Source organism: Apodemus sylvaticus, chromosome 19 (genome assembly GCF_947179515.1).
Source record: "Apodemus sylvaticus chromosome 19, mApoSyl1.1, whole genome shotgun sequence".
NCBI classification, from domain to species: Eukaryota; Metazoa; Chordata; class Mammalia; order Rodentia; family Muridae; genus Apodemus; species Apodemus sylvaticus.
Genome location: NC_067490.1, coordinates 29,700,652 through 29,844,830, shown reverse-complemented (window position 1 = coordinate 29,844,830; position 144,179 = coordinate 29,700,652). Strand labels below are relative to the sequence as shown.

Here is a 144,179-nt window from a genome sequence, read left to right as displayed (position 1 = left end):
TCATCGCACAGACATAAAAATAACATCAAAAATAACAGGAAGCAACAATCACTGTTCCTTAATATCTCTTAACATCAATGGACTCAATTCTACAATAAAAAGACATAGAATAACAGAAATATTTTTTCATGTAAATCTTCAACTTTATCAGAAAATATTTGTAATTCCTCTTTCAATTAATTTAGTAATGCTTTTTATGTCTGCCATTTTATCTGTATTATTTTCCATGACAAACTTCAATTTTAACATGTTTTTCTATATATTTCTTCAATTTTATCAGAAATATTTTCCATGTAAATCTTCAATTTTATCAGAAAATGTTTATAATTCCACTTTCAATTAATTTAGGAATATTTTTATACCTACCTTTTTATCTGTATAATTTTTCCATGATAGTCTTTTTCTATATATTTCCTCAATTTTATCAGAGATATCTTCCATGCAAATCTTCAATTTTATCAGAAAATGTTTATAATTCAACTTTCAATCAACTTAGAAATATTTTTAGGCCTACCATTTTATCTGTATAATTTTCTATGATAATCTTCAATTTTAACATGTTTTTCTAAATATTTCTTCAATTTTATCAGAAATATTTTTCATGTAAATCTTCAATTTTATCAGAAAATATTTATAATTTCACTTTCAATCAACTTAGAAATATTTTTATGCCTACCATTTTATCTTTATAATTTTCCATGAAATAGTCAATTTTAACATGTTATTCTATATATTTCTTGAATTTTATCAGAAATATTTTCCTTATAGATCTTCAACTTTATCAGAAAATGTTTATAATTCCACTTTCAATCAACTTAGAAATATTTTGTGCCTACCATTTTATCTGTAATTTTCCATGATAATCTTCAATTTTAACATGTTATTCTATATTTTTCTATGATTTTATCAGAAATACTTTCCATGTAAATCTTCAATTCCATCATAAAATGTTTCCACTTTCTTTTTCAATTAAAAAATTAGTTTTATTATTTCTTAAATTTTAACAGAAATATTTTCCATGTAAAGTTCTAATTTTATCAGAAAAAAATTTATAATTCCTCTTCCAATAATTTTAGATATGTTTATTATATAAACCAATTTTACTATGTTATTTTAATTAAAATCTTAAATTTTAAAAAAATGTGAAAAGATTTAATTAAATCATGAACAAGCTAATCCAAAATATATATATTGAGGAGTTTTGAATGATTGTTGAATGATCAAGTGTGCACGAGATTTCAGGATATTTTCTCCATCTTATGTTTTCATATTTCCTAAAATAGTAAAATTCATTCTAATCTCATGACAATATTAAATGAGAAAATTAAATTAAAATTTATCTGTATAAGCAAAATATAAATACATTAGTGCCAAGGTGTTGAATTAGTTGCATGTTATAAGGAAAGATAGATTAACTCACATACCACAGAACTTCATCCAGTATTGTTTTTGCATAAATGAATTAACTAAGCTGTATAAGAGCACATTAGACGTCTGTGATTCAAACTGTATGATGTGAAAATTCTCTGGCTTCAGTGAGACTGGAAGCATATCATGAGCATGTTGTAGATAGAAGTTTGAGGTTTGGCAGGCAAAAGTCTGTGACAGGAAAAGAGCTTAGTCACCCATTAGTCAAAATGACAAAAATTGCTCATAATCCTTTTTTTTTCTATTGGAGGGATTATTTTTGCATTCCATGTTTACAAAAAGATGCAAAAATTAAGTTTAAAAAAATCAGTATTGTTCACTTTATATCAGAGACTTTCAGTGAATACATTTAGTAATGAATATAACCAAAGAAATATTAAATTGCACTATGTTATTGTAAACCAAGAGAGTGCCCTCAGTCTACGAAGAGAATATTTTAAAGTAGGCAGTTGCAACTAACCAAGTTATCTTGTTACTGCTATCCCTAAATATTAGCCATATTGGACATCCTAGTCAAGAGATATTCTGGTGGATGGAACCATGCCTGCCCAGTGTAGTAAGACAAGGTGCATAGAGCAGTAGCTGCCACTGAGCAATTTTCTCACCTCAGTCCACAGAACTGACTGACTGATTGGCTACTTGTACCCACTACTTTTCTAGCAGTTGATTCCATTGTTGAGCTCAAGAATGGGGCTGCAGATCATTTGTGTTCTGTCTTATTCACAGCCAGTGAAAATCATCTCTCCAGGGACTGCAAAGCAATCAAACAACTGAAACCCAGTTTCTTAACTTCTAGTTGAAATTAAAATTGTGAAATATGTTTTCTTGAATTATTTGAGTGGCCCATGTTTAATGGTATTTGGAGCCCTTAGGACTTCCCTAGTATATTAATCATGCTGTCTTTGTAAAATACGGAACTATGGCACATTCAAATACTGTTTTGATTTTGAGATTTGAGAGAGTAGATAAACTTGGGCAAGAAGGTCCTGTCTTTCTGATAGTGATCATGGTTATATCTCTAGCAGTTGATAGAATGCCTGCTGTATGACAAATCTTCTCTGGACCTGAATTAACAACCAAATTGATAAAGGGTTTATGAAATCACATTTACAATTATCTACTCAGCGGATGAGTCATTCTCTACTTTGCATGGGTAGTTCGTCTTCAAGTAAACAATGATCTATTGAGTCAAAAATGACAAAGACCAGAAGAGAAAGACAGCCCTGAAAAGATTCACACTCGAGGATGCTGAGATTCCGGGACCTTCCATTCCAGCTTCGCACTTTGACTCTACTTCAACTACATCAAAACTGATCTTTTAAAGACTTGCTTCCGGAACTTTACTTGCCTCTCCAGCCTTTCAGAATGTCATGGTCAAGATGTCATCTGACCTGGAGGCATGAACTTTCTCACCACATAGTGACTGGAAGGCAAATAATGCCAGCTAGTTCTCAAAATTTCATATTTCCCTTTGGGCCCCCAGATGGGAATTCTTCACCCCAATTCAGCAGACAGAAGACAATCATTGTCCCAGTTCCTCATGTGGGGTGGACTGTTCTGATTATTTTAGGAATTACAGATATGTTATCATTTTAGGATTACTTTAAAAATGTAGCTTTGGACAGGGAGGGAACTAAAGAACTTAAACTCGGGGATTTCTACCTTTCCTTTCCTCTTCTCTATCCTTCTTTCTTAGGTAAAGGAGAAGTGGGTGGAAAATAAAAAGGGGGATATAGTAATATCATAGAAATTATAGAAATAGACAAATAGGGATAGGTTAGCAAATGTACTTTTAAGCAAAACATTACATAGCCAGATCTTACATTGATAGAAGTCTTTATAATTGATACAAAGTTGAAGTTACAATCTCTTATATTGGCTCAGAATTTATTTGATGTAATTTAAGGTTTTTATTGGTATAAATTTATTATTGATATAAAACTGGGATTAATATTGTTACTCCCATGTAGGCACTGTGCCTATATAACACACTTAAGAATACAAGGCTTAGACCCAGTCCTCCTATAACTGCTAGTATAAACTGCTTTTAGATGATTAAGTAATACAAGTTAAGGGCCAGAAAGCAAACTCATGGTTGTGAGTTGGTTAAAAGGGTGTTCCCAAGCTATTTCAATTAGAAACGGCCAAGAATAGTCAAGACTTAACAGTTGAGAGATGTTTTAGGTAGACAGATGGTCTTCAAAGGTGTCAGATCCACAGAATATGATGTTTATTGACATTTCTTTATTAAAGATCATTTGACTGGAGAGCTGTTTGCCCCTGAAAGCACCCCTTTCTTGAATTCAAAGAAGAACTTGAGTATCAGTGGAGTTGCTTCAGTTGTGGCGAGACAGTCACCAGGCAAGAATTGCCTCATTTCATCTACAAATACTGTCCAAAAAAAGGACACACTATGCGGAATAGTCGACTGATAATCTCTGCCAAGACAGTAATCAGTCCTTCGAAATTCTGCATTACCAAGGTCTGTCAGAAGGCCAGAAGGCTGAAGACTGATGCTCCAACGTTTTGGTGTATAGGGCCTGTCCAGGTGATCAACGGTCTCTATAAATTGGCTAAGTTTTAGAAGCTATATTTTGTGCTTCTCATACTTTCAGGTAATATTCGTCATTCTTGGATTTCTGATGGGGTTGAAGACTAATAGTCTTATAGCCAGTCCAAGCTGTTTAGCATTTAGAAAGATGATACAGATTTGAGAGGATGGTTTTCAGATGGTTACAGTCTAAAGCCAGGACTTGAGTCAGGTGTAGAATTATAAGTCTTTTAAGTTTGAATAGATGACAGGGTTACTACTTAATGGATAAAAAAAGATTGGCTGGGTGTTAGGTCTATCCTGTATGTTATATACAAAATGGTAATAATTGCACTTAATTGATGTCTGAGATAAAAGAGTTTTTTAATTGGTCAAAAAGGGGTAAGTGTTATGGGTAGCCCTGGGCTTGTATTTTGATGCTAATTCCACTCCTCAGAGGGACTGCAGATGAGGAGTTGCCATGTGAACCTTCTCCCCACCTTAACTTTTCTTTTTTTTTTTTTAATTTATTTTATTTTTTTATTTACATTGCAAATGATTTCCCCTTTTCTGGGTCCCCACTCCCCGCAAGTCCCATAAGCCCTCTTCCGTCCCCCTATTCTTCCATCCACCCCTTCCCACTTCCCTGTTCTGGAATTCCCCTATACTCTTGCACTGAATCTTTCCAGAACCAGGGACCACTCCTCCATTCTTTTTGGACATCATTTAATTTGTGGATTATGTCCTGGATATTCAAAGTTTCTAGGCTAATATCCACTTATCAGTGAGTACATACCATGATTGATCTTTTGAGACTGGGTTACCTCACTTAGTATGATGTTCTCCAGCTCCATCCATTTGTCATGAATTCATTGTTTCTAATGGCTGAATAGTACTCCATTGTGTAGATATACCACATTTTTTGTATCCATTCCTCCGTTGAAGGACATCTAGGTTCTTTCCAGCTTCTGGCTATTACAAATAGGGCTGTTAAAGGCTTGAGCCAATGATTGGGCAGGAGGAAGTGGGAGGAGCTGAGAGTCTAGGGGAGGAGCGACAGGGCTAAAGAGGAGGGGGAGGAGCTACGAGAAAAAAAACCGAGAGGGGGGAGAAAGAAAGAGAGAGAAAGAAAGGGAAATAAAGTAGTGTAGTGGGAGGTCACCCAATCTAGGCTTTTAGCTTGTTTTGTTAACTGATTGAGTTGAGCTTTCTTTTATGGGGAATTGGGTTGGAAACAAAATAGCAACAAAGACCAATAAGACCAAGTGAATTAAAGTAATTTATAGATTTGAATTCTCAGCCAGATAAAAGATATCTGAACAAGATTACCCAGTCATAGACTCTAAGGATTAGACTCTGCCTTAGTCAGAGATGCCTCTGTTTGCAGTGGGTTAGGATAGCCTTTACTTGTGTTCTGTTAGATGTAGTTTTGGTACTGCAAAATGATCTCTCATTTAAGTCACTGTTACTTCAACTATATAGTTCTATCTGTACTTTAAAATGAGTTAGGTCATTTGATGATTTCACACACACACACTCACACACACACACACACACACAATTTTGGTTATGTTGACCACCTATGGCCCTCTCTCATCATCCTCTTTCCTGTCACACCAGACCTTTTCTTCAACAAGTCTCCCTCTTCATGTCTTTTGGTTGTGGTGGTGGTGTTTTTGTTTTTTGTTTTTTTGTTTTTTTTCTTATATTTTGGGGACTGTACTGGGTAGTTTTTATAAACTTAACAAAACTAAAGTCACTTTGCAGGGAAAAATTTCAGTTGAGACATTGACTCTATCAGATTGGTTAGTGGGACATTTTCTTAATGAATAAATAACGTAGGAGGGTCTAATGGTCAGTGCTACCTCTGTCCAAGTTGTCCTGGACAGTGTAAAAAACTCCATGGCAATGTGGGGCAACACAAATTGGTCTTGGTTCCTTCCTTTCCTCTCCTCTTCTTTCCTTCAGTTCCTTTCCTTTCCTTCTTTCCCTTGGTTTTCTTTCTTTCTTTCTTTCTTTTTTTTTTTTTTTTTTTTTTTGGAAGGGAGATCACAAGGGAGGTCTTTGGACCTTGAAAGACTGGGAAGTAAATGTGATCGAGTTGCATTATGTGAAATTCCCAAATAATCAATAAAACTATGTTAGAAAAGAAGAAATCAAACTGAGCAAATCAGGGAAAGCAAGCCTCTATGTAGAATTCCTCCATAGTCTCTGCTTCAGTTCCTGCTTTCTGCCTTGTTTTCTTCCAAGATGGATGGCACTCATAAGCCAAATAAAGCCTTTACTTCCTGTGTTGTTTTCAGTAGGTATTTTACCACAGCATCAGAAAGCACACTAGGACAATGGCCTACCGAAGTTATTTAGGGTTGTTTGCACGAATATGAGTAGAGAATTATTTTCTGGGACCCAGATAATAGTGGCTATAGTGTGGCTATATTAGTATGATCTATTTCTTCCAGCAGTCATTGACTACCTAGTTTTTAGTTAGTTCCTCAGCTAGGGGTGTGGCTTCATGAGTACCTTCCTCATTCATGAATGAACTTTGATGGCTCCTGCTTATGCAACCTTTATGCTGATAAACAAAGCTAGTGTGAGTTCCTGGTGAAACAACTCTGTCCTATCTAGAAGACAGTACTTCACAGTACTCTCTAGCCTCTGGCCATTACATTATTTATTCTCTCTCTTCCACAGTATTAGAGGAGGTGATACAGTTTAGGGCTGACTGTTCAACAATCACTTGCTCTCAGCACTTATGTGTCTCTGTATTAGCTATCACCCATTGCAAACAGAAACTTCTCTGATCAAGGCAGAGGGGAGCACCAGCCTACGAAGCTAGCTATCTTTTCAGCTAACTCATAATGCAATGCTACAGATTACTTTACCTCATTGGTATTTTGCATCCCCATTCTGTGTACTCAAATTCTTAGTACCTATGACACTATTAGATTTTCAAAGAATGTCTGAATAAATGGAAAGAAATAGAGGCTCAGTGCTAAAGGAGGAACCTTAGAAGTGGTGTTAAAAATATTTATTTTTTTATTTCCTCTTTAGTGAGGATTAAATTTAAGTCTTCTGGAGAAAATCCCTCCCCCAATACTAGGCAGTTTCCATCTTTTTTATAAAGCGGACACGTGTCTGACTTATGCATGGTAGAACAGAAGATGAGAAGACCTGTACTTGGAAGAACAACCAAGGAACTGGGATGTGAACTTGGAAATGGAGAATGCGGAATGAGCTCCACAGCTAAGGCGGGCTCTTGCCTGAGATTGCAGTCCTGTGATTCCGCATGAGTAAGAACATGCACTGTGTACCCTACTTCAGCTTCTTTACATTAATCCATTTATACATTGCTTTGCGTATTGTTTCTTTTGTTCTAACTTTGTAAGTCCTCTTTACCCCAGCACTGAAGACTGAACGTGGTATAAATGCTTGACCACTGACACACTTCTATCCCTACATAGTAGATTCCTATACTATATGCATATGCACTGAATGGATATCTGAATATTGGAATGTGCTATGTAGATCTGAGAAATTTCTAAAAACGTATGCCTATCTGATCCTAGTACTGTAGGTAAGGAAGGGGGTTCTTCAGAGATTGCATATCCACAAACTAGCATCAGTTTCTTTGAAATCTTATTATATGCATTGAAACTGTAACAGTACCAACAGAGAATAAATGTTGTCATGTTTCCAGCAAGGTCAATTTTGATTACACTAAAAATCCCAGAATATTTTCATTCTGAATTCTTACATATTTTGAAAAGTGCAAGAATTTCATTTTGGGCTATTATGAAATGTTTTCCCTTTTAGAACATATATATTTAACCAGAGAGTAAATTTCTCCATTACTTCAAATAATAACAAAAAAATTCAAGATCAGAAAAGGGAGACAGTGGGTGCATGGCCTGTCAAGAGAGAGTGCTCTCCTAGCAGTGCTTTCACTTCTGAGTGCTGAGGTCAGATCTCTACCTTCTCTCTGGAGGGGAAGAGCTCAGAGAACACAGAGCATATGATCAGTGAAGCAGTTGAGAAAGGAGTCTCCCAGCCGCCGTTTGCACCAGGGAGGCGGGAGACCCCACAGTCTTCTGTGCAGAGACCCTGCCACAAGAGATTTTGTCTCCCAGGAGTACTGACACAGGCTTACAGGCCCACACACAGGAGGGACAAACTTCAGCCAGAGACAACAAGACCACTATCACCAGAGATAACCAGATGGCAAAAGGCAAGCACAAGAACCCTACCAACAGACATCAAGGCTACTTAGCAATACGAGAAGGCAGTTCTCCCACCACAGCAAGTCCCGGATACCCCAACACACCAGAAAAGCAAGACTTGGATTTAAAATCACATCTCATGATGCTGATAGAGGACTTCAAGAAGGACATAAATAATTCCCTTAAAGAAATATAGGAGAACATGGGTCAACAAATAAAACCATCAAAGAGGAAACACAAAAACCCCTTAAAGAAATACAAGAGAACATGGATCAGCAAATAAAACTATTAAAGAGGAAACACAAAAATCCCTTAAAGAATTACAGGAAAACACAAACAAGTGAAGGAACTTAACAAAACCATCCAGGATCTAAAAATGGAAGAAATTAAACAGGGAGACAACTCTGGAGATAGAAAACCTTGGAAAGAATTCAGGAGTCATAGATACAAGCATCAACAACAGAATACAAGAGATAGAAGAAAGAATCTCAGGTGCTGAAGATACTACAGAAAACATTGACTCAACAGTCAAAGAATATCCAAAATGCAGAAATCTGTAATCCAAAACATCCAGGAAATCCAGTACACAATGAGAAGACCAAACCTAAGGATTATAGGTATAGAAGAGAGTGAAGATTTACAGCTTAAAGGGCCAGTAAATATCTTCAACAACATTGTAGAAGAAAACTTCCCTAAGCTAAAGAAAGAGATGCCCATGAACATACAAGAAGCCTACAGAACTCCAAACAGGCTGGACCAGAACAGAAAGTCCTCCTGGCACATAATAATCAAAACATCACATGCACTAAACAAAGGAAGAATATTAAAAGCAATAAGGGAAAAAGGTCAAGTAACTTATAAAGGCAGACCAGACTTACACCATCAGAATTACACCAGACTTCTCACCTGAGATGATGAAGCTATAAGATGCTGGATAGATCTCATACAGACCCTAAGAGAACAGAAATGCCAGCCCAGACTATTATACCCAGCAAAACTCTCAATCACCATAGATGGAGAAACCAAGAAACTCCATGATAAAACTAAATTTATACAATATGTTTCCACAATTCCATCCCTACAAAGGATAACAGATGGAAAAACACCAACACAAGGAAGAAATAAACTACACCCCAGGGGGGAAAAAAACAAGAAAGTAATCTTCCAACAAACCCAAAAGAAAGTAACCACACAAACATAAAAATAAAATAAAAATAACAGGAAGCAGCAATCACTCTTCCTTAATATCTCTTAATATCAATGAACTCAATTGTCCAATAAAAAGACATGGACTAACAGGGTGAGTGAATGTTTGTGCTTCAGTTCCCTCTTGGGTTGGAGACAATAGCATTTCACATTACACAGATTGCTTTGAAGATTCCTTAATGAGGTAGTGATGAACAGTGCTTGGTGCCTTGGGATTTCATGGAGCTGAAGAGTTATTTTTTGCCTCCAGAGGAATTATAAAATGTAGAGAGAATGTAATGTGATAACCCTATATTAGTAGATAATCTGATGACTGTAGAAATCAAAGGTATGAGGGTTTAATACCCAGAGCCAGTATTTCAAGTTTTAGACAGTATAACAATCAGAAATCTTTCCTGGTCTAGTCTGGCCGAGGAGTCAAAGAGAGTCAGAAGAGAGACTAGAGGCAAGGAATACACTGGCTTTGTAGCATATGTGTGGTGATGGAGGAGAAAATAGATATGAGACATGTGAGAGCATTAAATTATTCTACAGATCTGTTTCCTTTAGACTTGTATCTTCCTATCATGAGCATATTAGGCAAACTTTAAACAAACAAATGGCCCAAGGGAAGTGTTAATGATCTTCCTCAAAACAGACAGGAGCCTTTCTGATGCAACTCACAGCAGGGTCTTTATTCTATTCAAGCTAACTCAGTCCTCCAACCCCATACCCAGCACACCACCATCATGCAGGACAGTTTTCTTGGTAGGGGAGCTCCGAATATCTATCAGGGCAAGGCTTTCTGGTAAGCAGCAAGTGGGGGTGAGTGTGCAAGCATCTAATTGGAAAGCTACTGTGGCCTTTAACAATTGGCTGGTGCTGGGAATCATATCATAAACTTAATTTCTGCTCCCTGCATTGGTGGTCATTAGGCAGGGAGTGGGCTTGTAACCTGGGGCTGCAGGTTTGTTAGGGGAATCACCTGGAGATGCTGGTCTTGTTGAGGGTGTAACCTGGAGACACTGGTCTTGTTGGGGATTAGCCTACAGACTGGAGTTAGGCTCAGATTTTGTTGGGGAGCAACTTGGAAACTAATGCTAGGTACCTGCCTGTTTACCTGAGTTCAAACTTAGGTCAGGTTCTCTAGAATGGAGTCTGAAATTAAAAGATTTGGCTTCTCAATGGTTTACCTACCTTTTAAATTTGTCTCTCAGGAAGGAAATCCCAGAAGCCCCAGATTCGCTATGCTGAATAATTCTGTAGTTAGCAATATCTCTTTCATCTGAATTTATATTTCAGTACTCCCATCCTCATGCCTACATGCACACAAAGCACATAGATACACTGTACCAAGCCAGGAGAACTATATTTGAGCATGAGTTTGGATAAATGACTTCTAGATAGTATTGCTTTGGGGTACTAATTGCATGGACTATCTTCTAATTTTATTTTATAAGAGTAGAAAATGTTGAATCTAACTCCAGTATTTTTGGAAGAGAAGTACCTGTTCAGAACAGATGGGAGTCTCAAAGTTGTGACAGGAAAGAAAATTCTGAAGGTGTCTTAGTGGTCCAGAGGTATATAAAAAGAAAAAGAATGGAGGAAAGAAAATGGTTGCTTGCCGTCATTTGCAAATAACTCCTCATAGACTTAACTCAGTAAAGCTAGTTGTTAATACAGGAGTTAAAAATTCAAGGTTCTAGTAACCTGCTTTGCTTTGTTTAAAACATTTAAACCACAGACTTGCTACTAGCTTTTTCATTCATTTCAGTGCTCATTAGATATTTTTGTTGTGTGTTAGACTTTATTCAATGCCTTAGTCGCTTTTCTATTGCTGGGGTAAGATACTGTGACCACAGAACAATTCATTTTGGACTTACAGTTGTAGACAGAGCCATGAGTGTCATGATGGGAACATGACAGTAGGGCGATAGGCATGTGCTGGAACAGTAGTTGAGAGCTTGATTGCGTCTTGATCCACGAGCACAAGGCAGGGAGAGCTAATTGAAAATGATGTGGGGTTTTGAAACACAGCCCATACCCTCCAACAAAACTAAACTTCTGAAACCCACCAAAATGTTTCACCAGCTGGGGATCAAGCATTCAAATATAAGGGCCTAAGGGGGCCGTTCTCATTCAAACCTCCACATGTAAGAACTAGGAAGTTAGACTGAGTATAAAACAAATTTCCCCATCTTTCATTGGATAAATATTTAGCTCAAACCGATCACCTGTATATAAGATTTCAAAGGACAAATGAACTATTATTCTTAGTCCCCGGCTGGCATTCTAAAACTGTTCTACTAATGCTCGCTAGGTGTGCGGCTGGTTTTGTTTGCTACTTTATTCTCTGAACAATTTCCTTTTCTTCTACTTTAATGAAGAATCAAATTTGGGACTTTTCCAGAGCCAAAAGTTTTATAGTTATATATTTACTTCACTTCTCTTTTATATTACAAGCAATGAATTTAAATTAATGATCTTTTGAATAAATCTGATCTTCTTCAATAATGAGTATCTCTTGACAGTTAGCAGGATAGTGTTTGCACCAAGGATAGCTCTTGATTTCTACAACCTTTTTTTTTTCAGCTAATTTCCTTTTAATGACATGATTAAATAACTTTAAACTAAATGATTACATGAATAGATGAAATAAATTCCAGAATTCCTTTTTGACCCAAATAGCAATTATCATGACTTTAAAATTTTAAAAATGATGAATTTCTTAGTAATTTGATTGAAACCCCAATCCGAAGATTGAAAGTGGTCTTATTTTAAGCTATGGTCTCAGGTGAGTTCTGCAGAATTCTAATCATTTACAAAATCATGAAGGAGTTACATTTGCAATACTCTGAAGTCAAATACCATCACAATTCAGATTAAAACAAGTTGAGGCTCCTTTTTCCAGAGAGAAGGACTCTTAAATTTTTGAGTGTTTTTCTTCCATGTAATTTGTCTTACTCTCCAGAGAAATTGTTTATGAATTGCATTTGCAATGCCAGAAATTGGATTAGCTTAAATACTAGGATTACTATTAAGTGATGAAAGGAATTTTCTTTCTTAGAGTAAGGTAAGCATTGTTTATCCTCAGTGAAACCTCGGGAGGTTAACTACTGACTTTAGGATGTATATCCAACAGGACTTCTTAAATTTAAAATGACACAAATTGTTGGAGATCTCATTAAATGTCACCTGAAGTTTGTGAGATCTAGGATGGGTCTATAACTTTGTATTCTTAACAATTCAATTTTACTTGAGAGAGCTCATGGAATCACACTACATACCACTCTAATACTTAGGGCTGGATAGGGCTAATATTCTTGATTTGAAATCATGGGTCTTTTATTTGTTTGTTTTGTTTTTTTCAAGACAGGGTTTCTTGTTGTAGCCTTGGCTGCCCTAGAACTCATTTTGTAGACCAGGCTGACTTTGAACTCACAGAACTCTGCCTGCTTCTACCTTCAAGTGCTGGGACATGGCTCTCTAAGAATCTTTTACAGACTAAAACACTGATAGCAAAGCTAGTGTGTGTGCTAAGCTAATATGTATCTATGCAACTTACTCACCATGTGCTTTAGAATCTTTTCATTAGTTCTTTGAGAAATTTGTACATCTTAATTTTTACTTCAGTTCAGTACAATCTGTGTTTCCATGTGAGAAAACTACTTCATATTGGAAATTAGTCCCCTCAATAGTAACTTGGTCAGGGAAGCAAACTAAAAAAAAAGTACTTAGACTTTTTGAATTTATTGAAAATGAAGGCACAACATACCCAAACTTATGGGACACTATGAAAGCAGTGCTAAGAGGAAAACTCATAGCTCTGAGAACCTCAGAAAAGAAACTAGAGAGAGCATACACTAGCAGCTTAACAGCACACCTGAAAGCTCTAGAACAAAAAGAAACAAATATACCCAAGAGTAGTAAAGGGCAGGAAATAAACTCACGGCTGAAATCAGCCAAGTAGAAACAAAAATAAATATAACCAAGAATCAACAAAACCAAAAGCTGGTTCTTTGAAAAAAAAAATCAACAAGATAGATAAACCCTTATCCAGACTAAACAGAGGGCACAGAGACAGTACCTAAATTAACAAAATCAGAAATTAAAAGGGAAATATAACAACAGAAACTGAAGAAATTAAAAAAACATCAGCTCCTACTACAAAAGCTTATATTCAACAAAACTGGAAAATCTGGATGAAATAGACAACTTTCTAGACAGATACCAAATACCAAAGTTAAATCAGGATCAGATAACACATCTAAACAGTCCCACAACCTCTAAAGAAATAAAAGCAGTCATTAAAAGTCTCCAAGCCAAAAAAAAGCCCAGGACCAGATGGGTTTAGTACAGAATTCTATCAGACCTTCAAAGAAGACCTAATACTAATACTCTTCAAACTATTTCACAAAATAGAACAGAAGGAACACTACCCAATTCATTTTATGAAGGCACAGTTACACTGAGTATTCTCCTGTGGAGATGGAGCATTTTCTGTCTAATCAGGAATTTTTTACAATTTCCTTTCACAGAGGACTTCATAACAGATTTTCTTCTACTTCTATCATGGTTAATGTTCCAAATAAATTTTAAAAACTGGTTGAGTGCATATTACTTTTAGCTTCAGATGATATCATGTGTATTTAAGAGGCATTTAACTATTACAAATTAATTTAATGACTTAAAAATGTCAGTACTGAGTTTCATATTCTAAAATAAATTTAATTAGTTTTTATAAAAAGAAGAGATGGAAATATGTATAACACGAGTTCTTGAAGCTTGAGGTGAGTCTGAGGCCTGCCTGAACTACAGAGTGAACATACTCATCCTGTATCAGAAGAAGTAGGGTTGGAGGGAGGATGACGAGTAGGAAGAGGCTGAGAGAGAGAAAGTTATTATACCTTAGAAGGGGAGCAAAGTAAGCCTTAGATTAATAGGACTGTTTTTTAACCATATCTCACAGAACGCAATACAAAACTTCAAAACACTAAATCCTTGCCATACAATATGACCAAATATTAATGTTCAAGTATAGTAATACTTGAAAATAAAAATTCTCTTTACACAATGAGAAAAAAATTACAAAATCTGGCTTTTCATAAAAACTGCCAGGCTTTCAAGGAGGCTAGAAAATCTGATCAAGTTTGAGATGAAAAGGTAAGCAACAGAAGCCAACCTGGTTTGACCCAGACATCAGAGAAGGTGCTGCATCCTATATGCTAAGGAGAGTAGAGGGAAGAGAAAGGACATTAAACAGTCAGAATTGGGATACAGAAGAAGAAGAAGAAGAAGAAGAAGAAGAAGAAGAAGAAGAAGAAGAAGAAGAAGAAGAAGAAGAAGAAGAAGAAGAAGATACTTTTAAAGCTAAAAATGGCAGTATCTAAGATTAGAAATGCAATGTACAGAACTAGCGACGGGTTCAGCACTGCACAGTAAAAAACACCAGCAAACTTAAAAGCATGCCACTAGAAGTATGAAACATAAAACACACAGAGGAAGAAAAGACACAAAGCAAACAAATGTGGATTCTGTGATCTACTTCTGTTGTTTGTGTGTGGAGTCGCCAGCATGTCTTATTCTGGATTTACAAAGTTGGGATCATTCAAGAAGGGAAGGAAAAGTCTAAGAGCACACACCTGGGAACACACACCTGAAAAGGATCTTTCCAGTCCAAGAAGGTCAATGAGTATTATAGTTTACAACTTGTATGTCTCTAAAGCTGTGAGTACTAAAGGCTTGCTCACTAGCCTACAGAGGTATTTGGAAAGGCCAAAACCTTGAGTCGGTGAAAACTAGATCATTGGGGCCTTTAACCTGATTATTGAGAGAGAGAGAGAGAGAGAGAGAGAGAGACTCTTTGTATTTCCTGTTATTTCCAAGTTGTCACGGGGTAATCAGACCACCATACTCTCCTGCCACAAGGTACTATGTGACACTGTGAGTCCAAAGCATAGAGCCAAGAAAATATTTACTAAGACTTGTGAAATCATTTCCTCCTTTCAAATGTTTTATCTTAAGTATTTGTCACAGTTGTAGGAAGCTGACTCATACAATGATCCTCAAATACACAGAAAATTAAAATACCTGGACTAAAGTCATCATAGCAAATGACTAGAAAGAAGAAAATCTTAAAATTAGTTTAAAAAATAAAAGCACATTTTGAGGTGGAATAAATACAGAAACTTCTTTTTTTTAATTTATTGATATATTTATTTACATTTCAAATGATTTCCCCTTTTCTGGACCCCCACTCCCCGAAAGTCCCATCAGTCCCCTTCCCTCCCCCTGTCTTCCCACCCAACCCTTCCCACTTCCCTGTTCTGATTTTGCTCTATACTGCTTCACTGAGTCTTTCCAGAACAAGGGGCCACTCCTCCGTTCTTCTTGTACCTCATTTGATATGTGGATTATGTTTTGGGTATTCCATTTTCTAGGTTAATATCCACTTATTAGTGAGTGCATACCATGATTCATCTTTTGAATCTGGGTTACCTCACTTAGTATGATGTTCTCTAGCTCCATCCATTTGCCTAAGAATTTCATGAATTCATTGTTTCTAATGGCTGAATAGTACTCCATTGTGTATATATACCACATTTTTTGCATCCACTCTTCTGTTGAGGGATACCTGGGTTCTTTCCAACTTCTGGCAATTATAAATAGGGCTGCTATGAACATAGTAGAACATGTATCCTTATTACATGCTGGGGAATCCTCTGGGTATATGCCCAGGAGTGGTATAGCAGGATCTTCTGGAAGTAAGGTGCCCAGTTTTCGGAGGAACCGCCAGACTGATTTCCAGAGTGGTTGTACCAATTTGCAACCCCACCAGCAGTGGAGAAGTGTTCCTCTTTCTCCACATCCTCGCCAACACCTGCTGTCTCCTGAATTTTTAATCTTAGCCATTCTGACTGGTGTAAGATGAAATCTCAGGGTTGTTTTGATTTGCATTTCCCTAATGACTAATGAAGTTGAGCATTTTTTAAGATGTTTCTCTACCATCCGAAGTTCTTCAGGTGAGAATTCTTTGTTTAACTCTGTACCCCATTTTTTAATAGGGTTGTTTGGTTTTCTGGAGTCTAACTTCTTGAGTTCTTTATATATATTGGATATTAGCCCTCTATCTGATGTAGAATTGGTGAAGATCTTTTCCCAATTTGTTGGTTGCCGATTTGTCCTTTTGATGGTGTCCTTTGCTCACACACCTATGGCCACTTGATCCTTGACAAAGGGGCTGAAAACATCCAATGGAAAAAAGATAGCCTTTTCAACAAATGGTGCTGGTTCAACTGGAGGTCAGCATGCAGAAGAATGCGAATTGATCCATCCTTGTCTCCTTGTACTAAGTTCAAATCCAAATGGATCAAGGACCTCCACATAAAGCCAGATACTCTGAAGCTAATAGAAAAGAAACTGGGGAAGACCCTTGAGGACATCAGTACAGGGAGAAAGTCTCTGAACAGAACACCAATAGCATATGCTCTAAGATCAAGAATTGACAAATGGGACCTCATAAAATTACAAAGTTTCTGTATGGCACAGAAACTTCTTTGAAATATTGAGATGACTGGTTTTCTACAATTACTCTGACCACTTTTTTACAATCAAATTTTAAAAAGAAATAATTGTTCTCAAGTAGTTTTGGTGCAACCAGGAAAGCCTGGAGCTTCTGCTGTATCTTCAAGTGCATATTATAGTCACCTCCTTCCATTTCAAATGTTTCTTTCCTTTCTTTACCTCTAGATAACTGGAAGAAATGATTTATCTTATGCATATCTATTGATGGCAATTCAAAAGTCCAATTTATAGACAAAAAAAAGATGGCAAATCTGAGATATCAGAGCAGTGCTGAAATCCATCATTGGAAATAAAATTTCTTTCCAGACATTTTCATCTCCCTAAAGTTCTATTCTATAACATCAAATACTCTTTCACTTTCCTACAGGTGATCAAAGAATTTATGGGTGTAGAAAACTTCTTATGACCCACAGGAAGATATTTTGGATTCGAGATAGAAGACAACCAAGATTTAATAATAGAACCAGCTTTGACAAATTTAGAGTTACAGACAAGATATCCCCTGGACAAGTGAGCTGTTCAGTGGGTAAAGGGCTTGTTGCCAAGCTGGAGAAGCTGAGTTTGATCCCTAGACCCATATGGTGGAGGAAAGAACTAAGTTCCACAGGTTACCCTCTGACCCCCACATTTTTGTTGTTTGTCTGGCATTTATGGGACAATGTTAAAATTATGCTGTTAAAACTCCTGTATCATGTATGGAAATTTGGGAACAACAACAAAACTCAACCCAAGCAAACAATGAGTTACACATTATTGTTGAAACTTAGAGTAGATTGAGCCTTCTTTTTAGAAAGTCTCTAAATCAAGAAAGAATCAAGCCTTTTTGTGATATCTTACCATTCTTTATATATATCTACAGCAGTTGAGTAATGCAAGACCATAATCATCTACTAAACTCATGTTACAATTAGGAGACAATACATGTGAGTACATATGAGAAAGTTCACAGACGCTAACTTAGAATTGCTATGGTCCTTAAACCTGTGCAACTTGGTACATGGTTGACTGACTTGTGGAGAGATGAAAGAAATGTAATCAATCTCCCAGAAAGTAAACACTCTGTGGACAGAAGTTTGAAGAAGTTTGGTGGCTTTGGTGAAGAGTGGAATGTAGGAAAACCACCCTAGCCTTTGGCACTGCTTAGGAATACTGGAAAAGGAGTCACTGGAAGGATGAGTTGGTTTAACCTAGCTAGAAAACAGAATTTGTATCTGAATGTGGTAAGACTTGCGATGAGAAATGAGTAAGTTGGAAAAATGTCCTTCATCCTGGGTAGAATTTCAATTTAGTGTGGAAGCCAGTTCAGAGACATAGAAATTGATATTACAACAATCCTTCAATCATATTGTTATTAGACTTGTGGTCACAACCAGTGCCACAGTTCAGGTCTGGCCACACATCCTCAAGAAGACAATTAAAAAAGCCAAATGCTCTTCTAACCTGTTTTTAAAAACCTAAACAAACAAACAAGCAAACAAACAAACAAATAAAAACCTTCTTAAACTGCTTTGACATCTCTTACAATCATCATTAACCAAATGGCAATTTCTAGTTCTCTGCCTCTAATAAAGATGAAGAATCAGGGAGTTTTGCTTTATGGAGATAGTTCCATTAGTCCCTAGCAGCTACTTGAATGCTCTTTGATTGCCTGCCAGCCAGCAGAGAAAGGAGCATGACTAACACTATTTTAAATACTCCCTTCTCCCTCCTGAAGGATGCTTAAGACTGTCTCCCATATGGAAATAGCTTAGGGAACTATTACAGCTTTGGTGCCAATGTCAGAAAGGTGCAAAGGTACTAAATACTCCAGCCCTGTTCAGTTTTTTGCTTTCAGGGAGAGATGAAATGTGGCCCTCCCATAAACTATCTTTTGACACTAGGGAACAATGCCAGTACTCCAGAATGGAAAGGTGGTGAAGAAAATGACCGCAGAACCCCATTCTCTCGATTATCTGTACTTGGACTAGATCTTCCCATAGGAACATGGATCTGTGGGGAAGTGGACCATGCCACCAGACACAACAGGTAAGGTAGCAGCGAAGTTCAGAAACCCGATTAAAAAAACTCATAGTTCAGAATGGAAGGAGTTCAGACTAAATCCCAACCCCAGTCCTGTCCTGAAGCACATGACCATAACATCCCACTGAGAAGACCATGACAACTAGCCATGTAGTATAGAATTTAAGCATTCTCTATGCTAATGAGGCATCTAGATAGGCCCCAAGTGTTCAGCCAATGAGTTTCTCTTCCTGGGCATCCCTTCCTGCAAATGGTATTTAATCTCTGGTTCATCCTGAGAAAGGTGTATGCATCTTCATCTGCCATGAATAAAGCAGTTTGGACAAACAAAAATAGTCTCCTTCATCAAGAACCTGGGGTGGGGGGGCGCTGTTGTCATAGAGAGCCCTTTCTAAGACCCCTTTAGAAGCTCCTTTATACTCCTACAATCACTCACTTTGAACTAAGCCAGATCTCACCCCCATTCCCACCCCGGACCTAGGCCATCTAGACTAACTCCTCACAGTCCCTGATGGTGTCTGGGTACACAGGTAGAGGATGATGGTACCTGCCCCCTTCCCTCCTCATTTTCAACTCCTCGAGGTTCCCAGCAGAGTCTGAATGCCAAGAAGCTTGAGACCACAGCTGCGTTCCAGCCTCTACAGTTTCTCACCTGGATGAACATGGGCTGGGACCCCTGGGGACCCCTGTGCTAGACTGCATTTCCCCTTCACTGAACAATACATGTCCATGTTCTGACACCCCAGCAATGAGGTGGAAACGCTGAACCACGAGGATCTTTGTCTTCTGTTTCTAGTGACAAGCCACTACTCCAAAGATCTAACATCACTCTGGAAAATTTTTACCTTCAGAGTTTTATTTGTAGTACATTTAATGTTCCAAATTCTTCAAAAATGTTAATAAGCCTCTTATTGCTATGATAGCTCAGTTTTGCCAAATAGTCTTGAAAAATCTCTAACCTGGTAGTATCATGCAGCCTGCCCAATTCTATGGCCCTGTAGATTGGGGTATAGTAGACTAGTGGTTCTGTCTTAAAAACATGTGTTCAAATCCTAGTCCCTGATGCTTGTGAATGTGATTGCCTTTTAAAAGATCTTTAAAGATGATATTTCTCAACACTCTTTCACAGAGGTCACCTAAGACCACCAGAAAATCCAGATGTTTACATTGTGATTTGTAACAGTAGCAAAATTACAGTTATGAGGTAATAATTAAAATAATTTTTGGGGGGGTTGGGGTTCACCACAGCATGAGTTGCAGTATTAGGAAGGCTGAGAGCCTCTGTTTTGATATAGACTGTGTGTCCTGATGAAGTCATCTAAGCATAATTGGATGTGCCCTACAAGTGCCCTTACGTAGAGGGGAAATCTAGGAACGCATAATGAGAGGGTCAGGGAGAATATAACACGCAGCACAAGCCCATCTGCATCAAGGATGGCTTATGACTGAAAGCCAGAAGAGGTAACAGTGGCTTTCTCCCCCAGGGCCTTTAGAACTGGGGGGAGGAGGGAGGAAAGAAGAAAGGAAGTGGGACAGAGAGAGGGAAAAAGAAAAAAAAGAGAGACAGAGACAAAGATAGAGTGAGACAAACCGAGAGACAAACACGACAGAGACAAAGACAGACACATAGAGCCTATCCAGACCTTGACTTCAGACTTTGATCCCTGAATTATGAGAGATTACAAAAATGTTCGAATCACCCAGGTTGTAACAATTTGTTATGCAACCGCAGGAAGCTAAAATACTCTCAGAAAGAACTGCAGAGTAGGTTGTTGTAGTGAGCCTTTTTTATGGTGTGGGAACTGTGCCCTCCCCTAGCCTTGGGGCTAGCTACAATCCTGCCTTCGAAGGTCTGGCCCATTGTTCTCCAAGGATAGCAGCTTCCAGAGAGATACAGCCTCCTGCAGAACAAGCAGAACCAGTTTCCAGCCTTTGGGGGAGGTGTCTTGCCCTGCCTATATATATATTTGGAGACCTTCATTAAAGTTTGAGCCTTGAGCAAGAAATCATACCTTGACTCCATGAGTTTCTCTTGCCACCCTGTTTTCTATCCCATCTCTTCTTCCAGAGAACCCCAACCGTCCATATGCAGCCATGGGCAACTACAGGTTGTTAGTGACTGTCCCCAATTTCCTCTCGGATCTCAGCCAGCACTGCCCCAAGCAAACAGAACCCAGAACTCATTTGAGACCTAGCACAGCCCTTCTCCCTAAAAATCTTGGTGTCCCATTGAAGTGCAATCTCCTGCTTCAAGAGGCAGAGACTCTACTGCTTCTTGCTTCACACCCCGGGCCCACAGTTTTGATCACATACTCTTCATAGGCCAGTGGCAAGATGAAAGTGCTTCTTTTTGTTTCAAGTATGTCAAGGGTTTCAAGGCAGGTAGAGAAGGTAGGGTTTTCTTAGAGGCAAAGCTTTGTTCAAGGGTACAAGTTGTAGGGCCCTGAAGGGTTTCTCCATGGAACCGATTTAACCTTGGAGGATCTTTATTTAGTATTAAGGAACATTATTACCACCTGTATAAATCCTTGACAAGAACTTCCTCCTTGCTCTGGATTTCAGTTTCTTCTTTCAGCTTGGTGGGTTATTTGTCTTCTTGCACACTCCTAGAGGTCAGGGGAACAGCGTCATGACCTGCTGCTGTTGAACTGTTAGTCACCTCTCACCTTTCACCTTTAACCCACTTAGATTCTTCCTCTCTGGGTGTGCACATGTGCACTTCTGAACTCTTCCTTAAATTCCCGATCTTTCCACAACATTCGTGAGTATCTCCTGAGCCATGATCTAATCATATACTCACAGGCATCACTGTTGGTGGCTTTGGTGTCTATGTGGGTACTTTACTCCCCAGTTGTTTGGCCATTGCCCTGGCCAGCCTACAGTCTTACCTACAGCTTCTCCATAAAATTATGCCACCGTTATTCTGTGAAAATGTCTATAAATGGCAGCCTACCTTCGTACTCAACCTTTGTCTTCTTGTCTTTGTAATTTGATTGAGATGGAAAGGTTTTATTTTCTCCTCTCAGCTTTCATCTTTTTTTTTTATCTTGTCTTGAGTTTACTTCATCCCCCTCTCCTTCATCTACTCTGAGAGCTAACGTTTAAGCTTCCCTCTTTTCTTCCCACCATCTTGCTTTGATCATATCTCTTGCTAGAACGTTGAAGCTGACTTGAACTTTCTGTATTTAAAGTCACCATCTAACACAATTTAATGCAACTGTGGGAAGCTACTGTTGCCTTCAACTCTTGGACTTGAAATATTTTATTAGATATACAGTGAGTTCTGTCCAGTGGCAGTTGCTGCAGACCTTCTAGCTGACCACTTGGTGACACTTGGCTTTATTTAGACATGAGAAGACACAAAAAAAAAAAACTTCAGTCTTCTCTAAATAGCCAAGAACATTGCACAAATAGTTTTTCTTAAGTCACTATACATAAAAAGAAGCATAAGGAAATCAATTTGTTCACTTAAAACTACTCATTTGGTAAAGATATTTGCTACCATGAAACCTGACCAGCATAATAGAAGGAAAAAATCAAGTCTCCCTAAAATTGTCCTCTGACTGCTACACATATTTTTGTGGCACAGTGTTTCTTATGTAAATAAGTAAGTAAATAAATAAGTAAATAAATAGATAAAGCAGTACAGAATTAAAAAAAATCTCTCTAAGCATCTGTTTGAAGCATATGTTTGAAGACATACTATTGTGACACCTATTGGTTCAGATGATTTTTAATTTTTTTTAAAGATTTATCTTTTATTATATGTGTAAGTACACTGTAGCTGTCTTCAGACACCAAAAGAGGATGTCAGATACCATTAAAGATGGTTGTGAACTACCACGTGGTTGCTGGGATTTGAACTCATAACCTTCAGAAGAGCAGTCGGTGTTCTTAACCACTGAGTCATCTCTCCAGTCCCACAGATGATTTTTGAGTATGTAGTACTTTAAAGGCACATCACTGAGGGCTAGTTTTAAAAATAAAAATTGTCCCAAAATGCAGGCTTTTTTAAAAAACAAAACAAATTGTGAATAAGCAAAACTATAGTTGCACAATCATAAAACTTTGGTCATTGTTATATAATAGCTCAATGTCTGATATTTTATGCACACACCCCATCATAAATCCCTAACAGGAACTAGCTTTAGAATAAGTAGATAACACAATTATTACACCATAGACTAGCATTGGACTTGGAAATATGCCAAATAGGTTTTCAAGCTATGCTAAAGACAGAAGTAATGTTTGGTCTTTTTATGGATACATTGTGACTCCGTAAATGTTCTCAGGGGAAAAAATGCACATATCCCAGCATTTAGAGAATTCATCATATTACCAGGATGCAATTTAAATATGTCATTAGTTCTGAAGGCAGAAAGACTGTTAAGTTTTAAAATCAGCTTGGTTAAAAATGAGATTAACTTTTAGTTTGTGTTTATATGTGTTTTCCCTGCAAGTATATTTATTTATTACATGCAAGCAGCATCTATGGAGACGGAAGAGGGTGACAAAACCTTTAGAACCGGAGCTTCATCCACTTGCCATGTGTGACATGTGCACTGGGAACACAGTGCTGGTTCTCTGTGACAGCAGCAGGAGATCTTTACTGTGGAACTTTTCCTCAGCCCTCTCTTAAAATTTTAAATCAAATTTATACATGCGTACTGGTGAATGCACACATGTGCATGAGGCATGTGTGTAATTAGAGCACAGTTGATGGGAGCCAGGTCTCTCCTTCCATTCTCCAGGGACTAGAAATCAAACTCAAGTCATCACCTCTGGCAGGAAGCACCTTAACCCTCTGGGACATCTCACGGGCCAGGGTTTGGATTTTCCTGTTTCATCTTATGCAAATGACCTAATTTTGTTTAATTTTAGTCTATTATCTGCAAGTAGAGAGTTGTTACCACAGGGCAGAGTTACAGACTTTTGTTTTGTTTTGTTTTTTGTTTTTCGAGACAGGGTTTCTCTGTGTAGTCCTGGTTGTCCTGGAACTCACTCTGTAGACCAGGCTGGCCTCGAACTCAGAAATCCACCTGCCTCTGCCTCCCAAGTGCTCGGGTTACAGGTGTGCGCCACCACGCCCGGCCGTTACAGATATTCTAAGGAGTCTAACTATCATATACTTTGTAGGCACTTTAAATGAGAATTTTTACCTGATTTTATTTTAATATAATCTTTCTATTATATATATTTATATATTATATTTTAATATAATCTTTCTATTATATGTATTTATATATTATATTTTAGTATAATCTTTCTATAATCAGGCCAGTTGGGATTAGTCAATGGGGGAGTGTTATCCCAAACCTGGAATTCCTCGAATCCAGATGCAGGGTAATTGAGCAGCCCATAGTGAGAAAACTTGTAATTCTGGCGACTGTCAGGCCCTTGGGACTTCCGGCAGAAGTCACCTCCTCCAGAATCAGAAAGGATCTCTTTAGTTTTGTTAGCAGCAATATCTTCCATTTCCTACATCTTTTAAAGGACATAAGGACCTTTAATAGTAAGAACTTTGTCTTCTTTAGTGAGAGTCTAAAAGGGAAGCCTCATATACACTGATGTCTGCTCTTCATTGCAAAAAAAAAAAAAAAGTGTTCTTCACGGTGTGAGACTCCAATGTGCTAAAAGAATCCGTGAATAAACGGGAACACCCAGATTCCAGGTGCAACAGAGCTAGTTTCTCCAAACATCCCTTGTTAGATAAAGTGCAACCTTCTGATACCAGAAGCCTACGTCCTGTAAACGCACACTTACAGGAGGGAAGGGTAACAGCTTCCAGACAGATAGACAGCCGCGGGGGTGCGCACTCTCTGGGGAACTGACTCTGTCGTACGTGAACGTGCACAGAGAGATCTCAGGACACCTGGAGCAGGAACCACTGTTGCATTTGTCTCCTGGGCTAACTGGGCAGGTCCTGCGGAGCCTAGCTCAGCTCGCGGGGGCGGGACCGAGCGGCTCCCTCCGCCCCACACATTGCTGCTACAGGCTCAGCCCAGCCGCATCCCAGAGCAGAGGCGGCAGCGAGCTCCAGCCGCGTCGCAGCTCGGTGCCGCAGAGAAGGCAGACAGAGGCAGGCGCCACCGCGAGGGACCTGGCCCGGCGCCGCACGCATCTCTTGCGCACAGCTGGTAAGTACCGGGCGGACTGCGAGCAGGAGTCGCTAGAGAGGGAACGGAGGGAAAGGACTCCGGGAGTTGGGAAGACCGAGCGAGGGAAAAAAAAATGTAAGCTCAACTTTGCTATTTTATGCCTGGTCTGCACATGCCCAAGGGGAATTCAGAGCAGATCCCATCCTTCTCCCCGGAGCTGGGGGGCTGGATTGAAAACAGGTGCTCCTGGGAGGTCTGCTCATTGGTTTATGCCCGCTGACCCCAGAAAGTGGACTCAGGGGACCTCTGGTTATAAGTTGCTGAGCCTTTCTCTGCTCTCGCCATCAACGCCACATCATTTCCCTCCGGCCTCGTTTTTCCTATCTGTAGAGGTCTGAGTTCCAACCTGCTTCAAGCATCCGGAACTGTGACGTTAGCTAAGAGACCTCACCTTACCGGTTTTCCCCCATTCCTTGATAAAGTATGCTGGATGGGAAACCAGTGACCTCAGGGATGCCCCGCAGCTATATCAAACTCTGCTTGCTGCTAGGACCCTCGCTGATAAAGGGAGAGGGACTCAAGGACCAGGTGGTCCCAGAGACCGAGAGGCAGAAAGCACCCCAGTCCAGGTTGGTCTTGGCTACAGTTGCTGCAGCCTTTGTGGGTTCCTGAAGGTTTGGGGGTTTCGGTAAAGGGTGACCTAGTCTCATGGACCTCTCGGACCCTACAACTCAATTCCCTTCTTTAGTCAAGCTGAGATGATAGTGGCGTTCCATCTTCTCAAAGATGGAATCAGAATGAATTTCTGATTCAGGAAAGCCCTGAAGAGCAGATGCTGGGCCCAAGGGAAGCCATTAAAGCAAACAGTGGGGTTAGCAGCTGGACTCTGCCAGACCGGCAGGTGGATGCCGGATGCTGTGCCTACAGGCATGTCAGCTTGGAAAGACAAACCAGAACGAGGCACTCTTACCTGTGACTGGGTACCGGAAAAAGGAATGGGTTAGATGTACTCTTAATGGGTTGCTTTCTCTTTCTATACAGTAACCTCTAAACATCCAGCTATCCACTTCACAGGATGTCTTTTTTTCCCTTTATTGACACGTTAAAAAAAAACAAACTTCTTGAATTTAATATTCAGAGGCTCAGAGTTTGGCTTATTAAAATGAAAATTCAAATGTGAATTTTCCCGCAACTCTCTGATGCCAAAGATTGCACCTCCAAGATGCTGTATCCTGTGACTCCCAGACGCTGGTCAGAGCCAGTCAACTGACATGGTCTCTAGGGAGCTTATTTTCTTAAAAAAAAAAAAAAAGTGTATGGCGAGTTCAACTGTTTCAATTTTAAAATTTTTAAATAAAAGAAAGAAAGAGGAAAAGGAAGAAAAGGCCCAGAGAATAGTTTTAGTAATTTACTAATATTGTATCTATGACTTTCTTCAGCAAAATATTACAGGCAGGAGATTACACTGTAAAATTTATTTATTTATTTATTTATTTATTTATTTATTTATTTATTTATTTATTGTTATATCTAAGTACACTGTAGCTATCTTCAGACACACCAGAAGAGGGCATCGGATCTCATTACAGATGGTTGTGAGCCACCACGTGGTTGCTGGGAATTGAACTCAGGACCTCTGGAAGTGCTCTTAACCGCTGAGCCATCTCTTCAGCCCCCAATGTAGAATATTTTAAGAAGTGCCAAATTCCCCTCTTGTTAAAGAATTTTCTCCTCTCTTTAGTCAACTTAAGCATATATTTAAGTAAATGATGGATCAGTTTATTTTTTCCAACAGTCTTAGAATTATTTAAATGCATATCCAGTTTGCACTACAGATTTAAAAATAAATTTGTCGAGATATAGATTATAAATTTATACATCATAAAATTTATCTTCTTCAAAGGCAGATGATTTTCAGAAAGCCACCCTTCTATCAATGATTTTTTTTTTTTTTTTTTTTTTTTAGAACTTTCACCAGGGACTGGAGAGATGGCTCAGTGGTTAAGAGCATTGACTGCTCTTCCAGAGGTCCTGAATTCAATTCCCAGCAACCACATGGTGGCTCACAACCATCTGTAATAGGGTCAGATGCTCTCTTCTGGTGTGTCTGAAGACAGTGACAGTGTACTCACATACACTAAATAAATAAATAAATAAATAAATAAATAAATAAACTTAAAAAAACTTTCACCAGGATGTGTAATAATTATTATGATTCAGTTTTAATCTTCAGCAATTTGTAATATCAAGCACACCTATTTGTACTCTACTAGTCCCATCCAAACTCCAAGAAATTGTATCTGCTTTTCAGTTTCTATAGGCTTGCTTTTTCTAAACATTGCAGACAAATGGTATACTATATGTTATTCAGTTTCTGGATTCATTCACAGCATGCTTTTGTGGTACATCTGTATTATAGTATGCATCTGTATTTTGTTCCTTTATAACTGCTTGTCTTAGTTAGGGTTTCTATTCCTGCACAAACCTCATGACCACAAAGCAAGTTGTGGAGGAAAGGGTTTATTCAGCTTACACTTCCACACTGCTATTCATTATCAAAGGAGGTCAGGACTGGAACTCAAGCAGGTCAGGAAGCAGGAGCTGATGCAGAGGCCATGGAGGGATGTTTCTTACTAGCCTGCTCAGCCTGCTCTCTTATAGAACCCAATAATACCAGCGCAAAGGTGGTACCACCCACAAGGGGCCCTCCCCTCTTGATCACTAATTGAGAAAATGCCCCATAGCTGGATCTCATGGAGGCGCTTCCCCAACTGAAGCTCCTTTCTCTGTGATAACTCCAACCTGTGTCAAGTTGACACACAAAACCAGCCAGTACACTGCTGAATAATTTCTTTTTGTGTTGCGATATCATATCCTGTCGATTTTTCAGGTGATGTGCATTTAAACCCTTTGTTTTGAATTATATAGCCGTATATTATTTGAGAATTTTATAAATGCATATATTGTGGTTTGATTGAGTCCAGCTCCTCATTGTATCACCTCCAATTTCTTTTCTTCCACCCGCTATTACCTTCAAATTTCAAGCACTGCTTTTTCTAAACCCATTGAGTGGACTTAGTGCTGAGACCATGCACTGGAGCATGGGTAGCCTTTGGAGCTCATATCTCTTAAGAGAATGGACTCCCCTCTCCTGTCATCAGTTGTCAAGAGAGGCACAGATAGGAAGAAGACTTCATGAGTCCATCCTGTTTGTGCTGGGGTTTCGTCAGGTTTGATCATGTGTAAAGATCTTGTGCACACAGTCCCAGCCACTATGAGTTTATATGCAACTCTCCTGTTTTATCCAGAAAATACTGCTTCAATAGAGTCATCACTGCCTTTACCTCTTACATTCTTTCCAATCCTCTTAGTGATCATCTCTGAGCCTTGACAGGAGAAGGTATGGTACATACATCCCATTAAGTGCTATCCTCTGCCTGTGGATGACGTGTGGGGGTTAATCATCTGTACTGTGAAGAAGCTTCTCTGATGATGGAGGTTGAAGGATGCACTGATCTGTGGGTATAAGCTTTTAGGTGTTGGTTTAATACAGTTTCAGATTCTTGGCCCTATTTATAGCAGCAGGCATGTGTGTGTGTGTGTGTGTGTGTGTGTGGTGTATGTGTATGTGTCCAAGTGTGTGTGTTCAAGTGTGTGTGTTCAAGTGTGCCATAGCATGCAGACGAAGGGCAGAGAACAACTTGGGGGAGTAACTGGGGGAGTAAGATCATTTCTTCTACCATTTGGGTTCAAGGACCAAACTCCCACCTTCAGGCTTGGTGACAAACGCTTTTACCCACCAAGCCTTCTTCCTCACTCTCTATTGTTGTCAATATGTGCTATTGTGAGCTCCAAAGCTAAGGATATTCACATGTCTTTGTAAGCTCATATAGTAATTTCTTTTTTTGTAGATATTAAACCATGATATCTCTTGATTATATATTAAAATTATGTTTCCCTTTAAAAGAACATAATGGAATCAGTTTTATATGAAAACATGTAGAAAGTTCTAGAGGACTAAGTGTGTGTGTGTGTGTGTGTGTGAGTGTGTGTGAGTGAATGGGACAGACACACAGAGAGATGATAGAGATACACAGAGGAAGCTTTCTTTCAAAGTTAAACTTCAAGACCAGCAAAAGACTCTGAAAAACTGTGACAACATTATTTCACTGTTTCTTGCTTAATTGTTTTAGGCAAATGAAAGTCTTAATCAAGACTAAATTTTTATTTAAAATGAGAAAGAAATTCCTTTGAAATTAGTACTTTCAGATGTGGCTAACACTCAGTTTTGTGCAGCTTCACAGTAAATTTGATCATGTTCCTTTCCTTTAGTGCAAAAGTTTTGGCTAAGTTAAAAAAAAAAACCAAAAACAAACAAAAAACCAAAAACAAATGATTCCTTTCCGAATGTCAAAACAATTGACAGAGCCTATAATAAAGTAAACCCCCATAGTTAAAGTGCCATGCAGATGCTAATTAAACCCCTCTTGATGCACGTGAGGAGAGCCCAAGGCCCCTAGATTCAGTAATTACATTTACCAAAATCACATATTAGGAATAAGTTCAAGACATAAATTCAAGACGAAAGTCTTCCGTCTAGAAACTTTCCTATCGCTACACGCTTTTCTAAATCCTGTTGATTTCACACATTATCATATACTTTGTATATAGCTTTTCTGTGTCATTGTGAGATAATGATTTTTCACAAGAAAAGTTCTAGGTCACAGTCCTGTGCATACCTGCGGAAACAAAAATGGTTATTATTTTTCTTCTTACTAGAAGTAGAACTGATTTTGAGGAAATGAAACAGAGTTTCTACTTTTACTCAAATGAGAGAAGCATTTTTTTCTCCCCAGCTGACAATGGCAACTGGCAATTCTGTGCCTAGGTAGCACGCCTGCTGTAGACTTCATAGAAAATAAGGATTTGTGTCCCTCAGTCACTCAGAGTCTCAGTATGACACTATCCAGGAGCTGAGTTTGTGCGTTTGTTTGTTTTGTTGGTGGAGAAGGGGGTTCTGAGATGTTGAGATCATAATGAAGTGGTTTCAGATTTGTGTCTGCTCCTGAACATGAGGCCGCAACCGAAAGGAAGATCCTGGATGAATTAGAAACAAGATCTTTTTTAGGCAGGAAAGAGGGCCAAGGGAACGGAGATACTTCAGTGTGGAGTCAGGATGTAGTTGACACTTACATGTTGGACGGACAACTGCAGCCTTTGAGCACAGGACAAACAGGCATGAAGTCCTAGGTTCCTCCCTCCATGCAGCCCTTGTCTTTAGAAGTCCTAACATTGCTCTGCTGACAAGAGGAAGCATCCTCTGTGCCAGGTGTTCAGTATGTGCTACTCAAAGTGTTCATTTGGAGAATGAAATAAAAGAAGAAACTGAGGCCCAGTGTGACAGCCTCAAAAATAAAACCACAGAAAAGGAGCCCCTTGTTCTTCTGCATGCCTGCTTTCTAACCATCACAAAATTGCTTATTTCTAGATTAACTTTTATGCACTGAGGTGACATATCTCAAGGAGAAAAAAAAAATTGACTCTCTTAGTCTCTCTGCCTCTCCCTGTTTCCCTGCACACACGTGTGTAAACAGGAATGGCGTATGGTTCAAGCAATTATATTACATTATTATGTTGGTTTTTTTTTTTTTTAATGAAAATAGCCACTTTTATTGTGGAACCTCTGGGGCGAAGTGTGATACTAAACTTGAAATGATGAAATAAGACATCTTTGCCTGTCTTTCTCAAAGAGGTCTTTGGAATCTAAGAAAACAAGCCGTCGTACAGACATGATGAATTTTTGTGAACACGCTGAAGGTTTCTAAGGCATCTATCAAACCCAAAGAAGAAGTTAAAAATGGCAGCGCTTCCTCAGAAACCGCTCTGCCTCTCAGTTCCTCTGTACTTGACGAAGGACAACTGTTGCCGCTCTGTGTGGTGAGCGGCAGAAGCAGAAGTGCTCATGGGAGTGAAAAGTTAGGCAGAAAACAAAGACCGACTCCCTCACTCGACCTGTTCACACATTCTAGGAAGTAACAGATGCTTCCCACTCTTACAGTTCTTAGGTGAGTAGACCTGTGGGACAGTGCAGGCAAATATTTCTAACCATGAATTCAGCCATCCAAAGGAGGAAGACGAGGTAATATTCTGGTTCCAGAATTATTAGAGCCTTAAAGGACTGGACCTGCTGAGAGCTGAGTTGTGTAAGGACAGACTGCCAAATACATCTCAGGTGTGAGGTTGCAAGCTGGCACAATGTATGGACACAGCGATTTCAGAATGGGAGTGGACTTGATGGGTACTCTGAATTATATATCCTCCATTTTTTTTTGTCCTTCTCAGAACCTCGGAATCTGACCACATGTGAAAATAAAAGCCCTGCCTTATGTGTAAGACATACATCAGAGGTGCACTATTTAAGAGGCCACCGTATAGAAGCTCAAGAGATAACATTAGTGTTGGTATATAGGAGAGAGGTATATGGCGAGACCCCTTACGGTAAGAATGCAGAACAGAAGAGTACAGAGAGTGCCCCCAGAAAGCCCAAGAAGAAGTTGGAAAGAGACATGTTACAGCAATGAGTGCAGGGGGAATTTCTGAATGTGTATACAACCGCAGGTCAGGGTTGTAAGAGTGATGGCAGGAGGGTGGTTAATAGAGCTTTGATTTGACAAGATGAAAGGCAAGTTTTTGTGATAGCGAGGAGGAGCCAATGGGAGGTGAGGAGACGGGTCCCAGCATTCAATACTCATCCAAAGGTGACTGGAGAAACTTGGTGTCTTGGGATACTGAGTCAAATTGATTTCTATTCAATGATTAAAGAACTCAATGGTGGGACAGGCTGTGATTCTCAAAAAGCTAAGTCATGAGACTGTTTTCCAAAGGACAGGGGTTATATTAAAAGCAGAAGTGGGAATCACAAACATCTGTGTGCTCTTTGACCTGTAATGGAGTTTAAGGAAGAGCAGTTCTTGTATATTTTCTATGGAAATGGCCGTGTTAAGGAAAGGGAAGCGATCTGTTGCCAGGCCTCAGACTAGGTCTGATGTGCAGACAGAGAACTGAGGTGCTTGCCAGTGCCTGCCTTCATTGTTTTCCACTCTGGCTTTTGAGGAAGGTTCTCTTGCTGTCCTTGGAGATTGTCATTTTAGCTAGATTAGCTGACCAGGAGACTGCTGGGTTAGTCCTGCTTTGTCTAGTGCTGGGGTTCCAAACTAGCATAACTCCAAGATTTTATGTGAGCGCCGGGGATATAAACATAGGTTCCTGTGCTTGCTTGCTTGCTTGCTTGCTGGGCAAGAATTTTACCCTTTGAGGTTTGGACTGTTGCTATGCATTGTAATGATAAATTCTATACCCAAAGGTCTAGGCCTATGAGTGATTTCTCACTTTTACAAGCTTTTGTTGTGCAAACCTTGTTCCTTAATTTAAAACGGCTGGTTAAACCAGAATACTGCCAATACTTACTGGAAGTAGGTGGGGTCTGAGATACCTGGTTGGGGGTTGCAGACAGGTCATAACCAGGAAGACAGGAAAGAAGCTGCCTTGAGAGGAGATAGACATGAGTACATGGCCAGGAGAAACAGCAAGTATTTGGGGTACACCATTGGGCAGCAGTTAGAAAAGTAGATTAGGGGCTACCCCCAGTAATTGTCAAACCAAAATAACGCGACTGTCGTCGGAGTCTCATTTATTTGTTAACTAGACAGGGATAAGTTAAACTGGTTCTACTATACCCTAGCCCCTCTGTCCAGTCATTAAATAGAAAGTATCAGAGTTTATTTTGATGAGTACGTAAATCCAAATCCTTGGTCTACTGGAAATTGACCGGAATTGAAAAGGACAACTCATCTTTCATCCTGGACATTTTAAAGAGTCTAGGTGTGGTATACACCTAACTTTCATTCTTGGTGCCCGTAGTAAAGATAGCCACAAAAAGGCAGTGTGGTTAAGTGGGTAGTGTATCTACTGCAGCCTTTCCTTCAGCATTGCTGGAAGCCAATCATCCCAGAGTCCGTATGGAATCCACAGTAGAGAGATTAGATGTTTCCTTACTAGCTTGAGGATGAACCTTGGCTTTCATGCATTTGCCTTGGGAATAATGGGAAAAAGTTTTCGAGGAAGTGAGGAACAGTTCCCTCTCACAGTAGATCCCGGATAGTCTCTGAAATAGGGTGGATGTTAGTAGCTAAAGGTTGTTAAACTTCTAATAAATCCCAGAAGAATTTATTGATTCACCTGTATAAGACTATGTCTGGGGTTCTAGTTTGATTTAAAAACTCCTGCTTTTGAAAGTAGAAATCTATTTTTTACAACCACTTGTCTTCATTTTCCTTTTAAAGCTGTGCACTGATACTGTAAAGTATAAAACAATTCTGTTCATCTCTTAAACTTTTCCATCTGTCGTGCATGGAGATGCTTAAGTAATTAGCCATATTCTAAGGATTATTACAACTTCCCAGAATAGAAAATATATATCAAGTTAACACAAAGGGACAAGAGGTGTTTATGAGATTTATGAAACTTGGCTTTTAGTCACAGCTTGATGCAGAACTAAAATTATTTTGAGAGAAACCAGCTTCTTTCTCCCTCTTGATTTTACTTGACTATCATGCTTTACTCTGAAGAAAAAAAGGCTGCCAACAGTTCTATAGCTAATTTCTAAAGCATACATTCAAAGAGAACAGGTATCACTACCCATAAGCCCATGTGGGAAGCTGCAGCTGTGGCGGGGCAGTGGGGGTGGGGAGGGGGGGTAGGGAATGTAACAAGCTTTCTGGGCAGGTGTGAGTCATGCTGGGACCGAATAAACAGCTGTGATTAGGGGCTTGTGAACTTTGATCAATCTGGCCTTGGTCTCTGTGTCATTCTCGAGAACAAGTGAATCTGGCAGAGCTTGAAAAAAGAAGGAAGAGTCCTTAACAGAGATAAAGCGCAGGGAAAATATTTACTGGTGTCTTCTACCCTGAAGATGGTTGGATTAAAATGAAACCAGCAGTGTAATAAACCAGGCTAGAGATGTTCCAAAGGCCGTTTTACGTGTGAAAACCATAGATATTACTAGCATGTAGGTTGTTGGTGACATTTATTATCATTATTACTTTATATTTTCATCATCACATATATCATCATTATATATTTTAATATCTTGATGTTTTGCTACACTTGTATTTTTCGGTGAAGAGTAAGTAAGCTTTGTAGAAATAAATCTTGTTCAGTATAATCCTCTTTAATTATCATTAATGAACTTTATTATATATATTCTGTACCCAAATAATAGTTCAAAAAGAAGTAAGTGCGGAAGAAAATCTGTCTCCTGAATATAAGTATATATCTGTGGCTAACACTTGAGAAAATATGAACAAAGTTTGTAGACATGATAACTCAGAAATCATTAAGGCACAAATTAAAAAGCTTGTTATGAAGTCACCTCTACTTTTAATCAGCCATGTGCTAACAGACAAATACCCAATTTTTTTGAGATTTCATTTTTTTCTCAACATAATTATACACATATGACAAAATTGAGTTCAATTTTCATCATAAAATCAGCACATAAAACTACTTACGGTAAAAAAAGAGTCCATAATCCCATGTTTTAATGTTGCATTTTCATGCTCATGTTTGAGAGTGATCATAAACATTTATTTAGTGCTGGAAGGATGGCTGCATGATTCCAGAGGACCTGAGTTCGAATCCCAGTGTCCATATGGCAGCTTAGAACCATCTACAACCCCAGTTTCAGAGATTCTACTGTCAGCCTTCAGGCCTCCGCTGCGGGATCGGGAACAGCCTGGGCCAAGGCACCCCATCTCCAGGTGCAGGAGGCCAGCTGGGCACCCGGAGACCAGCTGCGAAGAGGAAGCTTGCACTGGTGAGTCCTGCATTGACACCAAGACCAACTAACACCAGTGAGAACTAGATGGCAAAAGGCAAATGTAGGAATGTTCCTAACAGAAATCAAGGCAATATGGCAGCATCTGAACCCAATTCTCCATTAGCAGCATGTCCTGGATACCCCAACACTCCAGAAAAACAAGATCTGGATTTAAAAATCACTGGTCATGATGCTGTTACAGGATCACATGAAGGACATAAATAAATCTCTTAAAGAAATTCAGGAGAAAATGGATCAAAATTAGAAGCCCTTACAAGGGAAACACAAAAATCATTGAAAGAAATTCAGGAGAATTCAGAAGCCAATAAGGAGGAAATGCAAAAATCACTTAAAGAATTACAGGAGAACTTTGGTCAACAGGCTGAGGTCATGAAAGAGGAAACAAAAATCTCTTAAAGAATTACAGGAAAACAGAGATTCTACTGTCGTCTTTGGGCTCCTGTGGTCACCAGTCAAGCAAATGGAACAAAAACATGTTGGTAAAACATCTAGACATATAAAATAAAAATACAGAACATTTAAAAATGCTTATTGAAAGTTTTAATAAACTTTGGAATTTAGTACATCTGCTTTTTTTTTTTTAGGAGAAATGCTAAACTAACCCAAAACAAACACCCATTTAATAGCATTCTCTTGGATGCAAATATTTCCATGTGTTTATTAGTGATTCCTGTCAGCAGGGATGAATGGTACTCATCTTCATTGTTGGGTACTTAGCATCCAAATGCTCATGACAGGTGATGGAGGACAATCAGCCTAACTGTCCATTGCTTAAAGAAATGAAGTGTTGAAGTACTTCAGAGAATTCAGAGAAAGATAAGCTTAGCTATTCAGAAGGACTGTCCAGAAGATGTAGAACCTGAGGGTGGTCCTTTAAGCAGTGAAGAAAATTCCATGAATGGAAAAAAAAAATCCTTAAAATAAAAAGTAGTGCAAACAAAAGCTCAAATGCAGAAAAGAATAAGACAGAGCTGTAAAGACTGTCCAGGACTCAGAGAAGGTAAGAGCAGAAGTAGAGATTGAGGCTGTTGTGAAGGGGTTTAAATACCAGACTGAATACTGTGTTTAAATTTGTGGCCAATGTTAATGACTACCGTATTTTGTGAACCCCGAATCCATTTTAACTGGTTGTTTATATGTGAACAAATCTTAGAGTGAAGTGTGTGTGTGTGTGTGTGTGTGTGTGTGTATTATTGCTAGTAAAATGCAGTATTTATTAACATTAGCCACAAATTTAAACACAAAGTCTTTTCTTCAGTTTGTTATATATCTAATACATATACATATACACATACATATACATATACATGTACATATATGTGTCTGTGTGTTATGTGGGTTCTAGTAGGGGCATATATACATACATACATACATATATATATACATATATGAATATATATTGAAATATCATGGAAGGGAAGTGGTCATTGATAGAATTGGAAAAATAGTAGAAGTTTTGGTTTATTATTGATCAGCTAGTGATTGGTAATATCAAGCTGCTGTCCAACAAAGGTAGTGAGTGTAAAAGAGTAAGATTTAGATAGATATGATTCAGGACTTAGCTCTACTACTTATCCTTTTATTTTCCAGAATTTTCTCACTTTTCCTCTTCCAGTGTATTCACATCACAGAGATGACAGCATTTGCTTGTTCCTCCCTTTCCTAGCATCTAGCACATCTCCACTGTTTGTGACTGGTATTTGAGGGTGAAGGCTGCACATAAGGGTTTAGCTTGGGTCGATGAGGTGCATGCACATTGAGGACTAACGGTGGAGAAAGAAAAAGTATTTATATACTAGCAAGGCATAACTGGTCAATTCGCTGGTCAAGTTAGGTGCTCACACTACTCTTAGTGTAAACATGTACCCCCAAAAACCGAGGGTGCCCCACCACCCCATGCCTTGGAAGGCGAAACCCAAATCACTCGAGAGAAATGGTCTCGATGCAATAGCATGAGGATTTCTTTTTTTTTTCTTTTTTTTTTTATTCGATATAATTTATTTACATTTCAAATGATTTCCCCTTTTCTAGCCCCCCACTCCCCGAAAGTCCCATAAGTCCCCTTCTCTTCCCCTGTCCTCCCATCCACCCCTTCCCACTTCCCCGTTCTGGTTTTGCCGAATACTGTTTCACTGAGTCTTTCCAGAACCAGGGGCCACTCCTCTTTTCTTCTTGTACCTCATTTGATGTGTGGATTATGTTTTGGGTATTCCAGTTTTCTAGGTTAATAACCACTTATTAGTGAGTGCATACCATGATTCACCTTTTGAGTCTGGGTTACCTCACTTAGTATGATGTTTTCTAGCTCCATCCATTTGCCTAAGAATTTCATGAATTCATTGTTTCTAATGGCTGAATAGTACTGCATTGTGTAGATATACCACATTTTTTGCATCCACTCTTCTGTTGAGGGATACCTGGGTTCTTTCCAGCATCTGGCAATTATAAATAGGGCTGCTATGAACATAGTAGAGCATGCATCCTTATTACATGGTGGGGAATCCTCTGGGTATATGCCCAGGAGTGGTATAGCAGGATCTTCTGGAAGTGAGGTACCCAGTTTTCGGAGGAACCGCCAGACTGATTTCCAGAGTGGTTGTACCAATTTGCAACCCCACCAGCAGTGGAGGAGTGTTCTGCATGAGGATTTCTTTATTCCAGAATTCTGGGTTCCACAGCCGTACACCACGCAGGGGTAGAGGACTGAGGACCCCTTGCAACTGAAGTCAGGGTTATTTAAAGGGGAAAAATCACAAGACTAGGGTTGGAGGACACAATTCGCAAGGCAAGGGGTGGAGGACAAAACATGCACTGAATGGGGAAGTACAGAATGAGGAAGTAAGGAAGGTTAGAGATTATCTGGAGCAAACGTTCTTGGGGCACTGTATAGTTAAACATTGGAACTAGAATAGGGTGGGCTATCTTTCTCAAGCTGAAAGCAGAAATACAAGTTACTCTGTGCTGGGCTAGTTGTTTAGAGGTCTAAAAACATTGAGTTGGGAGGTCTCTCAGCTCATGCACAGGTATGGACCTCAGACTCTTTAGTACCGAATAAACCTGTGAGAGTGGGGCGTATATGCATCTCTAGCTCCAGCGGGTGCTAGAGAAAAAGAATGAGTGTGTGATATCTCGATTGATTGCTGGATTCATAAACTTTTGTGTATTATTTTCCCATGGTCTATTTAAGTTTTCTTTACTTTTCTTTTTCCTTTCCTTTCCTTTCCTTTCCTTTCCTTTCCTTTCCTTTCCTTTCCTTTCCTTTCCTTTCCTTTCCTTTCCTTTCCTTTCCTTTCCTTTCCTTTCCTTTCCTTTCCTTTCCTTTCTTTCTTTCTTTCTTTCTTTCTTTCTTTCTTTCTATTTCTTTCCTCCTTTCTTTCTTTCTTCTTTTTTTTTTGGCTTTTTTTTTTTTTTGAGACAGGGTTTTTCTGTGTAGCCCTGGCTGTCCTGGAACTCACTCTGTAGATCAGGCTGGCCTTGAACTCAGAAATCCGCCTGCCTCTGCCTCCCAAGTGCTGGGATTAAAAGCATGCGCCACCACTGCCCAGCTAAGTTTTCAAGTAATACTTTGAAAGAGGCAGATATTGAATAAATGCTGACTTGGGACTATTTTCGAGGTTTTACAATTAAAATAACTTGGTTTCAATCCAGAGTATATCCACATAAGCCAGACATGGGGATGTAAGCCAGTAATCAGATATGTAAGGTCATGTTTTGGCCATATAACAAGTTAGAAGCCAGCCTGGGCTACATGAGAGCCTATTTCAAAAGAAAAGCAAGCAAGACCCAATTGCTGATTAGTATGGAAAATTATTTTTCTGACATGGGATCCAGATCAGTATCAGTGATTGGCTGCTGGGTGTATAGCTGTCTCCCTTGAGTGTTCCATTATCATGATTATAAGTAAGAGAGATGCAGACTGGGGATTCAGGAGACTCAGTGGCAGAATGCTTGTTTAATTTGCCAAAACTAAACCAAACCAAAACAACAAAAGTAACCTGGGTTAGTATTGCAAGGAAAAAAAAAAGAATACAAGTGACAGATTATAAGACCTATGCCACTCAAGGGTTATCTGATACATTAGTGTAGAAGCATTCATTATTGTTTAAGAGAAGTTAGGAAATGGAGTTTTTTGTTTTAGTTTTTGGCAAATGATATCACTTCCCATCCTTGATGTATGTTGGGAGATAGAAGAAAAGCAGAAGACAGCAAAACATGCCCAGTCTTTTTTTTTTTTCCTTAAAGCACTGTTCTCTAATCAACAATACACCATCCCATGGTTACCTCCTTGATCCTGAGGACTAGGGGAGGACTCTACAAGGTCAAGGTGGCTGTAGTCTCGGCTCTTAAAGAGCACCAGATTAAAGGGAGAGTAAACAACTTCAAAACAATGTGACTGAATTCACTGTAACGACTTTGATCAAGCGTGGACAGGACCTGCTGCCTTTATCAGTAATCTTGAAATCTGGGCCAGGGCCTGTTACTCCGTGAGGTTGACACAATTGCCAGATCTTAAAAGATAACCAGTCGTTTCTCCGATAAAGAGGAATTTGTTCGGGAAAACTCAGATAAGAAGTGCAAGGTGTGTTTGAGGAACTGTGATTCGTTCAACATAATGGAACTGCATGGGACAGCAGCAGATGGGGCTTGACGTGCAATGGGAAATAGATTTAGAAGTGTTTTGTGAGTCAGGCTATATATGCTTGGCCTTTATTGAAGGCTTTGAACTGGAAGAGTAATGGAATTCCATTCGTACTGCGGTCACATGACTAATGTCCGATGTCCCTCTGCATGAATTCTTTTTTTCCCCTGAAGAGTTTGGAGACATTGAGAGAATGAGGACAGAGCAGAGCTCATGACTGGTTGGGGAAAATTTTCAGATTTATTCACTACATGTTGCCTTCAAGGTGTGGGTCAGATATAGAGAATATGACTATTTTAGGTTTATTGAGCTGTTATAGCAATTTTGGGACAGCACATCTCAATGTGGGTTAAATTATACATAAAAAATGAAAGTTTTGCCTAGAAGTTGCTATGCCAAACTAGAGCTGTACACTCAAATATTTTGTAGTTATATTTTCTCTCCTCTTTCTTGCTCTCTTTCCTCTCCCTTTTGTCCTTCTTGAGTCTTACACTATAGCCATAGATGGTCTCATACAATATCTTCCTCAGCCTCCCAAGTCCTGGAATCCTAACCGTGGGTTAAGGATGCATCTCCAAATATGTCTAGCATAGTTTTCCAGGAGCCTTGTGATATAATTCTTGTGTTTCTCCACTTTTCTATGAACAGAAGGTAGGTAAATGGCTAAGTTCTTTGAAATGGTGAGAACTTTGGAAGTCATACTTTAAAATGTGACTAAATAAATATTGGCTCATTTATTATTTATTTCAGCACTTAGACTTTTCTAGATTTATGCTTCCGTTGCTTTAGTTTTTCTGACAGATCCTGTAACTCTCCAAGGATAGAGTTTAAATCAAGGATACCTTCAATGCACCCTTCATGCTGGAAAATAACTCTGACCAGGTTTTTTTATTTAGCATCAATAGTTTCCTGAGACGCATGTGTGTATATTATGTATCTAGTCTTAGAACCGGGTGCCCCTAGTATCCTGTGAACCTGGGCCTCTTTAGAGCCACTGAGCTGGGAGTGTTCGTGGGAACAGCTGGAGCAATGAAGCACTGTTGCCTGGCAGTCCCTCTGGGGCAGTCATAAGGGACTGTTGCTAAGCAACCAGGGGCCTCTTGGTGCCACATCATTCTCCATGGAGTATCAAAGTGGTAGTGGGTCCACTCCCCTTGGGAGGAGCAGTAGATCCTGGAAGGGTTCGAACTATCCTCAGAGGCGTGGTGTTACCAGTAAGTGTCTGACCGTATCAACATATATGGTAACTTTTATACTGTAGACATACATGCCTTTATGGAATTGTACATTGAATTAAATGTAAACCTGGGGAAAGACACACAGCAGTGGCAGTAAGAATTGTCACACAAATAACCTGATTGTGGATTTTCTGTCCTTCAGGCTTGCTTGTAAGGTAGGTCTCCTGGGCCGATGAGATGTCATTTTTCTTTGTGTACATGGACTATGTAATGTCCCTTGGTTAACATTATATAGTCAAACAAATATTTACTCTGACCTGAAAATTTTATTTGAAAAACTAGAAGCTAATTTTAATCTGGTCAAGAGAGCCTGTTGAGTCAAGTACTTGATTCCACGGCAACATAATTTGCTCCTACTATTTGAGATACCCCTTTGAGTTGTCCTTCCGTACGGAAAGGTCAGAAAATTGTCTTATTTGATTTCATTTTTAGTGTATATGATATTCTTCAAGAGTTGATAAGAAATGAGGAAGCCCATTAGATCTGAGGACAATTGACTTCTCACATTGGAAGTCAATGTTTATTTGGTGAGCAAATGCTTATGAAGATTTTGGCAAATTTCCCACAAACCAAGATTCAGCCCAGGATAGTGTGGGAAAATTCCAGCCTCTGTTGGAAGTGGAGTGTGAAGTCTCTGTTTGATCTGTTTTAATTTTTGTAAATACTAGAGCAAGCTGTCCCTGACCCTGTTACCTGCCTTTGGATCCTCTTCTCCTAGCTGGTCAGCCTTGTCTGGACTCAGTGGGAGAGGATACTCTTAGTCCTGCTGTGACTTGACCAGCAGGGTGGGTTAGTACCCCTGGGGGCTTCCCCTTCTCTGTGGAGAAGGGAGGGGATAAGAGAGGGAGGGATATGTGAGGGTGGGACTGGGAGGAGAGGAGGGAAGTGGGCTGTAATCAGGATGTAAAGTGAATGAACAAATTAGTGAAAACTTAAAAAGTCCTTGCTAAGTTTTGCTTGCAGCGATCTGTTTAACACACATTCTTTCACAGTGATGCATGGAAGATGATAGAGTTAGCACAACATTGAGGTTCTTTATATCAGTAGTCACAGGAAAGTGGACATCTCTGTAAGGTGCTTGATGCTGTCTCTATCCTATGAACATTTACAATTAGCAAGAACTGTCATTTATCTTACATGCATGTTGATAATCTGAAACATGGAATACATTTTTGTTAGACGTTGTTCTATGTGATTTAAAATAAGACAATTTAAACTTTAAGAGTAATTTGTTTATTTTTAAATTAAATTTTAAGATAGCATAGAAAGTAAAGACTTTATGTCATTTTCATATAAATATATGTGTGTGTTATGAATTTTATGAAGCATATATATATTTATGTAAATACTTTGTTCTAATTCATTCCCTTCTCACACTGCTTCCAACCTCCTACTCTGTCTTTTCAAACACCCCTCCTCTGCTTTCCTGACACATGAATTCCATTACCCTGTCTTTTATATCCTGCTACTTCCCTTAAGATATCTTTCTTCAATGAACAGTGGTGACACATAACTTTAATCCCAGCACTTGGGAAGCAGAGGCAGGTAGATCTCTGACTAATGCACACACACACACACACACACACACACACACACAAACACACACCTATTCAAACATATATGTATATATTTGTGTATGTATATGTATATATACATATATGTTGAATATCAGTAAACATGTTTGGATTTCTAAGTATAGCTTTTTTCTGATTCCATTTATTTTCTTGCAAATGTCAAGATTTCAGTTTTCTTTGTTGCTAAACAAAAATTCTATTGTGTATAAGCATTGCACTTTCTTTATACATTCACTTTTTGATAGACAACTAGGTGAATTCTAAAAAATTATATACAAAACACTTGATTCTTAAGGCTATTGTATACATGGTGGCTTAGGCCGGTCCAGAAAACTTGGTAACTTGGCCAAAGACAGTGTAGATAGGAGGTCAGAAGAATTTGTCTTCAAAAATCCTTGCTACTAATCATTATTTTCTGCCATAAACACTATATCATTTTATGAGGGCAGCCATGTCAGTATTTACAATGAATTTGTCTTTTAAACCATGCAAGAAACCAAAGTCCACATGATTACTTGAGTAATTAAGCTGCCTGGGCTATGATTTTGCTCTCTTCTCCTTAGTAAGAACCCCTTTTGATCAATTGTCTTTGTATCCATCAAAGGCTCCGAAGAGAATAAGTTCAGTAAGCATTAACAGCCTTGCTTCTATTGTTGTTTATCCTGTTTTGTTTTGTAAAATAAAGTGTATTTTCTTAGTGCAAGATGTGAATGAAAGATAAGTGATTAGAAAATAATTTGTAGAAATAAATAACATTTTTAAATAGGTTTGGTGTCAATCCACTAGAATTATTTTAGGGCTTTAAAAATTATAAAGATAAAAATCATTTATTCTCAAGAGGAAAATAATCTAGGAGAGAAGATATATAAAGGCAGAATCAAAAGTCCAAGAATATTAGAGGGTCTCATGGTGTCCAATCTTTGAGTTGGACAGAGCTTAGCTTAAATCCTGGTTCTGGGATTTATTAGCTGTGTGACCTTGGGGATGGATATATCATTAAGCTTTGAAAAGCTTTCATTCTGGTAGGTTGTGATGGTTAAATGGAATAAAGTGTAAAGTGTTCTGTAAGGTTCATGACACAAAAGCAATTCATGTTCACTAATGTATAGACAAGATATAGTATGTAGGTTGTGGATTTATCCAGCCTTTTAAAAGGAAGGAGATTTTGACATGTGATACCACATGGGAAAACCTGGAGAATGCTGTGCTGAAAAAAAAAAAAACCCTAGCCTATCACAAACTAACAGGTTTGTAAGAAATAAATATTCTAAAGCATAAAAGAAAATGGAGATTACTAGGGGTGCTGGGAGGGAGGGATGCGGATGATTGGGTAATGGGCATAGAGCTTTTTGTTTTGGAAGATAACATTTTAGAGATAAATTGCACAACTATATGAATAAACATAATAAGGTGATAGAGATGGTAATTTTATATGAATTATGCTGTAATAAAAAACAGAGTTAGTATTAAAGTAACAATTTTCACCCATTAGTCTGATAAACTTCAATTATGACATGGGTGTATTTACCTTTTCCCATCTGGTTTATGACTCCCAGCAACCTTGTTTGAGGACTAATTATATAAAGCAGTAGGGATGTCAATGCAAAAAGACACTTTATTAATTTCAACCAGCATTTATTTCATCTAGTGTCAGCTCGACTCTCATAAAAATTTTACCTGGACCCTGCAGGATGCTACATGGATCCTTGCAGCAGGTTCATGCAAGGTCATGTATTAGATGGCAGAGAAAAGTGGGTTAGTAGTGTTTTTTGAGAGCTTTTAGTCCAAACAAAAAATTTCTTTGAGCTGAGGCCATTATCCTGACAACCTAGAATCTGAGTTGAAATCTTTTATTCGTAAGCATAGCAAATGTCCTGCTGTGCATACATCTTTAGTTAACCTGGAATTCAATGATTGAGATAAAGAATATTTTTTCAAAAGAATACTTTTATTTTTAGTGTGTGTGTGTGTGTGTGTGTGTGTGCATACACACATGTGCAGGTGCCTGCAGAGTCCAGAAAAAGGCATAAGATCCCCAGGAGCTGAAGTTGCAGGTAGTTGTGATGAAGGTGCTAGGAACTGAGCTCTTTGTAAGAACAATACATTTTCTTAATGGCTGAGCAATCTTTCCAGTTATTTCTTTATTAAAAGTAATTTATTAATTTCTGTGTTATTATCGATGTATTAAAGAAAATGGTTGATAGTTGTATTCTAAATGATACTTTTAGTTTAATTAAATGCCAAGTTTGTGTACTCACGTAGTAATGCTTTTTTGAGTCCTATTTCTTCTTCTTTTACTTGTACTGTACATGCAAACGTGATGTTTCGTTATATGTAATGTTATGAACTCAGATAATTACCATAGCCATTTTCTTAAACACATCACTTTTCTATGATAAGAACATTAATAATCTTACCTTTCTGAAAATATTGGAAACAAACTGTTAACTATGGTCATTCTACTGTACCATAGAACATTAGGATCTGTCCTTTCTTTTTTATTTATTTATTTTTCTATTTTCTATATTCTTTGTTTACATTCCAAATGATTTCCCCTTTCCTAGTTTCCCCTCCCCATAAATCCCATAAGCCCTCTTCCCTCCACCCATTCCCCAATCAACCCCCTCTGTCCTTTTTATTTTTTGTTTTTTGTTTTGTTTTTTGTTTTGTTTTTGTTTTTGTTTTTGTATTTGTTTTTTTGAGACAGGGTTTCTCTGTGTAGCCCTAGCTGTCCTGGAACTCACTCTGTAGACCAGGCTGGCCTTGAACTCAGAAATCTGCCTGCCTCTGCCTCCCAAGTGCTGGTATTAAAGGCTTGTGCCACCACTGCCCAAAATATCATGGTTTTTTGTTTGTTTGTTTGTTTGTTTTGCCCTCTGTCCTTTTTAATGGTGACTTTGTACTGCATCATCTGCCATCACCACCACCTTTGCCCATCCCCCATTCCCTTCTCACCTATCCTCTTGTGACCCCTATTCTCTACCTCTTTGAGACCTATGTGCATTTTCAGTTTTCAGACATGAGTGAGAACTTGCAGTATTCGTTCTCTCTCTTTTAGTTTCAGGTTCTTTTTGGTATCCAAACACACAAGCATATACTCATCATCTTTGGAAGCAGAAACATGTTCTTTAGAACTCCCCATCCATAAAAGGAAACAGCAAGATGTAGGAGTGTGAACAGATTCCTTCCCAGGGGTCCAGGGACATTCTAATGCTAGAAGAAGCAGATATTTGCTTTTGCTATTTCTTGTTCTTCAGGGAGATTAACAGTCGCAAATTTGTTACTTCATTGTATGAGACCATCCTTGAACCCCAGGGTAATCTAGAGAGATAGCCAGGATTGTCAATGCTCCATCACTTAACCTAAGGCAAAAGAGGAGTCTCCAAGTCAGCACCTGATAAATGGATGATTTAGAGCTAGAACTTGGATCAGTCTTCATACCTCTGCAATGCCCTTGAGATGTTCTTAATGCCCACTTGAAAGCTCTAGAAAATGGGGAAGTGATGGAGAAAGAATCACCAAATTGCTTGAAAACCAATTTAAATAAGTGGCCAATGCAATGTTTATGTTGTGAGAAACAGATAGCTTGTCTGAGAACTACAGTAAAGTATTACCACTTGTAAATCACACATAACCCATTACAAGTTTGATTGCATCATTAACGTGAAGGGTCTGTGGAAGGCAGCTTAGAAAGGAAGTCTGAGAGCAGAGAGATTGGTAAGGGCTTCCATAGCCCTGCAGAGAATAAGGGTGGTAAAGAGGTGATGTGCGGGGGAGTGGTCAGACTGTGTGATGTGAAGAGAATGAACACAGTTGGAGGAGTGACCTGGAGATCATGACACTGGAACAGCTGGAACTCAATGCTTGATTAACAAGGCAGGGAAGAGAAGAGAGTAGATGCCCTAGTCTCTAAAGACACGACACAAACCTGGGCTCTCTCCTGCAATGACAACTCTACTAAAATTGTACAATACAGATGAACAGAAGAACATTGACAATACTAGTCCTAGGATTAGGAAAACAGTGATCAGATAATCTCTATAACATGTAAACAAAACAGGGCATTGGGTTTGTTTGTTCTTTTGTTTTATTTTGTTTTTTCCATCTTGAACAAGAAATATTTATCCTGTCTGTTCACATATGTAGATTGCTTAAGTTAAGAGGATTCTATTTACTCATAGGTTGGTTGTAGCCATGTCTATCACATATCTATGGATATGAAAATAACAAGTTTTTTGTGTATTATTAGCTTTAAAAGGGTGACATTTTATGTAGAAAACCTAAAAGAATACAAACAGAATATACAAACAGAATAACTGCAAGTAGGTCAGCTGCCTGTTCACAGGAAACCTTCAGGTTAACTTTAGACACTGAGACATTATGTGTAAGCTGGGTTTTATTGGATTTTTTCTTCAAGAATTCCAATATTGTAGGAAATGACTGAGGAATACAATGGTCTTGCTCCTTGGCATTAGGATTCAAAGACAGCTGCTGCAGGGATATGTTGCCTTTTCAGGCACAGGGTTGAAAGAGGTTGCCACTCACACAAAGAATCCATTTGAAGTGGAAATTTGAAAATGTGAAAAAAAAAACCCATGTGTTTTCATTTTAAGCACTTCTTATACAGTTTGACAGATAAACCAAGAAAGGTTGCTCAATTATCAGAAGATAATTGGGATATATAATACATTCATATTTCTTATTATTTGCATATATATGAAGGCAGGCAGCTGTTTGCTTAAGAAATATGTCCCCCTAATCTTAGAGAAACAGAAAAATTATGAGATTATTTTATCATTTTAAATGACATGGTTTTGCTCAAGAAAGCTCTTGTTCATTCGATGAAGAACAAAGAACTAGACACATTTATCTTTATAATTTTTCCTCCCGTCTGTTTCCTTCAGGGGTCATGATATACTGGAAACCATACAAGATTAGTCTGGGGAGGCAGAAACCATAAAGCTCCTGAGACCAGGTTCGGAGAGGAAAGGTGAAGGTAGGTAAAGTTCTGGTCTTGTCAATCCTTGCACTGGTGGTATCAATGAATATATCTTCATTACTATAAAGCCAGGGGACAGCAAAGAATGGCTAGGCATAGATAACCTCAGGTTAGAAAGGTACTCAATACTGTTGTGTCAACCATGTCTAGTGATAAACAGTAAACACTACACACATTTCCATCTAGTGTCTCCTCAGGACTTGGCGGAGGTAGAGAAAGATCGTATTTTGATATTTCAATTCTTCTTAGCTCTGTCTCTTTAAATTTCTCTCAGTGAAAGTCAACTGTTCGCTAAAATCTTTTAAAAGTCTACCCTTTAACACTGGATAGAAATCAATTACATTAATTACTACCCTCCCTGGAAATACTTTTCTGAGAGACCACAGTAAGCAATGCCTGTAAATGATGTTTTGTTTCCTTGAGACAGGCAGGGTCTTGCTATATAGCCTGAGCTGCTCATGTAGCCCAGGCCTCAGCCTCAGCCTTGCAAATATTAGGACTGCATAACTATTTTCAATGAAATACTCTTAATGGTTCTGACTGGTGGACATACAGCTCAAATTCATATATCTTGAGGACTGGGAAAATAATATAGAACATTTTCAAACCATTTTTGTATATGTATTTTGATATATAGCTGTATGTGCACACATTTGAGGCATGTACAATCTTAACAATGGTGGAATTTGCCTTGAGGCCACTCTGACCCTTAGTTCTCTATTCTGCTGTCTGGAGTGAGGAATTTGCGCCTCCATCATAGTTTGAATGATGGGTGAGAACACTGACTAGGCTTCGTTCTGGGTGAAGTGTTCCCTTACTCTTGGATCCCCAAGAGAACAGAACAGGGAGGCAGGCAGCAGAAACAAGTAGATACTGCCCAGGGCTTAGGCCCTTTGCCTGCTTTCTGGAGACTGGTGTGTATTTTCTTTTCAACAACTAAGATTTAGATCGTGGTAATGGGTTCTATGTCTTACTGAAACGTTTTAATTTTAATGTCAACTCTCAAACTCGTCAGTGAAGAATAGTATCTTCACTTGTCATTTGCTTTCTATACGCAAAGGATTTTAATAAAATAATGTTGTGAGAAACACATTTCTATAGGAGACATTCTAATCTCTATAATGGTGAAAATAATAAATAAATGTGTAAATTCTTCATACTTGGAAACAATTAAAACTGATATATAAAATAATTACTGTGGGTCACTGTGGTGGGATGGATGCTCCAGATTTATAAGCAGAAGCCATTAATTTCATTCTCACGACAGCTCTGGCAGGAGGTGAAGAGGGCTCTTCCCTTCTGTCATGAAGGCTGACTGGCTGGCTGGCCAACTGCGCATATTTAGTCAGTGGGTGGTGAAGTTGGATATGAGTCTAATTCTGTCTGCTGTCAAAATTATGTCCTTGACCAGTGTGGAGAACAGAAGCTAAAATACTGGTTTTAAAGAGCAAAGCACTTTCATCAGACAGTTATCCTCCATTGCTGCAATATACACTCTTAAGGAACACATTATTTCTCTATGCAGCGGGCTCTGTGAAGAAATAATACATTTTACACATTCATTTTATAGCAAAACACTAACCTCTACAATTCTCTCAAGAAGTGACAAAAGAAAACTTCAAAATATTAGCTAAAGAAATTGGAAGTCAACAAAAGAGAGAGAGAGAGAGAGAGAGAGAGAGAGAGAGAGAGAGAGAGAGAGGATGTGTAATTGGAATGTGATGATGGTCAAAGTTGGAAATTTTTTTGGGGGGTGTTTTTTTTTTTTTTTCCGAGACAGGGTTTCTCTGTATAGCCCTGGCTGTCCTGGAACTCACTCTGTAGACCAGGCTGGCCTCGAACTCAGAAACCCACCTGTCTCTGCCTCCCAGAGTGCTGGGATTACAGGCGCGCGCCACCACTGCCCGGCCCTGGAAATTTCAATTAAATCATTTTATAATTATAGACCAAAATAAAAATACCTATACTTTTGATTTTCTAACAGACTCCAAATGTTTATTTTTAAGAAAACACATGTGTCGACCACTTACTTGGTAAGTTAAGATAGCAAAAGCTAATTAAAATATAAGAAAATCTTCCCAAGAAATCAGAAAAAAACTTGAAAGGGTTAACTGTATAACAAGTGTGAGCACCTGAGCTTAACCTCACTTTATAACTTATAAAGGATATAATAGAAAGAGGATATACGAGAAATCATTGTCTGTGTTAAAAACTATTTTAAATTTCTTACAGTACACATTTTTCTTTTCAAATTTTAACTTCCAGGGGGTTCTAGTTGATATCATTTTTATTTTACAAACATGGAAACTGAGAAGCAAAGAAACTAAAACATGGCCAAGTTTGCAGACATTAAATAGCAAACGAGCATTAGTAGTCGGGTGGTTTAATCCATGCGTCTTTAGTCTTACATACTATACACTGCTGTCTTTTTAAAAGTTATGATTTTGAAAATTTACAATTATTAGGGAAAATGTGACAAAATAAAGAGTAGTAAAATAGAATTTACTTAGGCATAGAAAAGCCCGGAGAGGTGGCTCAGCAGTTAAGAGCACTGACTGCTCTTCCAGAGGTCCTGAGTTCAAGTCCCAGCAACCACATAGTGGCTGACAACCATCTAATGAGATCCGATGCCCTCTTCTATTGTGTCTGAAGACAGCTACAGTGTACTCACATTAAAACAAAAGGCAACTATATAAATCAGTTTATTTGTCTACAATAAATAGACAATATGATAAAGTAATCTCATTTATAACAGTCATGCATATCTATGGATAGGAAATATATAAGAATTAAATGAAGAGGGTAGCGAGAGAACGAGAAACACACAACAAAGTTAGCAGTGAGAAATGTCTCCATTGTGTTCCTGTATAAGAGTAAGTGTTGTATAAAAGTTACTCACCTCATATACACTTATGAATTTAATATAATTAAATATGCAACCTCAAAAAGAATTTTGGGAAAAGCTTGCCATTCAAATGGAAGAATGAATGGTCTGGGGGAAATCCTTTTTGAGAAAAAAATATGTAATTTAAGAACTTGCTATTTTTGAGTATTAAAACATCTTAAGACAGTGAGCTACTTCCACCTTAGCACCACTACACTACCACCAATAAGGAACTGTAGTGGTTTGAAGAGAAATGTCCCCCATAGGCTCCTGTGTCTTAACTCGTGGTCTCCAGATGGAGGCATTGTTTGGGGTGGTTATGGAATCTGTGTAGAGGTGCACCCTTGCTGGAGGAAGCATATCAGTGGGAGTGGGCATTGAGAATTTATAGCCGCAGCTCCATTTTGCTCTCTGCTTCTGTGTGTGGGTGAGATGTGACCAGTCAGCTTCCTGCTCCTGCTGCTATCCCTGCCTGTTCCATGCTCTTTCTGTCTGTGTGGACTCTATCCTTCTGGAATGGTCCGATGAATAAACATTTTCTCCTTCAGTTTCTTTGTTTATGGATTTGTATCACAGCAGCATAAAAGTAACAAATATAGGAGGAATTAAATTAATTTAAAAACCCCACAGAGTATAGCATGTAAAAGGAATATGTAATGCACACACTTTATGTTGATAAAAGTCTTGGCTATTCAATGACCATAGTAACAATAATTGGTCAAAGTTTGGAAAAATGTAAATACACAAATATTGAATGAGATTGATAAGAAGAGAAAAATGATAAGAAGTAACTGAAGGAACATAGATTAGTGAATGCCTTTGCAATCTTGTCTAACATTCCAAAACTATGACTATTTAAAGGCCTAGTGAAGCTGAGATCTATAGGTAAGTTGGTTTTCTACTCTCAGCAGCAAAGGTCTCTAAGGACACTATCGAAGGATAGATATATTAAGTCATAACATAGCCAATATCTCATTTTGTCTGTCTGCCTGCCTGTCTGTCTGCCTGCCTATCTATCTATCTATCTATCTATCTATCTATCTATCTATCTATCTATCTATCCATCCATCCATCCATCCATCCATCTATCTATCTATCTATCTATCTATCTATCTATCTATCTATCTATCTATCTATCTATCTATCTACCATCTATTGATCCATTTAGATATATAGATAAATCTATTGATGTATCAACATATCAATATACAGATATAACTACTTATATATGGAAAAATGATTTAGACATGGTTCATATGTATCTTGATGTCATAATGTTTATATAGCAGTTAAGTATAATAACAGCATTCCAAGCAACAACCTGGAAAAGTGGCAGTTTTCTATCAAAAAGTCCAACTAAATTTGAGCTACAGTATTCAAAAGCATGGGGGATTTTTAGCAGACATTTTTATAATTCTTTCTCATCAGTGCCTATTTTAGAAGCTATTTGTAACATCTTTGAAGAATTTAGATTTTGTACATGTGAAAATGTATCATTGGTAGTAAAAATTAAATAATTCCAGTTCTTCAAATGCAATAGATAATAGCAGTGAAGTGGTATGATGATATAATTTGAAGGAAAATGATCCTAGTAGTTTTGTTGTTGTCGTGTATGGTGTAAGGAAGATGCCTATTGCACCTCCATCTAGAGGCACTCTCATTTTAAAGGCTGAATTCCCAAAGCTAATGTGAAAGGGAAAGCTATCACCAGCACTGTGCACTGATGAATTGAACGTTGATGATTATAAAAGTTTTAGAGCTTAGTGGGCAAAAGCACTTGCCACACAAGCTTGCCAACGTGAGTGCAATCTCATGAAGCCACAGGGGAACGAGAAATGACCCCTTAACAAAGTCTTCTGACCTACATGTGCATATATCCAATAATACTTAAACAATCAAAAGGATAAGAGAATAAAGCTTTATGTTCTTAGTTTATGAGCAATTTCAATTTCTTTTTAGTTCCTCCTGTAGGTTTGGGATTATGCCAAGGGATCTAGATCTTCAACTCTGGTTTGTTGCAGCAAAAGAGATCCTGATTGGATTGAATATGTTACAATCCGTTCAAAAGCAGCTTGCTAGTGCATGTTTAGAGACTTTGGGTTTGCTAGAATTAGGATGCTGTGCTGCACTCAATTCCTGTTTACCCATCATGCTGTGGTTATCAATAATTGAACAAGTTATATTAGTCACTGAGAAGTCCAAAAAAGGACTCTGTGGTTGAGCTATTCCCAGATCATTCTAACAGAAGGCAAATAAAGCAGTTAGAAACTGCTGTTGCCATGTAAACTCAATGCGCTGTTTTCTGTGGAATATACTTACCAGTTACGGTAAATGAGCCATTCCTCACTTAACGCCTCCCTTTCCAGTTTGCCTTTGATGAGCTGGCCTTGCTTTTTGTGTGTAACCATCCATGCTGATTTCATGTAGCATGTGTCTAACTCAAGATGGTTTGATTCGCAACTTTTCTACTTTATGACATGAAAGTGATACCCGCTTATGAGCAGCAGTATTCTGAATTTTGAATGTTAGTGTTTTCTAGAATGGCACTACGTATTACAACACTCTGCATAAACAGCAACAGTAAGCTGGAGCTTCCGGTCAACCAGGCAACCATGAAAGAAACAATAGAGGCTCCACAGTGGCATTTCTAAGCCTTAGTGTTTCACAGGTTAAGTGTGCTGCACAAGTTTTGACCTACAGGATATTTGACTTAATTTTATTGGAACATTAGCCCACTGCCAGTCAAGAAACTTTTGTGCATTGTATCTTGTAACATTTAAGCAATAGAGAGAGTAAAGAATAAACTCAACTCCCACTTCTGAGAAGGGATACATTTCATTGTGATAGTCCAGAAACTTCCTTTGTAATATAGTTAGTTAACTGACACAGTTACTGACAGTTACAGTTACAGTTAGCTAACTGACAAAAGCATCTTGAGCAGTATGCATGGTTCTGATACTTTTTATATTTTTTTCACATAACGCATTTGTAATAATCTCAATATGTTGTTTTGACTGGCATATTTTAAATTTAAAAAAAAAGCATCCACTTCTTTTTACATTGTTTTTTAAGAACAGCGAGGTTCTGTCTTTGTAGCTCCGCTCACCTTTTGGAATTGTGTATCACTGAGAAATGCAAGTATTTGTTTGCTGTTCATGTTTACTCCCCGGCTTGCCTCTTAAAAGGATTCACAAGGACAGGATGTTATTTTTGGAAGAGTTAGAAGAAAGCATCCTTATTAGATGCTCTTTTGTGGTTATGAAAAAAGTACCTCCCAAGAAATAAGGAAGGGAAAGAAGACTTGTTTTGGCTCATAGTTTGGGAGTATACCAGCCATCAGAGTGGGGAAGGCGTGATAACAGAAACAGGAGGAGGCTCATCAGAGTCAGGAGACATCATAGAATGTTGAATGCAGAAGCTCAATTCACTTTTAGCCTTTTTGCTCAGTTCTGGAACTCTGGCCCATGCAGTGGGATTTTCCCGCATCAGTTAAATCTCCTTGGAAACTACTTCGTAGAAACCAAAAGGTGTGTTTCTACTGTGATTTTAAATCTACTCGACGGTGATGATTAGCCTCCACAGCAGACTACATTTATGGGTCTCTGTATGGCAAATACTGAAGCCATTTGAAGATGACAAAAGTTGAAGTGGATGGGAAGTCGGAAAATGTGAATAAATTATGGCCAGACCAGGCAAGTCAGTTGGAGAGTCAAACTGTCCATTAAGGAAGTGAGGCCACAACAGGTGAATAAATAGAGTTCTTGTGCCTAAGGTTTATCTGTACCCGTAACCTTTACACAGGCAAAATGAAACCAACAAGCTTGACGCGTCACTGATTACCTTTAAATCAAATGTCAACTGATCGCAGGCCTCCACCTAGTCAATTGATTTGTTACATGAGCGGAAACACTCCAGCAAACCATACCCAAGTGAATCACACTACTGTGGCCAGTCAACACACTTGTTTGCTTTCAGATTCAGGCTACAGGGGCAGAGTACTGTGTTTCTCTCCTAGTCACATGTATTACCCGACTCATCATTCAGGACAACTCTAGGTCTCTCTTGAGGGACTGTAAACATTTTCTGTTAAACACCAGCTAGTGAATGAAAAAGATTTTCAAGTCCATGACAATCCCCAAAATGATGCACTTAGAAATGGCTTTGATATTTAACCAACCAACCATGCCTGGAGCGATGTTTGATCTTAGAACAGAACTGGTTGTTTTAAAATTGTTTTTATTTGCAGTTTTCCTTTAGATTGGGTAGCTGGGTCAACGTTGGTCCTCTCACTCACAGCCCAAATCTCATAGTCAGTTGCATAGGATAAAATACAAAACAATTCTTGTCCATCTCGTTATTCATTATGTCTCTTAAGTGTGAAAGAATAGAGAGAGCAAAATGAATCCTTAGAGCTCCCTCATCAAAATGAACTGTCTGCTGTTCTGATTTCAGCATGGCTGGCTACAACATAGCTTCCATGTACCCCTTCTTCCCATTTCATTGCCTCCTCTGTATTATGAATCTAACCTAACTATTGATTCCCTCTGGGTGAAGCAGTCTGGCCCATTTGTTCCGCTAGAGAAGAGAAAATAGTTTGTCAAATTGTAATTCGCTGTTCACGAGAGTCCATAGCCTACTTAGGGACTTCTCAGCAATGTTCTGCACCATGGGGATAATTAACAGACATGACATGTCCATTTCTAGAAAGGTTTGGGGTATGTCAACACTCTTCTGGAGACAGAAGTATGTCAGCTTGAAAAACAAGAGTTTGTAGCTGCAACCAAGGCCTGCAGTTTCCTATAGTTGAGTTGAGGCAGCCTCAGCAGTTCTGGGCAGTAAGTAAACATTGAGTTTGTATCACTAATGGTGCATGGTACTATGGTAAAAAAGTTTTTATCACATTTTTTGTTTAAACTTTGACCCCAGTGTATCTCCTAAGATTAAAAGGAATGTAACTAATTTTTAAATTAAATTCATTTCAAATTTGTTCATATTTTTAAAGATGTTTACATATTTAAAGATGTTTCACATATTTATAAAATAAATAAAATCAGTGTTCTTGACCAGCATGTTGGCAACAGAATTTTGAAACACTGGTGTTTTCAGCATAAGTTATGTAGCACGTTAAAAATAATAACTGTCTCGTGTAATAACATGCCTCAGTAATAACTGCTGTGATGGATTAAGTATCATGTTCCATTTATATTCTCTTCAGATAAATTTGACAAAATTCTAACTTATAGATGCTCAAGAACACAAAATAACTCAATAAATTGTCAGACTGTGATCTTGCAAACGTAAGTGTTTGATAATTATTAAAAACTTCACTGGTAGAAAACTGTATACATAAATGTACAACCTTAGAAGGTCAAGGCAGTAACTTAAATGATGACATCACTATCCCAGAGTGACACCATTTTCCTAGAGCTGCCCATGAGGTGGTTTTTATTTGTCTCAGATGGGGTATTTTCTGACCTTTGGAAGGCATTGTAGATATTTTAGCTGCTAAATATTATCAAAAATTTCAATAAATAACAATTCTATATATGGCGATGGTTGCTGAAAGTGTGAAGGGCAATAGTTATAGTGTGTGAAGGTCACATTCACATTGCATTTATGTGAAGGATATCTCTTATTGAATTTGGTATGTGGTTCTTTAGTATTACTTTGTAATGGAGAACATGGTTTAACTCTGTGAGCTGATTCTAGAAGGGTCTCCAGCATGAACCTCTCTAGAAGTGTGTGGAGTCTCTTGTTAATCATTTAAACGCATATCCATAGCTTAAGTTTATCACATGAAGTTGTGATTACAGCAGCTATTTTTAATTTCTTTTTTGTATATCAATTAGTAGTTTGCTGCATGGAATTTTATATTTCTAATGCATGGTGGACATTTAAATCTCATGAAGATTTCTGGGAAAGAACCTGAAAATTGGAAATTAAATCTCTTTCCTATCATGCTTTGGCACTATCTGGCTACAGGAAGAGTCTATGAAATCACTCAGAAGTGAAGCACAGGGCAATAAAGCTAAGCCATGAATTATCAATCTTGAGTTTTCCTTGCTCCCTTTTTTAGCTACATTGACTCAGGCAAATAATTTAACCTTTATGGGTCTCAAGGCTATTATCTGTAAAATGGAACTGATATTAGTATTTCTCTCCTAAGGCTATGAAAATGAATCCACTGTTGTTTGTATAATATATAGAATATTTCCTTAAATGACTATTTAATTATTATTATTTAATGTTTATGAAGTTTTTTACAGTTTGAAGGTCATATCACTTTAAGGCTGATTGTTTTCAATGTGTCTTTAACTTATTAAACTTACGTTGATCAATACATAGCAATAGAGTCTAACACTGACTGATGATTGCACTTTTTATTTTGATTTTTGTAAACCAAAGACTATTTGCTGAACCAAAGAACTAAAGCATGATAAAATATTTACATATTTCATAACTTCATATATGTTGACAAAAACCTATTACTGCTTTGAAAATAGTTTCCTACTTGTGTGAACATTTTGTTTCCATGCTAAGGGGCTAATAGCGTGTTTTTACATATGTGCTTTGGATCGCAGGCTGTTTGGGATGCTAACTCGATGATTAATTTTTCACCTCTGTTTTTCTGTGAGAACTTTCCACAGATTTCTTTAGCACAGGCTGGCACATGTCTTATCACTTACTAGAAACTAGTAAACACCCATCCACTCCCATTATGCTTGTAGCCTGTTCAATTGGAGTGTTTTGATTCAGAAGCAGGGTGGAGAACAGTATAATATCACTGAAGAGCTTGGCGGTAGAGGGAGATGTACATTTGTTTAAAGACTCTCCATCAGCATCAGAGTGCAAGAAGTGCCGGGAATTGGAATTTACTTTAACTGGTGGGAGAGTCTCAAAGTAAGTCAGCGGGCTCCTTGGGAGGGAAGGAGATGAGGGCAGCAGAGGTGGATCTGACAGCCAAGAGGTTGGAGCCCAAGAGGACCAGGAAGGCTCAGCAGATGGTATCCCAGCATGTGGGTTGGCCATGGTGATACAGAGTCTGGAGGAAGGTGATATGTGGGCAGATAACCAGAGAAGTCTGGCCATAGGTGCTGAGGCCCCAGGGTTGAGCTTGGGTAGAAGGGATAGTGAGCCATGCAGGGTGCTAAAGCAGAGGCTACATTCTGTGACGTCGCTGTATCATAAAAGCTGTGCTATTTCTGCTTTGCCAGTTATGAAGATTGAGGGTGCAAGGATGCCAGCTGGTATTATAGATACCAACTTTGAAATTCTTCAATTAGAGACTCTTTTCCAAAAAGTGTAAGACACATGTGTGTTACTCAATGTGTCCTATATTACTAACGAGGGTACTTAAAAGGCAACTTGGGGCCAGCCTGGCCAGTTTCATTGTGGAAAGCTTTAGTAGCTTACAAAACAGTCAAAATCCCTGAGAGTTGTAACTGTTCACATGCAGCCAATGTTAAGTGACACATGAAACGTGGATGTGCTCTCTCTATGTTTTTTTGATTTTTCCCTGGGAGGAGGTCATCTGTCAGAGAAAGGAATGGTGGCAGGTGGTTGCTTACTGCTGAAGCCTGTTTGCAGAGGAAGAGAAACAGTGGAAGCTGCTGAGCTCATTTCCTTACAGAGACATGAATGTCATTGGCCTTTTTCCTGGCAGGGACTGCCACAACAAATCCTTTTACAGCCAAGGAGCAGAAGGACACTGGACACTGAATCACTCCAGTTTTTGTTTAGACATACTTCTCTTGTTGGGCTCAGAACTTAACATATACTGATGTATATATATTATGCATATACATCAAGCATGTTTGGTGCCTATGGAAGCATGAAAGGGGTAACAGATCGCCTAAAACTGAAGTTGTAAATGATCTTCTGTTTCCTGACACGGGTAGTTAACCAACCGCAGTGCCTCTACAAGAATAGCAAGTTCTTTAAGGACTGAGTCAGCACTCTGATGCTATATCTATATTAAAGAAAACGTTGTTTTCGTAGGTTGCTATGAAGTTTTGAAACTTAGGAAGTCCTTATCTTATTTTCAAAGCAGCATTGTTTATCATGGAATGTGGAATGGCAGTTCATTTAAGTGATTATTTGATTACTTGTATCTCATGGAATCTAACATTTTGAATTCTGACCTTCTGTACAGCTTTGGGGCAGATTATTTACCATATGGGTAAATATGAGGTTTCACTGTCTCAATTTCTCTGTTCTTTATATAATATTGTAATTTTGGTACTCCACAGGAAATCAAGATTACACGGCTTTAATGTTTTTATTGAAAAATCTCGTATTTTAAATCACTTTCATATGCTCTATTCTTACTTATCCCCACAATGTGAACATAATTGTATATGTCCAGGCACATCAAGGAATAAGATATAGAAGGTGAAAAATTATAAGGAATTTTGCAACTGGTCACAAAGTAAGTGACACTGCGAGTTGGCAGAAGGACTGGCCAGAAACTTGGGAGCAATGGTTGAAATGTCTCTCCACAATAGAATTTCATTTTAGTAAACCTGCATTCTGCTCTCAAGCCCTTCAAGTGATTGCTTCTGGCCCACCCTGACTATTAAAGGTAAACTTTTTAGAATTGGTTGACTGGAGATGCTATGTTGTCTACAACACACTTCACAGCAACACCCAAGTCAGCCTGTGATAACTGAAGACAATGACCTCAACAAACTAACTCATAGATTTGTCATCAAAGTCCAACCTTCATCACCTTAGCACCACTATGATTTTTTTTAACCACCTTTAATCTCAGGGGCAATGACAAAGTAAATCTACTGCAATATGATACAACCCTTTTGAATCATGTTTTATTACCGAAACTATACTAGCCATTGCTGGAAAGAGAAAATGTCATTAGTTGATATTTACCATTCTTTACGTCATGGTACTTTAACACTATGACACAGCTATAATAGCTGTGTGTAATAAGGGTTAGATGATACATGCTTAAAGAGAAGATGAAAGCAAAAGTACACACACATCATTAAATAAGCGCTCATAATTATAGGTCTTTTCTCTAGAACTGGTACACAGCCAGAGCTGATACTCTTTAATACAAACTTTCATGCCAACCATTCATTATTGGTTTTGCTCTCAAATAGCCACACCAATACATTTCTTTGTCTGGCAGAGTGACCCACACTATCCTCAGGGATGCATTAGAAAGCAGCTATATTACAATAGCTGTTCACCTGCCCATAGTATTTACATATAATACATAAATATTTATAAGGCAGACTAAAGCTTCTCTTCTTGTCAGTGGATTATAGCAAACTCTTGATGGAGCCGTATGTGTGAGCTAATAGGAAAGAAGATAGACAGTAGTATAGACTATAGACATGTGGCTGAGCTCCAGATGTAAATTATTTGTGTCATTGGGACTTGCTTGAGGTCAGTCTTATACAAATGGCTTCCATTTAGTATTGTTATTTTATACTAGTTGGTCTAACAATTAGTTCATAATGCTTATGGTAAGATGGTGGCTCATGGTAGACAGTACTAAGACTTAATAAAAAGCTAAACAAATGCTAGTTCTGCAAAAGGGAGGGTAGTTATCTATGGAAGAATGCTCAGGGTTCATTATGATTCACTCGTAGGGTCTGTTTTGACCTCCAACCAGCATCCTTGTCAGCTTTTGGGACGTAAAGCACCATCAGATCTGATGAATCATAAGTCCCAAGTGACAGAACCCTGCAGCCTGGCCTTTTTATGGTGTCTTCCCTGATTCACAGATATACTCTAAACCAGCAGCTTTTGTGATCAATCACAAAGTGGGCCAGAGCAGCACAGACAAGTAAACGATCTGTTGCTCATGAATCTATGGGCTCATTAGACATTGTGCTTCTGTGGAGAAGACTTAAGGGGCAAGTATGACTTCTATTTTACCTTCAAGGGAATTTGCTAAAGAGCTTTACTCAACTAGACCTCTGGAGATTCAGCATGTATAGAAAGGCCCACCTAATCATGGAGGTGAACTAACTGGAAAGATTGGTGGGAATTTTCCACTATATGTTTCAGTTCCTCCATGATGTCATAAATCTCTTCAGAGCATCAAGAAGTCTAGTTTGGTTTGTTTTTTCAAGTACCAACAGTGATAAGATTTTCCACTTGAGTAATTTTATCTCACCATACAGGTTCTCAGGCTAGGCAGAGTTACCTCGCCAGACAGCAGAGAAAGTCTTCTTCTAGTGGCAAAGAAACCCCACCAGCATTGAGGAGGTTGCCGTTCCAAGCTTCACTTGGCTATCTCATATATTCCCGCCCTATGTTTCTTGACCCTATTTCTTTCCACCAATGAACTACTTTCAGAGAAGGAATTCTGTAAGGCAGAGAATTATTTTGTTTTATGAATAAGCAATAGACAAGGATGAGAGTTTCTGTTTGAAAAACAGGTGCCGTGATTATGGGAGACAAGAACTTATTTGGAAAATACATAAATTTCAAGTCATTTATGCAGCGCTTGAGTTGGGAATCTCAAACACTAAGTTAATCTTTTCTTTCCCTGTTTCCAGAAGTTAGCTAAAATACTCTTTCATTTGATTAATGTATTATAATATATTAGTTAATCAAAAATATCCTGTAAAAATATATTTAATACATCTAATCTACCTAATATAAGACCTCAGCAATTCTGCAGTCTAGAGTACAGGTTGTGTCTCACCAATTGTGGCTGACTGGAAGCCACTCATGTTACTGCTCAGTTTCTCTAGATAGTGTCCTGTTATGTATCCGGAAAAGATCAAGATTTAAAATATAGTTTCAACCAAATGTGTACTGTTATCCTTTGGAGCAAAAATTTCAGTCAGTTTTAGGTTGGAAACTCCCAGTTTGTAATAGAAGATAGACATCATCAGACATACAAATATATGGTTTACTGATCATGGTGACTTTCATAGAAAAGGTACAGATTGCTACAGAAAGTAACCTTTAATGGCCTTCATATGTACCATGTTTATGACTATAATTTATTTAAAATTGAATAACACTTATAAAATATTTCATAGGTAGATGGTAATTTTAGGCTTTATACTTCTACCTATAAATTACTAACAAAATAAGCAGATTGTATTTAATGGATGTATTGAGCTGTGAAACTCAAAGACTTAAAAAATGTGTGGAATTAGCAGTTTTGAGTTCAAAGACAAAACCGTTAGCTTGGGGTTTTCTCCCACTTGACAGTAATCGTATATTTTGTAGTAGTGTAAATTTTGCTTATATTATATTGTATCTATTGCCTATATAAAATTTATATAGGAAATTTTCTTTATTATTAGTGTAAATTCAGATGTATTTTTTTTATTTGGTTATTGGGCTAATATATGCACATGTAGAATCTGGCCAACAAAACTTTTGCACCTGTAAAATAAGATCTGGTTAATCTGCAAAAGAATATCTTATTATATATGATTACTATTTAGATGGTTTGAGAAAAACAGTGCAGTTGCAGTGATATCACTTGATTAACACAACTGTACTAAGACTTTTAAGCACATTTTACCTCAGTTGAAAAGAAATCAAGTCATGAGTATTCAGTGAATTTGTTCATGCAGTCAATCAATTCACCGTTTTAATCCGAGGGAAGCTGGTGTGTGTCTACCCTCACTTGTCCACTCACGTAGCTGATTCTCACTGACCTCAGTGCTGAGGGCCAAGTATGGCTCTAGACATGTAGCCAGAGACTCGGCAGAGAGGACTAAGTGGGCAAGAGGACTGTGGGGGAATTGGAAGCCCTACTGAGAGGACCAGAAGAGCGACAACAGCATCCTTAACTTGTGGGTGTGGCACCAAATTAAAAACTGGTGTGCAATGCAGAGACACTGAGTCATTCTGCTGAAGGTCAGGTCACCAGTGGCTGTGTTTGCTCTGCACACACACTGTAGATTTACCAGGTCTCCCTACTTCACTTGCCTCTGTAGAGGCTCCCTGACCTCCCTATTTAATTAAAGTTCATCTTGACTCCTTGTGTTGAAACAGCATAACTTCCCTCTTCATGTCTCTTAGCAAAACACATAAAATTTGTTCTGTGTTCTCTTGTGCTTATTACAGGCTTATCCCAACTAGCTCCCAGTCAGATGATGGAATAGTTATCCAATCTTTCTATTGATTATTATAATAGTTATGTTTCTCCTCAGGATGACAAAATACTACCTAGAAGCACTTTAAGGGAGGGCAGGTTCATGGTTTCACATATTAGTCCACCATGGTGGGGAAGGCATATAGGAGGCCTTGGTATTGGAAGTCTATGGCTGTATTAGTTCTCCTTGGCACATGAAGAGACAGAGTGAGGCCTCTAGAGGCAGGTATACTCTTCAAAGTCCAGATCTTAGCAACTCACTTCAGCTATCCAGGCCCCACTTCCTAAAGGACTCACAGATTTTAAAATAGCATCACAGGCTGGGGGTGGGGGGGAGGGGGAAGCTGAGCCTGTGGGTGGTTGACATTTTAGATTCAAACCATAACTGTTATCCTCAGTGTCTGCCTTTACCCAATAAAACATGCATTTGAAATTGTTGCTCATGGCTATATGTTCATTTGGAACACTCATGACTGTCATCAAAATGTAATATGTTATTTTTAGCTGGGTAGCTTCAATATACATGAGGGAATGATTTAACTCTAAACTTTATTCATCCAGAAGTAGAATTGTAGTTTAGAATTGGTAGTGTCTTTATTTGCTATTAATTGATATGAATTACTGATGATAGGATAATATCTTAGAACTGACACGGCTCTGGTTTCCTGTAGCATTCTGTGAGGGTCTAGTGTGTGAACAAATGCAGATGTATTTAGATCTTCTCATTTTGAGATTGTCTGCAAGGCTGCTTCACGTGCCTCCATACTTTAGTAAGGATTTCTTGGAATTTTGTTTGCAGTGCCTCCCCCTCCCCTGCACAGCAAATTATATTTCTATTTATCTATTTTTTCAGTTGTGCATTTCTAATTTGTAAAGGACTAGAGAGTAAACTATAAACACTGACTTTCAGCCATACCTCGGTGTACTCATTATGCCAATAGATTTCCCTCCAATCAGTTTTGCAGGCACAGGAATCAAATGAATCATGCTGGAGTCATTGAAACACATAATTAAAGATATGGACTCTGACTAACTAATGGCGGATATGTTATGGTGCATGTGCTAACACTCAGAAATTCTACTTGTACTTTTATATTCAGTGCATCCTCCCAAACACAGCAGCGATATCTTCTATTACCCCAGGCAATGCCTGAAGCCATGGATATTACCAAATCCTGTATGTACTATTTTTTTTCCTAGACAGCATGAGTACCAATGGTTGATATATTTGTATTGGAGTCATGATCTGAATTCAAATCTTGGTACTGTCAATTCTGAGCCTGTGCATTTGGAAGGCTTTTCCCCCAAGACTGCCTTTCATTGGTAAATTGGGGATAATCATGCCTGTTCTGAAAATGTAATAATGCCTATCTGGTAGCATCTTTTAGTTGTTTAAAACAATAACATAAAAATCTACTTGTATTTTATGCTTTAGCTAGGCTCTACTCAAATTGAAACTTTAAATAATTTTTTGAGAAGGTGTTAAGTTTGCATCTCTTCATCTTCTCGCTTATAGGGTCAATGAGGAAAAATTCCTAAAAATTGATACAAAAGAGAGGGGGGAAGAATAATATACTTGTGTTCTTGTTACAGTTTAATTAAAAAATGTCCCCCTACAGGCTCATGTTTGAACATTTGGTCTTTCGGAAGCAGCAGTAATAAAAGGTTAGAGGGCGAGGCACAGCTGGAGAAAGTAGGTCAGTAGGACAAGTACTTCAGGGAGTCTTATTCTTGTCCCTTTCCTGAATTACTCTGTGCTTTCTGGCCACCATGAAGTAAGCAACTCTCCTCTGCCTACAACTCCTACTGCTGTGATGTTCTGCCCCTGCAGTGGTATCAAGAAAGTGTGGGCTAAAAGACTCTACAACTCCAAACTAAGAACACTTCCCCTTAAGTCGATTCAGTCAGGCTATTGATTCATGACTTTGCCAAAGAACTAACTGTGCTCATGTAAATTACAGATAATATGGTCTGATCTATGAAACTGTCATGAAGATTAGCATTTATAGTCAAATTAGCATTTATATGCATACTTAAAAACTCTGTGTTACAGCAATTGCTCGATGATGTTTTTATCACTGACAATAATTTTAGCATTACTATGGCTACCTTGTTTGAGGTCCCTAAACATTCTACATGAGAAATTTTGGATATTTTTCTCAATGTGTTAGAGTTTGATGCTTATTTATAAAATAGAAATGCCAGTGATTGCTGTCCATCAATGCTGTTTAGTACTGAAAAACACTGAAGTCTGTAAAGATATTCTTGTAGTTACTGTACATTCAAAGCACCTGATGATGTTATGTTAGCAATGCCATTTATTTGAGTAACCCTAATTTGACAAATGGCTTGAGTGCTCTGCTTTACCCAGAATCAGGATTACTCCTTAGATAGTAAGGGTATACTCTGGGCAAACAGAATCATGCGCTGATTAATGGAGCTAATATTTTACACGAGTATTAAAGAAGGCAATAAGGTTATTTTAAAATTTAATTGTTTTTTTTTCATGAGAAATAAAAACTAGACTTTGTCAAAAAGAAGTCATGTGGACTTTTTGGGTGAATAATGTTTTGTTCTGTTAATTACAGGAAATGGGTGGTTCTAAACATTGAAAAAAATACTTCTGATATAGATCTGTATTTCCCTTGATAATTAATATTTATCAATTGCTTTAGTGAGGATAATAAACTCATGAAAACATAAAATACAATTATACTTGCTTTGTAATATCAAGAAAATTATGTGTATTATTATTTATCACCTCTACCAAATACCCAGAAAAAAAAAAAACAACAACAAACAATGAAATGGAGAAAAGGTTTGCTTTGGCTTGTGATTTAAATGGATCCAGTTTCTCATGGGAGGGAAGGCATGGAGGGGTTCAATAACAAGAGGAGAATTGTTAGTAAGACCCTGCAAATCTCCATGGATCAAAAATTTGAAAGCAGGCAATACTGGCACTCAGCTGGCTTTCCCCTTCACCCTTTTCTTTCAGTCCTGGACCCTTGAGATGACATGGTTTACATTACTTTTTTAAAGAGGAGAAGCTCTTGGTCCTAGGAAGGCCAGATGTCCCAGTATAGGACAGGGATGCAGGAGTGGGTAGATTGGCGAGCAGGGGGAGGGGGATGGGTTAGGGGGATTTTCGAGGGGGGGACCAGGAAAAGGGACAACATTTGAAATGTAAATAAAGAATATATCTAATAAAAAATGGTGGTTATTATATATATACATTGTCCATCCCATGGGCAGACGATAGAGTCAAGAACTAAGAAATGGGCTGTTTTGTGTGTTGAACAATAATATGATGTGGCGAAAGAAAGTGCTCCAGGTCTCAGAAGACCTGGTCTAAGTCTGTCATTCTTCATCGCAGCAACTCACTGAGACAAAGGCATACTGGAGCTCAGGGTTGAAATTGGACAAATGAGGTAAAAGAGGTTAAGTTTTTTGTGTTTGTTTGTTTGTTTTTCTGAAGACCATTTCCATTCCAACTCTCCCTGGGACCCCTACTGGCATTCTCCTTTTCTAGGACTCAGGGCTGAGAGTTGCCAGGCTTTTAGGTGTGCAAGCAAAGTGTCAGACATGCCTGAGATAATCAATAGTGAAGGGGGAGGGTGACTAGTTTTTAGGTTCTAATCCATGATTGGTTGACTCCATGGCTTTTAGGCTTATGAAGCCATTTTGTCGTGATGGGGACCATAGGGCACAGCAAAGCTCAATACTTTATCTTTGGGACAGCCAGGAAGATGAAGAGTAGAGTCCCACTGTCTCCTTCAAAGGTCTATCTCAATGACCAGGGACTATACATTACATCCCACCTCATAACGTTTCCCTCGCTCCTTTGTCATGCCTTTTGAGGAATAACTACTAGGGTACATACATTTAAGGTACAAACAACAGCAAAGATCTCAAGAACTAATTGAGAGGATACAACCCACTCCTTGTGGCTTTTAACAGACTAAAGGATAATTGAGTCTATTATTAAGCAGGTAAAGGGAGTATTTCTCATCCAGAAATGTGCAGTTCATTCAGAAAAAAATAGATTTGGAACTGAGTTTTAACCAGAAAAGAAAAATCTGAGGAATTGACATGTTCTTGCAATTAATATTACCATTTATATAAAAGCCACTCATTTCATAATCTGCTTTATAAACAAGACATTTTTATTTTTATATGTGAGGATTGTGTCTTCCTTCAGTGTTTCTTATACCCCTGAGTACTCAATAGGTGGAATATATAAGACGTGTTAAATGTATCCTTGGTATATTAATTCTATGGTCACAGAACATTCATCTTCTGTGTTGCTACTACAGTAAATTATATTTCAAGATGTAGTTACTGGCATATAATTCATATATATTCATATCAAGAACACAATTCAGTGGTATATTGTATAATCAAACAGCATTATCACAATTCTAGATCATTCCATACTCTAAAGAGAAAACTTAGGGCCATTAGCTTTGACTTTTGATTTCTCCCAAACGTTCTCAACTCTGCCTAAGGTACTTAAACCTTAGTTTCAATGTGCATATTTTAGAAATTTCATGTTAATGTGGTTTGGTTCATGTAGCATATCCTTTTGAATGCTGAACTGTGTAAAAACATAAGTCGATCCTTTATTTCTTCATATTGCCGAAAATACTACATTCTGTAGATATACACTAATTTATTTTATTGATGGATGTTTGTTTTCAAATATTTTGAATGTTATGCTTGCCACTGCTATGAGCATTGCTGAGTATGTTTTTGTGAACATATGGTTCGTTATATATTCATAAGTGGAGAGGTTGAGTCACAAGGCAAATGTGTTTAACAGTTAAAGGAACCATGAAACTCCTTTCCAGAAAGGTTGTACTTTTTCACATTCTAACCCAGCAATGAGTAAATTTTTCAGTTTTTCTTTGTGCCTGATAGTACCTGTCATTGTGTTTTGTAAATCATAGCTCTCGTTGTGTGGGCAAAGTGATACCTCATTCTGGTTTTGCTTCGTATGCTGCTTATAGTTAATAATGCTGAATATCATCTCACGTACACATTGGATTTCTTCTTCAAGAGTGTCCATTCAGACCTGTTTCCTGTACTCTTCTTGTTAGTTATCTTAATTCTATGTGATGCATGTATTGCATACATCTTGATTGGCAGAAGTATCTATTGGCATTTTTTTTGGTGTGGTGTGCATCTGTGATTGGCAAGTAGTTTCTTCATGCCTGGGAAGGTCATTTCACTTTCTGATGCTGTCCTTTAATATAGAGAATTTTTCACTTCCATGAAATTAATTGATCTCTACGTTCTCTTATTTGTTATGTCTTGGTGCTGTAACCAAGAAAGGGTTGAATGAGGTACTGATCTATGGGTATAAGAGTATGTAATTAGGAGTCATTTTTATTGCTATGTTCCTTTAGCAGTCTTATAATAATTTTTCTCCCAGACCCATGGCCTATCTAGTTTCAAGTTCTTGGCCACTTTAGCAGTGTTAGGTATGAGTTCTATTGGACCTTAACTTCAATTAGTAACAAATAGATGGTTACTCCTATCACATTTGTACCACTATTGAGCTTGCAGGAAGATTACTGTTACATGTTGAAGGATGTGGGTCTGGAAGAGATGAATGATTACTTTTCTTTCTTGGTAGCATACTGAGTACTTTCTAGTACCACAAATACTATTCAGAATAGATGAAGTCTCTAGCTACACACCAGGTTTTCTTCTCTGTTTTTTCATGACAGAAGTACATGTTGCATTTGGAAATAGGGCCTTACCACAAGATTTTGGAGAGAATCCAGCAGCCTGTGATGTTTAGAGTGGTTCTGTGCGGCCACTTTGGCTAATGACTTAACAAGATGTAACCCATTCTTGACTCTGGACATTTCACTTAGTGGCATAAGAAGTTTAGTGGGATTATTCTCTCCCCTACTATTTGGTGACTCCATTTAGAATCCTTTCATATATGGAAACTTCTACAGTAGTAGAGTTCCACATAGTTTTTCAAAAGGCCGCTAGTGTTAGCTTTCCCACCTTATATTCCTTTGTTTACCTTTTTCTTCTATCCCCTCCATATTTAATTCTCCTATTTGAATTTCACTATTATCTCTCCATAACACTAAAATCTATTTCTCTTTACTTAGGACAGCCCCTCCTTCCTACCTGGTCCCTTACGAAGTACCTAATCTCTGTGGCTATTTAGCTCATAGCACACAGATTGAAGGCATATATTTGTCTTTTTGGGGTCTGAGTTACCTTATTTAGGATGATTTTTTTCTAGCATCATCCATTTACCTGTAAATTTTATAATTTCATTTTTAAACAGCTGAGTAATTATCCTCTCGGTAAATGTCTCACAAGCAAACCAAAGCAAATGACAAAAAATTATGGAGTTCAATTTGTGATAGCAAAGTATTCCTAAGTCTTGAGTATGTCCTGAGGTGTGATTGATTAATCAGTATAACTTCATAGAAGTAGACTGGCCTTTATTCTTCTATGAGATCAACTGCTGTACTGGCTGGTTTTGAGTGTCAACTTGACACAGGCTGGAGTTATCACAGAGAAAGGAGTTTCAGTTGGGGAAGTGCCTCCATGAGATTCAACTGTGAGGCATTTTCTCAATTAGTGATCAGGGGGGAGGGCCCCTTGTGGGTGGTACCATCTCTGGGCTATATTCTTGGGTTCTATAAGAGAGCAGGCTGAGCAAGCCAGGGGAAGCAAGCCAGTAAGAAACATCCCTCCATGGCCTCTGCATCAGCTCCTGCTTCCTGACCTTCTTGAGTTCCAGTCCTGACTTCCTTTAGTGGTGAACTGCAACGTGGAAGTGTAAGTTCAATAAACCCTTTCCTCCCCAACTTGCTTCTTGGTCATGATGTTTGTGCAGGAATAGAAACCCTGACTAAGACAATTGCAAAAATCATCTTGGCTTCAGCTGTGATTTTGGTTTTGCTTGTCCTCATCTGTGCTGGGATTTTGTCTGGTTTAAGCATATGCAGTTCTTGTCCGAACTGTTATAGTTTCTGTCAGTTCATGTGTGCATTTGCCTTGATGTGTCTGGAAAATTGTGTTCCTTTAGTGTTATTCACTTCTGGATCTTAAAATCTTTTGAAATCTATCATTCTTTAAATAACTATACTTAGGTTTAAGCACTCGATTGCCTAAGAACAGTTTAGAAGAGCTGAGAAATATCAAATTATCTACAGCTTATATATTTTCCTCTAAGAGAGAATATTAGCACAACTAGATTTTTTTGGATATATGGAACTTCATATAAAGATGAAGCAAATTTTTAAAATATGATAATGCTATGAGATAAGCATGGTCTTAACAAGGAATTTGCTATTCTTATATATTAAAGCATAATGTAAATTAGTTATCTAATGATATTTAATGTTCATAAAAGCTGCAGGCAGCCCAATGATCAAAAATTATTACTCTACCCAATATCATCTAAGCAGATATGCTGGTAGATGTCAGTACCTAAACAAACAGAAGATAAGAATTAATGTATTTTAGAAACATTCCTGTCAACAAAAATTAAAAATTTTAAAGAATAAAAATTTCCAGTTGGGTATAGTATAATTATAGAAGTAATTTGCATGGTACTATGGGTATGTTTTAGAATTGATTCCTTTCCCTATTCACCTTATCTCTTTCTGATTACCGGAGAAGAAGCAGAGTCCTTGGGGGGGTGGTTATCAAAGTGCCAGTTTGTACCAACATTGAGCTAAGTAGTGACATTGCTAGCCATTACTGCGTACGTGCTGTGCGAATTTAGCGAACTGTTAGTCTTGTGGTACTCATTTGTAAACTGAAGGTTACAGAGGGTGATTTTCTTTGTCAGTGATGCAGAGGTCATCAGGGGTGGAGTTAACACTGTTTAAAGATGTCTTGGTCCTAGCATCTGTGTCTCGGTGCCCCCAGGAGATGTGCTAGAGCAGGAGTTCAGTGTCTCAGTTCTTACTCTTGTCACTCTCTTCCATGTTGGTATCATTTCTCTTCCATTTGATTTGCTTGGGAAAAATAACATGGAAATAATTCTCTAATGATATCGACATACCTCTTTGTTATCAGCTACCTTGGATATTAGTTGATATCAATTAATACCTGCAGGTCATGAGATGAAACACTACTTGCTCCCTGGTTAGAAGGACTGCAGTCATACTTGCTTAATGACTCATCTGATTATATTGAGATTTTTTTTTAATTTGGTTACCCTGCTATAACTACTTTCAAATTCAATGGCATTCACAGGCACTAAGGGTTATGATTTTAAATATCATTTTGAGATACTACTCCGTACTCCCAACACTAAATTTGATATTTCTGTTACAGTTGAAATATGGTAGACTGAGAACCCCTTAGGGAAACATGGAGGGTGGGTGGGATCTGAAAAATCACATAGTCCCTCTGCATCAATTTTTTTTTATTATCTATTTTACAAGATGGTTGTATTTTCATATTCTGTGGTCATTCTTGTGTTTAAAGGTCCAAGAGATGGGATTTCTACTAGTTCTGACTGATATGTTGTCATACAAAGAGAATATCAATCGACACAGGCGGGTGACTGACAACTCGTACAGCAGCATGAGAATGACTGACTTTGGAATGAAGCTTTTAGTAGGAATGGCAGCTTTAAGAAGTAACTCTCGTGAATCTCTACCACAGCTGCTGTTTTTCTTAGAGACAGATAATCCCTGACACAGGGATAAGATGCTCTTATAGGAAGTATACATCCCGACAAGATGTATTAGACATGTAGTCATCAACTTGGGAGAAAGACGGCTTATATTCAATATATTTGTGCTAATTTTTTTCTGCCTTTTAAATATTTTTTATCCAACCCCCTTTGCCTTTTAATTTACTACCTTAAGGCAAATTCTGTCTATGTAAGTTAGTTCATTTTCAAAAGCAAATATATTTAGTATAATGTTTAGGACTTCGCTTGTCTAATAACCACTGTTCTAGGGAGGATATACCTTTGCAGAAAACATATTAAAACTTTTTAAGTTCTAAATTTGGACCCTAATGACATCAGTGGTTTTTAAATTGCACTGAGAATACTTCTTGAATGTAGTGAGTGACCAATGTGATGACAGTCTATGCAGCTGTAGACAGTGACAGCTGTGATGACACAGTGACTGCTGTGTGACAGTCTGTGCAGCTGTCTGCTGTGGCCTGCTGTCACATTCTCTAGAAAGACTAGAAATTAGAAAAGACACCATTTTCAATTTCTTTAGAATTATTTCAATTAGCGATGTATATGCAGTAGGCATGGGTTTGTTTACATGAATGTAATGCTTTGGAGGCCTAGAAGAGGACGTTGGATCCCCTGGAGCTGGATTTGAGGGGCAGCTCTGGGTCACATGATGTAGGTGCTGGGAGTAGAACAGTGTTCTCTGCAAGAGCATTTTACATTCTGCTCTCTTGGCCACTGGCGCAGCTCCCTAGGCCTAAACTTTTGGTCCTTGAACTCATATACATGATTGTCAAAATATCACACACAGTAAAATCAGACAATACACACACACACACACACAAACTCACCCCCAAACAACAACAACAATAAAAAAACAAAGCTGGTCTATGCAACTCAGTGAAGACAAGCATGGAGTAGAGAAGTTGCTTTGTTGATGAACAAAATAACAGTATTAACTTCAGTTTACTTTTCAGAGACGATTCCTATTAAAATCTGGCGCTTATCATTCAATCTCCAAACGTCCTTTACAAATGATTCATAGCAAGCTGAGTGCTGGACTCAGAAACATGGAGACAGAAGTGGAACTTTTGACGCAACTTTGTAATATATTCGAAGTTAGACATAGAAAAATGGTCTCAAAATGCCAAAGGTCAGGCTTGAGTTCAGTGAACACACAGTGATCAGTTGTCTTCAGCTGTCAGGGAACAAATTGATAGGCCTTTCCCAAACAGATCAGCCTCCTCTGAGCAGGTTACTGATGTTACAAAGGTAGGGATGGGACACCTGGACTTAAAATATAATGTTAAAGTAACATTAAATGGAAGTATCTTTTTATTTATTTATTATTTTAAGCTCCAGATTTTATTCCCCTCCTGGTCCACCCTACGACTGTTGCACATCCCATACCTCCTCTTTGGCCCCTGTTTCCACGTGAATGTTCCCACTGCCCACCTCCACACCACCAGACCTCTAAACTCCCTGGTGCCTCCAGTCTCTTGAGGGTTAGGTGTATCTTCTCTGACTAAACCCAGACCCAGCAGTTCTCTGCTGTATATGTGTTGGGGGCCTCATATCAGCTGGTATATGCTGCCTGGTTGGTGTTCTAGGATCAGAGATCTGGGGGTCCAGGTTAATTGAGACTGCTGGTCCTCCTACAGGGTCACTTTCTTCTCCAGCTTCTTCCAGCTTTTCCTAATTAAACAATAGGGGTCAACAGGTTCTGTGCATTGGTTGGGTGCAAATATCTGCATCTGCCTCTTTCAGCTACTTGTTGGGTCTTTCAGAGTGCAGTCATGACAGGTCCCTTTTGTGAGCACGGCATAGCCTCAGTAATTGTGTCAGGTCTTGGGGCCTCCCCTTGAGCTGGATCCCACTTTGGGCCTGTGGCTGGACCTTCATTTCCTTAGACTCTTCTCCATTTCCATCCCTGCAGTTCTTTCAGACAGGAACAATTCTGGGTCAGAGTTTTGACTGTGGAATGGCAACCCCATCCCTCACTTGATGTCCCATCTTTCTGCTGGAGGTGGCTTTACAAGTTCCCTCTCCCCAATGTAGGGCATTTCATCTAAGGTCCCTCTCTTTGAGTCCTGAGAGTCTCTCACTTCCCGGGTCTCTGGTACATTCTATAGGGTCCCCCCAACCTCCTGCCTCCAGAGGTTGCATGGTTTCCTTTCTTTCTGCTGGCCCTCAGAGATTTCAGTCCTTTCCCCCAATCCAATACCTGATCATGTTCATCTCTCCATCCACCCCCATCACCTTTCCCTCCCAGGTCTCTCCCCCTCCTTGTGAGACCAGAAAAGAAAATGAACATCACATAATAATCAAAACACTAAACCCACAGAACAAAGAAAGAATATTAAAAGCTGCAAGGGATAAGGACCAAGTAACATACAAAGGCAGACCTGTCAGATTTATACCAGACTTCTCAACAGAGACTATGAAAGCCAGAAGGGCCTGGTTAGAGGTCATGCAGACTCTAAAAATAGAAGTATCTTTAAATAATACAGAACCTTATCCAAAGCATCTGCTGAGACTCAATGTATCAGGCCCATTTTCTACTTGCTTCCATATGTGGCATGTGGCTTCTAGGAGTTGACTTAGTTATTACTCCTGTCATCAGTCAGTGTAGCTTTGTGCTAGGGAGACCATGATTCAAATCTTGACTGACTCTTGTAGACCAGAAGGCTCCCTCAGGCATCTGGTATTATCAGTGCTTTCTTTGGTCTTATGTAAAGATTTAGTGAGACAAAGTTCACATCATCAGAAAAATCAGGCACTAGCACTTCCTGCTTCCTTCCTTCCCAGAAAGCCAAGGTGTTTAATTTTGAATCTGAGACCCTTGTTGCTTCTTTCCTTTATGAATATGAATGGTCAGGTACAAAGGGTAAATCTGCTAGCTTGGATACAACAATATTAGGGGCATATCTAATATTTTAGCTCTATTAAGTTTATAATTACCCGTAATAATATTTTGCTCAATTGTTACCCAAATTTATTTGTCTTTTTTTTTCTTTCTGGATCAAAATATTCCAGAAGTTACCTAATTTTTTATTTTATTTTATTTGTAAAGTTTATCTGGTAATAGATCACTTGGTTTGTTGACTTTTGAAAGCAAAATAAAAAAAATTCTATCATAAAAAGATACCATAATCTATCTAGCAGTCAGGAGATGTTTACAAACTGATTATAGTCAGAATGTTACATGGCCTATCATGAGGAAACTTTTAAAATGTCTGCGTTTCCTGAAGCTTTGCTGGAAACCATTAAGAAACACTGAGCAGTTCATAACAAATGTGAGCCTGCTGCTCTGCTCAGTGCTTTGTTTATTGTGTGGCACCTCTTGGAGTCCGGAGAGGGACTTTTCTGTTTGAGCTGAGTGGCTTGAAGGTCAGAGTCTAACTCTAAAGATGCAAGAATCACAGGGTCCACACTTGTTACAGGCTTATCTTCCATCCATGCGTGCATTTTCTTTATGCAGTTTATAAAAAGAAAGCTCTCTCAGTCCTCAAAAAAAGAAAGCTCTCTCATTCTGCACAAGTTAACTTTGTGCTTCATAGCAGCTGTTGCCTGGATATTCTGCGTGGGCGTTCCTACCCTGCATTTACTTGGAAAAATAATAAGTGATGCTCAATCATTACATTATAAAAAAGATAAACAAAACAAGCAAATACCACTGTGTAGGGGTGGGGATTCTTAATCATGATCCAGTATTGAGAACTTAAGAAACTCAAGTAGAACATTAAAGCCTAAAAGTACAATAAAACTCTACCCCACAATCCCCGACAGAAAGACCGTGCATAATGCGGTCGCTATGCAAGGAGGAAAACATTACCACCAGATTTCTCTTCAAAGGAAAGGAAAGGAGGATCAATTTCTCGAAAAGATTTAGTATGAGCAATTTCAATGGAAATGCAATGGTTCCATAAGAAAACCCTAGAACCTTCCGGAATGTTCCATGCATAGATGTCATCGTGTGTGTTTATAGTACGTGTTTTGCAAGAAAGGAAGCACTCTTTACAAACTTGATCAATCTGAAGTTCCTGGTACTAAGAGGATCAGAAATCTTTGCTGTGATTCCTTCCTGAAGTATTCTGTCTTCATTGGATGGCATAGTTCAGGTGAAGAAAGACGATACTTGGAGGGTACACAGTGTAACCTCCCCTAAAGGTTCTACAACAATGGGGACTGTCCAGCAATTGGAATATATCTCACAAATGACATAAATTCCCAAATTGTTGCCTGTTTCTTATAGGAGGTAGCTTATTTCCTTCTTGTAAATTGTTTTTTGTTTTTTGTTTTTTTTTTTTAACTTTGAGGCCTAAATGTAAAATGTAAGAAACAAAAAAGATCGAGGAAGATTTTGTCATTTCTGGGGTAAGGAGTATCTTAGAGGTAGCGTCTATCAGAGCAAAGCTTCCTCTGCTGTCTTCTCCTCCATGCTCTTCCCTCATCTCTTTCCTCCTCTACTGTGAGGACTTCCGGTAAAAGGGGATGATGCCACGGTCCTTGTTCTGCCCCTCTTAAGATTTCTGAAATCGAACTTGGCCTATTCAGAACCTTGAGGAAACACTGTTCTGTCTCAAGACATGATCGTTTTAACTCTTCAGCAGACCTCTACGTGCATTTTAAATATCTAGAACATGAAATTCCTTCAAATGTCTTTTGCTGGCTAGAGTTGGTTCTATTCAGTTTTTAATCATTTTGCACTCCTATGTAAGAAATGCCTTTATTTTTTTTTTCCTGCGCTGGTCTTTGTGCTGCTTCTTATTGATCTGTGTACAAACACTCCATTATGAAGTTTTGGACAGGCAGTACATGAATTTATTTTATTCTGACATTCTCTTCTCATTTGTAAACCATATAAACTATAAAAAATTGTTGATCTTCCATTTTTCAATTTGTCCTTGGTCTGAGTCCCAGACTGCAAGTTCCAGTCACTGGCTTAGTTCTTCCCTTGTCTCTTTTACTCTCATCTAAATGCTGAAAATCTCAACATCCTTCTCTATTACTCTCTTCTCCTGTCATTTTGATTATACTATCACCCTTCTTCTGTAGACACTGAAACTACAACATGTTTACATTTTTTTAGATCATGCTGACCCTCATCCAGTATTTCATAGCACTACTTTCCATCATTCTTTCCCATTATAAAATGTTTTTCTTACCTTATGTATTTGATAAAATAAAGCCTCAAAATAACAGTGGCTTACCCACAGTATAAGCTTAGCTTCTCCTTCCAGACAGTCCTACCATGTGATCAAGGATATACAATGACCCGACAGTATCACAGGCTCCTCCCATCTTCTCCTGTTATTTGCAGTCGAGAGTCTTTGTCCACCTTGTGATTAAGGAATCACTCCACACCTTCAGTCCAATCTGCACATAGGAAAAGACTGCTTTCCTTCCAGAGTGTGATCTACAAGTAACTTAGAATCCTCACAACTCATGTTAATGAAATAGACCTTTGGGATGACCACACCCAAGAACACAGGAAGTGCAGTAATGGTCTTTGTATTAACCTTTCTTGTTCTCTAGAGGCTTGGGGCTGGGGAGAGGGTTACTATTCACAGAGAACTAGCATGTCATTTCTTCATTATAATCATTCACCTTTCAATCTTCATCACTACTAAATCTTTCCCTTTTGGTGGGTTTTTTATTACCCATTTCAGGGATTACATATAGAGGCTTTTCATTTATATTTCTGTTTACTCACTCTTTTTATTCTCTTTTTTTTATTCGATATATTTTTATTTACATTTCAAATGATTTCCTCTTTTCTAGCCCCCCACTCCCCAAAAGTCCCATAAACCTCCTTCCCTCCCCCTGTCCTCCCACCCACCCCTTCCCACTTTCACTGAGTCTTTCCAGAACAAGGGGCCACTCCTCCTTTCTTCTTGTACCTCATTTGATGTGTGGATTATGTTTTGGGTATTCCAGATTTCTAGGTTAATATCCACCTATTAGTGAGTGCATACCATGATTCACCTTTTGAGTCAGGGTTACCTCACTTAGTATGATGTTCTCTAGCTCCATCCATTTGCCTAAGAATTTCATGAATTCATTGTTTCTAATGGCTGAATAGTACTCCATTGTGTAGATATACCACATTTTTTGCATCCACTCTTCTGTTGAGGGATACCTGGGTTCTTTCCAGCATCTGGCAATTATAAATAGTGCTGCTATGAACATAGTAGAGCATGTATCCTTATTACATGGTGGGGAATCCTCTGGGTATATGCCCAGGAGTGGTATAGCAGGATCTTCTGGAAGTGAGGTGCCCAGTTTTCGGAGGAACCGCCAGAGTGGTTGTACCAATTTGCAACCCCACCAGCAGCGGAGGAGTGTTCCTCTTTCTCCACACCCTCTCCAACACCTGCTGTCTCCTGAATTTTTAATCTTAGCCATTCTGACTGGTGTAAGGTGAAATCTCAGGGTTGTTTTGGGAAAAGATCTTCACCAATCCTGCATCAGATAGAGGGCTAATATTGAATATATATAAAGAACTCAAGAAGTTAGACTCCAGAAAACCAAACAACCCTATTAAAATGGGGTACAGTGTTAAACAAAGAATTCTCACCTGAAGAACTTTGGATGGCAGAGAGCATCTTAAAAAATGTTCAACTTCATTAGTCATTAGGGAAATGCAAATCAAAACAACCCTGTTTACTCACTCTTAATCTACCAATTTCTGTTAAACTTTGCCAGTAGCCTAAAGCACAGAATCTCCAAGACTCTTGAAGTTATTATCTTTATCTACCTGCCCTCAGCCCTTTAGAAATGCTTGTTCTTTCACTAATGCGTTCATTAATGGATTCATTAGCAAGCATATGTTGCATGCCTCCTATGTATCATGTGCAATGTCTCTGTATCTTCCTAAGCTAATTCTCTGGATTGTGGGTCGAAGGCAGAGTCATGGATGCACGTGCTTTGTTACCATCACAATTCCCTTCTGTTGCTCGTTTCCACCATTGTCATGCTTGAGAGGTTAAATCCATCTTCAGAACAGCCCTTTAAAGCTTGTTCGTACAGCCGGAATGGTTAATTTGCCTTACAGAGATCAATAGCACTTGGCTGGAACACTTCAACCTACCTATGTTTGTATAGTACATAATTGTTGAATAAAATACTTCATGATGGAGCCATAATTAAAGTTAGTTCCTCGTGGAAATTGTAGGAAAGTGCAATGCAAGCTTAGACCAAATCTGATCCTGTGTCTAGTTGATTATTTGTTCCAAAACAACTTATTTCAATTCCTAAACCTACAACTTGATGTGTATCTTTATAGCAGAACACTCCTTTGATTGAGATTATCTTTTGAAATTTCCATATACAATTCTAAGTCTGGTGAGATAGAAACTTACATAACCAACCTGTCAGAATCTTAGAAGTAAAGAGATGATGTATTATTTTGCTAACCCTAGAGGCAAAAATTACCCCAAGTCTTGTCCACTCATGATCCACACATTTATTAAATGAGATTTAGATCTTTGGTGGCCAAAAGACCAAAAAGGTATGCAGGAAGCATATGAAAGAAGAACACCAAAGGGGAAGAGAAACACTCAGAATGCTTTGAGCCATTTTCTTGCACTCAACGTAAAGTGGTTGTACTGGATCCATTTCTAGCCTAGTGAATCAGAGCTCTATAACAACAAATGACTGTTTAGTTCTCTTAGCTGTAACCTTGGTCAGAAAGAGGAACAGTGGCAGGAAGAAAAGGAAGAGGCTCAGTCTTGGGAGTCTGTGGAGCCCATACCTGTTTGTCTTTATATTGGCCTCTGCTTAGATGCACTGATAGTTAAGATCTGGTAGCCCACAATTCTGAAGGTGCTTATTTCTAACTGGATTGATTTCTACTGACAAATTCACATTTTGATCAATCTTTCTTACAAGGATAAAATAAAATCCATCTTGATGAGGTCACTTGCTTTTTTGCCTTTTGCCTTAGCTATCAAAGTCTGATCAAGTTTGGATATAAATATAATTGGAGTAGAGATAATGCAGAAAGGACTAGACCTTGTGTGGTATTTATGTTATGAAAATTGTTCCTTACATATTAAAGTTCAGGAAAAGCATATTAGAACATGCCAGCTGCTATTCTATTGCTGTGAAGAGATTCCATCACCAAGGCAAGTTATGAAGGAAAACATTTAATTGAAGGCTTGATTACAATTTCAGAGGGTGGGTATAGGGGTCTCTGCAAGCACCACGGCCAACAGATTGTCAATCCTGTGTCAGACCAGAAGGAAGCTCTGTTTAACATAACTCAGTAGCTGATGCTGGAGATTTGATGCTCCAAATTTGAAGAGTCTGACACCAGATTGTTTATTTCAGGCATATTTAAGCCTATCACAATTTGGAAAAAAGTTTCCTGGGGATAATTAAGTAAATCCCATGGGTATAACAAAGCTTAAGGCATGACTACATTGAAATACTCTCTGTATATTTGGCAAAACCAGAACGGGGAACTGGGAAGGGGTGGGAGGGAGGACAGGGGAAGAGAAGGGGGCTTACGGGACTTTCGGGGAGGGGGGGGCTAGAAAAGGGGAAATCATTTGAAATGTAAATAAATTATATCAAATAAAAAAAAGACAAAAAAAAAAAAAGAAAAAAAAAAAGAAATACTCTCTGTAAAGTACATGTAGCCTCTTCCATAAAGATGTATTCTATACGTGGACTGTATGTTATATCTTAAGGCTCTTGGAGAAGATCCAGTGTGGTCTTCATCATACGAACAGTGAGAAAAATCACCAGGCTACTAACTACCACTATTCCCAACCCCGACCTGGGCAGAAAACAGGTTATACATCTTTCCCTTTGAAGAGACCACCATGTGTGTTTAGCATTCCTGGTTTTCCTTATTCTTATCTGTGAGCACAAGGACTTTGTGCCTCCCCCAGGTGAGTATGGTAGCCGACTGGCAGACATGGTGTTGGAGCAACAGCTAAGAGTTTACATCCTTATCCACAACTTGAAGTCAGAAAGAGGGAGAGTTTTTTGGTCTTTCTCCTCCTCCAAAACAGTTTTGATGACTAGGGATAATCATTCAGATGTGGGGTCATTCTCATTGAATAACCACAAACACTTATATTTATTTTATTTTATATTTATCTTTAAGTATTTAATATATTTACAATTATAATTTAGTATATAATGTCTAGTAATTTTTATTATTTATAAAATTAAAAGTGTGTAAGATATTATTCTAGTTTTCTTTCTGTTGCTGTGATAAATGCCATGACCTGAAATAATTTATTTTGCTTACAGGTTACACTTCATTATTACAGGACATCAGCACAGGGATTCTAATAGCAGGGATTCTAATAGCATGATTTCTAAAGCAGAAACCATGGATGAACATTGGTTTTCATTCAAGGTTATGTTTGATAGCCTTCTTATATAGCCTAGGATGGGCCAGATAGTGGTCAGCCGCAGAGAGCTGGGTAGGCTCTTCCATATTAATTAGCAATCAAAGCAACCCCTCATAGACAAATCCACAGTCCCATCTGATCTGGAAAGTCCTTCACTTGAGAGTCCCCTCTTGGATGACTCTAGGTTATCTTAATATTACAAAACTAGTAGGGATATCCCATTTTTCTTTAAACATTTTTTGGGAATATTTGTGCTTTGCATGAAAACCATTTAATTATAAAGAATGAGTAGAGACAGGCTCAACTTTCACTGTTTGTCTTTATCATATTAGCTGTAAATCTGATTTTTGATATATGGGGAGTCAAAATAATGGGTGTAAAACTATTTTCAAATTTCATCGAAGAAGTATTTTGGATGTAACATTAGTCAAAAAGAAGTCAAGAGAAAAAATGTTCTATTAATATTTCATGGCTTTGTCCTGTCATAGACAGAGTAGGTGAAAATTTATAACATTAAAGTTCAGTTTAATTCTGGAAAGCATGTAAAAATAATAGAGATTTAATCACCACTTTAAAAATACAAATTGATGTATTTATCTAACTGACTTATTAGTGAATTTCTGTTTTTGCTTTTTGCTGGATCTTTGCCAAGGACTACATGCAAATGGCGAAAGAAGGAAAGTGGGGTTATGAAGAGTTTTTCTTTAATTTGGATTTTTAGTGGTGTGTGTGTGTATTATAGTGTATAAATCTTTAAGTTTACAATATTTTTATCCTCTTGCTACTTTCCATATGACTGCCGCATGATTTATTTTTCTCTTCCTTTCCTCACTTCCTTCTGTTTGGCCTATAAATATAAGACTTAACTGAAGGAAAATTGTCCCTGAGTAATTGGAACAGTACAAAAACCATATGAGAAGTTGGGTATAGGAAGAAGACTAAAAAGTGTCCTCTTTCAATTTTTAAGATTCATACAATTTGGAGAAGTATGCAGTGAGGCAGCTGTAGATCTGAAAAGCACCTCATGCACTTTGACAGTCAACAGATATTTATTGCATTTTTCCCACCACCTGCGAAAATGTGTGCTAGGGGTAAGAGAAGTGAGTCACTGTTTATGCCCTTGAAGTGTTTAAAAACAAACTTGCGAGAGAAGAAAGGCAGTCATTGTGAAGAAATTTACAATTCATGGGGTAAGTACAATTAGATGTACTGCTCCACCTAGTTTGAAAGAGATACGAAAGGCTTCTGTGAAGGGGTGCTCAAGTTGACCCAGAATAGATGGTTAGAGGCCAGCAAGAGGTGAGAGAAAATTGAGGTAATGAGCCTCAGCCACAACGGCAAATATGAACCTAATGCTTGGTTCATATTAGACCAACTCAGCATTAGAGTTTTAGCACTGATGCATACTGAATTTGAGAAAGGCAGAAGGGAGTTAGTACCTGTTGGACAACTTGCAACAAATAATGGGTCTTGAGCCTGACTATGTAGAGATAGGAAGCCTAGAAATGATCAGTCATAGGGTGAACATGAGCAGATGTACTTTAAAAATGATTCCACCTAATATGTAGGTAAAGAATGACTCTTCAGGAAGCAAGCATGCATGTAAGAATATAATTTAGTAGATTGTTGAGATAACATAGGATGGGTAAATGGGGCAATGGACTGGGACATAAGGATACTTTACTGCTTTGTAAGGATACTTACATGCCTGTATTGCCTTGGATACACTGGTGAGTCATATCCCTACTACTTCCCACCCTATTTGCAACACGTGCTTAAGCCAAGAGCCAGGGGGCATTCTTTGAAGAGGAATTGAATGTATATAGTTTATTTCCATAATTGGGATGAAGATGGTTGGATTCCTTATCTGTGGTTTCCATATCTGTGCTAAGCATCTGGATACAATGTTTCTGTTTCTCTTACATTTCTTGCTACTGTGGAAGAATACCTGATAGAAACAACAACAGTTTAAGAGAGGCAAGCCTTAGTTGGGGTCACCAGTTAGGTGGATACAGTTTATCACACCAAGAAATACGGGGCAGCTGGGGCCATCAAAGGTAGTGAGAGCTGATGATACAATTTCTTATGTGTTGATAAAGAAGAGATAGCTACATGGGCCTTGGACCAGACTATAATCTTACCCTCTTCCAGTGATCTTCCCTTCTCTAGCTGGGTCCCATTTACTGGACATACAGACAGGGGTCCATCTATAGCTGGGGACCCAAAGTTCAGAGGCATAAGCCTGTAAGAGACATTCTGTATCTAACCCAAATGAGACATCCTAAATCTTTGATATGTATAGTATGTATATGTATAGTTACAACTTCTAGATCGCTCTGTGAATGGGAACAAAACTATTTGCTGTATTGTGTCTAGGAGATGATTATTTTTCTCAACTTGCCTTTGATCAGTGCTGAGGCTATAATCACCCCCTAGATTTTGTAGCTGATAATCTTTGGTCCATTTTGTGTTGGTAGTGCAGTCACTTTGAATTTTCAACATACAGTATCACCATTGATTCAGAAGTTCTGGTTTCCTTAAAGAGGCCAGGAAAAGTTTTTTGCGTTTCTTCTTTATTGGCTTCTATCTCTTGAGCCTTATTCTCCTGAATTTCTTTAAGTGATTTTTGTGTTTCCATTATACAGGTTTCTAGCTTATTCATGTTCCCCTGTATTTCTTTAAGAGATTCATTTATGTCCTTTTTGTGTTCTTCTAGCAGCATCATAACCAGTGATTTTAAATCCAAATCTTGTTTCTCTGGTGTATTGGCATAACCAGGACTTGCTGATGTTGGAGAGTTTGGTTCAGACGCTGCCATATTGCCTAGATTTCTGTTAGTAGCGTTCCTGCGTTTGCCCTTTGCCATCTTGTTCTCTGGCATTAGTTGGTCTTGTCTCTGGCTGGTGTTTGAGCCTCCTGAGAGGCTCTAGGGTTATTTCCGCAACACTGGATGGCTGGGTTTCCCCTGTTGCAGCTTGCTGATGTGCTGTCCTCCTCTTGGGTGCCCTTGCAGCCCTGCTATACCACTCCTGGGCATATACCCAGAGGATTCCCCAGCATGTAATAAGGATACATGCTCCACTATGTCCATAGCAGCCCTATTTATAATAGCCAGATGCTGGAAAGAACCCAGGTATCCCTCAACAGAAGAGTGGATGCAAAAAATGTGGTATACATACACAATGGAGTACTTAATATTCAGCCATTAGAAACAATGAATTCATGAAATTCTTAGGCAAATGGATGGAGCTGGAGAACATCATACTAAGTGAGGTAACCCAGTCTCAAAAGATCAATCATGGTATGCACTCACTAATAAGTGGATATTAACCTAGAAAACTAGAATACCTAAAACATAATCCACACATCAAATGAGGTACAAGAAGAACGGAGGAGTGGCCCCTTCTTCTGGAAAGACTCAGTGAAGCAGTATAGGGCAAAACCAGAATGGGGAAATGGGAAGGGGTGGGTGGGAGGACAGGGGGAGGGAAAGGGGCTTATGGGACTTTCGGGGAGTGGGGGTCTAGAAAAGGGGAAATCATTTGAAATGTAAATAAAAAATATCGAATAAAAATATTTTCTAAAAAAAAAAAAGAGGACAGGAAAATCTTAATGTTTATGACTCGGACCCTGTGTTTTTAAAAAGCATATCCAAAATATCGCAATTTGGTTATTAATGAAATTATCTTCTTTTATGATTCCTCAAAGATTTTTTCTTCTCTCCTTCTTTGGCATTTCCAGGAAAGACCCCCTTTCGGCTTCACCTTTCACCTGTCTTAGAAACGACAGCACATTTTAACCACAGATTTGTAAGTATCCTTTTAATTTTTCTCAACTTTAGAAATTAGATACAAATTTGGGGGGAAAATAGCTCCTTTGGCAAAATACAGCTACACAATATGAATGGACATGAAAATGTGAAAAATATGGAAGAAACCAAACACCAATCAAAAAAACTTTTGGCATGTGTATGTATAGTTAGTGAATATTACATTTATTCTTTGGCCACTTCCTCTTTCCTGGTGCCCTTTTTATTGTGGTTTTCCCCTGTGTGTATCTGTGTCCTCACATTTTATGAGGCCAGCATGTCACCTTTTGCTCTAGTGACATACAACAGTTATGGCACAAGTAAGAAGGAGGAGAAAGATAGAACATGGATACAGGAAAAGGGAGCATATTTATACATTTAAAAGTCATGTGGTGTGTATTTGGCATGCTTAACAGTTTTAGTAAACATTTAAAAGTTCATACTGCATCTCACACAGCCACGGTCTGTTCAGTTTCAATACATTTCTTAAATGCTGATTACTGTGTATGATAATTAAGTTTAATGGTTGAGTTCAGGATCTGGTGCAAATTTTGACCCATCCTATTCTACATAATCAGGAGTTTAAGGCTAAGCATGTATTTTAACAGATGTGTTATTAGATAAAGTTAGAGGAACCAGGGAGAAAAAAATAGAAACCTGTCATATAAATATTATCTGTGATGATACCATTTTTAGACCTTATTATTGCAAGGAAACTGTGTGGATATACATCAAGTTCAAGAATACAGATCCAGAGACCATGCTGTAGAGCAGTGGTTCTCAGCCTTTCTAATGCTGACACCCTTTAATACACTTTATTCTGTTGTGATGAAACATGCTCTTCCTAAGCATATAATTATTTTACTGCTACTCCCTAACTGTAATTTTGAGACTGTTATAGATTGTAATGTAAATAACTGGTATACAGGATATCTGATATGCAACCCCCAAAGGGTGTTACAGGTTGAGAAATGCCAAGGAAGAGATCAAGAAAGCAAGGACATTAGCTGAGGCTCTCACTGGCTCAGAAATCTGTACAGCATATGTCTGGACTTCACAACTGTAAACATCTGTGTCTGTGGGTGTATTGACCTGGAATAATAGCTTAAGATCTTTTTATGATCCCAGGAAATTCTCAAATCACTGTTAGTAGTCATGACCTTAACATTTATGGAGTAGCCAATACAGCCAGCCAATAGGAACTTGACATTTTTAATTTGCCTCATCAAATAAGATCTAGGAAATTGTGTATTTAAAAGGTATATTCTATTCTTAAACATTTGGTTGGGGTTTGATCTGTTTCCTAGCTGTATGGCATTACTTTTTGGTTCTAATCCATCTGCTTATTAATTTTCCAGTCTTGGGAAAAGTACTCTGTGAGGATGTTTCACTTGACAGTACAATGCAGGTTACAGGGCTCCCTTCACAGCTTATAACAGGAACTAAATGAAAATGATAAAACTATACTACATAGAAATGGAAGATGTCTAAATTACTTTCGCATTTCCCCATCTTTTCTATGTCATTTTGTAAACCTTGCCCTTCTATCCAATAATGACTTCCTTTGTGAACATATATAAACGTATGAGTTAAGTTTGTCTCCATGGAATCACATTGACAACAGTTTCAGGATGGATTCTTGGCCAGCTACCATCTTACATCCTTGACCTGCAAAGTAATCTGTGGAGCAGACTTTGAGAAATGCCATTTTCTTTAAAGGAGATTCTTAAACAACTTAGTCATTAATGTAAAGGAAATGTTGTTTGGGTTGAAACAAATGGGTATTCCTATAGCTCTTCTTCCTGAAGTCCTGATTTAGCAGATTGAGTAGAAATTTAGTGTCAAAAAATCCTGACTCTGATTTCTATATTTCGAAGTTCAGCATCCCTATGTCCTAAGTGTTGAGCCAGGGAGCTGTATGTGTGTCTGACCTGTGTAGATGAAAGATATGCTTTTGTGTGCTAGATCCAGATCAAATTAATAGAGTGGAAAACTGGTGTTGAAATGTCTAAAAGCAACCAGATGTGAGGGTCAGCTCTCTAGGAATAATGGGGGTTTTGCAGAGATAAGGGGGCTTGTAAGGGTCTGTCCTAGGTCCTCTGCATATATGTTCTGGCCCAATCACTTGGCATCATTGTGGGAATCCTAAGTGGGAGCAGGGGCTGTGCTGTCTCTGACTCTTTGGCCTGCTTGTGGGACCCTTTCCTCCTCCTGGGTTGCCTTGTCCAGCACTGATGTGATGGTATGTGCAGAGTATTATTGTAGGTTGCTATGCAGTGATCGGTTGATGTTCCAGAGAGGCCTGTTCTTGTCTGTGGTTGGAGGTAGGAGGATGGAATGCATATGGATGTGAGGGAAGGTGACAGGGGACAGAGTCTGGGGGAAAGGAGGGAGAATAGATTGCAGTCGGGGTATAATACATGAGAGAATGTTTCTTTCCAAAGTCAGGTGTGAAATTCATTAAATGGCAGACTTTCTCTGCTTAAAAGGACCGTTGGAGACCATCTAGCCTGTCTCTTCTTCATAGAGGAGAGTAACTTGGTGCTTCCCCCACAGTCACAGGAAGACAGAGATTACAAATCATATTTCCTCTCTCAACTCTACTCTACCCCACCATACAAGGCTGACTGCCTCTGCCATTTCAGAAACCAGTAACACCAGGGAATCCAGTTTCTCAGAGCAGTCAAGCAGTGAGCTAGAAAGTACTTGGACTCACCTGTCCTTCTGTATTTGGAAAGCAAGAGTGTCTTCCTACCTTACAAAATCTCACCCAGCAGGAAAGCATCCCAGGCACCATAGAGGCAGGCTGTTTGTCCCGTGTCCACTCCCGCCTCTTCCTCTGTGCCTCTTATCAAACTCCATTACTGTGTTGGTTGCTAAGAACGAAACTCCAGAAGGAAGGCCAGGATTCACAAGGGTGATGAACATCTCTCAGGTGAGAGGAAGTTGCCCCTTAATCTGTCCCTGGTTTCCTCAACATGAACGGGTTGGTCGTTCACACAAGTTAGGAGTCTATATATGCATTTGTCACATTTAGTCTCCTCAACTTTGGGAAGTTTGGTTTTGTGAACTCCAAAGAAATGCAAGTAGCTTAGACCATCTATGCACTTGCCCAAGGTCTTATGTAAGAAGCAGGAGAATGAAGATCAGATGACAACCCATTGTGAAGCCGATATGCCTCACGCTTCATTGCTGATTCTTTTTAGCTCTGCCGCATGTAATTCTGTGAAAACAGGTCAATTTTTAAACACAAATAACTTGAGAGCTTATGAATTGTTAAGTAGGACACACAAGCTACCTTGCAAATTATTTTCACCTCTCCTTTAGACTTTACAGTGTTCTCTAGACTCTTACATTTTATAAGTGTGTAGTAGGTACGTATGTGTGTAGAGGGCAGAAGACAATTTTGGGCGTTGCTTCTTGGTAACTATGCACATTTTATTTTGAGGCCTAGTCTCTCACTATCTTGGAACTTGCCAGCAAGCCCCAGGGTTCACCTGCCTCTACCTCACCATCTCTGGGATTATAAGTGTGTGCCTGGCTCTTCTTTGTTTTGTTTCTTTTTAAAAAAAAATATGAGGTTTGGAAATTCAACCCAGATTCTCATGCTGAGACAGAATCATGAATAATTTACTGATAAGTCATCTCTTCAGTTCCCGCAAACTCATTTCTTTACATGCATGCGTGTGTGTGTGTGTGTGTGTGTGTGTGTGTGTGTGTGTGTGTGTGTGTTCATGTATATGTGTTCATGTGGTTAAGAGTACATACGTGAGCATTTTCCAGTAGAGACCAGAGGTTGGTGTTGGGTGTCTACTTTCCATTGCTCGCCACCTTGAGACAGGGTCTCTTTTTTAACCTTAACATCATCTAGACAAGTTGTCCTGGCTGGCAGTTGACTCCAGGAATACCAAATCTGTGTCCTTCCAGTGTTGGTTATACAGACTCACACCCAGCTCTTCTGTAGGTTCTGAGGATCACAGGTCCATGTGCTTATGTGGTGATCATTTTACTGGCCAAGCTATTTTTTTCCCCAGCCCCTTAGCTCATTTCTTAAATCCATTTTTCCTCTTCCCAATCTGTGCCATTTGTTGCAGCCATCATGATCTTTCTGAAATGCAGGTCTGATTGTCCACTGTTTCCTAAAATCCTTCAGTGACTTCTTGTGGCTGTACACACCTAAGTTTCACCATGTCTGGGCAACATGGTTCCTAGGAAATCGCCCCTTTATCTTGTGCTGTCTGGTGCCATCTTTCCTGTGCACTTTCTTTATGTTTTAAAATTAATTTAACTTTATGTGGATGAGTGTTTGGCCTTGCATGTATGTATACGTACCATGTGTATTCTTTAGAGGTCCAAAGAAGAAATTTGATGCCCTAGAACTAGAGGTAAGGGTGGTTGCGGGACACCATATGGGTGCTGGGAACCAAAATTCGGTCTTCTGCAAGAATAATAGTGCTTTTAACAGCTGAGCCATCTCTCCAGCTCCTTGCAGAGTCTTCTTACAGCTGTGAAATGTGCCATGTCATTCCTTCTTCATGAAACATATTTTTTTTCTCTAACCACTCAGCAAGTTCTGCTTTTATTCGTTCATCTAAGACTGACTACGGATGAGTCTGATGTTGATGCAGAGGTCCCACACTGTATGTTTTCCTGAGACCTTCTGTAGTTGTAAATCATATTAGGCCTGTGCTGGTGGTTAATTACGATTACTTCTTCTCTAAAGAGTTATATATCAGGCATATAGTTGACACCCAATAGATATTTTCAGGTAAATTTATAAGTGAATAACTTATATTTGATCATTTGTAAGGAAAACTGTTCTTCAGGATTTCAAAACAAATCAACAAAAAAGAATTTCCTTTTGCTTTGCTAAAACAAAATGACTTTTAGCCATCTTTATTACTGTTTTTAATATCCAAGTGATATAAAATTTCCCGTGTATTATGCTGATATGGTGTTTCCATTTCTGAAGCCAATTTACTCAATAAGTAAAGGTAATTCAGACAGTAAGGGTAATGGCTAAACTGAGTGGTTTTTTTTTTTTTTAAACTAAACCAATTAAACTAAGCAAGTAAATCTTGGTAACAGCAACTATAAAAAAAATTATGACAGGGCTGGAGAGATGGCTCAATGGTTAAGAGCGCTGACTGCTCTTCTGAAGGTCCTGAGTTCAATTCCCAGCAACCACATGGTGGCTCACGACCATCTGTAATGAGATCTGATGCCCTCTTCTGGGGCATCTGAAGACAGCTACACTGTACTTGCATATAATAAATAAATCTTTAAAAAAAAATTATGACAATTAAATGGCCTGAAGAGATCTCAAAGATTCAGGATGGCCAGGCTCCCTTCAGTGCCAATGAGATTCTGTGAACAAGTCTTTTTGATGTTTTCAGTACACCACTTGTCCTTGGGAAGACATCTGAGAGTTATCTGTAATAAGGCTTATTTTCAGGTTGTTAATTGTGATGACTTACTGTTAAGTTGTCAACTTGACAAAATGTGGGAGGCAGGCCTCTCTGCATGCCCATGGGGATTATCTTGACTGCATTAGTTGCGAAGGGAAGACACCCTGCTGTGGGAGACACTGTTCCTGGTGGGAATGCTGGACTGTGTAAGAAGAAAAAGGCACTGGAGCAGGTGCAGGCATTCGTCATTTTTTGGCTTTCTTACCATGAGTGAATGCAACGTGGTGGACCTCTTCAACATCCTGCCATCTTGATGGTGGTCTGTACTCTAGAATTAATTTTTCTCCCTTGAGTTGCAACACGAGAAGAAAGACTTGTAGACTCGGGTGGGTTTTTATTTTATTTTATTTTTATTTTATTTGTTTGGATTTTTTGGTTGTTTCTGTTTTGTTTTGTTTTGTTTTGCTATTTTCTTCAGTTATTTTAATTCAGATGGATTAGGAGAAATTTCCTCTTCCAGAGTTCTTCATTATCCTTTACCAGATGTGAAAGCGTATCAGTGCAGAATTTGAATGTGATCAGAGAGGTGGAACACCTTAAACTATCTTTCTTGATTTAAAATACCAACAAACATTATATTCTTGTATTAAATTCATCTAAAACTTTCTGCCCATAAAGACAAGTTTTTTTTTTTTTTAAATGAGAGTTAACACAGGTGAGTGGTTATGAAATTCAGTTGGAGCGTTCCACTGAACTCCTGATGTTCATGGCCAATGCATAGAAAGTATTTGTTCTTGTTAGGAGTCCTTCTCCCTCTCCCCCTTTCTCTCCCCCTCCCTCTCCCTCTCCCTCTCCCTCTCCCCCTTCTTCTCCCTCTCCCTCTCCCCCTTCTTCTCCCTCTCCCTCTTCCCCTTCCTCTCCCCCTCCCTCTCCCGCTCCCCCTTCCTCTCCCCCTCCCCTTCCTTCTCCCCATCCCCCTCCCCCCTCTCCCCTTCCCTCTCCCTCCCCGTCTCCCTCTCCCCCTCCTCCTCCTTCCCCTCCCCTTCTTCCTATCCCTCTACCCCCTCCTTCTCCCCCTTCCCCTCCCCGTCTCCCTCTCCCCCTACCTCTACCTCTCCCTCTCCCTATCCCTCTCCCCTCCCCCTCCTTTTCCCCTTCCCCTCCCTCTCCCCCTCTCTATCCTTCTCCCCTCCCCCTCCCTCTCTACTCCCTCTCCCTTCCCCCCTTGGTGGGAGGGATGCCTTACATAGTGTTTAGAGACATGATGATAAACTGCTTTATCCGTGAACCTCATATTGTTTATGAGAACTAAGAGCGGCAGACTGCAGAGGAAGACATCAACATGTATCCTGATGTAACAAGTGCAACAAACATTTTTCAATCTAGTTCAAGTTTTAATTTACAATAAAGAAAATTTTACTCAGGCCTGAAATTTAACTAGCAGGTCTCCAAGACTGAGCATTGTGCATTGCCACACTGTTAAAAGTATAGATTAAAACTGCTGAGTGACTGACATATTGCTTTGATGTAAGAATAAATGAATCAATGCATTCTGGAGAAGGGTGTAGGAGACAGTATAAGATGTAGTGAGAAAGATGTAGTGAGCTAAGCTTTATTCTAATTCCATTCTCAAACGTGTTAACCTCAATTGGCTACAGAATTAAGAATACATATGATACCAGACAGTAAATATAGAGCTCTGGGGAATACTCAGAACTCTGTATGGATAACAACTGTCACCATTGAGACTTAGGCACAAACAAATTTGGCAAGCACTGCCCCTCCTTCTTCTGGCATAAGATTAATCCCCACCCAATAGGGCTTGTTTGGTTTTGTCTTTTCTTTGATCCATTCCCTCCTTCTGCATCTTCCCCTGGCTCTCACAGAGGATTTTAAAAAAGATCTCAGGAAGAGCTAATTTGCTGTAATTTCAGTTTGTCAGGCTCTAGGCCGGCACAGCAGGGATGCAACTTTCTGAGACCTTGTTTTCCACAATTTAATCAAGTGCAAAGGTGAGAATCTAGTTCTTGGTGGAATGAGGAAAAAGAACGAAGAGGAGTTAATGCACACTGCCTGACTTCAGGAGGTAAAATGATGCTCTCAGTAAAGCTATAAAAGTATCGGAAGCCTGTACAGTTTGATGAGGTCATTGTCAGGGCAGACAGATGCAGTCCAACGGCTGCTCACTCAGCAGCTGCTGAGCAGGGAGGATCTCTAGGCTGCTATGTGTGTGTGTGTGTGTGTGTGTGTGTGTGTGTGTGTGTGTGTGTAGCTGGAAGAAGGCCATCAAACCTTATGTTTCAAAGGGGAATCTCAGGACTTTACAGTGTTTCATGAGAGTTTGCCTTAGTGTATAGAAACGACTCAAAGGACTGGCTAAGAGCGTGCAGTCCTCAGCTGTCAGGCACTAAGTGCATCCATCAATGGTGGTTGCTTCCTTTGTTGCATTGTGTGTGTCTTCTTTTCTTTTTCAAGAAAAAAGTCTTTTTATAAGATGTAATTTTAATAGTCTAATAAAAGACTGTAAGGATGAACAATATCATGAATAACTCTAAAATAATATTTGAGAAAAACTTAAGATTAAGAAAAAAGTTCACACTAGCATCTTACTGTTTTCAGTGAACAAGTTCTGTTCTCTTTGTGAATGGAAAATAAGATAGGAGGTAAAATTAACTCACCTAGAAATTAAACATTGATTAAATTATAGAGCAGTTTATATTATTATGTTATAGAGTATAATATAAATATATTATTGTATAAACAGGAGTTCCCTTCTATTTATTCTATAAAAGACTTTTAATGAATATAGAATTAGTGTGTATTCCCATATATAATCTGTATAATAATTAAAGAGTAGCATAAAAATATATATTGTATTCAAAATTTTATGTATTTTCCTCAGTCCTGCAATTTATGTTTTTAGGAGCAAATCAAATTTTAAGAGCAAATTCAAGTTAGTTTTAAATCAGATGAGGAGCTGAGATGTATTTTGAGGATAAAATATTATGGAGACAGAGCTGCAGAAATGGCTTAGTGGTTAAGAGTGCTTTCTGTTCTTGCAAAGGACCTGAATTCAATTCAGGTGTGTCTTTTCTGCCCACACTGGGCAGTTTGCAACTACCTATAATTTTACCTCCAAGGTTCTAACACCCTCTTTTGGCTTCCATGACCACTGACAGACACACATACACACACACACACACACACACACACAGATGCACAAACACACACATACACACACAGATGCACAAACACATACACACATGCACACACAGATACACACAGTTACACACACATTTACAAACACATACATACAGTTACAAACATATACACAAATACAATAAAGTAAAATAAAATAGAAATAGAAATGCTGTGGAGAATATCTGGGTCATAGAGGGACAATTTTAGTTGAGATTCATGCATGTGGCAAACGGCTGTAGTAGGTAACTTCTAGGTGTCTAATTTCTAAATTAAAATACTTCTATTTTATTCTAATCTTACCCAAATTTATAAATGCCAATGGAGACTGGGTAGAACCTAATGAAATGACTAAAAACCCATGTTTTAGAATCACATATAAGAAATTTAACATGGGACAGATTCTTGATATCTAGGAAACTCAATTTTAGTCATCTCATGATTATGAGTTTCCTTGATTTCACTTTCTCTCATGCACACGTGCTGATATTTGTGCTAATGATTACATGAAATAATGCAATAAAGCAATATGCAGTTTATGAATGTACATAAAGCAACTGCCTTCCTAAAAGACTCAGTTTAGAAGAGCTGCTAAATTTATATGGCTGATCTGAATTTCATTATTGACTGAGATCTCTTTACTCGTTAAATTCCCTTTAGTGTTTTGTATGGACACTGTTAGCTAAAAATGATACAGACAATTGCCTACCTTTCTATTATTGGTTAAGTGGAAACAAAGAGTCACATTTTCGAGAGCCAAAATTATTTCTGACAATAGGCTGGCTTTAACTTTCTGAGATGGCACTAGAGAACTGAGAACACACCTTGGAGGAAAAAGCAAACAATGTCATAAGAGTTAGGTTTTATGTTTCTGGGAAGGGAAATGAATCATTTACTAGCTAGTAGGAGAACTCATGATATGAGGACGAGAGCTTGGCTATGGAGTATTTGCAGATTTCCAGCCCTGTTGGAACAGCAAAGAAATAGCAATGGAAATTTCAATGGGGTTAGCAAATCCAAGAAAGAGAATTACAGCTTAGTTCCCAGGAACAATCTGAGCAGTATAGAGAAGTTCCATTGGTAATATGGCCCTCAGAAGGCAGAGAAGTCATGGGGAACAGAAATGCCTAGGCAGATGAGCTTAAAGGCCACCTCAGACTTTCAAGGCTCTCGGGAAGATGGTTGAGACGCCAAAATTATTCAATTGGCACCAATTATTCAATGAAATACCAGTAAGAGTCACTGAAATAAACATTAGGCTCCAAATATCCTAGGCTGGAGCAGAGGATGTAAGTCCAGGTATTCCAACCTAATGTTAGGGTTGAGACAATTCAAACAACTGTAGAATAGAATAAGTTGTACCCCACTGTTGATTGGTGTGGACATAGCACATATGTGAACCCAATGTCTCCCCCCTTTTTATCCTTCAGCTTGTTTTTCTAGGGAGAAAAGCAGAATTGGTATTCTGGGGTATCTTAATTTTTTCACACCATTGTTAGAAAAAGCCAAATACCACCTGACACTGAAGACTCAAATTTGAGGGCAATTCATCAGTCACATATAGTGACAGCATGGGGATGGGGATGGGCATGGGCAGAACCCTATACAGGGCCACACAGTAACCACACCTGGGAATCTAGTAAATAACAGGAGTTATGGGATGCAGTTTTTATATATAAAGATACGCAGGTGCCATTGTAGACAAAAGGCTATAATTGGTTTGCTTGATCAATTATTTGTTATTGGAAACATGTTAAGGGAGGGTTTTCAAAAGCTTTGGTTTTTGTCCCTTTGATAAGGACAGGTGTCTGGCTCAGAAATTTTATCTATAGCAAGAATAAGTGAGGGAAGTATGGCTGGGCCATTTGCAAGTTGTTGTATCAGCGTTTGGCCTTGAATTTTGTCCTTAGTCCAGCATTCATACATGATATCAGGTGGGTTGTCCATTTGTTTTGTTTAATTAATTAATTAATTTTGCTGCTGTTGTTTGCTTGCTTGCTTCTTGCTTGCTTACTTGGTTGTATTTGATTTTGTTTTGAGATAAGCTCTCACTATGTTACCCTGGATGGCCTGGAACTCGCTATATGGACTAGGCAGGATTCGAATTTGTGGCAATTCTCCTAAATATGCCTCCTGAATTATAGGATTATAGACATCATTTGTAACTAGACAGGAACCAAGACCTTTAGGAACAAGCAAATGCATTGTGGCTTGGATGTAAAGCATATACCTGACAAAGAAAAAAATATTTTGAGCTGGCAATTGAAAACATGAACGGGGCTGGAGAGGTGGCTCAGTGGTTAAGAGCACCGACTGCTCTTCTGAAGGTCCTGAGTTCAAATCCCAGCAACCACATGGAGGCTCACAAACATCCATAATGAGATCTGACACACTCTTCTGATGTCTGAAGACAGCTACAGTGTCCTTACATATAATAATAAATAAATCTTTAAAAAAAAAAAGAAAACATGAACTTTACTATACGTCCTCTTGTCCAGTTAATAATGGCAACCCAGGAACCTGTGTGACTCTAATGGCTGACTTAGCTCATTATCTCCAGACACCTGATTATTATGCCTGTGATGAGAAGGACCTGTGGCAGAGATTTGGAGTGTCATTTTGTCAGTTTGTCTTTAAAATAGGAATTCTTTGGAAAGATCATTAGGCTACTTCTACTGGCTGTCTCCAAGGCCTAATCATCTCTAGGTCTTTATGGGAGGTTGAGTTCTCACTAAATGTTTTTTCAAGCTCCCAGCCTAAGCATCCTAAGTGACAAGATTATTTCTCAGTTGCTATTACTCTCTCGGACTAGTGATCAGATAAGGACTATTCTGATAGGTTAAATTGTGGTGTAACCCTACTAGGAGAAATGTGTTAACCTGGTTCATGCTTTGAGCCTGAGTCTGTAAAGCAAGAAATTCTCAGTGTTCTTTACCTAAAAGAGAAACTCTTGCTAACAGTGACAAGTTTGCATATGTGTTTAGATGGCACCAATGGCTAAGGAATCCAGTGTTAAGGTGAATCCTGGCAGTGTGTCCGGTGAATGGCCCCTTGGCATTATCCTTTGTTAAGAATGTTTTTGGTAGAAGAAAAAAGGAAAAGACTCTCCGTGAAGATCCATTATGTGTATCAGAAATATTACTACTGGATTTACTTTGTTCATCCAAAGAAATTTGTCATATTGCAAAGAACACTGGGAAATGGAGAAACCATGAGCCACATGGTGTCTGGCAAATGACATAGCAAGAAGACCACCACTCCTGGGGAGAGAATTTGTCAAAATGCCAAAATGTGACTGCACTCCATAGCTAAGATCCCAGTAGACATGAGAAGTTACTCCAGGACTGCTTCAATGACCCAGAGCATATGGGTGCTGGATGCTTTTGAGAACAGGCTCAATCTGCTCCAAAACTTTATTCTAATTTCACTGTCTGCCAGTCTACTGGAATATAGTATGATGTCAGAAAATACATTTTTTCCCACCAGAATCCCAAGGGTAATTTATAAACATCATAGTCAACCCAGAGACTAGGGGTATGAGATGAAGTGGTCAAAGTCTCTGCTTCTCATCATTTGCAATTTGAACAGATTATCTAGTTTTGTTATTCCTTTTGAACACGGACCAACTTTTTAGTAATATTAATATTTCTAAATGAGTATGTTGCCTCAAAAACCTAAAGAAAAATGATATATGTTATCTTATTTTTCTATTGCCATGATAAAGTAACATGGCCAAATGTCACTTATAAAAGAAAACATTTAATTGGTCTTTAGGTTCCAGCGGTTGAAGGCCATGAGGGTAAGGCAAAGACGTGGCATCAGGGAGTGCTGAGGGCTCAAACCTTGATCTCAAAGCAGGACTCTGAGAGTACATACGGCGAATGCTACAAGTGTTTTGAGTCTCAAATACAGGAAAATCTCCCCCAACAAAGACATATCTCCCAAGCCTTCTCAACCAGAGCTACCAACTAGGGACCCAGTATTCAAACATATGAACCTGTGGAGGCCATTATCATTCAACCTACCGTGGCTATTGAACCTGTATTCAGCTGTGGGCATTGACAATGTCGGTATCTATTCCTTGACAGTGTCAGGGATGGAAGGCCCATGGGTTAACAAGTGAATTGAAGTATTTAATGTCTGATGTAGTGACCCACACGCTCTGTAGTGACGTAAGCTCTTTGGTACTATTTCTATCATTAATACATGTATTTTAAGCAGTTGCATGAAGGAACTGTGCAATGCCATTGCTGCTAATGGATCCCCAATGTAGCCTAGTTAAGATGTGTTGTGATTCTTTGTAGGTAAAAGCAACTATGACCAAAAGGTTGTTGAAGTACATGGCAAACCATTCATATTAGTCTAATTAATAATAGTAAAATATCAAGTTATTGATTGGATGAGGTCAGCAGTTTTAGTATCAGGTTGTTAGCTATACAGGGCTTTATGAAATGGGACTTTATGTTATGATGCAGACATCCACTGTAGAACATCATGTCCTTCTCCCCAAGATTTAATGCAGGACGAAAAAAAAGTCCAAGTGAGATAAAATGTACAATCAGAGTAGTCACTCCTTTACCCATCCGCAGTTATATAACAAGTTTTGATCCATGAAGATACTATTTTAAATTAAATGAGCCACCTTAATTATGTTAACATAGGGGTAGTGGTGGGATAATCAGGATTTCTTATTTTGCCAGACAAATTTGTGTCTACAATCTAGTTTAATTTGCATTAGGTTAGAATGTCTATGTTTACCATGTGATATTTTAAGGTGACATGTGCTATATTATCACAGGAATTTGGGTAAAATGTTAGTTCTGTTGAATAAAGCAATAATAAGTCTGTTTTTAATCTTATTTATTCCACCTAAGATTTGGGGAAATAATATGTTCAAATTTAGTAAGCACTTCAGATTTACCTGCAAGTGGGCCATTTATTCACTTACTTACTTATCTTTTCATTTCCAGATGAGGTTTCTATGTGTAGAACTCTCTTTGTAGACCAGGCTGCCTCAATTTCAGAGATCCGCCTACCCCTGCCTCCTGAGTGCTAGGATTAAAGGTGTGTCCCACCACCACCTGGCTAAAAAGATTTAATTTTTCTTATTTTATGTGCATTGGTGTTTTGCCTGCGTATGTTTCTCATTTGATGGTGTCAGATCATCTCGAACTGGAGTTACACACAGTTATGAGCTGCCATGTAGGTTGGGAATTGAACCCAGGTCCTGTGAAAGAACAGCCTTCTTACTGCTGAGATATCTCTCTGGGCCCCCTTAAAAATATTTAAAGCCATGGTAATTTGCCAGTTGGTACATTTCAGCAGACATCATTGTAAATTATTAACCTATATTGGAGAGACACAAAAGTAGATCAGAGCCCTTTTACCTTTGACCTATAATTCTTTCAGTTAAGTTTTGGATTTCCATCTCGATTAACTCATGCAGGTTTGTTTCAGGTTGTTTTGCTGTTTTCCTTCCTGTGTATTTGTGTTCACAGTCTTTATCTTTTTCAATTTCTTTTGTGGTGATTGTGAGGACAGGATATATTTGGTAGGGGTGGTAGGGGAGGGTCCCCTTCACCTTTATCATATATGTTTCTTCTTGAAATCAATATCTTCATGTTTAAAGGTCTACCTCCTGGTAATAGTTAACTTGCATGTTTAAAGACCTTGGGTTTGGATTAATGTCTACAACAGGTGCCACAAGGTTGCCAAGGTATGATCTACAGGATGCCATGGATGTTTTCCTGCAATCCCATAGATTAGGGGGTTTGTCTCAACAGAAGCACAGTCAATAATGTGGTTCAGAGAAAGGATGGATGCTTGATTTGCAACTCAAACTTGATTAAGACCACCCTCCAGAACAGCCCCACATTATTATATGGGTAAACCCTCCTACTTTCTCTTTTACCAATGTTTAATGGAAAAATAACTCTCTGGGAATATTTTGGATTTCTATCCAGGTAATGTTTTTACTTCAACTTCGGTCTTTACGTAACTGTCTATTGTACAGACTTTTGGTGCAAATCTGGGAAAGTGTCTAGGAACTTGTTGGTCTGCATTCTAAGTGGCTGCCTCTTCCTCCTAGGAGCCCTAATTCATCACCCTGGGATAGACGTCCACATCCAGCAAAGTTATCTCTCTATGGCTTGTATGTGGTCTTGGGTTTATGATTGCAAAATTAGATTTTTGGTGTGCTTTTAGGCAAGAATGCTTGGGCCCAGGGCAAGTTGGCAATGGGTTTTGCATCCCATGATTGGATGAGTGCCAAATGCTCCTTCCTCTCCCTATCCCCTTTTTGTTTTCATCAGCACCTGGGCCACAGGCCACCATGGATGTACACCCTGATGCCCCTGGGGGTCAAAAGAAAACTAACGAGACCAGCATGGGAGGCGGCAGCCCAGAAGCCCAGCAAGGTCACTACCCTGCATGAACAACAACTGGAATGCCTTAATTCTCTGCAGGAAGGAGCTTTCCTTCCTTCCCACAGACAACCCAAGAGGGTTGTCCCTTGCCGGGTCCCTTGTATGTACAACTACAAACGATATCTATATTGTAACCTAAATTAACTCATGACAGTCACCAGGATAGACACAGCAAGCTCTAGCCTGCTTAGTGAGCAGGGCTGAAGTTCTGCTTGGTCAAGGAATGCCCATGGAAGAATCCACTTCAGGGGACAAACTGTGAAAGAAACTCAACCTATTATCATGTGACATCAGAGTATGGTTAATAATAATTCATTTTGGAGACAAGGGCTTCATAGTGTGGAAAGAGACAGTACTAGACTGGTTGACAGAGACAACATACTGTCATACAGTCCACCGTTCAGAGTCTCCAGCATTGAGAGGTTCTGTTTCAGCTTTTGCCATATCTCAGGAACCAATTAACCAATAGCAATAAATTTATTCTGACAAAATATTCTTGAGCTGTGACTGCTGGGAAGACTACATAGTTCCTGGCACCAGCAATTTCCATTCCTTCCTAACCACCCTATTGGTGAGGCAGAGAATCCCTCTTTGGAGAGCTGGCATTAGCTGAACATATCTAACACTGGCAGATGAGATCCACAAAAGATTGGGGTCATACATGTCCATAGCACATGGCCAAGAACATTGCAAGACCTTGGAGAAGGTAGAGTGAATGACCGAGATCTATGAACTGCAATGAGAATCTGCTGCCCACATGTTCCCAAAGAGGATAGGATTTGTCTTGTGCTAAGTAGGAGCTAAAGTCTGCTACCTCAGGAGAAGTGGGAACAGTGACTGCTCCCTGCATTAAGAATGATTTAACTAGGGTTTTACTGTGGCAGCGGAGTAGAGAGAGACATGATATTAAGCAAATCAAGGTCCTTACCAATTTACTAGAGGTCGGGGCAGCATACCTTAATTTTAATACTATAAACCACATGAAGGAATGAATCCTGTAGATAGTCATAAATGATCCCAAAATGTGCAGAAAGAATAAATTTTAATCTGAAAGTGAATGGTATTTGGAGTTAAAGACTCTCAAGACTATGAAGGGAAAATGAAGACCTGAGATTTAAAATAAGGACTGTTAAAGAATGAGGCATTTATGTATTTGAACATCTGTGTATGTGAAGATCTGTGACCAAATGAAAAGGAAACTTTGCTATTATTTGCATGTGAAAGAACTGAAATGTAAAGCCAGAACTAACTTTTCTAGAAGTGTTGGATGACTTCATGACCAAAAAAGCAAACTCCAAAATACAGCAACCATGAAAACCCAGTACATTTTAATATTAGGATCAAATATTTCTAAAACTCTCTTTTAAGTGATAGCTATGTTGGAAAATAAGTAAGATAATTTTTCATAAGCCCAGAAGAATGAAAGATCACAAAGATCAAGGTGAGTGCTACACGAGTGAGTGTCTTTTCCCTTCTCTGTCTCTGTTTCTGTCTGTCTCCTCAATTCTTGGATAAACTTGTCTATTCTAGTTTCATTTCAAGTCTCAGGACCAGGATGAATGCCTGAGTTCAATGTCAGAGGAAAACTGAGATTGTAAGTCACCGACAGGCAGAGAATCCAGTCCTCCCTTACTCCATTTTTAGAGAGAAGGATAATAAACTTCACACAGGCCACTATGTTAGACATCAATCTCATTTAAAATGGTCAGGCCCTCTCCTAACCATATCCGGGCCAATGCTCAGTCACAATCAGAGCATCCTGTGGCCTAGTCAAGCAGGCATGTGAAATTAATCATTTCAGTTGTCAAATTTCTTACCTGCCAATGTGGATTGACATGAGATTATGTGAGGTGCTTGCTTATTCGACATAGAAGAAGAGTCATTCCTGTCAAAATGAGGGTAAAAATAGACTTTGGGGGAGGGTATTAAGTCAGGGTTTCTCTGTGTAACAGGCTCCTGCTGTCCAGGACTTGCTTTATAGATTAGGCTGGCCTCAAACTCACAAAGATCTGCCTGCTGAGTCCTGGAACTAAACGGCTTGTACCACCATGCCCTGAAATATTCCTAATTTACAAAGATCAGTAGTCTCCGTGAATTTTTAAAGTTTATGCTATAATGTAAAAGATGAGGTATTTCAGTGGATACAACATATAGTAAAGAATTTTGTGGAAAAATACCATGATTATATGGATATAAATGATCTGCTCATAAATACACATATTATGTCTTTAAATTATAATGCCAAAATAAGTGGACTTATTTTATGTAGTTGTGCTAGATGTGTGTGATTATAAGAACTACCACAAGCTTTGAATTTTTGCATAAGGTGGAGGTGTATACATTGCAGTTCATTCAGTTTGTCTTATCTATCTATCTATCTATCTATCTATCTATCTATCTATCTACTTATTTATTCACTTTATATCCAGATTGATGCTCCCCCCTCCTCCATTCCCCCTCAGTTTCTCTAATAGGGTAGAGGCTTTTCTGGATATCCTTGTATCCTGGCACATCAAGTCTCTGCAAAGCTAGGAGCATCCTTTCCCAGACAAGGTAGCCCAGTTAAGGGAGCATATTTCACAGACAGGCAACAGCTTTAGGGATACCACCTGTGCCAGTTGTTGGGGGCTTCACATGAAGGTCAAGTTGCACATCTGCTACATGTTCAGGGAGCCTTGGTCCAGCCTGCGTATGCTCTTTGGTTGGTGGTTCAGTCTCTGAGAGCCCCCAAAAGTCTAGGTTAGATGACTCTGTTGGTTTTCCTATGGAGTTCCTATCCCTTTCAGGGACCTCAGTTCTTCTCCAACTCTTTCCATAGGACTCTTTGAGTTCCATCCAATGTTTAGCTGTGGCTCTCTGCACCTGTCTTAGTCAGCTGCTGGGTGGAGCGTCTTAGAGGATGGTCATGCTAGACTCCTGTCTGCAAGCATAATAAACGGTGCTTGCACGTGTGTCAACTTGGGCTAGTCATTGGTTGGACATTCCCTCAGTCTCTGTTCTATCCCCTCCCCTTCCCTGCATTTCTTATAGACAGAATAAATTTTGAGTGTAAAGTTGGTGTCCTTATTGCTCCAATTGGGTTCCTGCTTGGCTACAGAAAGTGGTCTTTTCGGGGTCCATATCCCCATTGCTGTTTTTATTACCATTGCTGTGTAGTACAGCTTGAGGTCAGCGATGGTGAAACCTCCAGAAGTTCTTTTATTGTTCAGAATTGTTCTAGCTATCCTGTTTTTTTGTTTTGTTTTGTTTTGGTGTGGTTTTTCTTTTCCCCATGAAGTTGAGAATTGCTCTTTCAAGGTCTATAAGGAATTATATTGGAATTTTGGTGGAAATCGCATTGAATCTATAGATTGCATCCTACTGATCCCTGAGCATGGGAAGGCTTTTCATCTTCTGATATCTTCCTATATTTCTTTCTTCAGTGATTTGGAGTTCTTGTCATATAGGTTTTCTACTTGCTTAGAGTTATACCAAGGTATTTTATAGTATTTGTGACTATTGTAAAGGATGCTATTTTCCTAATTTTTTTTCTTGGCCTGTTTTTCATTTGCATAAAGGAGGGCTAATGAATTTTTTAGTTAATTTTGTGCCCAGCTACTTTGCTGAAAGTATTTTTCAGATGTAGGAGTTGTCTGGTAGACTTTTTGGGGTTACCTATATATACTATCATATCATCTGCAAATAGTTATACTTTGACTTCTTCCTTTCCAGTTTGTACCCCCTTGTTCTCCTTTAGCAGTCTTATTGCTCTAACTATGACTTCAAGTAGGATATCAAATAGATAGGGAGAGAGTGGGCAGCCTTGCCCAATCACAAAATCTACAGAACAAAGACAGAATATTTAAAGCAGCAAAGGAAAATGGCCAGGTAACATTCAACTTAATGAAAATAATTATAATGCAGAGTCTACTAGACAAAAACTATATTTGATACTCTCTGTAGCACACTTATTGAATTTTTACATGAAGTATTTATTGTTTACATTCTATTTCTAATAAGTCATCTAGTCCGATAGTTTAAGTTCTTTATTTTTGTCCTAATTTTAATATTAAGCCATCCTTGGACATTGCATTTGTAAATGGTATGTGCTTTGGTAGGTTACCTTATAAAACCTTTTTTGTTCCCTAATAGCTTTCAAATGGTCCTCTTTGATGCCGGTCTGGATAACATTTCCCATACTCATCTTTCTTATGTAACTAGGGGATTGTCAGGTTTCTCCAGCGTCCACAGGAAAAGATACACTTATGCATTTTAATGACATTTGTTTCTTTATAATAAGAGTTCCAGTAATGAGTATGCCCCAACTCAGTAACAGTCTATGTTAGCTAGCCTTTTCCTTTAGTGAGGACTTATCTTTTACTCATGGGGGTCCTTACTGCGTGTATTACAAGTTTTAATCTTTCTGTCACCATTTCCTCAGAATCTGGCCCTGAGCAAAGCACTCTGCAGGTGCTCAGTAAGATAAGGGTGAAAGGCGACAGCTGCCCTTTGTAACTGTCCCAGGAGGTACAACTGAAGAATTAGTAAGGATGGATAGGCCCCTGGTCTTTCTAGGCTGAAGCTAACTTATCAAGGCTGCTCAGCCTCCTTTTCTTTAAGACGGTCTTAGTAATAGCAACCCTACAATGCAGGATCACATACGAGGATTTTCACTGAACAGCTTAAAAACTGTGTGTTCAACATGATTTTGTCAGTGTCCCTATTATAAATATTTATATGGATCTATGTAACGACAATTACAATGAGGCCATGGATGTGAGAGAGTGTGAAGGGGTATATGTGAGAGGTTGGAGGTAGGAAAGGGGATGGAGGGAGGAGGGTGTAATTATATTGTAATTTCAAAAACTAAGAAAAAAACATAGCATTTTAAAAAAATCGTCATTACAGAAAATTTGTAAAACAACGACCCTGGAAGAGAAGACAAGACGTCACAGCAGCTCTATCCACACTAGACCGCTGTCCTTGTCTCTATCTAGTCTCTTACTGGGTTGTCTCCTCACACTTTTTAAATAGATTTATATAAGTTTCAAAATCATTTTTTCACTTGCTTGTAAAAGCATATTTCAAATATCATTTTTCATTAATTCATTGGATTTATATAACAAAAATATGGTCACATTTTTATTTTGCAAAAGATTTTGTGCACTCCAATGAATCCATTTAAATATATTTTCATCTACTTAGCTTGACTATAAGTTAATATATACATAATTCGAGAAAAAATATTTTAAGGTTACAATTTGTCTTATCATTTGCTATTTGTTTGAGTTTTATTACTGTTGCTTTATTTGATTTTAATATATGATCTAAAAAAGTCCTCTAAATACTTAAAATTTTGCTACTGTGATTCTGATTATTGTTTTCACGTGATAAACGTTAAAATGCTTTCTTTTCTTATAATGAAAATAAAAAACAATCCAGACCTCAAAAGGGTGCAATCATTTTTTTCTATTTTCTCTGGGGCCGGAGAGAAAAGATGAAAATTATATTAATTTACAGAGAGAATAAGATAACATTCTGAGAAATTTTTCATTAAATAGATAAAATAAGATTCATTACTAAATATTAATATACATATTAAATACATAAATACATTCAATATAATATATAAAGATGCATATTTATATGTGAATATATTTATATAATATACATATATGTGACTATATACATGTATATATGCATGTGTATATAATATATAATATGTACATTATATATTATACACAAAATATAAATAAGTTAAGTATGACACTTCAATATATTATATATAAACTACATAATTATTATATATAATATATAATATGCACATGCAAATATAAAATTCATTATAGTATGTGTTATATATAATATACATATATGTGAATGTATATATTCAGTATAGATTATGTATATTTTGAAGTACCACACAAAAAAACATTTCAAATGAGGTCTTCAATGCATACTTTGAGCATTGGTGTGAGTTCTTAAGGACTCCAGAAGTGATCCACATTAAGTCATACCTGCCTCCGATGTGGTCCTTCCATGTACGTTGTCCACATACAGAAATTGAAAGTCTGATTATCTAAAAGGGAACATCCCCCAAAATGACACATGATTCTTTTTATAGTCTTTTGACTTTCAGCAAGTTCTCTGCTGACTAAGTTCCTACTATTGCTATCAATAGTTTGATATAGCCCATTTTACTCTCTTGGACTCAAGCAGCCAATGTTCCTAAATGTTCCTGGTTAGTAACTACACAGATTAAATATATCATCAAGGCTATGATAGAGCATTTTCATGAACGCCAATGTTCTCTTAAGCCGTCCTATGATTAAGTCTCTAAGGACAGCCTATGACCTGGGTTATTCTATTGACTTTAGGTCAGTTAGTTTGTTCAGTTTAATATTAATAAATTCCTTTCAGAGAAGGTTTGTGTCAGAGCATAGAGATACTGGATGCCTGGCTCAGGATAAAAGTTGATGCTGTAAGAGTTTTGCATTAATTATGACTCTGAAAATGATAATTAATATTTGTTACACACACACACACACACACACACACACTCACGGCCCTGTATTTTCCTAGTTTATGGCCTTCATGCAGAGCTATTTGAATGTGATAGCATAACAAAATGCACTTTGTGGTTGAAACCTTTACTTAGAGTCTTGTTGTTTATCTTGTTCTTTAGAAAGGTGAAAGTAAACTTTACTGGTGACTGCCTCATAGTTGGTATCGGTATCAGCTTGTGATTCACATTTGTTTAGTGTCCAGGATTTACACAAATCAGAGGAACACAAAATCATTTCTAGTGTGACCATGATGGTTATAGTAACTTCTCCTTCTCTCCTCTCTACTGATGTCATCAACTGTCACTTGACATTAAAGCTGTGCCACCAATCCACCTGAGGTGAGTGCGAGTCGGTTCTAAGAATTCTAAAATTGCATTATTTCCCCCACAAGTGCAAAATGTGAGGTTTGGGTGTCTTTCTTCCTGTTTTGAAATATGAGGATATTTTGTGTCCAGGAGCAATTAGAAGAGAAAAAGGGTGAGTTGGGGCAGATCGCAGGTCAGTCTCTAACCCCCATCACCTTGTTTCCTGTGGAGCCACGCCCACTTCTGGTGTTGGAATGAAAGTTGTCCCTCTGCTCACCTGGTGCAGGTGATGCTCAGCATGTGGTTTTGTGAGTCCCTAGTCAACACTGGGAATTCCTGTCTCCCTAACTGAACAGTAACTGGTGTGGTGCTCCTTCGGTTTTTAATTCTTCTTTTTCAAATTTCTATCTGTCTTCTTTCTTTCATGAGAGTGGTTCCTTCTAATCCTTGCTACATTTTTTCCCCCAATTTGGAGCTCTTAGAAAGGTGAGAAGAAGACTGGTAAAATGATGGAAATTGTAATACAGGAGGGTACCTTGGTGTGGTTTATAGCTAGAAGGAGTGGCATTCACCTGAAGGAGAAGTAAAAGTGTCTGTGTTCTAGAAGTTGCCTAGCACATACGACACACAGAGATACATAAATATGACAAATGCGCATGCGCGCGCACACACACACACACACACCAAATCAAGTGTATTGTGTATAGCCCTAGTTCCAATCTCTATAGCACTAGTGGGAAAAGATCATGTATTAAAAAGAAAGCACGTTTATTTTTCAGGAGAACATTTAATGCATTAGAAGCTTTATTTTCTCCTCATCGGTGGCTGCTTTCTTCTGCTAGGAACTGGAGCAGGAGGAAGTAGGATAGCAATGAAAATAAAATGCTATCTAGACTTGGGAAACGTTTGACAAGTTGGCTTCATGTGACTTAAGTTTGGATTAGACTGCTCCTCTGTAAGCTCCAATGGATTTGAGGAGGCCTCATAACAGATTGGTCTCTAGAATTATTTATAGATATTATTTATATCCCCTATCCCCACACTACCATACGCAGAGCTAAGCATTCTATGCCATGTACTGAAGTATTCATCATACTCCATTTCACTTTATATTATTACCATAAGTAGGTCTGTTTTGAAACAGTAAGTATTACAGTACTGGAAAGATATTCAGATTTATCTATAACTTCATCTGGAATTGTTTGGATTTGAGTACTAAATGCTTAAATGCTTAAAAATTTTCTGGGCTAGAACAACTTTAATATGGATATAAATATTTGTTGAGGATTTGTTACTGCAAGCAAAAGTCTGAACATTAAAAATGTAAAGTAAACTTTCATCTATTTTTTGTCTTATACTAGAGATGTAGATATGTCATAAATAGAGAAATTTCAAAGAGGCATATCTTCAAGTAAGAATGTAATCTTATACATATGCAAATACTTGTCATCCCTGCTTAGTCTAGAATGGAGTTGTCACTTGGTTGAATTAGTGTGTTAAAGGATTCGCATCTTTTACTTACTTTTTTGACATTAGGACTTGAGGTTAAGAAAGGTGGCTGGAGGGAACAGACTATGTCTCATCTCAGTACACTTGGCTTCCTCTTTGTGGCTTGTGGGATGGTGCAGGGCTTGCATGTGATTACATGGATAAACATCTGATCCGTTGGTACCCAAAGAAGCAACTATCCTGTGTCTTTCACCATGTTTGGAGGTGGACTGTGTATACAAAACAGAAAACCTCAAAATAAGTATCTCTACCAACAGAGAACTGGAGAAAACTAACATAAAATAGAAAGATATTGAGAGCTGGATAGATAGATAAAAAGTTTGTCTCCCTTCTCCTCTCCTTTCCCTCCCTTCTCCTTTTCCATGGAAAGTGTTTATTGCTAAAGCCTCATACATGCTAAGCCTTCATTCTATCACTGAGTTAAGTTCTTCACCCCTAAGTGTCAGCTGAGACCAGTATCTTTTTTTTTTCTCTTTGCCTTTGGTGGAGAAAAACTCTCACTTCCTAAAACATAATTTTTAGAATTCCTTTTTGCTGTTGTTATTCTAGGTGCTCCTTTCCCCAGACAGTCTGACTCAGACTGCCACTCTAAGAACTAAGTTAGTAGGTTAAAAGAAAATTATCTGAAGTGTTGGGCGCAGAATAAATAGTGGTTTCACTGTGGGAAGTGGGGTGACAGAGAGGGATCAAGAGATGAAAAAAGAAAACCATCAGTCTGCTTATATTCTCAGCTTCAAGTTAAGACACAAACAGCCTTAAGAAAGGCTGGTATACAGTCTATGGGTGGAGAAGCCATGAGATCTGTTTGTAGCTACGCTTTCAACAAAGAAACACGCTATTTTCTAGCATTCTCCTAACTCTACTGGGATTTTAGTGATTATGCACACTGTTGTGTGTACGTATGCATACATTATGTATGCATGGATGTATGGATGTATACATAAACCTAGTACATCTTACTGTCTACATTTGTGCTCATCCTTTACCCTCCATATTTTGGAGACTGCCAAAAAGCTGGATTACATGTATATATGACTGTGTTATGGTCTTTGTTAAAAGCTACATTTTCAAGTATGATCACGAATGTCCGGGGCAATAAAAATGTCATTATGTCACTGGGAATACATGGCTTCGGTGGAATCTTCTAATGTTCAAATGGTTCCAGCTCTTACCAGCAGCACAGTCTTTGTTGACAAAGCGGAACTCAACTAGAATCCTCTAGTTAATCCTGAAAACGACGAAGAGGAAGCTTCGCTCCTGGGTCAGCCGCCTTGGTTAGCGAACATTTGTGTAACTAGCTTTTCAAGTTTGCAGACTGTGAGATGCCTAGAAGCTCGCCTGATGCTTATTTCCGTTGGTTGTACTGCCTCATCTTCCCATGAACTATGTTTTTGAAATCTCACAAAGCATTAAAAGAGAGCAGTTATCTTTCTACGGATACCGTTCCTTACAAAATGTAAAAAGCACTACTATCTAGAAAAAACAGAGAAATAAAGTGACTATTTAGGGAAGGGAGGAACATTCACTTCGTGATTTTTCTCTTTATATGCTCAAATAGTGTTGTTAGGACCTTTCTGTGCTACGATTGTCTGATGACTAGTAGCTTGTCTTGCTTCAATCTTTCTATACTATAAAAGTAATATATGTTCAGTTTTTACACATTAAAATGTATCAAAGGAACGAAAAACTGGTTGATATGGTCTATATTCTGTCTGCAGTTCCCAAATAGGCCTTTTTCCCTTTATACAAAAGCAAAGGGACTCATTATTTTCTCCTTTTTGTTCCTATGATACAAATATTACTTTTACATTTCAAAGACACACTATGGGCATGCTTGCCTGTATGCAGAGCCAACACTTTCTCCTTAACCTAGCAGTCTAAAATTAATAGCAGGATGTACACAGTTTATTCACATTTTCATGATGGACTTTTTAATTGTGTCCAGTGCTGCAGGGAGCCTGTTGCCAGAGAATGCCGAGAGCCCGATACTAAAGCCAGAACCAAGGGCCCTGAAACCTCTCTGTAAGCCACCACATGTCGGATCAGAAAGACAGAGAGCTTTCCACCATAGAATGCCCCATCTTCTCACAGTTCTGACAGGATGAGCTCTCTCAGTCTACTAGTCGTAGGTGTCTTGGTCAGCACGAGCCCCAGGATCTGGGAGGAGCTGGATAGGAATGTGAACTGAGAGCCAGCAGAACAAAGCCCAGAGGAAGGCAGTATTCTTTTTTTTTAATTATTTGATATATTTTTTATTTATATTTCAAATGATTTCCCCTTTTCTGGCCCCCCACTCCCCTAAAGTCACATAAGCCCCCTTCCCTCCCCCTGTTCTCCCATCTACCCCTTCCCACTTCCCTGTTCTGGTTTTGCCCTATACTGCTGCACTGAGTCTTTCCAGAACCAGGGGCCACTCCTCCGTTCTTCTTGTACCTCATTTGATGTGTGGATTAGGTTTTGGGTGTTCCAATTTTCTAGGCTAATATCCACTTATTAGTGAGTGCATACCATGATTGATCTTTTGAGACTGGGTTACCTCACTTCTTAATCAGATCCACCCACACTACTGAATGTAGCTGACACCAAGAGCATTGCCATGTTCCATCTGGGAAGCTCTTCACTCCAATTGGCCAGCCCTCATGGTCATGTTTTCATAACTCACCTACCCCATGATGTCCTTTCTCTCCATCTTTCCTCCCCTACTCCACATAAACACCCCTGAGGTCTCCTGCCTCCAACCCCAAAACTAGGGACCAAAAACCCCACCTAACCTCCAACCCCAAAACTAGGGACCTTTCTTCTCTTCCCAGCTATAGGCTGTAGGCATCTTTATTCACCAATCAGTGATCACCTGAAGGGCAAGGTTACACAGCATCACTGGGATCTACATGTGGATTCTTGTGACTGGGGCAAGCAGGCCTTGGAAGCTCATATTTAGCATTACAATACATAGCAAAAACCAAACCTTCAAAAGGGCTGAGAATTCTGCTTCCACATTGATAGTTGTATCCATCTTTTAGAAACTCTCTTTTAATATTCAAGTTGAGATTTGTGTAAAATATAGAAAATATAAACATAATTAGAAGTTCATTTTGATAGAAGATTAAAAAATATTTTTAACTTTTTTTTTAACCTGGTAAGAAAGGAATCATTTGATTTAACATTATATTTAAATATTTAAAATAGTATATCTTGATATTTTTATATGTGTTGTTATAATCAGGTTTAAGGCTATGGACAATTCAACATGAAACCAGGGTCTGGGCTACCAAGCCAATTATAGTCTGTTTCCAGTTACATGGAGAGTTGATTTTTTAGATAAGCATTTGAACATGGTTATCATGTCTGAGGCAATGTTTACTGGGGATAGAGTTGGGGCCTGAGGACTCACTCTGCTTTCAAGATGGTATCACCTACTTCTTTACAAGCTATAGATAAGAAACCTTAACTGACATCAATTCCTCATGGGTAATGGTTCTTACAAACTATCTATATTTGTTATATTTCAGATAGTTCCTGTGTCTGTCTCATACTAACACACACACACACACACACTCCCTGTTCAAAATTAATGAAGAACACTATTTAGAGGAGGTATACATGCAGCTAACTGCATATATTACCAGGATTTTATAATTCTTAATAATCCATGCCATTTTGATTTTGGTGTTAACTGGACTATGCTTCTATAGGATGCTAGATTAGTGGTTATGCAACTTTAAGTCAGTCATGGAATCTCTCATTCTCAGTGATTACATCCATACAATTTAGACCATACCTTATTACTTTATGGAATTACAGTGAAGTTTAATGAGGTGGTAGATAGTATTGAAGAAATGCTGGGGTCTCTGTTAGGAAGTTCAAGAGAATGCTAGCATTAAGGTCCTATTCGAAACAATAAAGATACACAGGAGGAAGGTCAGATAAACTGTAGGGAGAGGTGACCAGTGATGCAAATAGTGACTCGTCAGTTGTTCTTACAGAAACAGAGAGATGTTTACCCATTATCTGTGCAGATAATGCTGTGAATCAGACAGGGTGATTGTCGTGGCTGATTTGCAGAACTGAAACTGGGACTTATAAATTTAAATGAATTGCCTGCTGTCATTTTGTAACTCTGTAATCAAGTGGATTTTTTTTTTTTTTGGAACTAACAATAGTCCAGTGTTCATTATACTTCTCCAAGCCATTAATGCCCAGACACTTGGCAAGTATCAAACAGCTGAAAGTCTAATTCCAGATTGTGTCTGCAGACCTCATAGGATGCTCACAAAAGGAGACGAGGTAGCTCAGTAAGAGAAGGTCTCTTTTAGGGCACATTCAGCCATCCACAACACTCCTGAGAACACATAGGGCACCACGTGAATTCTTACACGCAGTGGACGAGAGCTGTGTTCCTAATTCCAGCTGCAGCGTGTGTACATACTCTCATTTTGCTATTAGCATTTTCTTAATGGAAAATCGATTGTCTATGAAAAGCTATCCTTCAGCTACTCTGAGAAGGCTGGTTTGGTTTCCTCAGGCCAGTGTTGGCTATGTCATAAACACCAAAGAGGATTAAATCCACTGGGCACATTTTCTGTTCTGAAGTAATTTATCAGAAAGCATAAACCCGTGCTTTGCTTTCCTTCTGAGTATAAAGACCCTGCAGTGGTTCTGTCACCACCAATGGCTAGGTGAACTTCCCTGGTCTGGGATTGAACTCAGGGACATGTCTGAGGGCTGTGCAGAACTGGCTCCATCCCTTGCCTGGGCATCCATGGGAGAGCTAGTCCTGAAGGCATAGGAGCAGGAGAGATGTCCCTGTCCCTCACAGCTACACTAGGGAGAGTGGGCCTTGTACCTCACCCAGCTGCACAGTAGAGTTGACCCTAGTGATGGGGGTGCCAGTGAGCTGGCCCCAAGGGTGTGAGTGAGGGAGAGCTTGACCAGTAACTTTTCTGCCCAGTGGCAACGTGAGCTAGAAAAGAGATGCTCTCCCCAACCCTCGTGACTGGTGGGAGAGCTGGTCCTGGAGTCAAGAGAAAAGAACAGAGTGGGCCACGCCCCTCACCTGCCGCAGCCCTCGGGAGAGCGGGCTCTGCACCTCCCCAAGGTAGCACAGTAGAGCTCGCGCTGGACATGGGGATTGTAGGCGATCAGGTCCGAGAGGGGGCGAAGACAGGAGAGCTGGTCCTGCCTCTGGTCTGCTTGCGGTGCATGGATGAGGGAGAGATGCCCTCCTTCCCTCCTTTGTCCTTCTCCACCTACGGCAGCTTGTTGCAACGAACATTTGCAAGCAAAGTCGTATGGACAAACGGGTATGCTGTGGGACGCGCTGTGACACACGGGAGCTTATGCAACAAGATACTTTTTTCCTCTGTTGGAGGGCAGGTTGCTAGGGTGGAGGGTTGGTATGGGGGAGGGGACAGATGAGTGGGATTGGGTGCATGAAGTGAAACTCACAAAGAACCAATAAAAAGTTAAAAAAAAAAAAAAAAAAAAAAAAACCTCTCATCCTTCTCAAGGCCATACTAGAACCTGATACATGATACCTACTCAACAAATTCAGCCAATGCCTTCTGCCATCACAGCTTCGGAGTTAAAGCTCAAACCCAATTCTTAGGAAAACTTAGGGGGAAAAAAATCATATTTGAAAGACAGCTTGGTTTTTCAGAACATGTAATAGCTGCAATCTCCTGTACAACGAATGGTTTCTTAAGAATTGTCAGAGAAGGATCGTTACGAAGAGGGTTACAAGGAGTCATTGCTAGGTGCTTGCAATGACTGTGTCCTCTCCAAGGCAAGCGACACTGTGCCTAGCATAAACCTGAGCCTATTGAAGCCTCTCTGAATCAGCACAAATGACGTCACAACGGTGGAGGGGAAGAGTCCCAAATATAAAATAGAATTTATTTCTAAAGAGTAAGGAAACATGCTTTGTTTATTCACAATTACAGTGATTTGGTTTCAGCCCAAATAAGTACCACAAACAAATGCTCCGGGAGTGGCCACTCCAGTCCTTCTTCATTGGTTGCCAAGCCCTGGGTTGGCTGATTCTTCCATAGAAAAAGCAGAACAAAAAAAGTCCAGGCCTTCTACACCCTCAAGCGTTCAAGTGTTGCTTTGGGATCCGGGATTATTTATAGCAATCTGGTTCAAAGAAGTACTTCCTGCCCTATTCAGCAAATGCTCACGTGGGCATCCCAGAGCCAAGGCGCAGACACTGTTACTGCCACTCGAGATCAGCTCTGCAAGCCTGTAGCGGTTTTGATGTAGCCATGGGTCTCTGAGGTGACCCTTTACCTTTGAACAGGCTCTTTTTTTTTTTTTTAATGTGCACTTTCTATCTATAGATTCTGTGATGAGGACAGATTCGTCAGAGATGACTGATGTGGAATCTGTGATGACCAGTTTTGCGTCTTCAGCAAGGGCAGGCCGTCGCAATGCCTTACCCGACATCCAGAGTTCCCTGGCTGCAGGTGGATCCTCTGACCTTCCACTGAAGCTGGAGGCGTTGGCCGTGAAGGAAGGTAAAACTCCTAATCCTCGGAAATAAATGTCGCATTGTCGTCTCTCCTTTTTAACCTTTTTCTCTGGAGCACCCTTCTAACTAGTTATCTCTTTTTCCTTTTTCGTTTTCCTTTTTGGTTTTTTTTGTTTCATTTTTTAATTTTAGTTTTTTATTATATTCAACACAATATATATTTTTATACCAATCATAAAAATGATGGGCATGTTATTAAATGAACATAAAATGATACAGGCTTTTTGGGTTTTTTTGTTTTATTTTTTAATTTTAGTTTTTTATTATATTCAACACAATATATATTTTTATACCAATCATAAAAATGATGGGCATGTTATTTTGGGGGGGGGGGTTGGTTTTTTGTTTGTTTTTTATTCGATATATTTTTTATTTACATTTCAAATGATTTCCCCTTTTCTAGCCCCCCACTCCCCGAAAGTCCCGTAAAGCCCCCTTCTCTCCCCCTGTCCTCCCACCCACCCCTTCCCATTTCCCCATTCTGATTTTGCCAAATACTGCTTCACTGAGTCTTTCCAGAACAAGGGGCCCCTCTTCCTTTCTTCTTGTACCTCATTTGATGTGTGGATTATGTTTTGGGTATTCCAGTTTTCTAGGTTAATATCCACTTATTAATGAGTGCATATCATGATTCGCCTTTTGAGTCTGGGTTACCTCACTTAGTATGATGTTCTCTAGCTCCATCCATTTGCCTAAGAATTTCATGAATTCATTGTTTCTAATGGCTGAATAGTACTCCATTGTGTAGATATACCACATTTTTTGCATCCACTCTTCTGTTGAGGGATACCTGGGTTCTTTCCAGCATCTGGCAATTATAAATAGGGCTGCTATGAACATAATAGAGCATGTATCCTTATTACATGGTGGGGAATCCTCTGGGTATATGCCCAGGAGTGGTATAGCAGGATCTTCTGGAAGTGAGGTGCCAAGTTTTCAGAGGAACCGCCAAACTGATTTCCAGAGTGGTTGTACCAATTTGCAACCCCACCAGCAGTGGAGGAGTGTTCCTCTTTCTCCACACCCTCTCCAACACCTGCTGTCTCTTGAATTTTTAATCTCAGCCATTCTGACTGGTGTAAGGTGAAATCTCAGGGTTGTTTTGATTTGCATTTCCCCAATGACTAATGAAGTTGAGCATTTTTTAAGATGCTTCTCCACCATCCGAAGTTCTTCAGGTGAGAATACTTTGTTTAACTCTGTACCCCATTTTTTAATAGGGTTGTTTGGTTTTCTGGAGTCTAACTTCTTGAGTTCTTTATATATATTGGATATTAGCCCTCTATCTGATGTAGGATTGGTGAAGATCTTTTCCCAATTTGTTGGTTGCCGATTTGTCCTCTTGATGGTGTCCTTTGCCTTACAGAAACTTTGTAATTTTATGAGGTCCCATTTGTCAATTCTTGCTCTTAGAGCATATGCTATTGGTGTTCTGTTCAGAAACTTTCTCCCTGTACCGATGTCCTCAAGGGTCTTCCCCAGTTTCTTTTCTATTAGCTTCAGAGTGTCTGGCTTTATGTGGAGGTCCTTGATCCATTTGGATTTGAGCTTAGTACAAGGAGACAAGGATGGATCAATTCGCATTCTTCTGCATGCTGACCTCCAGTTGAACTAGCACCATTTGTTGAAAAGGCTATCTTTTTTCCATTGGATGTTTTCAATGGGCATGTTATTAAATGAACATAAATGATACAGTCTTTTTGTTTGTTTCTTTGTTTGTTTGTTTTAAGTAGAGCTTAAAATCTTGGCTCCTAACCGTGGTACAAAGCCAAAATAACAATTTTTAGACATTATAGTTCATTGTGACAAGGCTGTACTTCAATGTCCCTCACATCACCAAAGGATTTTACCTCCATAGTAGCTAAGCTAAGAGTTGACAGTTCTGCTGTGCCAAGGAATGAATTGTAGGCACAATTATTTGGATATAGATTTCCTGCTATGGTCAAAGCTATTTGACTTGAGTGATTGTCATCATTCTCAGCCCATGGGAAACAGGTTATATTCATTTAAGAAATGGTGTGTTTATTAGAATGGTCTATCCATGAAGTCATTCAACTGTTTCAGTGAACAATGGTCCTGCTTAGAGGGTGGCACAGACATTAGGTGAGGGTAAGATTCTGGTTCATTGGTTGTGATGATTTTGAAAGTATTCATCTCTGAAAAAGAGTAACTTATAAGGCCATCTTCAAAATTGATGCAATAATTATAAATATCAAGTAAAACATTCAGTCTCACTCTTTGTTCTTCTCTTACAAGCCACCTCCCAAATTAATTGTCTACATTTCTTTTCGCTGTATAAATACTTTTGAAATATGTAAACTGTTCTGAAAACCATAGTATAGGGTAAAAACATCAAATACACAATCTGACTAATTGAGAGGCTAGGATAGGAGAAGCGTGATTTCAAACAAGCAGGAAATGTATATGGATTGTCCAACATTGGACATATTTCCCCAATCATCAAATTAGAGAGACCACTGGTTAACAGCCAACAAATTTCTAATTCCTCGTATTTTTGAATTTCAATCGATTAGGATAATTTTCATATTAGATATTAAGGAAAAGTGTTACTTTCTGTTACTTTTGTTGTTAGAGGTGGAATTATGTTTGTGTGGGTTTGTTTCTTGCTTTTTTTCCCTCCTTGTGTTGGTGTTTTCCATCTATTATCCTTTGTAGGGCTGGATTCATGGAAAGATATTGTGTAAATTTTGTTTTGTCATGGAATATTTTGTTCTTTCTGTCCATGATAATTGAGAGTTTTGCTGGGTATAGTAGCCTGGGCTGGCATTTATGTTCTCCTAGGGTCTGTATGAGGTCTGCCCAGGATTGTATGAGGTCTATCTTTCATAGCCTCTGGTGGGAAGTCTGATGTAATTCTGATACACCTGATTATGTTACTTGACCTTTTTCCCTTACTGTTTTTAATATTTTTTCTTTGTTTAGTATATTTGGTGTTTCGATTATTATGTGATAGGAGGAATTTCTTTTCTGGTCCAGTCTATTTGGCATTCTGTAGACTTCTTTGTATGTTCATGGGCCTCTCTTTCTTTAGTTTAGGGAAGTTTTCTTCTATAATTTTGTTGAAGATATTGACTGGTTCTTTAAGTTGGGAATCTTCACTCTCTTCTATACCTATTATCCTTAGGTTTGGTCTTCTCATTGTGTCCTGGACTTCCTGGTTGTTTTAGGATAGGAGCTTTTTGCTTTTTGCATTTTCTTTGACTGTTGTGTCAATGTTTTCTATGTTATCTTCTGCCCCCTGAGATTCTCTCTTCTATTTCTTGTATTCTGTTGGTGATGCTTGCACCTATGCCTGATCTCTTTCCTAGGTTTTCTAGCTTCAGGATTGTCTCACTTTGTGATTTTTTTATTGTTTCTATTTCCATTTTTAGATCCTGGATGGTTTTGTTCATTTCCTTCGCCTGTTTGATTGTGTTTTCCTATAATTCTTTAAGGGATTTTTGTGTTTCCTCTCTAAGGGCTTCTAGCTGATTACCTGTGTTCTCCTGTATTTCTTTAAGGAAGTTATTTATGTCCTTCTTAAAGTCCTCTATCATCATCATGAGAAGTGATTTTATATCTAAATCTTGCTTTTCTGGTGTGACAGTGTATCCAAGACTTGCTTTGGTGGAAGAATTGGGTTCTGATGAGGCCAAGTACCCTTAGTTTCTATTTTTCATGTTCTTGTGCTTGCCTCCTGCCATCTGGTTATCCCTAGTGCTACATGTCTTTGCTATATCTGACTGTATCCTGTCATCCTGTCATTCCTGTGATCCTGATTGTGTCAGAACTCCTCAGAGTTCAGCTGTCTCTGTGATCCTGTGATTCCAGGATCCTGTGATCCTGAGATCTTAGGTATGTCTGCGCTCCTAGGAGTCAAGCTGCCTGTGGGACCCTGAAATCCTGGTGTGAACAAGCTCCTGTGATCCTGTGATCCTGTGATCCTGGGCCTGTAAAAATGCCTGGGAGTGGAACTTCCTCTGGGTGTTGTGGGACTGGCTGAGGAGTTTGCACTCAAGGTATGCTCAGGACACCAGCCCAAACAGACCAGAAGGAACCTGTGCCCAAGTGATCTCTTTTCTTCTTAATCAAAAGCTCTCCGGTTTCAAGGCTAAAGTGAATTTCTATACCTTTCTGAAACTAGGCAATTTCATTGTTATGTCCTAGGGGTCAACAACATAGAAACTGGTATTCTGTCTACTGGATGTGCATGATCACGTGTTAGGATTCTAGGTTCAACCTCCAGTACAAAATCAATTAAGCAATCATGAATATTAATCATTGCACCAAATCTGAGTACTGTGGCTCATAACTAGTTCATTGTCTGTCTTAATCTGCCACTTTATAACAAGAAGCAATGAGAGATGATCCCAGTCACAAAGTGTCTTCTTATTTCTATCATTGCTATGTCACCTACTGTTCAATTTTACAACTGCTGAATGCTAGGAACCCCACTGATGAGTAGGGCAGATGTAAACTTCAACTGTCAGAGATTTTATAGAATAACAAGAGTGCTAGATTTTTAATGAATAAATAAATAGTCTAACAATGATATACTTTATCAGAAAACTGGATAGATGCTTTGTAGAGACTTCCTCAATGGCTATATTACAATAGAAAGCAGAGCAGCCATCCCTGAAATCAGAATAATTTGTGAGGCTGAGGCAGGAGGATTGTTATTAGATTGTTGCTATCATGGAATACACAGTATAATGTATCTTTTATTCTCCTGTTTAATTGTCGTCTGTGAGGCTTACTGTCTCAGTCTGCTAACCTAGGCCTAGTCCTAGAAACTTCTAGCCTTCGTACAATCTTACCTAAGCCTAGAATATTTTCAGCCTCTGAGACTTACTGCTGAATAAACTTACCCTTTCTAGTTCTTTCTGAGCTCTGGCTGGTTCAACTCAGTTGTTCTGGCTCAAACTCCTCTCCCAATCTGGATTCTCTCACTTTCTCCAGAATTGCTATTTGGCCTCACTAGCAATCTTTCTTAGTCTTCTGCCTCCTCCTCATTCTCTTGCTCATTCTGTCTTTGCCTGTGTCTAGCTCATTCTCTCTTCAATCTGTCTCTGTAAGACTCTCCTGGTAAAAATGGCCTCTTTCTCACTCTCTGTGCTGCTCTACTCCCCCCTCAACTCTACTGCACAGCTCTCTAGGAACTCTCCTTCATCCGCTACTGTCCTCCCTCCTGTACTGTCTCTCCTTTACGTAGCTTCCCTTTCCTCTCTCTTCTCAGGAGAGTTGGGCAGATCCTATTCTGTCAAATCTTTCTCTGATTCATCACTTTGTCTGCCACTCAATTAGCCATCCCCTTCAAACATGGATACTTCCTTTACAAAGTAACTTTATCTTCAGTGTTTGGGATTAAAGGTGTGTACTAAGGGCATGTCTGCATTTCAGCCAAGAGGATTAATGGTGTGGCTAAGGATTGAGTCAGACTCTAGCTAGAAACAGGTTCAAATATCCTATAACAACAGTAGGTTCCAGGACAGCCTGTGCTAGCTACAGTGTAAGATGTTCTCAAACAAGACCAATATAATAACAATATCAGTCTGTACACCAAGGCAGAGGAGAAATTCCATGTGGTCCTACCATGAGGTAGAGCTTTGGGAGGTCAGTACTCACTGAGAAAGTAGGTTACCTCCAGAGAGGAATTCCTGCTTAGTTTACCCAATCCCTAGTGGTCCCTGAACACATGCACACACACACACACACACACACACACACACACACACACACACACCAGATAGACTCAGAAGGTTATACATACAAGTGTGTGTATATATTTACATACATACATACATATATGATGTATGTAAATATATACATATGTGTGTATATACATCTGACACTAATTATAAAAGAGGTTATGAATTTGTGGGGAAAGAAGGAGCTTAGAGAAAAGAGTGAAGGCTGGAGAGATGGCTCATCCATTAAAGGCTAGGCTCACAACCAAAAATGTAAGAGAAAGGAGTGACATGTAGATGCAGTGTGCATGGGTGAAGTTGTTAGATGCAGTGTGCATGGGTGAAGTTGTCAGATGCAGTGTGCATGGATGAAGGTGTCAGATGCAGTGTGCATGGGTGAAGTTGTCAGATGCAGTGTGCATGGATGAAGTTTTCAGATGCAGTGTGCATGGATGAAGGTGTCAGATGCAGTGTGCATGGATGAAGTTGTCAGATGCAGTGTGCATGGATGAAGTTTTCAGACATAGTGTGCATGGATGAAGTTGTCAGATGCAGTGAGCATGGATGAAGTTGTTAGATGCAGTGTGCATGGATGAAGCTGTCAGATGCAGTGAGCATAGATGACATTCTCAGATATTGTGCTCATGGATGAAATTCTCAAGGAAACCCACAATTTTTAAAATACTTAAAAATAAATAAAAATTCAAAGACTCCTCTGTGCATACCATAATAATACAGCTATAAGGAGATGGGAGAGAGGAGAAGGCAGAATAAGGAATATAGAATTAAATGCAGATGAAATCTAGAAATAAAAACTGGCCAGTGGGAGGGTTGAGGGTGAGTGAAAGAACAAGTTCATCATGATAACTTCGGGCACAGATGCAAGAGCCAGATCTTGTGAAACCTTAGAAATGCAAGAGGAAAAAAGGATTTTCATTTCCAATGAAACCCCGTCTAGTGATGGGTTGGCATACGATTTATGTTTAAAGTTGTTTTCTTTAACAATGAAATGGAAATGGGTGGTAGGGAAGCATTTATATTAGATTATGGATATAAAATTTCCATTAGAAAAATCTTTTTAGGCCAAATTGAACTTTTGGATACATAAGAAACGTAATCCCAGGCTAGTCAGAGGGATGCAGTTACAGAAGCTCAGAGGCAGCTGGGGAAGCACACAGTCTTCTAGCATGGGACCCTTCATGAGGATGGTGAGGCAGACATGGAGTCAGTTCTATGTGTCCCCCCTTCACCAAGGGACTTTAGAGAGACAAAGTCACTGGAGCTACTGAAGCCCTGTGTGCCACATGAGCTGCTAGAGTGTAACAAGTCTTTATCCACCACTCCTTGCTTCCCTGCAAGAGACATGGGCAGCCCAGTGTTACGGTTTCCTCCAAGGCACTTACTCAATCATTTATCTATTTACTTACTTTAATATATTCTTTTCAGAAACTGTGAATTGAGCTTGGCCATCACATACGCTAGGCAAGTACTTTTCTACTGAGCTGCATCCCTAACCTATTCTCCCATCCAGTTTTTCTCAGTACAGATGTATTTTCTTACAAACATCCTATATGTCATAAAATTAGACCCAGATTAGTATTATATCTTAATTAACCCAAGATAAACATCTCCTTAAAAAAAGGAAGAAAACAGAACTTGACTAACCCATGGAAAGTGAAACATGATGTCTTCAAGTGGGTAGGAAGAACAGAGAAAGGGGTGGGTTAGGGCGATGTCTAGTAGGCAGAATCAGAAGGACTTGCTAATGAATTTGAATATCGTAGAGATGAAGAAGGAAAATGCATGATAATCCCTAGAATAACTGAGTTCAATGTGATAGCATCTACAGAGAGATATTAGCTGAACTGAAAGCAATTTTGAGAGTTAGATGAGTGAAGATTTTGTTTCCTTGCATATCTCATTAGAGCTCTCTATTACATGTATACACTTTAAATAGTGAACATGTCATTCCAAAATACATTTTATGCTATAAAGGAGAAAACATTTTCTTGTAGATGAAATATCCCATTTTTTTTTCTTTTTTATTTCTTCTTGGAGCCTAGAACCTAGGGGCTTGCACTTCTTAGGCAAGTCTTTACCACTGAAATAAATCTCCAATCCCTGAACTGGTCCCATTTCTGGTAAACTACATGAGCAGATTGTCTTCAGTAGGAATGAAAAGACTGACTCTAAGAAAGAGAAGGAGCCAAGAAAGGCCACTGTAGTGTTGCAAAAGTTACTATTAAACTTAGCACCAGCTTTCTCAACATATCATCATGGAAAGGCCCCTGAATTTAATGTATTTCATATGTGGGTGTGTGTTTATGTGTGTGTGTGTGTATGTGTGTATATACATGATATTCTAAAGTTTGAGAATTTCATACATGCCTATAATATATTTTGATTAAACATATCATATTCTTTCCCCTTCAATTCCTCCTCTATCTCCCCCGCCACATCTTCCTCACCACTTCACGTACTCTTAAAAAGCAAAAACAAAAACAAAAATCCACTGAGTTCTCCTAGTGCTACCTTTATGTACATGGGTAAAGGACATCTGCTGGAGTATAGGACGCATCCCTGAGGAGAACTGACTCTCGCCATCCCAGCAGCCATCCATTGCCAATGGCTCCTTTAATGGCGTGGACACCATTCATAGTCTCATCAGTAGTTCTCAATAAGTGCTATCCTGTTTGTCTCTTCTGTTAGGAGTTCCTAGGTTGGATTTTGAGAAGAATAATTAAGAAGTTTTCATACTACTATCTCATTGAACCAACCATGACTAAGAATATAATTTGCAGAATAATTTGCTTCTTTGACTTACAGAAGAAGCTAATATTGTCTAGAATGAAATCATCACCAGTTTGAATAGCTTTTCCCAGAAGGCTGTTTTGTGGTTTAGTTGGCTCAGAACCAGTGATGACAAAATGATTTCAGGACTAACTTAGTGCCTTGTATTTCATAATGCTGCACAACATCATGGAAACTCTTTTCCTCCAAACATACGTTATGAAATTTTTTCCATGAACATTCATGAACTGCCTGCCATGTCCTTTCAAAAATGAAACCAGCTGTGACCATGGCCCAGATGCTTTCATGGCCCAAGTCTTCTTATAACTGATACTTACGTCTCTGATTTTGTTTCATAGAAAAGTACCATGGGAATGTGTTGCTTTTTGACTACTAATTTTCTTTTCTCCATTCTTCCTCCAGCCCTTGTAAGATGCCATCCCATCATATATATGTTTGAGCCATTGTCTTTACTGTAGCTGTTGATCGACACTTAGCCCCTTTCTAGCGTAATCCTTCAGAGTATTTAGCATGACTGGTTGTTACTTCTTCCCTTAAATATTTTTCCTCCTTAGGTTCCCTGGACACGTTGCTCTCATGATTTTCTGTTTTCCTCATTACGTTTTTCACTTTGGGTTTCTTTCAGCTCATCTCCTTAAACACTTAATAGAATAGAAGGTACAAATCACAGTCTCTAGACAATTTGACCAATGCCTCTTTGCTTCTAATACTATCTGATCTCCTTGGATAGTTTCTATCCTACTGATACCAAGAGTTATTGAGTTGTTACTTGTATGAGTTACTATTCTCATTGCAATGACCAACACTGACAAAATCATAGTAAGAAACTGATTTTTTGTTGAAAATATATTTTTTTACATAATATATTCTCATTACACTTTCCTCCCTTTATTTCTCTGAGTTCCACTAAACTTCTCATCTGAATCCACTCCCTTTCTGTCTTTCATTAGAAAACAAATGGGCTTCTAAGGGATAATTATAAATAAGATAAAAACAAAACTAACAAAGTTGGAATAGTACAAAATAAGGAGACAGGAAAAGAGCCCAATAAAAGGCCCAAGAAACAGACAAAGAAGCATAAACTCACTCATTCATGCCCTTGGGGATCTCATAAAACCACTAAACTATAAACCATTCTATCTATCTATCTATCTATCTATCTATCTATCTATCTATCTATCTGTATGTGCATATGTATATATGCAAAGAATCTGTAGGGTAAAAAGAGAGCAGGAAAAATACATATATATGTAAATTTAAAATAAAAAAATAAGATTAAAAAAAGCCCTGACACAATATTATGGGACAAGGAACCTCCAAAGATACCTTTGAGTTCATTTCTCTTGGCCATCTCTTGCTGGGCACGCAGCTTACCATTAAGAACTTTGTTTCCTTAGAGAGACTCCCTTGGAGTGGCTATCCTTTGGCAATTGCTTCTGGCCTAAGGATAGGGGCATGAGTCTACTTCTCCCTTCAGGTCTAGGACCCAATCTAGTGCAGACCCTTGTTGGCCCTGTGCATGCTGCCTCAATCTCTGTGAGTTCATATTTGCTGCATCCATTCTGCTGATTCAGAGGGCCTTGGTGGTGGTGATGGTGGTGGTGGTGGTGGTGGTGGTGGTGGTGGTGGTGGTGATGGTGGTAGTGGTGGTGGTGTGTGTTTGTGTGTGATTGTGTGTGATTGTGTGTGTGTGTGTGTTTCCATTCTGTATTCCCTCTGTTTCTAACATTCTGTCTCCTCTTATGCAGAGTTCCTAGATTTTGAGGGGGGAAGGATTTGATGGAGGCATCCTATTTAAGGCGGAGTGTTTCAAGGTTTCTCACTTGTTGCGTGTCTAGTTGTAGGTCACTGTATTTGTTCCCATCTGCTACAGGAGGAAGCTTCTCTGATAATGGCTGAGCTAGGTACTTATCTATGAGTGTAGCAAAATGCCATTAGGAATCATTTTTTAAGAATAGTAGTATTTGGTTTTATGCTATGTCCCTGGGCTATATAGTCTCAGGTTACAGGTCACCAAAGCATCCATGTCATAAAGTAGGCCTTCAATAAATCAGATGTTGGTTGGTTACTTCTAGGGTTTTTTTCCCAGTCTGTAGCTCAAAACTCATCCTCCTCAAAGCTGGTTGTAAAGGCCTGTGAAGCACATAGCCAGGCTCATCGCAGCAGTTCTTTGTAGTAGTAGTATTCTGAAGTTTCTTGTTGCTATGACCTTAGACATTCAAATTAAGGAGGAAGGATATACGTTGGCTCACTGTTTGAAAGGATGTACAGTTGAACATATCAGGAAGACAGGAAGGATAATGAGGTGCCTGCTCCTGTTGTCTTTGTAGTCAGAAATGAGAGAGAACTGAATGTTGGTGCTCAGCTGTCTTTTTCAACTTTACTTTTTTTTATTCAGTCTTGGAACCTGTGAAGGGTTGCTGCCCATCTTCAGGATAAGTCTCATTGAGTTCAGCCTCTCTGGAGCTGCTCTCACATATATGTTCAGAGGTGCATCTCCTGGGTAAATCTAGATTCATTTAAGTCGATAGTGAACATTAGCTGTCATTAATTAATGACATGGATGTCAGGCTGGAGGTCCGTGAAGTTTACTGTCATAGAATGAACTACCTGGATGGCATCACTGCTAGGGCATGGAGCAGTATTATCCAATTTAGCGGGTATCAAAGCATCTTTGGATTTTCCTTCTAAACCCCATTCCTCCTGTGTTTTCCCAATCTCTGCGAGTAGCTATTTCACAGCTCCAGTTTTTGAAGCCAGAAATGTTGGTTCATCCCTGTTGCCCTCTGATTTTGCAATTCTGCCTCTTGTCCTTTAAGGGATACTCTTAGCTACGGTTTCAGAACTGGTCCATGCATCCACCATTTTTCTACTAATTACTCACAGTCCTGGTGTTCCATCTCATGCTTTTTCTTTTCTTTCTGTTCTCCCTCTCACATATCACTGCCTTGGGCTTTACTGCTGTCTTATTAAAATTCCTTTCTCCATGTGATACAGACTGCACACTACTCTCCCTTTGCAGATGTTTACTAAAATCTTTCCTTTTAAGATGCTATTTCTAGCCAACTCTGTATCAGTTTGTAAAGTCCAGGCCTAGAGAGTTTAACCATTCCTATTTTTCTTCTCCTGATTTAATAACCTCACAAACCCCCTTCCTTTCTGAAAAACTATACACTCCACAAATTTTGTTTATTGTCAAGTTTGTATTGCTAACTGGATGTTACCAGAGAACTGCTTCATGTGCTTAGCTTAGTAAATTTTTATTTTTAAATGGAGGTCTCACATTGTAATCCATGTTGGCTTGAAGCTCGTTTTATAGCCAAGGTTGATTAACAGATAGCTGACAAATGAAAACTCCTGAATATCAGACTTATCTTCAAAATACTACAGATGGTTTGTCAGGAGAAAGTATGAGGGAATGGTTGAGACTTAAATAATTTCATTTAAATGAAGACAACCAGATATGGAACATTTCAAAGGATGAAAGAGAAAAACAATGTTGCAACTAAACTGCATATATTTAATCCCATCATGGGGAAGGCAGAGACAGATAAATTTGGGCGAGTTTGAGGCTACCCTGATCTACATAGTGAGATCTGTCTGGGGGTGGGTGGGGAGGAATGTTTAAAGATGGTAGTGATATAAAATGAATATGGAAGATAAAGGGGAAGGTTGATCAATCAAAGAGTAAGGAATTGTTGCTGGAGTTGTCAGCTTTTGATGAATCTGAAATGGACAGGAGTTGGAGCCATGAGGGCACTAGGCTTTGGAAGTAAGAGCATTACTAGGCCCAATAGCAAAAGTGTCCGTGGCAATGAACAGGGTCCTGCAGAAGACATAAAAGGTTGTATTTGCTTAACACTCTTCTCTTTCTTCACAGCTTATTAGTACAGTCCCTACATTTTCATCTTCCAATAAGTGCTGACAAATTCTGTAACCCTTCCTGAGAGACACATCTTCCATTGTTATGGGAGGGGCCAGAAATAATATGTCTGGATAACAGGAGAACTTAGGCATTTAGGGAAGGTGAAATGAGATTTTTATTTTTCCAGAATGTAAGGCTATTCCCAAGAAGTAAAGGAAATAAATATAAAGAAAACAGAAAATATGTCCCAGGATAAGGGAATGGCTGAGGCCCCATGTAGCCATTTAATGAAGGTTGTGATCTTCCAGGAGTCATTTAACCTGATTTTGCTTTAGATTGCCACCCTGTAGATCAGTGGTTCTTTACCTTCTTTAATGCTGTGGCCTATCAGTAGAGGCCTCATGTTGTGGTGACTGCCCCAAACATAAAATTATTACTACTTTGTGACTGTAATTTTGCTGTTGTTATGAACTGTAATGTAAATAGCTGATATGCAGATATCTGATATGCAACCCATAGGTTGAGAAACACTGCTGTTGATGGGAGGGTATAATGACATCTTAAGAGTCAGACTGGCATGTAGTAACTATAGACCCTGAAGAAAGTTGACTAGGAGGAAGACCTATAAAGGATGCAAACATTTCCTCTCTATGCAGACTCATACCCATGTTGAGGGCAAAATATGATCTAGTCAGGATGGAAACTAAAGGAGGAGTCAAAGTGGAAAACAACTTGCATTCGAAACATACAATATATTTCAATATATTGTGCATATGATTGAGTAATCTTTTATTTTTGCAGATGCAAAAACGAAGAATGAAGAGAAAGACCAAGGCCAGCCGGAAAAGGCCCTAAATGAAGAAAAATGAAGGCTTAGAATTTATCAAGGGTGTGATTTTATGCGCAATGAGAGACAAAGAGCTATGCATTCCTGGGGTGTTTGATCTGGTAGTAACCATGGTAACCCATGGTAGTGTGTATGTGTGTGTGTGTGTGTGTGTGTGTGTGTGTGTGTGTGTGTGTTTTAGGTAATCTTGTTGTGATGGTCTGTCCTTAAACTGCAGCCATGACACCAAAATAGGTTACTAAAAGGTGTTACTTTCAAATTGCACCCAAGGAAGGACACACTGTTTATACCCCCAACAAAATCCACTGTCTATCTTGGGATTTACTTGGTCAGATATATGTTTAATTCTGTCTTAGTGAGTTAGAACATATTCTTGGTATGTATAGACCAAAACCTATTAATTTAATACTTTGTAGAATTTGTAGGAAATTATATTTTTTTGGTGAGATGGAATTAGTAGTAAAAAAAAATCACACTTATAAAATGTGTTTATTTTTAATTAAAATTGTACCGTATTTCCCACAAAATATTAGGAGAGATCTGAAAACATTGTAAAAATTGTAACAACTTAAACGTCTCTAGGATGTTTTTGTCTAATATATTTTGCATTTAGTCTGAATGTACTGTGATTTTTCATATGGACCCACATAACATAAAATTTGTGACAAACTTGCCTATATAAAACATGTGTATTGAATAAATCTCACTATATTCCTTAACTTGGTGTATGTGTGCACCTTGTTTAATGTGGATTGTACAAGATATTATGCTCTTTTTCTTAGACTGTTTTTTTTATTCTCTGGGCTTTTGTGTGTATGTACAAATTGTTGCTAGAGTAATTTCATCAGAATGTTGATCTTATTTTTTATATTTTTCTTAATAAAGTATAATACTGTAAGTTAAAAGAGCAAAATACATGCTTTGACTATATACTTATAGTTTTTTTCCTTTTCTTTTTTTATTTAAAATAGATTCTCATCTCATACAATACATCTCAACCACAGCTTTCTCTCCCTCCATTCCCCCTAGTTCTTCCCCACAGATCCTTTCCCCCAGATCCACTCTCATTTTTCCCTTCAGAAAAGAGCAGGTCTCCAAGAAGCAACAGGAAACACAAAATAAAGGAGATACATTCAGACCAGTCAAAAGCCCTCAGATCCAATCTGCACAGGGCAACCCAGTAGGATGAAGAGTCCCAAGAGTAGGCAAAAGAATCAGAGAGTCACCCACAACCATTGTTAGGAGTTCCACACAAAACACGACACTAACAACCATAACATATATGCAGAAGGCCTGCTGCAGACATGCTGGCTTTGTGCTTGATCCTTCAGTGAGCCCATGTGAGCCCCGCTCAGCTGATTCTGTAGGCCATCTTCTCCTAGTGACTTCCATCTTCTCTGTCTCCTACAATCTTTCCTCTCATTCTTCCACAGAGCAGTTTTCTTTTTTAAAAGAGAACAGAAACATTAATTGAATAAAATTCCACAGCAGAAAATTATAACTGATACAAATGTCCTTTGTCTTCTGAAGTAAGTTGGGTATAACATGAAAATACAATTAAAAGAATGGAGGATGGTCTTGTATCGTAAATCCCCTGCTGCTCCTGCCTGTATGGATAAAGGTTAACTTGGTGACTACGTATACCAGAGGCAGATTTCCAAAAGCTTCACTGTTTTCAGCCCTCAGATATATTTTTTGATAAAATAATCAACACCAGTATGGAGGTGTGCATTAAATTAATATTTAATAAAATATATTAATCATTAAAGTTTTTACTTTTTATTTTTCTCGAACGTTGTCTAATGGGGTGATGCAGAATGATCAGCATGACAGAGAGAACAGTTGTTTCCAGATGGGCTGGGATTATGACTCAGCCTCCTGGAGGACTTTGAGACAGTCTGGGGGACCACTGGGGAAAGGAATTGAGGACAGAAGTTGCTGCTGGAATGGAGAGGGCAGAGCTGGGATGCTGCAAACAACAGGTAGCAGCCCTGATGAACGCCTCCACAGCAGGGTTGTGTAGCCTTTGCTGTCGGTAGGCGTGAAGTGGAGAGGCTGGAGAATTCCCTGGGTTTGAATTTGATTCCAGTGTACTGGCAATGGGATCTTGAGCGAAGAAGAGTCTATCTGTTAAATTTCAACCTTATCCTCTGTGGATTACATTAAACGATATGGGAAGACCCATCATGTTGTAGGTGGTACTACTATTCTCTAGGTTTGGGCTCCTAGATTTCGTAAGAGTGGAAAAAAGGGGCAGAGTATCTGTAAGGCATGCCTACATTGATTTCATCTCTGTTCCGGGCTGTGGGTGTGTTGGGTAAGGCTGCCTTGAGCTCCTGAGACTGTGCCTTCCTTTCAGAGATGGATTGTAACCTGGAATTGTTACCTACAATAAACCTTGTCTCTCCCAAGTTGCTTTTGTCAGGATATTTTATCACAACAGCATCAATAAACTAAGGCAGTGGGTGTAGCCAGTAATGAGACTGTGTATGTAAACACTTGAATAATGTCTAGAAGAAATGTCTCGATAAATATTAGCTGTTGTCATCACCATGCTTTACTTCATTACACTTGGTCTTGTTTGTTGGTCAGGAGGTGAGTGGGAAGCTAAATTGGTTAGTTGGCTCAAATTTTACAAATGTCCCTAATTCATAGTGTTGGGAGAATAGATTATTAGTAATCTCCTTGGTTTACTGCCCCTGGCTCCTAACTGAGGTCTTCCAGTGATGTCAAGCCAGGAAGTTCATTCTATGAGAGCAAACTTCAGGGACCTCCAGCCTGACATCATGTCATTAATTAATGACAGTTAATGTTCACTATCAACTTAGGTGGATCTAGAAGTACCCAGGAGCTTCACCTCTGAACATATATGTGAGAGCAGCTCCAGAGAGGCTGAACTCAATGAGACTTATCCTGGAGATGGGCAGCAACCGTTCTGTTACAAGATCCCAGACTGAATAAAGAAGTAAACTGGAAAAAGCTAGCCATTTCTCCCCCATTCATGACTGCAAAGACAAAGGGAACAGGCACTGCTTCTTCACATTCTAAGACTCACTCCCACTCCTACCCCTACTCCTACTCCTCACCCCTCCCCAGCCCTCTCAGCCCCCCCACCCCACCCCCCACTCCTCAACCCCCCAGCCCCCCCACCCCCCCACTTCCACACCCCACCCCCGGCCTGTAGCTCAAAACTCTTCCTCTTCAAAGCAGGTTGTAAAGGCCTGGGGAGCACGTAGCTAGGTTTACCACAGCAGCTCTGTTCTGCGTATCAGTATTCTGAAGTTTCTTGTAGCTATGACCAAATGCATTAGACTATCAAATTAAGGAGGAGAGATATACTTTGGCTCACTGTTTGAAAAGATGTAAAGTTGAACAGAGGAGGACTATAAGGTGCACTGGTCCCTTAAGTGGCTTAAGGGACCTTTCCTCTCTCAGCTGGTGAGAGTTGGCCATTTCCTAGTCTGTCAAATCTTCCTCTGATTCATCACTGTCTGCCACTCAACTCAATGTCACTTTCAAACATGGATGCTTACTTCTACAAAGTTTGTCTTCATTGTTTGAAATTAAAGGTATGTGCTAAGGGTATATTTGTATTCCAACCAGAGGGATTAAAGGTGTGTGCAATGGGCTGAACCACACCACAACTAAAAACAGGGTTTTTTTTTTCCAGTAAATAAAGCAATCTCAGGATTCACAATGTGATCAACTATCCGACAACAGAAGAATATTGCATTTTTTAGTGGATGCCACTAGAGTTTTATGACAGTTGTCCAACAAAATAATTGAGTCAGTATTTAAATGACTAGTTTTTCTATGAAAATATTGAAGGAAATAAGCAACATATAGCTAATAACGGCATTTTCTTTCATTTACACCCACACTGTCTTTTTTTTCTTTTTATTAGATACTTTCTTTATTTACATTTTAAATGTTATCACCTTCCTTGTTTCCCCTCTGAAAACCCCCTATTCCATTTCCCCTCCCCTTGCTCACTAACCCACCCACTCCTGCTTCCCTGTCCTGGCATTCCCCTACACTGGGGCAACTAGCCTTCACAGGACCAAGGGTCTTTCCTCTCACTGATGTCCAACAAGACCATCCTCGGTTAATGTGGCTGGAGCCATTGTTCCCTCCATGCGGACTCTGTTGGTGGTTTCATCCCTGGGAGCTCTTGGGGTACTGATTTGTTCATATTGTTCCTCCTATGGGTCTGCAAACTCCTTCAGCTCCTTGGGACCTTTATTTAGCGTCTCCATTGGGGGCCCTGCGCTCAGTCCAGTGGCTGGCTGATAGCATCCCCTTCTGTATTTGTCAGGCACTGGCAGAGCCTCTCTGGAGACAGCTATATCAGGCTCCTATCAGCAAGCACTTGTTGGCATCCACTGGGTTTGGTAACTGTATATGGGACCAAACTGTCTTTCATTCATTATTATTCAATTTCTTCATTATTACTAGCAGTGATAAATATTGTGTATTGTGTATCTCCCATAGAACAATATATCATAGTGCACACACATACAATGCCCCATTATATGTGTGTATATTGTATATTATTTGTATATATGTGTATATTTGCCTTATAAAGATATCAGACTTGTTGACAAAGGAAAACTTTAGAGAAAAAAGAATGTATTTATTATTTCACCAAGGAGCCAAGACAAAGGAGAATTAGAGGTTAGAAGCTATTTAAAGACAAAATTGAAATTTCTCATGAGTGTTTTATTTTCTTTTTAGAGTAAAGAGTATTATATTTTAGGAAGTAGACCCCTTTAATGGAAATTGCTTGGCTGGGCAGCTAGCTAATTAATGAAAGTCTTTAGCCCATTTTTGCATTGTCTAAGGTTCTTGCTTGAGTTAATTATTAGACAGTCTTAATTAACCCTATTAGATAATGAGGCTAAAATGGAACAATAAAGCTATTAAGTGGCTGTCCACAAACTTAGCTCTCTGCAAAGGAAATGAGAGAAGAACAAAAGTAACTCATTCTGTGTCACGTGGTAGAGATATTTTTGTGAACTAGGGGAGGGGAGGTGTTTGAGTCTTATTGGGATGTGACTATGGGTAGAGCATCGTACTGCAAAAAGAAATAATGCATTATTTTCAGGGGTCTAGGAAGTTGGATGGATGACGGGAGGGATGAGGGAGAACATAGACAAGGGGGAGGGGAGAGGGCAACTGGGAAGAAAAGAAGAGGAGGAAGGAGAGAAGAGGAAAGAAGGGTAAGAGAAAGAAGAGGGCAAAAACTGAAGGTAGGAGAGAAGAAAGGGGCAAAGAAGACAGAGAGAGGAGAGGCAAACAGTGAGGAGGAGAGAGGGAGAGAGGAGGAGGAGGAGAGAAAAAGAGGAACCAAGAAAGGAAAGACAAGGGGGAAAGATGAGAGCGTGAAGGGAAGATGGAGGAGAGGAGAAGGACAGGGAGATGAAGGGGAGATGGAGGAGAGGAAGACAGGGAGATGAAGGGACGATAGAGGAGAGGAGAAGGACAGGGAGATGAAGGGGAGATGGAGGAGAGGAGAAGGGCAGGGAGATAGGAGAGTGGGTATGAAGAGAAGGTGGGGGAAGGGCGGGACAAAGGCTGGCTAAGATTGCAGCGAGCTTTCCCACCTGTCTCTGCACACCTGGCATCTTCCCAGCTCAGTGCTGAGCTGGCTCTCACGGCCCTGGGTAATTATTCCATGCTGTTTGCTCCGATTTTGTTTTTGTTTTTGTTCTTTGGATTTGGGTTTTTCGAGACAGGGTTTCTCTGTGTAGCCCTGGCTGTCCTGGAACTCACTCTGTAGACCAGGCTGGCCTCGAACTCAGAAATCCGCCTGCCTCTGCCTCCCAAGTGCTGGGATTACAGGCGTGTGCCCCCACCGCCCGGCTGCTCTGATTTCTTAATGTGTAACGTGGTGAATTATTATAAAGGTGAAGGCACCGAATATTGCCAAAATTCTGAGTACTAGGAGCACAGAGGCTTGTTCTCCCTCCTTAGTCTTTACGCCACTTTCACAGCGTTTCCTCCTCTAAAACTAGGATTGCTTCTTCGCTGCTTTCCTTTTTTTTTTTTTTCCCCAATTACTAATGACAGTTCGAAGAACATCAAATGCCTGCTGCTATTCAAAGATCAGAACCCTGGCTCAAAGGAAAGTTTGAGGCTTGGGTTGTTGTTGTTGTTGTTGTTTTGTTTTTTGTTTGTTTGTTTTTTTGTTTTTTTTTTTGTTTTTTTAGTTTTCCTTAATATCTCTCTCTTTTTTTAATTTATTGATATATTTATTTACATTTCAAATGATTTCCCCTTTTCTGGACCCCCACTCCCCGAAAGTCCCATCAGTCCCCATCTCTCCCCCTGTTTTCCCGCCCAACCCTTCCCACTTCCCTGTTCTGATTTTGCTCTATACTGCTTCACTGAGTCTTTCCAGAACCAGGGGCCACTCCTCCTTTCTCCTTGTATCTCATTTGATGTGTGGATTATGTTTTGGGTATTCCAGTTTTCTAGGTTAATATCCACTTATTAGTGAGTGCATACCATGATTCAACTTTTGAGTCTGGGTTACCTCACTTAGTATGGTGTTCTCTAGCTCCATCCATTTGCCTAAGAATTTCATGAATTCATTGTTTCTAATGGCTGAATAGTACTCCATTGTGTAGATATACCACATTTATCCACTCTTCTGTTGATGGATACCTGGGTTCTTTCCAACTTCTGGCAATTATAAATAGGGCTGCTATGAACATAGTAGAGCATGTATCCTTATTACATGGTGGGGAATCCTCTGGGTATATGCCCAGGAGTGGTATAGCAGGATCTTCTGGAAGTGAGGTGCCCAGTTTTCGGAGGAACCGCCAGACTGATTTCCAGAGTGGTTGTACCAATTTGTAACCCCACCAGCAGTGGAGGAGTGTTCCTCTTTCTCCACACCCTCTCCAACACCTGCTGTCTCCTGAATTTTTAATCTTAGCCATTCTGACTGGTGTAAGGTGAAATCTCAGGGTTGTTTTGATTTGCATTTCCCTAATGACTAATGAAATTGAGCATTTTTTAAGGTGTTTCTCTGCCATCCGAAGTTCTTCAGGTGAGAATTCTTTGTTTAACTTTGTACCCCATTTTTTAATAGGGTTGTTTGGTTTTCTGGAGTCTAACTTCTTGAGTTCTTTATATATATATTGGATATTAGCCCTCTATCTGATGTAGGATTGGTAAAGATCTTTTCCCAATTTGTTGGTTGCCGATTTGTCCTTTTGATGGTGTCCTTTGCCTTACAGAAACTTTGTAATTTTATGAGATCCCATTTGTCAATTCTTGATCTTAGAGCATATGCTATTGGTGTTCTGTTCAGAAACTTTCTCCCTATACCGATGTCCTCAAGGGTCTTCCCCAGTTTGGGTTGTTAACACCTGTTTGAATCCAGAAGCCAACTTCTCTTTGAGCACAAAGCAGTAGAAACTGCCCGTGTGAGCTCCTGGGGAACTGGTGTTTGCTAAGCACATAGTAAAGGTATTTGAAGCTTCAAGGAGCTAGCCATACAAAATCGTTGCTTCTGATTTCCACAAGTGAATAAAGTGAACTCTGAGGGTGGCTTTGAGAACTCATACAGCATCCGCGGAGAGCCAGGGCAGAACTCTGCCTCTCTTAAACAAAAGGCCACTCTGACCATATTCCTTCAGACTAGAGTTTTATCAGTCTGCCTGAATCCTAGCAAAACTGAAAAGCTGTATACAAGAAGAATCACATTAGAGCTATTTGTTTGCTTTCCTTTCTTTTTCTCTCCTCCCTCTCTCCCACTCCTTTTCTTCTTAATTTTAGCATATTTTGTTTTTGTCTGTGTCTTTCCCCTTTTTATAATACAGATCTTTTGGGTATCCTCCTCCTCTTCCTCTTCCTTTTCCTCTCCCCCCTCCTCCCTCCTCCTCTCTCAATGTCCCTTCCCCCTACACACACACACACACACACAAGATTTTAAATGACAAGCCTAATAATCATTGAACTTATCATGAATTTTCAGACCGTGAGTCAAGTGGAAAATCTCTGGGAAACCCACAGATTGGGTAGATGACTGTACTTGGAAGGGAGAGTACGTGTTAGCCAGGCTTATCCTTTTTGTGTGTCCTGGAGCCTTCCAAGGCAGTGAATAAAACACAGACATTCCCAAGCAGTATTAGGCGCCTTCGGAGTACTACAACAGAAGTACCAGCGGTAATGGAGAGACTGAAAAGGTGGGTTTGCGATTTCGCAGGTTTCTGACCAAGGCCATGGTGGTTGGGAGACCTGTTCATCTCACAGTAGCTTCTGTCATAGATCCTACCTCCCACCATTCTGAGTAGTACCATGGCTCTGATGAAGGAAGCCTTCAAGCTGTGGACTGTAGCAGGGGAAGCATACAAACAATCTGATATCCACTGACGAATATTTTGAAAGCCCAGCGTACTGAGCGCATGAGCCAGTCTTGTGCGCTGTTCCATGCGTCCTGGAGAGGCACTTGTTAGCAGCCATGACTGTGCCGCTTCTCTGGGGAGTGGGTCTTCAGAGAGTAAGAAATTAAGAACAGCAGGGCAGTGGCGGGGCACGCCTTTAATCCCAGCACTTGGGAGGCAAAGGCAGGCAGATTTCTGAGTTCGAGGCCAGCCTGGTCTACAGAGTGAGTTCCAGGACAGCCAGGGCTACATAGAGAAACCCTGTCTCGAAAAAGACAAACAGAAAACAAAACCAAAAGAAAGAAACCAACAAAGGACTTGTTACTCTTTAGACTCTGTGGACTTGACTTTGGCAGTTCTGTGAGAGCTCTCAGCTCACTGAACAGACGTTCAGTATTCCTGTTTTCTTTTTTAAAACTCGATTTGGATTTGAAATCACGTAAGGGAGTTAGTTTCTTTTCCCTCCGTTTCTCGATGTAGTAGAGTGGTGGCTACTAAGAGGGATGGAGAAAAGCAGCCAGTTTGTGTGGATTTGGATGGATTTCTACCTAAAATTGGGCACATTTTATTTCTTCTTGGGTAAATTATTTTGCTTACATGTTCACAAAATTGAATACTAATGTATGAGAATTCCTAAAACTGACAGGAGGTGGCGATACCACTCCACCGGTGACCCATCATAGCCAATCTTTGCCCAGATTGCCCTAGGATTCCGGCTTTTTTATGTTGCTTTGTTTTTACTAATCCTGTGTATTGGTGGGATTATCGTAAGCAGGTAGGGGTGGAATCACCAAACTACAGTTTTCAAACACGCCCCTCCCCCAAGATGTTTTATCGGACTATAATAAAGTATTCTAATCTGGCTACTGGTTTCTTTTCAATTTTAGGAAACAGATTGAACATAGGTGCCAGAAGAGGGGGCTATAATGCATCTTTAAAAATTATTTAGGCATGCATAAAGGTTACAGCTTTTTCAACTCAACAAAGAATTTTCTTTTTTATATGCAACACAACTAGCTGGATTTTTTTTATTAATATGATTGTGCACAAATGCTTTTTTCATTAAAATCAAATTACAAACAATTCTGAATTGTCTAAAACCTTAAATAGGCCTTTGATGCCTTTCAAGTTAGAAGCACTATTTTCCAGTCGAGACTTATTTGGAGCTCTCAAAGCAATTCTTGATCCTAAGTGAACGACATGTGAATGGGTGGCTTTATTCTTGCCTTAACTTGGAATATTTTCTATTGGCACACAGCCCCTCAGTGAGAAAATGGAGCTCATAAAGGAAAGGACACAAGGTTCGCTCAGTGATTTGTCTTCCCAGGATGGGGGCGGGGAGGGGGTGGGAGAGATAGCTTTTTTCTCACTGTGCGCTGTGTGGGAATGTTGAGAGCACACAGAGGATGCTAGCCCAGTAGTCTTGGCAAGGAACTGTTGGGGGTTAAAGGTGTGGAGTATCGCTCGCTGCTGGGGCCTCTGGAGTGCTTTCCCAGAGACGTCACAGGAAGTGCATGAGAAGCAGCAGGGCATAAAGTCTAGCACTAAGCATTAACTATTATCCCGAGCGCTTTATACATAACAATTTAATTCTGACTATAGCGCTGTCCATGAAAGCACACAGCCCAGCGTGGTTAACCCAAGATTAGCCGAGTAAGAGGCAAAGCCAGGTTTTAGAGCACGGCAGGCTGGCTTCAGAAACCGAGCGTTGAAACTGTGGACTTCTATCATCTCCCCAGAGAGCCAGAGACACTTCCATAAGAGTTCTCTGATGTGCACATACCGTCCTGAGAGTCGTATCCACATGGGCTCTTATAATTCATATACTCCCGTGGTATGGTACTACTATCGTCTCTGTTTTGAACCAGGAGAAACTGAGGCACAAATGAGTTTAAAGGTTAAGGTGATTATTGACGGTGAGGATGTGCTTAGAGACAAGAATGCTTCATTTATAACAAAGTCCTTTTGAAGTGACAGAGCAGTTGCAGAATTCAGTGTGGATTCCTCCTCCTTGGGTTTATTTGTTTCTATTGATGCCTCCTCCCCCCAGGTTCCCATGAGTTACCCCATCTCTTTCTAAGGTACTGCTATAACTATTGACTGAATAGTCTTTGATTTTGGTTGATTTAGCTGGATTTTAAGTACACACACAGAGAGACACACACAGACACACACACACACACACACACACACACAAATGATCACTAAACATGCAGAGAAAATAAGACATGAGTTACTTTACTTCCTCTGCACTGAGGGCCACACCCTGTAATAATTCTGTTTTTACTACTTTTATAAAAGGTTACAGGACCATGACACATGTCTGCTTGCTTCCTGTTACCAGCCTGTCTTTGCTAGTCTTCCCTGTTAACACAGACATGCTATCTGTAGCTCTCTGGATCAGGTGTTTGTCTCACAGTGATAATTAACAAGTGCATAGTCTCGTTCCCAGACCAGAGCATCTCTGCCCCAAGAACATGGAAGTTTAGGAAATGCACCAGGAGGTAGTAAGGCGGCGATTGCTTCCTGATGAATTGATCAGTTAACTGCATATTAGCGGAAAATAAGGTTCAGTGGCTGGGTTATTCTGTCACCAAATCCAAAAGAGGAAGGAAGAGTGCTTTGCTTCTTTGCAGATGCTCTTTTATTACACATTCTTAGAGTTTCAGTTTTCTTAAACTGGAGTTAATAGAAAACTATCTAACAACCTAGACTTGATAGTCTGAGTTTGGGGACTCATTTTTGAAGATATTTTGAAAGAATAAAACATTGACAATAAAGGTCTGTGCATTCTTGCAAACAAATTTGTATTTTATTTTTCCCTGCACTACTTTGTTTGTTTTTATAGTTTGAGAGGAAACAGATTGACCATATTGTATAAGATCTCCAGAAAAGTACACGCAAACTTGGCTTTGTTTCTCAGTATTGACTGAAGGTATTATGAGCAAATTCTTCAATGCTGCACGACAGTTTAATTCTACATGAGTGTGCTGAGCCCTCCTCAGTCCTTACTGCCTGTCTAAGATACAGAAATATTTAGTTCCATTCTGATATCTGCCTAATTTTTCTAGACTGCATACATGTTACACTGTGTTGCCTTGGTGATAAGCCCTCCTATTTCAATGAGTTGAACTCATAAGAACTTCCTTCCTTGTGGAAACAGCTTCATGTTCTCCTTCATTGCATCTCATTCCTGTTCTGGATGTCTCTGGAGTTCTCATAGAACTCTTAGGTCTTCAGTGACCAGAGAGGACGAGAAGAGAAGTCCTCCGCTATGGCTGCCTCTCTGAGTGCTCCTGCAGACCTTCTGCTGTCTGTCTCCTCAGTTCAGGGTCAGCCAGAGGGTGAGCAGCAGCAGCAGTGTGAGTCACACAACAGAGTAAGCTGTGACAAGGAAGGCTACAAATGAGGCAATGGGGTGAACTCACAGAGGAAGGCTGACCTCAGAAGAAATGGCCGCTGTTTCAGATGAGAGGTGTTGAGTGGAGACAAGAATTGCATAGGTGGGTTATTGGGGTTCACGCTGTGGTAACGCACAGAGAAATGCAAGGTTCAACGTTAAAAATGAGGTTCGGCAAAGATCCTGAAGACCCAGGAAGATCAGGCTGAGACATCTGGGTTTTAGTCCTGTAAGCAAATGCAAACAAAAGCAAATCCTACCTTTTGGTAGTAGATAAATGAGAAATGAATGGCAATTAATGAAAACTGACTTGCAAGTTTCCTTCTTATTAAGGTGATAAAAATCTGACGAAAATGATTTATGTGAGGAAACAATTTGGCTTAAACTCCAAGGTCACAGTTCGCCACTGAGAGAAGTATGGGAAATCTCCTCGTCTGAGGCTCAGACATGGCTTTCCCCATATAGCTCATGATCACACGCCTGGGGATGGAACACCCTGACAGCGGGCTGGGCTCTTTCATCAAGTCACAAAAGACAATTCCACCCACAGACATGTCAATGGGCCAATCTGATCTAGAAAATTTCTCAACTGTGACTTTCCTGTCAGGTGACTATAGGCTGGGTGAAGTTGACAAAGACACCTAACTACAAAATAGATATTCTCGTCAGAAAATGAAGATCTGGGAGGTATTAGTAAGTTTGACTGAACAAAATAAAAGCCACAATCCTTTGATCTGCAGACACCTCTGTCAATATTTATAAATACCTCTTCCATGACACTTGGTGCATTTATGGCATATCAACCTTCCTTCCCTTAGTAGATGATTTATTGACAAATCAGTCTCTCGTGAGATGAAAATTTCCTTCTCTGTTTGGTTTGGAATTGCCTGGAAAAAAAATAGCATTTGAAATGCCCTCAACCATCAGAGATTCAGGCAGAAAAAACAAAACAAAACAAAACTGAATTCTGAACTATTGCTGGGTCTACCACTGCATTTTAATAGGCCGGGACACAACCAGGCTCAGGTAGCATAAAAGTGTAGAATTTCTATGCTCAAGGAGAATTTTCTGTGGATTGTCTGGATAGGAGCAGCGCAATAACTGTTAATCCCTCAAACATGAGGAAAAAGGTCAAATTAACCAAGCTTTATTTCTGAACTCACCAGATCTGACTCTTGGGTATCTCCCTCTAAGGCAAGGGCTAATGAGACCAACCCAAACCAAATTTTCAACTCTTTTTTTGTAGTTGTTGTTGGGCAAAAACCATAGAGTGGTGAATTTTGCATGTAAGCCTGGTTACAGAAGCAAAAAAAGACATGGTTGCTGTTTCCTGGAACAGGCAATGTAGAATCATTTGTAGTGAAGGTCACAGGTGGAGAATAGCCTCAATCCTTAAGAAACAGTGGTTTAATTAACAACAGGGATAAGCCTAATTTGGCTTTCTGATAATTCAATGGCTTTCAAGCCCAAGTTGGAAGCAGACTGTTTTGTCATCATCAGATAATAGTTGACAAGCCAAATTTAAAGGCAAGTACTTGTTTTCATTGCTTTCCAAATGGGAAATCACTAGATCATTAGTAACAGAGGATTGGGGAGGACAGCAAAAGAGAAGAAATACTAAGTACTAAGAGAACACGTAAACAGAAATATGAATAGAAATGGGTGTTAGAAACAAAGGGGGGAAATGAACCAGTTCCAGAAACATAGAAAATGAGAGGAAAATAAAGCTACATGCACCTTCCAAGATGGTTGGCCAGGGAATGTAACTGGGAGAGATTCTAGCTCTCCTCAATGATTGTTGAGGGGCACAGTGGTTTTCTCTCTTGGCTCTACTAGTATCAACTAGAAAACAAACACACTTCAGGCATTGGCATTATGAACACTGAATCTCCCATGGCAACCTTAAACAGAAGCAATCATTTCATTCAAAGTAATAGGAAAAGAAATAATGAGGTGGAAACCCAGGAATGTAGGAAAAGTGAGACTTTGAAAATTCTGTTCATCGGAGAAGGCACAGTTGCATTCAAGAAAGCCAACCACCCTTGGAAAAGGAAGTCAGGAGAGCAGCTCAAAACCCACTTGGCAATGAGAAATGGAATGACTATTACACTTTTCTTAGCATCCTGCTGAAAGCTATATTTTCCATGTAAAGAGCTTTCTCTGTATATTTTCATGCCCTGTAGAGGCACGTCTCACATTCTAATACAGATTTTAGTAGTACGTGAGCATGTGGCCCGGCAGACACTATCACCAAGGCTCTTCCTACTTGACACAGAAGGCAAGCATCATTAATCAATGCTTCTCTGGTGTCAAATTCTCTTAACTACTTTATCAAAACCTGTATTCTCTAAATTGATCTAAATAAATCTACCGTGACAAAAATCGTCATCCTTGTATTACTAGAATTTTCTAGGTGTGCATGGTGAGGTGTGGGGGATGGGCTGTAAGGAAAGTAGACCAGTAGTTTTCCCTAGTGACTCAAATCATCTTGTTTTGCAGAACAAAGATAAAAAGTCAGAGTATCAGTATTTCTCTATTGGTTAGAATCACTTTGGTGAAACTAGCTTATTTTCCATTGTAGTAGCATAGAGATTTTTTTTTTCTGTGAAGGAAACTTGTAAAGCCATACATAGTCTAGTCTGTGGGATGAAGTTAATCCTGCATTGTAAATATTTATAGATATAGACAGATTCAAAAGATATAACGTAAAACTAGTCTTTGACTTTTGACTAAGATTTAACTTTCCTCTTGGAATTCACATTGTTAAACATTTGTTCACCCTTACAATGACACTGCCTTTGGCTTTAAACTGTCATAGAGAGAAAGTAAAATCCTAAAAATTTGTACCAGGACCAGTAGCAAAAGAAACATGATACTAAACCCCCAAAACCTACCTGGATTAAAGTAAAAATTAACTATAAAATAGAAACAAGGCATAAGCAATTGCAATACAATCCCATGTGTTTTCCTGATTCTAGGTAGAGGTAGGGAAAATAAAAGCCTCTGTACCATGGCTCTATCTAATTAATTTGCATCACTGATTTACAGCTTATATAAATATAGATATATGCATAAATCTTCATATATGCATAAGTATACTTATACACTTATCTTGGTTTTATGTCTCAAATGACTAGAAAGCTACATATTGTAATTCAAATTAAATTCTGTAAATGTCCAAAATACTTACTTGAGATCTTCAGGGATCTGACTTCTTCCTCTGCCTCAGTTTCTTGAGAACTTTGTAGCACTGGCAGGAACCACAGCCTTTCATGCCTTTCCCTCCCTTTGTGCCAGTTGATGCCGAGAACTCTAAGAACCCACTGGCCACACTGGACTGGAATCAGGTAGGTGGAGATCTTCATTCTCCGTTCTTTTCACTATTGGAAATTCCTTCAAGCTCATCTCCAGCCCTGTAGAAGACCACTTAGAGGGGCCTGTCTCCCTTCTCTTATTTCACTCCCTGTGGAATCCTCAGATCCTCATGGCAGACCTACCTTTCCTTTTTCCTGTGGACCCGTTCAGCAACACCCTCATCCCAACCCTATTTCTTCATAACAAACTCTAATGCCTAGAATCACATCCTTTGCCTAGAGGCTACTCCTGGCATGGACACAGAAGCACTCCTTACCATGGAACCTCCAGCCACACACTCTCCTAAAATCCAGAAAGGGCAACAAAGACCAAGGAATGGAACACCCATCCAAGAAAGGGCAAGACTGTATATCAATCCTAGATTAATGATCATCACAAACTCAAATGCCTATACACCAGCACAAAAACACAATCAAAAAGAGCCAGAAAATATATCTCCACTAAAGTCCAGTAATCCTACTGCATTAGGCCTTGAGAAATGAAACACAGATGAAATATAAGACAGGGATTTCAAAATAGTTATTATGAATGTGTTCAAAGACCTTAAAGATGATATGAACAAATCCATTTAATGAAGTCTATAAAAACACAATGAATGGAATTAAATAAAGAAAGTAGTTCAAGGCTTCAAGAAAACCCAAACTGAAGGAACTATGGAGAAAAAAAAAATGTAGGAACTCCAACAGGAACTTCAGAGATAAGCATCACCAACAAAAAACAAGAGATAAAAGAGAGAGATAAAATAGAAAAAGATGGACACCTTGTTCAAAGAAAATGTTAAGTCTTAAAAAAATCTCCAGCTAGATACAAAATATCCAAGAAATACAGGATGTTCTGAAAAGACTATGTTTACAAAAAATAAAATAAATAGGAAAAAGGAGAAGGAGGAGGAGAAGAAACCAGGACCAAAAGCATAGAAAGTATTTTAAGCAAAATCATAGTAGAAACCCTTCCTAATCTGAAAAAAAGAGACACCTATCAAGGTACAAGAGGTATACAGAAAACTATATAAAATATAAATTTACCAGAAAAGAAAGACTGCCCTATACATTATAAAACACTAAATATACAAAACAAAGAAAGAAAGCTTCAGGAGAAAAAATATAATATGTAAAGGCAGACCTATTAAAATAACACCTGACTTCTCAAGAGAAGTCTCAATGGAGATTCTAAAAGCCAGAAGGGTCTAAAGAGATATTCTACAGACTCTAAGAGAGCACAGATGCCAGCCCAGACTCATGTACCCAGCAAAATGTCCATCACAATAGATGGAGAAAGACATTGCATGATGAAAATCAAATTTAGTCAGTATCTATCTCCATACCTATCTTTACAGAAGGTGATAGAAGGAAAACTTCAAGAACACACAACTCATCTTATAATTCCAGAGCAGAAAATCAAGAGCAGGAAACATACATGCACATATGCATGCACGCATGTGCTTGCATGGCGTGCAAGCTTGAGCATACGCACAAACACACACAACACACACAGCAACAAAACAGGAATTAACAAATACTCATTGATAACTCTCAACATCAGTGGTCTCAGCTTCTCAATAAAAAGACATTGACAAAATGGATGCAAAGAGGGGATCCATCCTGCTGCATCGAAGAAACACACCTTACCATCAAGGACAGAC

At 39.0% G+C, this 144,179-nt stretch overlaps 1 protein-coding gene across 2 annotated transcripts; it reads left to right on the top strand.

Annotated features, from left to right (window-relative positions):
- The first annotated feature begins 24,800 nt into the window (after window positions 1-24,800).
- Pkib (cAMP-dependent protein kinase inhibitor beta) lies at window positions 24,801-128,088 on the top strand. Of its 2 annotated transcripts, XM_052163665.1 has the most exons (6): window positions 24,801-25,100; window positions 47,315-47,406; window positions 84,177-84,244; window positions 99,161-99,265; window positions 113,969-114,145; window positions 127,324-128,088. In XM_052163665.1, the coding sequence occupies exons 4-6, from the start codon at window positions 99,181-99,183 to the stop codon at window positions 127,389-127,391; spliced, it is 330 nt and encodes a 109-aa protein (XP_052019625.1). In that variant the 5' UTR covers window positions 24,801-25,100; window positions 47,315-47,406; window positions 84,177-84,244; window positions 99,161-99,180; the 3' UTR covers window positions 127,392-128,088. The 2 variants fall into 2 exon arrangements, with proteins under 2 accessions (XP_052019625.1, XP_052019626.1); XM_052163666.1 differs by lacking the exon at window positions 47,315-47,406.
- The last annotated feature ends 16,091 nt before the right edge of the window (window positions 128,089-144,179 follow it).

Coding starts and splice junctions, on each gene's coding strand:
- Pkib (XM_052163666.1), top strand. CDS start 99,181: ATGGATGTACACCCTGATGCCCCTGGGGGTCAAAAGAAAACTAACGAG. Junction 99,266..113,968: donor CAGCCCAGAAGCCCAGCAAG/GTCACTACCCTG, acceptor TTCTATCTATAG/ATTCTGTGATGAGGACAGAT. Junction 114,146..127,323: donor GGCGTTGGCCGTGAAGGAAG/GTAAAACTCCTA, acceptor TTATTTTTGCAG/ATGCAAAAACGAAGAATGAA.